Source organism: Hipposideros armiger, unplaced genomic scaffold (genome assembly GCF_001890085.2).
Source record: "Hipposideros armiger isolate ML-2016 unplaced genomic scaffold, ASM189008v1 scaffold_673, whole genome shotgun sequence".
In the NCBI taxonomy this organism is placed as follows: Eukaryota; Metazoa; Chordata; class Mammalia; order Chiroptera; family Hipposideridae; genus Hipposideros; species Hipposideros armiger.
Genome location: NW_017732023.1, coordinates 109759 through 253937, shown reverse-complemented (window position 1 = coordinate 253937; position 144179 = coordinate 109759). Strand labels below are relative to the sequence as shown.

The following is a 144179-nucleotide window of genomic DNA, read 5'->3' as shown; positions in this document are numbered from 1 at the left end:
TTTTCTCAAGTGAACACAGCCATTTAACCATCCACCAAGTCAGGAATGATACTTAACCAGCAACTCTTACCCTGTTTCATATTCATTATCAACTGTTACTCCTTCCCTATTTCACAAAGGCAACTATTATCCTGATTTCTCATACAAAATATTGATTTTGCCTGGGTACTGAATATAAATATAAACATAAATAAAAATATAAACATGAGTGACAATTAAGTTTGCAAACTTGCTGCAATGATGTTGCTAACCTTTTTTGATACCAGATGGATTAATTATGAATTTGTACCAATTGGGCAGTTAACCAAGTCTACTATTTGGAAGTGCTGAAAAGGCTGCATGAAAAAGTTCGACAACCTGAACTTTTCACCAATAATTCGTGGCTCTTGCATCATGACAATGCACCAGCTCACATGGCACTGCTTGTGAGGGAGGTTTTTTAGACAGTAAACAAATAACTGTATTGGAACACCCTCCCTAATCACCTGATCTGGTCCCCAATGACTTCTTTCTTTACCCAAATTTCAAGTTAATATTGAAAGGAAGACATTTTGATGACATTCAGGACATCAAGGGTAATACAATGACAGCTCTGATGGCCATTCCAGGAAAAAGGGTTCCAAAATTGCTTTCAAGGGTAGACTAGGCACTGGCATTGGTGCATAGCTTCCCAAGGGGAATACTTCGAAGGTGACTGTAATGATATTCAGCAACGAGGTATGTAGCACTTTTTCTAGGATGTATTCGTGAACTTGATTGTCAGATGGTGTGTGAGTGTGTGTGTGTGTGTGTGTGTCTGTCTGTCTGTCTGTCTGTATACACACACACTCACATGTGTATATAACAGGGATTACAAAAAATGTATACAAGTGGATACTTTGGTCAACATTGCTCAAGCAGTAGTCACCGTATTCAGAAGTGTCTTGGGCCCCCTGAGTGGCTCAATTGGTTAACAGCTCGCTCAAGAGTGTGAGCTCCAAGCAACAGGGTCACCAGTTTGATTCCCAGCCTGAGCTGAGCTGCCAACAGGTGGCAGGATGGCTCAGCGAAAAAAAAAAAAAGAAGTGTCTGGAGGCTAATGGTAACCACTTTGAGCATCTCTTGTAATTGCACAAGTCAAATGTGACCTGCATTCATCTTTTGTTATCAGTATATATTGAGTATCACAATTTTTATACAGTTTCTTATTTTAAAATGTGTATACATTTTTTGGCACCCCTGGTGTGTGTGTGTGTGTGTGTGTGTGTGTGTGTGTGTGTGTGTGTAATATATATATATATTTTTTTTCTGTTAGATGTTTTCACTAAGTACATTATTTGTGATCCTCATCTATGCTGTTTTACATAGCAGTAGTGCATATTTATAATTATTCTATAATATTCAATGTGCAAATAAATGACAGTTTATTTTTCTTCTGATGGATATTTCAGTTGGTTTCAGTTTTCAGTTATTATGAATATGATGCTTTAAATATTCTTGTCCTTTTTTAAAATGAAAATATGCATGCATTTACGGCTGGACAGGAAAAGCTCTATCTTTATCTCTGGGGAAACATGGATATTTAGATTTTTGGCACTTGGCCAAGATAATAGATTTATAAGGTATAATTGAAAGTTGGGAAACATCACCTGGTGAAGGGTCAGGTTTTTTTCATTGGCTTTTGTTTTTACTGATGGTTTGCAACTGGCCTAATTGGTTTGACAACTTCTATGGTCAAAAAGGTATAAAAGATTTGCTGAGGGTTTCTCCTTTGAGCTCCCCTTAAAGCAAGATTCCTAGCACAGATCTTGGTGGTTCAAGCTGCAGACAGAATACAGCCTGTGTGTGTGTGAATAAGGAGAGACCACGGGAGCTTGCACATGGATGTCTTTCAGATCTTCAATGTTTGCCTTCACTCTCTCTTACTTTCTCTATCATATTTTTTTATACTTAAGTAAATGCTTTATATGAGTATGCTTTGTAGTGGTTCTTTCAAATATCCAAACTTTGCAAAATTTTGCAATATGTATTCATCTCTATGTATATATGAGTATTTAGGAATTAATTTGTTGGTTCATAAGGTACACATATGTTCAGATTTAGAAGATATGGCTAAGGTTTCCAAATGGTTGTACTAATTTATGCTCCTCTCAGCAGTGTGTTATTTCCAGTTTCTCCATTCTTTCCCACATTGATATACTCTTTTTTTTCATTATCCAGTTGTAGCTTTTTAAAAAATGTTTTTCTTTTTAATTTTGAATTAATTCCAAACTTAGACAAAAGTTGCAAGTACAATGCAAAGAAATATTTTCTTGAATCATCTGAGGGTAATTTGCCCAAAGCTCTAATACTTTGGGGTATATTTCTTACAAAACTGATTTCTCCTACATATCCACAAGAAACTATCAGCATTGGTTGTATTGTCATTAATACAGTGATGCTATCTAATCCTCAGACCCCATTCAAGACCCTGACATTCTACACAGCACCCGTGTGTGTAGTCACCCTTCTCACTCTACTGTGGTTCCAATACCTTATGCTTGGTTGTCATCCTCAGGTTCTAGTCCTCTCCGTAGATCACTAACCATTTTAGTGGAATATGGTAGGTACTGTTTTTATCCTTCTTGGGCTAACCCTGTGTGGCTGCCTGCTCTGCCACTCTCAGGATCTGATACTCCCTATCATGCCACACCTCTGTGGTAACACCCTTTTTCATCTTGTTTGGGCTCTGGCATCCCTCATTGACTTACCTCCACTTCAACATGTCCTTCCTGCTCTAATTTCTTGGTTTCAATACTGGGAACCATGGAATCCTCCTATAGTGAGCTCTCCTTACCCTGCCTGGACTCTGAAATTCCACACTGAACTGCCTTTTCCACATGGTTGTACACCTTTTTACTCCCTCTCTCTTTCTGAAGTTCCGCTCTGTGCCAGAGCCCTGCATCAATGCTCTCCTCCCACTAGCCCCTTGAACTTAGATATCAAGTTCTGGAAAATACTTGTATCTGGATTCTCTCCTTAGTCTGTTTGGATTCTTACACCCATGTGTGAACCCCTGTATATGTTGAAATCCTTGCTCAGCTCTGGCTTCAACCCATACTAAGCAACCTACTTACGAGTATGCAGAACCATGCATTCCTTACTCTCTCCCACCTAATGATTTTAGGGCTGAATTGTGCAAGAAGGGAAAATAAAGAGATGGACGGATAAGAAAAAGAAGACATGGGGAATGGAAAGAGGAAGAGAAAAAGCTCATTTGTGTTTTATTTTGCAATTTCCTAATTACTCATTAGGTTGAGCTCCTCTCAACCTATCGATATTTTGGGTGTCCTATTGAATGCAGTGTCTCTTAAAAAGTCTTTTGCCCAGTTTTCTAATGGGTTGTAAGAATTTTTTATTGACTTGTAGAATTTTTAAAAATATTATGTGTATGAGGCTTTTATAGTATAAGCAGTGCATATATCTTCTCCCAATCTGTGGCTTGACTTTTCAGATACCTAATCATACATTTTTTTGAAAAGAGACTCCTAAATTTAATGTTTATATCTTTCCCTTTGTGGTCAGTGCTTTTCTTTGTTGTTTTTCATTTGTTTGCTTATTTTTAGAAATCTTATTTATATCAAAATCATCAGGATATTTTCATGTGTTACATTCTAAAATACTGTTTTCCATTCATATTTAGATCTAGAATTCCCCTCAAAATAATTTTGCATTTGGTGTGATACACTGGCCAATTTTCATGTTTTCCCCCACAGATGAATAACTATTTCATGAATAACTATTTCATCCAACACCATTTTTTAAAACGACTTTCATTTTACCGCTGTTCTATGGTGTTACCTTTGTAATAGATCACATGTCTATATATGTGTTGATATGTTTCTATTTCTTTAATTCTGTTTCCCTGGTCTATTTTCCTATTGTCCAATATAACACTATCATTGTCACTGGAGCTTTCTGTGGAGAAGAAGGGATTAAGCTTTAATTTTGAATTTCCATATACCCCAGGTAGTTTCCATATACCCCACAATGAGCTTTCCTGAATGTTTTTATCTTACATAACCTTAGTACAATCATCAAAACTAGGAAACTAGCATTAGCATAAGAGTAATGACCAAAGTGCAGGCCTTATTCAAATTCCATCTGATTTTCCACTAACACTCATTTTTCTGGTCCAGAATTCTGTTGTGGATCCTACCTTGCACTTAATTGTCATGTCTCGTAGTCGCCAATCTATGACAGTTTCTAAGTCTTTGTCTTTTAGAACTTGGCCACCTTTGAAGAGTACCAGTTTGTTAATTGGGGATGTCTCCCAATCTGGGTTTATCTGATGTTTTCTCCTGATTGGACTTAGGATATGCATTTTGGGGAAGAAGAATCACAAGTGATGCTCCTTTCTCAGTCCTTTCTCAGGGGTGATGTGTTAGTGACAGTATGTCTTGCCGCTGATGGTGTTTACCTCGACCACTTGGCTAAGGTGGAGTCTGCTGGATTTCTCTATGGTACAGGTAATCTTTCCCATTGTAGCTAATAAATACCTTGGGGGGAGATAATTGAAACAATGCAAATGTCCCTTTTACCCCAAAACTTTTGCCCACTAATTTGAGCATCCATCAGTGGATCTTGTCTCTAGTGACTATGACTGTAGGGATTGCCTAAGGGTGATAATCAATCTCTCTCTTTCTGTCTATATTTATTATTAAGAATTGTCCTTAAGCAAGTGCTGTCATCCTCCTTCAATTTATTTATTCGATGACTTATATGGGTATAGGCTCATGGATATTTATTCTGATCTATGGAACAAAATCCAATAATATCCAATAATATTTGTTTTATTTCTCAAGTTGAGCTTTGGCCATTAGGACCCCTTCTGGATGGCTGCTGTGTTCTTTCAATGAGCACTCATCTTTTTCTTTTATTATTCATTTATTTATTTTAGTACTTCCTTATTTTCTGGGACCGCAAGATGCTCCAGGCTCATCTTGTGTTTTCCTTACCCTTTTCCAAAAATTAACTACTTTCCCAATGAGCACTGGCTCCTTTTATTGAAAAGTAGTGTTTAGATACCAAAATCTAGGTGCTGGGTATTCTATAGTGTCACTGCTTTTAGGCCATCTTGCTAGACAAAGCTAAGGAATACACATGTATATACTAAGCAACACACACTGTAAAGGTAGAATGATGACATTTTCTTTGAGGAGGGAGCTGAAAATCTCCCCACACTCTCCTCCTTAACAGTGTGTCCTCAAAACCTAATAGGCTTGATAAGAGATCTAACCTTCTGATTTTACAATGCAAGTTTGGGGAACTTCTGATCTTTGAAACTATAAACACGCCCTCCAAAATTAACTCAGGAAACTTTCACAAGGAGACTATCATCAGGTGTGGCCCTTTGTCTCTTGAGGAGACAAGTCATTTTTGCTTCTGCCTTGCTAAATAAATCCTGTGAAAATCTGTCCAGACTTTCTGTCACTTTTTTTGCTACCTATATGCATGTAAATTCAATAATGCTTACTTAGTAATAAACTGTGTTCTCTTTTCCGTAGTGGTTAGAGAAATCTTTGGTTGGTAGGATTGTTTTTTGTTTTTTTTTAACGATTTTATTGGGGAATTGGGGGAAGGGAACAGCGCTGGAGAATTGGGGGGAAGGGGAACAGACAAGTTGCTGTCATTTTGTTCTTCAGCCTAGTTGTGGAGGACGTTGCTTCACTGGCCCATGTTGGTATTATCATTACGCTCTTCCTGGGTGAGGCAGATCAGTCGCTGGTCTCTGGACAGCTGCTCACGGCGACTCTTGGCAGCTCACCCTGGCTGCCAGCCGCTCACACTGGCTGCCAGCTACGCACGGTAGCTTATGGCAGCCCACTGCAGCAGGGGCTGCAGCCTATGCCATTGTCAGTGACTCACGGTAGCCCAGCTCCAGGTCGAGCTGTTGTTCACTATCTTAGCTGTAGAGAACCGTGTCACTGGCCCCATGTGGGATCCAAACCTTGGTCCTGCTGTTCAGAGCTGGCGTCCCAAACCAGCTGTTAACCAACGCGCCACTCGGCTGGCCCGGTAGGATTGTTTTATTGCGCGCACACACACACACACACACACACACACACACACACACACTCACTCACACACACACACACCTGTGTTTCTGAATCTTCGCTTTAAAGAGAGAGATGACCTTGTATGGTTAAATATTGAAGGAAAGGCAGCATTAAAAAAAATGCAGAAGAAAGAAAACAAATTTAAAGATTTGGTGACAGGAAATGCTGAAAATTTTCATTTTGGACACCAATTGTCTCCAAAAAGTAGAACGTAGGTCATTTGTTGAGACTATCAATAGAGTTTGAGAAGTGGAGGTTTACAAAATTAAAATAGTTATTGCCAATAATTGGAAAGTAGTTTCTTAGATGAATTCACATTAATAATCTAGCCATAATCTATTGCTGTATAACAACTCGCTCTCCAAAGCCAGCTCTGCTCAAGCCCGCCAGCTCTCTTCCAGGCACGTTGGCTGGTGGTCCATTACTCTGGCTGCACTTAAGCTTCACCTGGGCATCTTTTAAGAAATTCTGATCTCTGGACTTCACCTCCAGAGAGTCTCTTGTAATCCTTCTAGAATATGATGTCAGCATCCAGATTTTAAAAGCTTCCCAAGTGATTCTAAAGTGCCCTGAAGGATGAGAATCAAAGACCCTGATATACTACTCATTCTCGTTTGTTTGCCACAAAAATCTACCCACGCAAGACATTTGTGAGCACAAAGTTTACTGAGAGCGGTACATTGGAAGTTGAAAAATCAAGCAAATGTAGTCAACTCAAATTTAATTCTGAGCTTTAAATTTTTCCTATGACCACCCCAAGAGTGGGAAATGTTCATTAGGCCTTCACTCCACAGCATCTCCAACCTCAAACCATTTCACTAAGTTCACATTCCCAATCTCTTTTTCTTACTGCCTCTTCCTAGTGTGCCTGACAGTGGGAACGAAGACTGCTCAGTCTATTATGCAGAGCACTTCAGCTCCTGCTGTCAGTCCATTTTCTTACAGTATGGTTTATAACTATTCATCATCTTAGAGTTTTTGAGAGGCAACATTCTTGCATATTGTCTAATTTGTGCATCAGGACAAAAGGTTGATGCTGACAACAAAGTTTCCAGGGCCCAGGAGCACATGGCAGATCCAGACTTGCCACATAAAGTTATTTATTGCTTTTTCATCCACTCAGTGGATAGTAACAGCCAACAAAGGAAGAAAAAACAGATACAGTACAGTATAACCAGTACAATGGTTTAGTGTGCATGAAGAACACAGTAGAAATAGTTAAATAAACTAGACGGTGGGAGGAGACAAGAACTGAAGGAGCACAGCAGCCATAAAGAACGCAGGGCCCCAAGTTGGCTTACTGAGTTGCGATTCACAAAACTGTCAAATTAGAGCAGCACAAGTGATATTGGTGAGCATCTAGTCTAATCACCCCTTTATAGATTAGAAGATAGAAACCTGCAGTCTAGGAGTTGAATGGAGTTGCAGAAGGTCTCATAGCAAGTCAGTGGCAGAGCCAGGATTAAATTAGAATCTGGGCCCCTTGGCTACCAGCCCAGTGATAATCCTCCAAGTTCCAAAGATCCTATGAGCACTGCTACAGGAGAGGGGAGGCCAGCAAGAGATGTAGGTGGCAACTGAGGCCTGAACCTGGATGGCTGATCCCTGAACCTGGATGGCTGACCCCTCTGCCGGCAGGTAACTGACTCAGGCTTCAGCCCTGGCTATACATTCCACAGTGGCTCTGCCCAGAGGGGACCAAGGAGGGAGAAGTAGATGGAAAATCTGTTTGAGCACAGTGTGTGTGGGAAGGGAACATACTGAAAGTAGAGAGAATGATGATCTGAAATATGTACCACTCTAACAAATGTTAGGCTTTTAAATGATAAAGCAAGTCTATCCCAGCATATCATATAGTTTTGGAAAATTCCAGGAGAATGAAAAAGAGCAAATAAGACTTGAAAAAGATGCCTTTGGGACCTTGTGAATGAAATAAGTGGAAAGGCATTTGGGGGCATAGCAGGCATTGACTAACTAAGGAGGAAATTAAGATAAATTCACAACAGAGCTTTAAAAAAAAAACCCAGTTCATATGGACTTGAGAGAGGTAAAGTACATAATTTCTTAATTCACTGTGTTCAGAGGTGTTTAAAAGCTGGCCAAATTGGGCAAAAACTTCATCTAATGGGGCCATTCTAATATAACTAACTCCCTGTTTTCCTTTTACTTACCTGCACCACAAGGGACTAACAGAAATTTTCCCCACACAATTATTTAGTTTTATTTCTATGTTTGTAATTATTACTCAAAATCCTTTTGCTTGGACAAAGATGTTCTTACATTAAAATATAATACTTTTCCCAAGCATCGACTAGTTCTTCCAGTGAGCAATTTCTTCATTACACACCAGAGGTCAGTATTGGCTTATTAATTTACATAAGCTATTAATTTTTATTTTACCAGTTAATAAAAGTGAGAAATAAAATACCAAGGATTACTGTCATTTTGGAACTTTGGTATTAATTCCATAAACAAGCATCATCTGGGTGGATATGCAAAGATCATAAATGACTTAAAAAAAGAAAAAAATTTAAAAATTTTAAAAATGTAAAAAGCTATGTAATGAAAGCAGCCATTGATCTTTAGGAAAGCATTCATCACTCATTCCAGGCATATTAATTAAGCAGCTTTTACATGATAGTTACTGTTACATGTGAGAAGCAGTCATAACTAGTAGTATTAACATGCTGAAAGTGAATTCAACTCTAGAGGAAGGAAGAAACTTATTTAACTGCATACCTACAACAGAGTATCAGTTTTGGATGGCAAGAGTTACAGAAAACTTGTACCAATAAGACAGGAGTCCAGCAGGATAATACTGACTGTGTGTACCCAGAGAAGTATAAAGATTTAATGAAAAAACAAGAAAAGACTAAAGACAGATCTGACACCTGTCTACAGATGTACTAAATAAAGGCTTTCCACAGGAAAAGAAAATAGATTAGTACTGTGTTGTGCCAGTCAGCAAGGGGTAGAAAGAATTCTAGAGATAGAGATAGCAACTTCATAGGAGATAAAATTTTCTAAAACACTATAGGTGTTCCAACATTTTTGCCTGGGGATGCCATGGAAATAGTTCCAGCATTGAGTATCAGCATAAATTAGATGAATGCCAAAATCTTTTACGTTCTCAGGTTATATGAATATGTGATTGTGGCACCAAAGAGTAAATATTCTCATGGATTCCACAAATTCTAAGCCTCCTTCCAGGCATATATATTCAAAGTGTCCTCGGCTTTAAAAAGTCTCCTTGTTCAATGGAATTGTAATAGATAAGCATGATATCAGGGGTGGGAGGGCAGTAGATAGGGGGTGGGGGGGTTGTTACTTTGTGAGGGGTGAAAAGGATAACTATTGCATTGTTCTGTACACCTGCAACTAACAACAAAATAATAATAAATAAATAAGTAAATAAATAAATAAATAAATAAATAAATAAATAAAAATAATAAAAATTAAAAAAAAATAAAAAGTCTCCTTGAGCTCTCCAGAACTCAGTTTTTTTGTCATAAGTACCTCTGATATTTTAACCACATATTGCCTTTTGTCACCTTTTGAAACAGGGTGTACATTTCTGTATTATTTAGCTTTGTGTTTTTATGTCTTATTTACAAAATAGATTCCTCTTTTAGGAATCCATGTTATTTTTTCCTCTATAATACTTAGTATAATACAATGGAGTTCATAGATTCTCAGATAGTATTTGTGGAGCAAATAGATTTCTTTATCTATAAAGTAATAAATAAAAACACGTACTTTCCCTGCCTCCCTGAATTGTTTAGAGGATCAATTTGAGATAATGTTTGTGAAAGCACTTTGAAAAGTATAAAGCGCTATACAAATGTAAGGCATTATTATTTCACAGGGGGATTGCTCAGTTATAACCTTCCAAGTCAGCTTGAATATAATGGCAACTAAAGGAACATTTTTTAAAACAATCTGGAAAGGAACGTGTCCCTTCTGGGCACAAATTATAAGCCTCCTGAAAAAAATGTTTGTGCATATTTTGTGTGTTTGTTTGTTTCTAAATTGCACAATGAGCTATGGCCTTTCAGGGGAAATGTTGCTGTGATAGAAGTAATTCACAATGTAGAAAATTGCCCTTGTGTACTTTCAGTAAGGAATCGCAAACAAATGAGCTATTTTGTCTTCTCCAGTGAAGGAGCTTACCAGGCATGGGTGGCAGCTGTTCAAGTCCATCTGGTCAAGAATTCACTAAGATCATAATACGAAAGCAGCTCCAATGCAGATTTGCATGACAGCCTGCCAATGTTCCTTCGGAGACAAAATGGTTTCTCAGGCCAATAATCTGCATTTTTAAATGTCTCTAAATATGGGTTTATGGAATAATTCCTAACAGCCTTAAGGAACTGATACACTGGGAATGTCATCCCTTTGCAGGGCATCCTTGTGCTGTTGGCCACCATGCATTTGTTTACAGTTGGCTCTGATTGTATCATGATTTTATACATAGTTCTTTTCTTTCTTAAAGAACAACTTTTCCAGACAAAATATTGTGAGCAAATAAGGGCCACAGCTAGATTCTGGAAACACCTTATTAACTCTGAAATGGTATTTTTAAATATAAATAAGATATGCATGCTCATAAATAAGGGTGGAAGGGAAAATAATTAACTGGAAGTTCATAAAAGTTTATCACAAAATAAGCAAATGAAAAATAGATATAACCTATCATTTACCCTAACAGTATATTTATATAACTCCTTAAAATATTTTTAGCACTTCAACATGCTTTTTCTTATTAGATTATGGGGAGAATGTTGTGAGGTAGAATGTGTATGTTTTGTAGATGAGCATACCAATGTTAAACGAAGTTGACTGATTGATTTTGTATTTCCATTATCTCTAAAGCACAACTGAAATTAACATTCAGGATTGTTGCTCGTGTCTGGGGCCATTGCTTTAATCCTGTTTGCTGTAAGTCTCTGGAGTCCCCTACGCTGAAGGCACTGCCTCCAAGCCCTTTCCTCAGCTTGGCCTTTCAGCCTTCTTTAATCCAAACACCTGGCTCTTCTCTGCAGAATCCTCAAGTTACTTGAGCAACATTGACAAGTAGGGAAGTTATTTCCAGGCTTGTTTCAGAATTATCCTTCACTGGGCTAGGGCTGATTTTGAACTGGGGCAAAGGAACAAAAGGGCTTGACAAAATATCTATTAGTTTTAGAGTTGGGGTTAAAGACACCAGGTCAACCTCCCATTCCCCTAGGATGTCTGTCCTAAGGAACCCCTATTGTGTCCATCACAGCCCCAGATATCATCTCACCAGCCAATGGCCGTGGGCAGATCTAACAACTCAAGAGTCAAGAAATTTTTAGCAGTCCTTGAGCAGTCACTATTCACTCAGGGAGTTCCAGTGGCTGCTCAGTTGTCTCTTCAATGAGTTAGGAGGTATTTGCGACCTCCTGATAGTCATTTCCACCAAAAACACAAACTGAAGGCAACTCTGCTACTCAGCGGTGAATGCTGACTTTAGAAAGCTACGGTAGGTTTATCACCAGGGCTCCTTCTACCCGTTCCAGTGAGCACTGCCATTAGCTCACGAAACTTTCATCCCTTTAGGATATCCAGCTCTAACTAATCCAGAGGGATGAAATGAAACAGGCTGACACTTGATTCAGAAAATCTGGAAAGAAAACAGATGTGGCAACAAAGTAACTGAAATTACAACTCACCTATTCATCAGGGTTCAAGGTAAGTCACCTGCAGATTGAGGGAGCAGGAGCCAAGTTCAGAGGCTATTTATTATAAAGGTCTCCTATTGACTTCTTAGGGCAGAAGACACATATCATTAGTGTCTGGGAGGTAAGAGGTCTGGGCACTCCAGACCAAGGTAAATGTCTGGGTCTCACTCATAATTCTCAGAGGGGACCTCTAGGTCCAGTACCAATGTGTCAATAAAATACCTGGCACACAGTGGGTTTTGAGCAAATGTTAGTAGAATGAATGTCTATGGAAGGACAATTGTCTGATCTATGGTGAGAACCTACTGTTAAAAAAATCTATTTCAATTGTCTGCTGGTTTTCTAGCATCCAGAATGAGTTTCTTTAAGAAAGAAACTTTGTATTGTTCATATCCATCTCTCCAGCTGTCAGTATAGCTCCAGGTATCCAATAAGCACTCAGCATTTTCAGAATGAACAAACCAGGTAAGTCCAGTTACTTATTACCATCTAGCTTAGGTGAGAAAGGGCTGGGGTTTGCAAAAGGACTCAATCCCTGAACAGGATCTGGGTGACTGGATCTCATCACATATGTAAATAGAGACCAAGGCAGCATGTCCAATACAATAGAGTGATGGGCAGGTTATACTCTAGGTAAGTAGATACCAACGATGGGTTAAAATGAAACGTTGGCCTGTCCAAACAGAAGGGGAGACTATGAGACAATTACAGGAAGGACAGTGAATTGGAATGAGGGGTATCTGTCACTACAGAGGTGGGTCTAAGCTAATGGGCCATGATCCAGGACTGGGGACCCCTCTGAGGGAAGGGCAGTGGCAGGTAATAAAAGAGGCGCTCAGGAACAGGGATCAAGCTTAAAGCTCAGCCAGCAAACTCAGGTGCCTGGGGACAAGCAAATAGACTTAGGAACAGACTGAAATCCATTTACCAGAACTAAGGTAGGACATCAGAGCAGAAACAACGTAAACAGGATCAAACAGCTTCCAGACATGAATTCATGTACAAGTCCCCAGCAGCATTTCAGGATTAGTCCTGAAAGGCAAGACAGTGGGGAAACTGCAGAAGAGCTTTCGTGGCCACGGCAGGCCTGGGCTAATATTGGCAATAGTGAATTTGATTTGGGATGTTCATTCTAACAAACACCAATTTAATTTCCTGACATATTCCAGGATGTTTACAAGAGCTAATTTCCTTGGAAATGAATTTTTAAACATCCATTATGGAAAATTCTTTTGTTGTGTACACATTAGGCAAAGGTATGCCATTTATAAAAGTGGAGATTTGCTGAACTATTAGAGAAGGCAGGAGAAAAAGCCTTCACCACAGTGCCTTCTCCAGCTACTCCTTACAGATGTATTCTGAAAATAATTACTTGACATATTTATATGTATATCTTTAGTTGAATATCTTACCTAATTGTCCAACAAACTAATTCAATGTTGTTTGCAATGCATTAAGTGAACAAAAGATAAACTGGGTAATAGAGAACGCAGGGAGGCTAGTGGTCCATGAAATCACTGGATTTGCAAAGTGATTTTCTTTTCAGTACTGTGCACTATCTGAGAACAAAATCTGTCGGCAAAGCAGTTTAGTGGCAGCCAATGGGTTAGAATGTAGAGACAATAGGAATGCCACACAGGGTCAAACCGGTGGTCTACCCAGGTCAGACTATTACAGAGATGTGACGTTTTTTGGAGATCAAGTTTATATGTTATGGTATCAGTTTATAATGGTGGAAGTATTTATCTTCTAGAAATCTCTTAGGAACTGACATGTAACTCTGATCTACCAAATTATAATGTATATAAGTTCCACGATTTTTTTCAACAGCTTTCCATCTCTGTTACAAGCTCCATAAATGTAATGTCCAGTAAATGAAAAGTAACATTACCCTTTTTTCTACTTGCAGGCTTCTATATATTCCCAACATTTCCTAAAACCTCAAATTCTTACTGATATGTTAAACTGTTCCCAATATGTGGGAACATATCCCAGACCAGCAATATGAGCTGAGAAATTGTTAGAAATTCTATTTCTCAGGTCCCACCCTGGACCTACTGGATCAGAAAATCTGCAGTGGTCCCAGCTACCTGTATTTTAACAAGTCATCCAGAGGACTCTGAGGTATGGGCTAGACCAGGGGTCGGCAAACTTTAGAGAAGGAAAAGCCAATCCTGTCCCTCGAAGTTTTGCGAGACCTATAAAACAAATGAAATCATTATGTGAATAATATCCCTTAAAATATTATAAATGAAACTATGATAGTTTTATTTTCATTTTCAATTTTACTTCAGAGCCACATGTACATACCGAAAGAGCCTCAGTTTGCTGACCCCTGGTCTAAACTGAGAACTACTGCTATACAGTAAGTGTATCCATACCCACCCTCTGGCAAAAACAAATCATTGCATTCACTCTTTAGTTTGATGATTACATTGTAAATTTTGAAACAAGCTCTGGTGTTTCAGTTGGCAACTCAAACATTTAGAATTTGATACACTGAAATACAAAATGGGAGTGAACAGGAGACAGTTTTGGTGTAAAATCCACAACTATAAAACAGTTTGGGTTCATTTGGCAGGGGTAGGCATTGTACTTAAAAAACTCAATGAGTATCACATTTTAAAAGCACAGCCCCAAAGCTGATGATTTCCAGTGATGATCCTTAGTCCAAAAAAATAATTAATATTTATTATATCCAAATTCCTCTGATTAAAGAATAAATTATTAAGGCATTTTGGAGACATTTTCATCCACATGAAAATAATAAACGTGTTTCCAAAACAATGGAGAAAACTATATATATATATATACACATATATATACATATATATATATACATACATATATATATATACACACATATACATACATATATATATATATACATACATATATATATATAAAATATTTGCTTATTTGACTATCTGAAGATGTTGAAATACATGTGCTTATATTACTCTATTCATCCTCTTTGAAACATAAACCAATGTTGTCCATTAGTGCTTTTTAAAAATTTTTTAAATTGTGCCAAAATACATATAACAAAATTTACCACTTTATCTGTTTTAAAATGCCCGGTTCAGTGGTATTAAACACATTCTTAATGTTGTGCAACCTCACTACCATCCATCTCCATTAACTTTTTTATATTTTAAAACTGAAACTCTATACCTATTAAATAATAACTCCCCAACCCCCAAACTCCAGCCCCTGTCTACCTCCAATCAAAATCATGATTTTGATCACTCTAAGTGGAATCACACAATATTTATTTTTCTGTGATTGGCTTATTTGACTTAGCATAATGTCCTTAAGGTTCATCTATGGCATAGTACATTGAAGAATTTCCTTTGTTTTTAAGGGTGAGTAATATTCCCCTGTATGTATATACCACATGTTGCTTATCCATTCATCCAACGATGGACACTTAGGTTGCTTCCACATTTAACTGTTGTAAATAATGCTTCTATAAACATGGGAGTACAAATATCTCCTTATTAATCTATATCAATTATTTTGTATATATACCCAGAAGTGAAACAGCTGGATTATATGGTAATTCTTTTTTAAAAATTATTGGAGGAACTTCAATGCTCTTTTCCATAATGACTGTACGATTTTACATTTCCACCAATAGTGCACAAAGGGTTCCAATTTCTCCACATCCTCACAATGTTTCTTGTTGGCTGTCTTTGGTAGTAGCCATCCTAATGGGTGTGAAGTTTTATCTCACTGTATTTTTTATATGCATTTCCCTTACAATTAGTGATATTGAGCATCTTTTCATGTACTTATTGGTCATTTGTTTATCTTCGTTGGAGAAATGTCTATTTAAATCCTTTGCTTATTTTTGAATCAGGTTGTTTGGTTTTTTGTTGTTGCTTTTTAGAAGTTCTCTATATATTATGGATATTAACTCCTTATTGCAAATAAGGAGTTAATATTTTCTCCCATTCTGTGCATTTGAATAGTGTATTTTGATGCACAAAAATTTAAAATTTTCAATAAGTTCAAATTGTCTAGTTTCTCTTTTGTGACCTGTGCCTTTGGTGTCATATCCAAAAAATTATTCCCAAGTCCAATTTTGTGAATCTTTTTTTACTATTTTTTTCTTCTGAGAGTTTTATTGCTTTAAGTTTTAAAATCTTCAATCCATTTTGACCTAATTTTTGTATATGGTGTTAGGTAAGGTTCAACTTCATTTTTTTGGATATGGATATCCAGTTTTTCAGCACCATTTGTTGAAAAGATTGATCTTTCCACATTGAATGATTTGTCAGAAATCATTTGATCATATATGTGAGGGTTTATTTCTGGGCTTTCTATTCTATTTATTGGTCTATATGTCTCTATTTGTGCCAGTACCACACCATTTTAATTGCTATAAGCAATTATAGTAAGTTTGAAATCAGAAAACATGAGTCTTCCAGTTTTGTTCTTTTTCAAAATTGTTTTGACTCTTCAAGGTCCATTAACATTCTACATAAATTTTAGATGGGTTTTTGTATTTTTGCAAAAATGTCTTTGGAATATTCATAGAATTTTCATAGAATTTGTAGATTGCTTTGGGTAGTATTGACACTAACAATATTCAGTCTGCCAATCTATGAACATGAGACGATGGTTTGTAATTTTCATTGCACAAGCCTTTCACCTCCTTGGTTAAGCTAATTCCTAAGTATTTTATTCTTTGTGATGCTATTGTTAATCAAATTGTATTTGTAGTTTATTTTTCAGAATGTTCATTTTTAGTATATAGAAATGCAACTATTTTTGTGTGTTGACTGTATCCTGCTATTTTATTGAATTCATTTATTAGTTCTAACATTTTTTTGTGGCATTTTTAGGGTTTTCTACATATAAGATCATATCTATGAACATAAATTATTTTACTTCTTCCTTTCCAATGTGGATGCTGTTTATTTCTTTTTTCTTACCAAATTGCTCTGGCCAAACTTCCATTACAATGTTGAATAGAAGGGTTGAAAGTGAACATCCTTTCCTTGTTCCTGCCTTAGAGGAAAAGCTTTCAGTCTTTCACCACTGAGTATGAAGTTCACTGTGGGATTTTGATGTATGCCTTTTATTATGTTGAGGTAGTTTTCTTCTATTCCTAGGTTTTTAGTGTTTTTATCATGAAAGTGTATTGAATTTTGTCAAATGCTTTTCCTCATCAATTGAGACAATCCTGTGGTTTTTTAGTCTTTCATTCTGTCAAGGTGATGCATTACACTGATTGATTTCCATATGTTGAACCATCCTTGCATTCAGGAATAATTTCACTGATCATGGTGTATAACCTTTTTAATACACTGCTGAATTTGGTTTGCTAGCATTTTGTCAAGGATTTTTGCATCAATGTTCATAAAGTATACCAGTTTATAGATTTCCTTTCTTGTACTGCCTTTGTCTGTCTTTGGTATTAGGGTATTACTGGACTCATAGAATGAGCTAAGAAGTATTTCTTCCTCTTCAACTTTTTGGAAACATTTCAGAAGGCTGGGTATTAGTTCCTTTTTAACTGTTGGGTAGAATTCACCAGAGGAGCCATGAGGTATAAGGCTTTTTGGGGGGAGAGGTTTTAGATTACTGATTCAATATCCTTACTAGTTATAGGTCTATTCAGATTTTCTATTTAGCCTTTTTAGGTTTTTTGTTTGTAGTAATTTATTTCATCTAGATTATTCTATTTGTTGGTATACAATTATTCATAATACTCTGTTACAATCCTTTTTATTTCTGTACAATTAGTAATAGTGTCTCTACTTTCATTTATGATTTTGGTTAATTTGAGTCTTCTTTTCTTTTCTTTTCTTTTTTTATCAGTCCATCTAGCTAAAGGTTTGTCAACTTTGTTGATTTCTTGAAAAACCAACATTTTGTTTTATTAATTTTCTATATTACTTTTCTATTATCTGTTTTGTTTATCTCTAATGTAATCTTTATTATTTCCTTCTTTTTGTTAGCTTTGAGTTTAGTTTGTTCTTCTTTTTCTAGTTTCTTAAAGTTAGGTTGTTGATTTAAGATCTATCTTGATTTTTAATGTAAGCATTTATAGATATAATTTTTTTCCTTAGCACCACTTTCACTTCATCCCATAATGTTTTGGTATGTTGTGTTTTCATTTTCATTTGTCTGCAAGTATTTTCTAATTTTCCTTGTAATGTCTTCTTTGATCCATTAGTTGTTTAAGGGTGTGTTGTTTAATTTCTACAATTTTGTGAAAATTCTAGTTTCTCTTTCGTTATTTATTTCTAACTGCATCCTCTTGAGGTCAGAGGAGATACTTTGTATGATACCAATCTTTTAAAATCTATTGAGACTGAACTTGTGGCCTAACATACAGGACGTGTGATCAAAAGATATGGTGACGGTCCGCCGAGTGGCTCATTTGGTTAAGAGTGCAAGCTCTGAGCAACAGGGTCGCTGGTTTGATTCCCACATGGGCCAGTGAGCTGTGCCCAAGTTTAGCTGCCACTGAGCTGCCAACAAATGGCAGGATGGCTCAGCTGGTGAGAGCACGTGCTCCTAACAACCACAAGGTTGCTAGTTCAACTCCTGCATGGGATGGTGGGCTATGCCTACCCGCAACTAAGATTGAACACGGCACCTTGAGTTGAGCTGCCCTGAGCTGCCGACGGGTGGCCAGAAGGCTCAGTGGTTAGAGTGTGTGCTCCTAACAAGGTTTCCGGTTCCACTCCTGCATGGGATGGTGGGTTACACCTTCCCACAACTAAGATTGAACACTGCGGCACCTTGAGCTGAGTGGCCAAGAGCTGCTGATGGACAGCCGGATGACAATTGGACTCGGAGCTGAGCTAGCTGCGCCCTCCACAACAACTTGGCTGTTCCCCTTCCCCAATTCCCCAACACTGTTCCCCTTCCCCAATTCCCCAATAAAAATCTTAAAAACAAAAAAAACATGGTGAATGTTTAAATAAAAATAAATTATTACAGTAAAAGACACACTGCCATTAATCCCCCTCAAAATATTCCCCCTTTCTTCGAACACACTTATTCTATTGTTCTTGCCACTTTCTGCAGCAGTTCTGGAAGTCCTCTTTCGTGAGTGTCTTTACTTCATCCTCCATCATGACAATGCTCCATGTTATACGTCCGTTCTGGTACAGCAATTTCTGTCAAATAAAAACATTATGGTGTGTCCTCATCCACCTATTCATCGGATCTGGCACCATGTGACTTCTGGCTCTTCCCCGAAGTCAAAATGACCATGAAAGATAAATATTTTGAATCAATTTAAGACATCAAGGCAGCCATGACAACACAATTAAAGACACTCATGAAAGAGGACTTCCAGAACTGCTGCAGAAAGTGGCAAGAATGATGGGATAAGTGTATTTGAAGCGAGGGGGAGTATATTGGGAGAGATTAATGGCAATGTGTCTTTTACTGTAATAAGGTTTTTTTTATTTAAACATTCACCATATTGTTAGGTCACACCTTGTAGTTAGACCATGTAGTTTTTATCCATTCTGTCAATTCTTGTCTTTCCATTGGAGAGTTTAATCCATTTACACTTAAAGTCATTACTGATAAGGAGGGACTTACTTCTGTCATTTCGCTATTTGTTTTTATTATATGCCTTATAGCTCTGTGTCCCTCATTTCCTGCATAGCTGTCTTCTTTTGTGTTTTGTTGATTTTTGTAGTAAAATGTTTAAGTTCCTGTCTCATTCCCTTTTGTATATATGCCATAGCTAGTTCTTTGCAATTAGCATGAGGGTTACACTTAACATCTTAAAGTTATAACCCTATAATTTGAATTTATACCAGTTTAACTTCAATAACACACAAAAATGCTGTTGCTTTATAGCTCCATCCTAACTCCTTTTGATTGTTGATATCCCTAAACTTACATGTTTATATATTGTGTCCACAAACAGAAACCAATAATTTTTTTAAACGCATTAGTCTCCTAAATTATGTAGAAAACAAAATTAGAGTTACAAACCAAAGTTACAATACTACTACTTTTTAGACTAATAATTGTTTTTAAATGTATCTGTCTCTCAAATCATACAGAAAACAAAAAGCCCAGTTACAAACTAAAGTTACAATAATACTAGCTTTTGTCATTGTCCATGTATTTACCTTTATTGAGATATTTATTTCTCCATACAGCTTTGACTTACTGTCTAGTATCCTTTCATTTCGCCCTGCAGGACTGCTTTGAGAATTCCTTGCAGGGGAGGTCTAGTGGTAATGAATTCCATGAACTTTTATCTTGAGTGTCTTAATGTCTCCCTCTCCTTTTGGAGAGTTTGAAGACAGTCTTTTTCTTTGAGCACTTTGTATATATTGAACAACTACCTTATGGCCTCTAAAGTTTTTGACAAAAAATGTACTGATAGTCTTATTGAGGATCCCTTACATGTGATGATTTGCTTCTCTCTTTCAGCTTTGAAAATATGTTCTTTGTCTTTCCAAAGATTGATTACAATGTTTCTCAGTATGTATCTCTTTGAGTTTATCTTACTCAAAGTTTCTTGAACTTCTTGGATTTTTATATTCACGATTTTCATCAAATTTGGGGAGTTTTCAGCCATTATTTCTTCAAATATTCTCTTTCTTCTTTCTCTCTCTCTCTCTCTCCTCTGAACTCCCACAACGTGTATGTTGGTTGGTTAGATGGGGTTTCGCAGGTCCCTTAGGCTCTGTTCACTTTAGTTCAATCTTTTATTTATTTAATTTCTGTTCTTCAGGCTCAGTTATTTCCTTTGTCCTATCTTCACATTCACTGATTCTTTCTTCTACCTGCTCAAACTTGACTTTGAATCCCTCTATAACAAGTCCTCACTTAATGTTCTAGATAGGCTCTGTGACCTTAAGTGAAATGACATGTAATGAAATCAGTTTTACCATAGACTAACTGATATAAACAAGAGTTAAGTTCCTATGGCATCTCATCAATGTTACAACAAAATAACATTGAACAAAACAATGTTATTTGAGGACCTGCTGCAGCAAATTTATCATTTCAGTTATCGTACTTTTCAATTCCAGTGTTTCTTTTTTGGCTTCTTTTTAGATTTTCTATCTCTTTACTGAGATTTCCATTTTATTCATACCTTCTTTTTTACTCTCTCCACATTTTCCTTTAATACTCTGAGTATTTTTATGACAGTTGTTTTAAAGTATTTAGTATATCTGTCATGAGGTCTTTTTCAGAAACAGTATATATATATATATATATATATATATATATATATATATATATATATATATATATATTCCCCCCCCCATTGAATACTGTTTTTGCTCATTGTTTTTGTTTTGGTAATTGATGTAGGCTGTCTCTGGCTGAGGATCAATCTGAGGTATAATCTTAAAGTATTTTCTGAGACTTTTCCTGGATATACATGGTCACCTTCTAATCTTCCCAGTATATAAAGCTGTTTTTGAATATCCCAATATCTGACTCTCAAAAATTGGAATAAATAGAAAAATTAAGTGACTGAGGACATCAGCCCTTTTAATGCCCTGCAAGTCCTTTCATCTGGAGAGGGAGAAGCTTGCAACAATGGGGTACATGCAAAAACAATGGGTGTTTGCCTACACTTCTGTGATCAAAAGCAGCAATCACTGATCAGAGAACTGACCCATGATATTTGGAGGAAAGGGTCCTTTTTGCTTACTCTGGTTCCTACTAGTTCTGTGCAAGCTGCTCCAAAAAAATTGTGCACTTCTGCCTGCTACATGGCTGTGGGTGGGGATGGGTAGGTGCTACAGTGTTAAGAGCTGAAATTGGCCACAATTAACTGCAATTTACTATTAAAGCATTCCCATGAAAGTTGTAAGCCTTCAAAAGACCCCAGAATTCAAAAATAGTTACATCAGATAGGTTCTGCCAGTATAACTGTTGTCTGGGTGGGGATACAAATTCCTAGTCCCTTCTATTCTGTCATCCTCCTGTCCATTAGCTTTTAAACATGTTCCAACTGAGGAATAGGACAAGACTTAAGAAGTTGATGATTTTGGATCAAATTTCACAATGATATTATATTATGTGTTATCCTGATGGATATTTTTTATATACAAAAGCTTTTATTTTTTTCAACTTTAATGCAAACCTCACAAATTTGACTTATATTGAACTGCACCCCCAGTGGCAGGAGAAGTCTGATTTCATGTTCAATGGATGTTTTGAAGGGAGAGAATGCGTGCCTGTGTTTTGCTGAGCATTCCTGGAATCATGCTGACCATTCCAGCATGCAAACCCCAGATTTGCTGCATTACAGATTCAAACAATGGCAGCAATACTATCTCCCTGAGTCTACATTCTTGCAGAGCCAGATTATGTAGACAGGCAAGTAAGGAATCTGGCATAAAACATTGTTAAATTTAGTAAGGAAATAAAAGTTTTAATTTTCTCATATTCTTTGTCACCTATTATCTGACATGTTTTTATCCACTCAGTTGTTCTTCTCTGGATTTCAAATAGCATTTCTAATAATAAATGTGAGACAGTTTTATTATCAAGCTGTTCATTCTCTTTACATTTCTGTCCTTACTAATTATATGTTAATCTTTAAACATGAAGATAATACGTGTGATCCAGCAATCATAATGCATATGCCTCAAATTGTTTTGCTAGAGGAATGGGTTTCTATTGATCCCTATCATTGCACTTTCTTCTCCAGTGTTCATGTGACCAACAGCTCCATTGTAATACTGTCACATGAATGTGGTTTGAAACTTAGACCAAAAAGAGAACTGATCAACCAAACTGATGTGGAAATTCAGCAGAGGCCCTTGTCTTGATCTCATTAGCAATAGGAGTCAGCAAAGGATAGTGGTCACTCGTTATCCATTTAAATAGATACTAAAATTTACCTTTGGAAAATTCCAAAGGACAAAAATAAAGACTATATAATGCCATAAATCTGCTGCTATGGATACTTGGGTGATAAAAGATAAAATTGACAAGCCTGGGACCTTTGCAATGGTCAGATTGTCAGGAATGATTAACAGTGTGTTCTGACAATAAGAGAACAGGAGAAAAGAATGTCCTGGTGAAACATAAATTTAAAATACCATGAGGCATGTTCTAAAGAAAACAGGTCAGCCTGAGGGTGTTGGAACAAAGGGAGGTAGTTCTGAGAGAACTGGAGTTACCAGGCTTGAGATCCAAGTTTAAGATTAACTCAGTCTCTTTCTAAAAGATACTTTAAGTATGGGAAATTTAATTTTATTATTATAAGTAGTACATGTTCACTATTAAAACAAACTTTAAAAAATGAATAATCCAGAATATAAAGTCCCTTAAAATAAGATGGCTATACATCCTTGTTTCCTCTAGACACTTCTATATCATGCTGTTGATTCAGGTGTACATATTAACAGTAACCTCTTTAACTTACAAAGTGTAGTGGTGTATGTGTGTATGTGTGCATATGTGTATATGCATACAGCTTTTGATTTTATTCTTTTTTGTTTGTTTTACAAAAATTGAATGATATATACTAGTGGTCCTGAAACTTTTTTTCACTGAATATGTATCTTAAAATCTTTTTTGTTTTTCAAAATGATGCTTTCTTTAACCTGCTATATACTCTCCATTAAATATAGTTATTTATTCTTCTATTAAGACCACTTGCATTGTTTTGAATTTTGCATAACTATAAATAATTTTGCCACATATATTTTTTTTACCCATAACTTTGTACAAGTTTTAGTGTTTCTGTAGGATACAGTTTTGGAAATAATATGGTTGGATCAAAGAACATGAACATTAAAATAATAATCAAGGGCTGGCCGAGTTGCTCATTGGTTGAGTTGGCTTGGGACACCAGCTCTGAGCAGCAGGACCGCCGGCTCGGATCCCACATGAGGGCCAGTGGCGCTGCTCCTTCTACAGCTAAGATGGTGAACAACAGCTCCACCTAAAGCTGGGCTGCCATGAGTCGCTGGTGATGGCGTAGGCTGCAGTGGGGCTGCAGTGGGCTGCCATAAGCTACCATGAGCAGCCAGCAGCCGGAGTGAGCTGCTATGAGCCGCTGTGAGCGGCCATCCTATGGCCAGTGACCAATCTGCCTCAGTCAGGAAGAGCGCAATGATCACAATACCAACATGGGCCAGTAAAGCGTTGTCCTCCACAACTAGACTGACAAACAAAAGGACAGCAACTTGTCTATTCCCCTTCCCTGATTCCCCAACGCTGTTCTCTCCCCCGATTCCTCTTTTAAAAAAAAATCATAATCAATATACCCAAGTATGGGCACATTTTTTAATTTTCAATTTAATAACTCATGAAATGTCAACATTTTCCCCTTGGTAATATTTCCATTTTAAACTAAAGAGTTTCAATTCTTTACGTCCACAAAGATTTTAATGAACAAGAGTACAAAGTGTAAAACATTTTGTTTTGTAATTTACTTTTTGGCAAAAACATCACTGTTCTTTGGAAATTGAGTAATTGTTTAAACAAGTACAACACAAATGTACTGAATCTTCAGATGGAGGCCTGAGACACTGTGGGAGCCTACAGACATCCCATATTCCACTTTAAAGGAGTCTCTCTTATTTGTCTTTTGATAAAATGTATCAAACCAACTTATCAACTAGTATGAGATGGCTGAGTTTCCTTAAACAGTTAACTCCTGAACAACATGGTTTGAACTGTGAAGGTCCACTTACACGCAGAATTGTTTCAAAAAATATGTACAGTACTGTAAATGTATTTTTTCTTCCTTATGATTTTCTTTAGCTTACTTTACTGTAATAATACAGTATATACTACATATGACATACAAAATATGTTAATTAACTATGGTATTGGTAAAGCTTCTGGTCAAGAGTCAATAACAAGCAACAGTTTCACGCGTTGAGCTAGGTGGCTGGAGGGAAGAGGTAGAATACCCTAGAAGTAGTCAGCTACATGGCTGCACTGTTGAGAGTTAGGAAGGTGCCGAGAAATCCTCTCTCACTGGTCTTCCTGCTTTTCTGTGCTGAAGCCTGTGCCAATCCATGTAGACCTGCGACAAATGGCCCATGGGCACAAACTCCTTCCCTCTCTTCCTCCTTCCTTGCAGCCTCATTCACTTGCTTCCTTCCTTCCTTCTTTCCCTATTTTCCCTTTAGTCATTCCTGTTTTACCCCCAACTCCTCCCCACATTATCAGTGTAGACTAACAAATGGTAAGGACAGGTCTTGAAGAAGACACAGGTGACTAAGATGGAGCACTTGCCCTTGAAAAGCCCACAGTTTTGTCAGGGAGACAGACATGTAAACAAATAATTGGAGAGCCCGATGAGTGCTGTAATTATGTATCTAATATCATTAGCAGAATAAAGAAAAACTGGACAACTAATTTTGCTAGGAAAAATCAGGACAGTTCTACAGAGGAGATGATACTTGTGATATGCGTGGAAAGTCATTTCTTTTGCATGTGGGAGAGGGTAATTAAGGCATCTGGACAGATGGGCCTGGGCTGTGACTGCTTCAAATGCAGTATGGAGAGCAGATGATGTTTCTGCCCTCAGTCTCTAACCTGCTTAACGCAGACATCAGTAATCAAGTTTAATACAGTTGTTTTAACTTGTACCTAAATACGGGCACACATCATTTTCTTGTACTTCGCTTTACTGCACTTCACAGATGTTGCATTTTTACAAATTGAAGGCAAGATCCTCTATCGGCCAAAAGATTGCAGCCCCGTTTACTGCGATGGTCTGGAATGAACCCCACAATATCACCGAGGCATGCCTGTATGTCACTGCTGGCTGAGGAGGGGAAATGCCCCTGAAATAATGCATCCAGCTTCTGTTAGTTCCCTGCCTTTGGGCAAATAACCTCAGAGTTTGGATTTTCTTTCTGTAGAAGCATATTTAAATATTTTAAAAATGTACTCCATTGTTTTTGACATTTGTAAATATGTCTTCAATAATGGGACCAAATTCTTCGATACCCCCATTTGATACCCACTAATCTTCATTCTGGTTTGTCCCTGACGGTCAATGCATGGCCAGTAGGTACTGATGGTGCTGGCCAGGAAGGTACAAGCATGATAAGGCTCATACTAGGTGGATGTGTAACTATAAACATCGTTAGCTATCTAATCAAAACCACCAGACTATTTGTTTTGTCTGGAATGAAGCCTCTCAGACATATCAGGAGTGTATATGCACACATGTCTATGCTTGTGTTTCCAAAAATGAAAGCATGTTTGTAAAAGCCCGGATGTTTCACAAGAAGCTTAGATATATTTTTTGTTATTTATTCTACTGTATACAACTTATTTAATCTTCTTGCCTTCAAACCAGAGGTAGCCTGGTAATATTAACCTGGCCAGGTCATGCTATGCTATGGTAACAAATCGGCAAATCTCAGTGGCTTTAAAGCACCAAGCTTTATTTCTGGATTATACTACATGGCCATTTTATGTTCGCGCGGGCTTTGCTCTATATTGCCATTATTCTATGGCTCAGGCTGATGGAGTTTTACTATCTGGAACATCCTCAATTGTGGCAGTAGGGGAAGACGGTTCTAGCACATCTTAACTGACAATTAAACATGCTGGCCAGAAATGGCAAACATCGTATCCAGCTATAATCCATTGCCTAGATTAGACACTCAGCTATGCCTGGTTTCAATGGGAAGGAGAAATAAATCTTACACGTGCCTGGAAGAAAGTCTGCCAGAAATTATAACATAATTGGGGGAGGTGTGGGGGCGTATGCCCTTGAGCCCTGCCCAGAGCCTGGTCTGGTTGGATGGAGTGTGGGGTGACCTAGGAAGGCAGATGGGCACAGCTGGAGCCTACAGGATGCGTTGTGTGATTCTGGGTGTGTGATGGGAGCAAGTGTGGGGCCTATCAGAGGGGCAGGGAAAGGATGGCCGGGGTGTGCTGAGCATCAGGGGTGGCTAAGTGAATGAAATCAGACCTGAAGTACTGCAGCCTTGACCACTCTTCCCAGAGGAATCCTAAACTCTGAAGATCTCAATAGTGACAGGGGATTCCTGAGACAAGAAACACCTGGGTTGCCTGGTGCTGGAGGCCTCTCATCCCAGACTCATTTTTAAGGAGTGTGGCTCATGCCACCTATCATGCAAACTCCAATACTCATGGACACCATGCCCTACCCCCCACCAATTCCTTCCACTTGCCCCAGAGGCCTAGGCAGGTGCTATGGGACAGGTTCTGGCCCGAAGTCTATGCAGGGGAGGGACTACAGAGGCCAGAAAGGGAGTGGGGTGGTGGAGTGAACTGCAAATGCAAGAGCCACAAATCTATATAGCCTTTTAGGACCCCTAAGGGCCCAGTGGCAGCAATGCAGGCTTCTGGCACAGAAACCAGGGGCCCCAATCTGAAGTCTGCCAAGATCCAAGGCTTCAGCAACCTGAACACGCCGTTTCATTGTACAACCTTGGGGCCAGCTGTTTTTCCTGGCAGCTGCAAGCTGTCTAAAATTCATTGCAGGAGACCATCTTTACCCATTCCTGAAACCTTCCCCCTAAAAAGCAACCTCAGGGCATTAGTCTCTTTCTGAAGGTAAAGTCATCAGAATTGCCTCACAGATTGGACATAGGAGTGAGAGAAACAAAGGCATAAAGGATGATGCTGAGGTTTTGGGATTGAGCAAGGGGAGGCAGGGTGGGACAGAGTGAAGAGAGAGAGGTGTTGCAGGAGGCACTCATTCTTAGGGTCAGGCAAAAGCACAGTTGGCACTTGCATAATACACTGAATGTCTTAAACTTTATGCCAAGCGACTCTCTTGCTTCACTCTAGTCACTGTTCTGACTAGTAGAATGATGTCACCAGGATCTGAGTTGGGGTAGGCTGTGCAGAAGCGGGTTAGGTGAATAACAAAAGTCTGTTTCTAGACATGTTGCGTTTGAGATGACTACTGAACATCCAAGTGGAAATAGAGAATGGACAGCCAGGTCTCTGATTGTGTGTCTCAGGGGAGAGGTCTATACTCAAGTTATACATTATAGAGTTATCACAAGACTAGGTGAACTTCTGGAGGCAGTGAGTATAGACGAGAGATAAGAGATGAGGTTCAAGGACTGAGTCATGAAATAATTTGTAGGAAAGAAGAAGAGGAACCTGCAAAGGACCTTGAAAAATAGGAGCCAGCGAGAGAAGGAAAACTAGGAGCGTGAAGTCCTGGAAGACAAAAGAAAAAAAAATGCTTCAAGGAGTAGGGAGTAATCAATCATGTTTCATGTTGCTATAGAATGTTAGATAAGGATTGGGACTGGAACACTGGCTTTTGTAGCATGGACTCAGTGATGATCTGACTAGAAACAGTTTTAGTGCAGAGATGGGACCAAAACCTGGAAAGAGTGCATTGCACAGAAAGATGAAGAGGGAGAAGGGGAAGTGAATTTAGCACATATAGACAACTCTTTCAAAGGAAAGAGAAAGGAAGAGGTAGAGAGTGAGGGAGATGAGAGAGAGGCTGAAGGGGGAAGAGAGGTCCAGAATTTAGTGCTCTCAGTTTCTCAAACTTGGCACTTCAACCTCTCTCTCACCTTTGGGTTTTCTAATGGATCCTCTGGGATCCTGATTTTCCACCAGACAGGGACTCAAAATAACAAATAGTTTAATCTGATGGGTGACAAAAGTTCTATGACAGATTTTGCTACCAAGACACATGTGAAAGGAAGTAGCAACATGTAGAATTTCAACTAGGATCAGCATCTTTTTCTCTGAACTTGTTGATTTGGAAATCATTTGTCTGGCTCTGCAATTGAATCTTCATTCGCTCCCAGTCTTTCTAAAGCCCCACATGCTGATGCTAGTTAAGAATAACACATTTTACTCTGTTAACTTCTGCTTACCACTGAGGATCTTAAACTGTGTTCAGAGGTAATTTGGACAGACTCTTTCAAGATAGTGCATCTTTTAGTAGATCCACAGAACAGTAAATATAACTTGATAATCATGCCAAACATTTCTTTGTATTGTAAAATTGAATTGGCAGCTTTGCATAATAAAGGGCTAAAATTATGAACCACATAAGATTTGCCTGAAACTTGATTGTTCAGGCTCAAAATTCTCTGCTGAATACTCTTATGCTTGCTTTTGTATTTATCCATTTTCATGCGACTGCTTACAGAAGACATTTCATTTTTTATCTATTTTCACAAAAGTAAATTTTAATAAATATGCCAAAGCCACTCCAATAGCATCCATCATATCCCATGTATTATATAGATACATATTTTACCATGATAATTGACATACCAGCATTTTATGAACTTGGTTCTTTGTGGATGCATTCGGAATAGTGTTCCTTTATAGAATGTAATATTTTATAATCTTTTATTCCTTTATTTCTTGCTGTGCTGTACAAAATGTTTATAAAATGAGTGCTTTTGGTTTGGTGCAAAACGAGCGATCGCCAGGGTAAAGGCATTAAAGAAGAAAACGTAGAGTGAGGATCATAGAGCATTTCTGTTTCTTTCTGAAGCGTGGGTGAATTTTAGCCCCATGGAATCTCTTAAGACATAATCCAGCAAGAGTGAGATCATGAAAGGTTAGCTTTCCCCAAATAGAAATTATGGAACAGAATTATGAAATTGGCACTTACAAATGTAATCCTCTACCTTCTCAACAAAATTAGGAATTAGGAAAGGGCCAGGAGGGGCCTCTGAATTCATCTAACCTTACCTCATTGTGCACATGAGAAAGCTGAGCAGTTTTAGTCTGCAAGGCATCCTAATGTGATATAGAAAACTACAGAATCCAGGTTTCTGATCTAGGTTACTGTTCTAGGTATCCATCTATGAGAACACACATTTATCAAACACCTAGTACATACAAGGGATCATTCAAACCTTCTCTGAAGGATACAAATTTGTGGAAAATACTCTGCGCATAGAGAACTCATAATCCATTATCAAAGGTAAGATAGAAATATCAGTACCTAAAATACAAGCTTTGATTTGTTAAGCACCATGGAGTAATATAAAAGTGTAAGAAGGGAAAGAGAAGGTGACGTTTGGGCAAGCTGGTGTAAGTTTCTTAAAGGAACAGCACTCACTTGTGATGTGAAGGTAAGACTTCAATAAAAAAGAGAGGAGGAAGAGGATTGTAAGCCTGGCAAAGGGAGTACCATTAGCAAGGACAGGAAAGCACACAGTGATGAAAAAGACCAAGCTGTTTAATGTGACTGGATTATAATTTTCCTTACCTTCACATTTTTCTGTCATGCGATTTCACGCCACTAAATTACAGCCATATATTAAAGGAACTTAAATATCAGATAAAATAGCCTTGTCTTAAATAATAAATCACTGAAGTCTAGAAGCAGAAAATAACTTGATCGCCTATCTCCAGATTTTGAGAACAAAAACAAGTTGTGGATCCTTGACCAAAGTTTATAGTGTCTTTTGAAAAAAAAAAAAAAAGAGGAAAAGAGAACTGATGTGCTCTAATCACTTGTGTTGGTCATTTGTTTGTTTGCTCTCAAAGCTATCCCTACCTCTGCTGTGAATTGCAGTCGTACATTAGCAAACCAAATTCAATAGGCTCCCTTTACCAAATGACTACCAGGTAGGTGCAGCTAATGGGAGAGAAAAGAAATGGCATCAGAGGATGGGAGGAAAGGAGAAGTCCGGTCACTTTGTCTCACCCTGTGCTTAGAACAGTAGCTCCACAGTGGTCATACCTCCTTTCTCATTTCAGCTCTTGTACAGTCTCTGCCATGGTTCCAGTTCCAGCACTTTCTGGGCAGCTCCTTCTCCATGGTTCCAGGTCCTGCTGGGCATCCCCAGCTTATAGAATCTGGTATGACCAAAGCCTTCCATTGGGCAGTCTCCATAGAGACTCCCTGCTGATAATAACCTCTAGATCAGCGGTTCTCAACCTTTCACAGGGGTCGCCTAAGACCATCGGAAAACACATATTTTTGATGATCTTAGGAACCGAGACACCGCTCCTCTATCCATCTCCAGGCCCACATGCAGATACGCCCACATACGAGTACCCGGCGACCCTTGTGAAAAGGTCATTCGACCCCCAAAGGGATCGTGACCCACAGGTTGAGAACCGCTGGTCTAGATGGTTCACAGTTCCTTTTGTTTGCACATTCAACTCTTCCAAGACAGAAAATTAAAGATTCATATAACTGGAGTGTTAAAAAAGAAAACTGTCTTAAGAGAGAATTAGGGCCTCAAACAAAGTAATCGTAGATCTGTCTCTTTCTCCCCGTCTCCAAACTCTTTTGTGCTCTCTCATATTTCCTTCATTGTTAGACCAGGTCTTTCAATATAGTCAGAAAAATGACTCTTGGTTAGCATAAGTTTATATCCTTGAGGTTCATAATCCAAAGGCAAAAAGAGACTCTCTTTTCTGGAAACCCTGTATTAAATCTCAAGATTGAGTCTGGTTGATTTACGTGAGTTCAGGGGAATAAAATTATCTGATTGGTCCTGGTCATGGCGGGTAGGGTGTTATTATCCCAGCCTCATCAGAGTTTTATTGAATGAGTTTTATTGAAGAGTTTTATTGAATGAGTGCTTACTCAAATGAAGGGATACTGGGCAAACAACAAGCATCTCATATGGGAGATCCTGAAAATTTTCCATTTGCCCCTCCGTATACACTCTTCATCCTTTTCAGACTCAAATTGTGTCCAGGAACCTGATCTCTTTGACCTCTGTCCCCTGTGTTTTGTCCTCTGGCTTTTCGAGTGTAGCCAATGGAGCACATGGCCAGGTAACTGGAAGGCGAAAGGGAAAAGCCTTAGTGTATATTCCACCCCTGCCAGGCAGTGACTTGGCAGTGGCAGCTTCCCTCACTCTAACAGCTCTTCATTGAGCAGTCTGTCCTAGTTACACGTTCTCCAATGTTCTGGCGAGAGCTGCTGCCTCCCTGCCTCCACAGGCCTGAGGGTGGTAAATGTTTTTACCATTGCTAGTCCTTGGGTGCCTCAGGAACTAGCTCCCACTGGGTTCCCTTAACTCTGTCCACACCCTAAATTATCTCTTTTTTAACTCTCTTTAGGAAAAAAAAAGACTATTTTTTAGAGCAGTTTCAGATTCACAGTAAAATAAAGAGGGAGGTACAGAGATTTCCCAGGTACCCCATATACATGCATAGGCTCCCTCACTATCAACATCCCCTGCAGAGTGGTGCATTTGTTACAATTGATTTACCTACATGGATACATCATAATCATCCAGACTCCACAGTTCATATTAGGGCTCAGTCTTGGTGTTGTACATTCTATGGGTTTGGACAAATGCATAATGACATGTACCTATCATTATGGTAGCATACAGAGTACTTTCACTGCCCTAAAATCCTCTGTTCCCTGCCTATCCATCCCTCCCTCCACGCCCACCTCTGGCAACTGCTGATCTTTTTACTGTCTCCATAGTTTTGCCTTTTCCAGAATGGCATATAGTTGGAATCATACCATAGGTAGCTTATTAATATTGGTTTCATTCACGTATTAATATGCACTCACAGTTCCTCCATGTCTTTTCATGACTTGATAGCTCATTTCTTTCTAGCACTGAATAATATTCCACAGTATGGATATACCATAGTATGCTTTATCCATTCACCGACTAAAGGACAACTTGGTTGCTTCCAAGTTTTGGCAATTATGAATAAAGCTGATATAAACATCCATGTGCAGGTTTCATGTGGACATTCATTTTTAGCTCCTTTGGGTAAATATCAAGGAATGAAACTGCTGGATCATATGGTAAAAATATCTTTAGCTTTGTAAGAAACCATCAAACTGTCTTCCAAAGGGACTGTACCATTTTGTATTTCCACTCAAGTGAATGAGAGTTCCTGTTGCTATACATCCCTACCAGCACTTGGTGCTGTCAGCATTCTAGGTTTTGGCATTCTGATAGGTGTGTAGTGGTATCTCGTTGTTTTAATTTGCATTTTCCTCATGTCATATAATGTAGACTGTATTTCCATATGTTTATTTGCTATCTGTGTATCTTCTTCAGTGAGTTTGTTAAGGTCTTTGGTCCATTTTTAAATCAGGCTGTTTGGTTTCTTACTGTTGTTTAAGCAGTTACTCTCTTGAGCATGCCAACTGTGCCCAGCAGGGATCCGGTACTTGCTGGAAAAATGGTTATTCCTACTTTATAGAGTTGACAAAAATCAAAGCTCCAACATTTTCACAAACTTGCTGAAGATCATATAGCTAGCAAATGCTGAGATTAAAGATGAAACTCTGTCTACCTCCAAAGTCTGGATTCTGAAATGACAATTTCTCTCCTATTGACAGAGATGTAAACCTTAGAGGAAATATCCCATTGTCATTTGTCCTGTCTGACTAGAGTCTACCAAATATGATGGACAGGCAGACAGAGCTTTAGGCTCCTACAATCAAAATGGCTCTAGGTTAAAGACAAAGGGAGTAAGACAGAGACTTCCACCCTACCTACCACTCGTTGGTGGATTAATCCAGTTTGTTTGTTTGTTTGTTTTTTATAATACAAAATGTGAGGACATAGGCCCTTCATGAGCCAATCCAAAGAGAAGAGTAAGCTTTGCAGTTATAGCCCTCCACCCCCGACCCCTGTACTTTTCTTACAGTGACTTGCTAGTTAATGCATGAGATAGTAAATTTGTTGGTCCTGTTTTTGTTTGTTTGTTTGTTTTGAAATATGTAGTTTTGTGTGGAGGAAAATAGGGATCTAGTGGAAACTTGGTCTTGATGAAATTTAGTCCCCTAAGGAGGTCAGCAACAGGGAACAGGAGTCATGAGAGGCTCCCTCAGTGGTCCTCAGCTATACTTGCACAGATTCTTTACAGTGGTATAATGACTTTTAATTCTTTGCCATAGAACTTGCTCTAGGACCATCTTCAAGGGAAGTATAATTTATCAATGTAAATGCATATCAACTTACTGTCCAGAGCACCTAGGGCCAAAAATCAGTGTTTGGAAGGCACAAAAGCAAATGCATAATGGTAAAGAAACCAACCTGATTCAGAGGGCTAAAGTTAGCTCTGTTCTCACTTCATTTCCATGATATACATTAGGAAATTATGAAGCCTAAGAACTTAAATGGAAAATAATCAGAGGAGTAAAGTGTAGTTCAAGGCATAGGTAAGAAAGACAAATCGGATGTTTCTTAGATTTGACACATTAAGATCCATCTCAGCAAAGCAAGAAGGAAAATTGGACCAGCCAAGTCCTTCAAAGATAGAAAGCAGCTTTCTGTTTTTCAGTGTCCGTTTCTGAAGAGAAGATCTAATACTGCAAGAGAAATGAGCACTGTGGTTTATGGGAACAGTCCAATACCATGAGACATTTACATGTAGGCAAAAAACTGACTTTGAAGGGCCAAGAAAGACAGAAGCTTTCTTTAAAGATAAGGTGACAAAAAAGAAAGAATATATGCAAATTTACTAAAAATCTTGTTTCTTTAATGTAGTCATGCCCCCAAGTTGGGAAGACTTCTCTCCAAAATCACAGATTCATAAAGGGGAGACATTTATTTTGAGGACAATTTAGGCAGAGAAGGATGGACAGAGTCTGCTCTGAGATGGGACTCTTTTGTCCCCTGGTGCTCAGCAGTCATAGTGACTCAGATGCAGCAGCAATGATCTTCTTGCATTTTCTTCCACAAAATTCCAATTGCCCCCAGACCCTTCACAATTGGTGAAGATGGAAGAGCTTTGTAGAGTGAAACATTCTCTATGGTTTGTGTTTACTAGTTTTGCTGAAAGGTTGTAGGCTCCTTTGTAGACTATGAGCACTTGAGAGCAGGGATAGGTTTTATTCATCACTGTTCTTATTCCTTAGCTCCATGCCCGGATACATATTTAATAAAGTCAATTTTGTTAACCTCATTTTTAAATTTTGATTTCTTTCCTTCTTAGGAAAAAGATACACACACACACACACACACACACACACAAACATACACACACACCATTTGGTGTAAAAAACTATTGGTAAATTAAAGGTAATAAAACATTTACTTAAGCTAAAATGTAAAAATAACATATGAAGAAAGCTCAACGTAAAGGCTGAAATATACAGACGCTACAGGAAAACAGACCTTCAAAGCATAGTTCATGTCTCTATGTCTCATTTTTTTCCCCCTCTCTAACGTGGATAATGAGGTAGGATTTCTATTGGCCACTTTCTGTTGCCTGCTGATGGCCATGTTCCTTTCCTAATGAGAGACTCAGTCATTAACCATAGGTGTTACTGTCGCCAAGCCTTAGGCATCATTAATCAAATAAAAATCAGTTCAAAAGCAGGAGGTATAGGAGGCTGAAGAGTGTCCCTTAAAATTGGTGTGCACAATGAAATACAGAATGGGACCCTATTTGAAAAAAGAGTCTTTGTAGATGTAATTAGGATGTAAGAAAGGATCTTGAGATGAAATAAGCCTGGATTCAGAGAGGGCCATACATCCAATGACTGTTGTCCTTAAAGAAAGAGGGAAAGGCACAGAGACACAGGGGACAAGGCCATGTGAAGAGGGAGGACAAGATTGGAGCGGTGCTACCATGGAACCACCAGAAACTGGAAGAGGCAAGGAAGGCTTTTCCCCACAGCCTCCGGAGGGAGTGGGGCCTTGCCAGCATCTTAATTTTGGACTTCTGACTACAACTGTGAGACAATAAAATTCTGTTGTTTGTAGCCACCTAGCATGTGCAGTGCTTTGTTATAGCAGCCTGAGGAAACTAGTACTTTTCACAAAAGCCAATACAACATTCCAATTGTATGTATGGTAGTTTAGTCAGGGCCTCTTATTCCATGAGATTCCTCTGAAAACTACCTTGTTCGCAACTTTTTGGCTGTAGACCAAGGATATTACTTTGCTTCTTTTATATGCAGATTTTATATAAACTATACAAATGCTAATTTAATAATTAACAGAAACTATATTGAAGCAATATCTAAATATATATACATGTCACTTCCTTTAGGTTCTCAATAAAGTAATGACACATATTAACAACCTTCAGTTTTACAGGATTTCATCCTGATAACTCATCACTCTATGAAACTATATAGGCTGAGCCAAACATTCTGCAGCTTCCCTTTGGGAAACCAGTGTTGGAACTACCTTTCCAAAGAGTTATTTTTGAGGATTTCTGTCTCTGAATTACTCCTTGGCAACTCCAAAGATAAAAACATCAGTTACATGAATTGAGGCCCTGGGACAAATGCTTGGACCATTACTAGAAGGCGCGTAGGCTCTTAAACTTTGTTTTACAGACACTGTTTATTATTAATATCATTTTACACAGGAGAAAAACAAAGCTGAAGGGAGCTACCTGAATTGCCAAGGGTCGCACAGCTAGTAAATGGCAGAATCAGCAACTGAACCCAGTATTGTCTAGCCCCAGGGCCATGCACCAGGGCCATGAACCATATTGCTTCCCTCACAATGTGCTTAAACCTGTTTGGTTGATTACACCTTTTGTTGAACTCAGGAAGAGCAAACAAAATGTGTCTATTAAAAAAAAAAATTTGACTCAGTGTCTATGTTTTGCCAGGCACTGTGACAGTGAACAGTGTTCTATAATCCAAGCTCAAGTAGTATGTTGGCTAACTAAAACTTAATAAGTATTTAATTCATTTAGATAATCTGGTAGGATGATAAGAAGTTATTTTTCTATGTTTGCATTAATATCTTTGAGAAGTAGGTTGGCCCTGCGAGATGGAATGAAGTTAGAAGGAAGAAAAAGTAGCATAGCGTTTTATAACTCTTCTCAAAGTTAAAGACTTCTGGACGTACCATTTTAGTTTAACCTCTGAAAGTGACTTATGCTTCCAAACTTCCTCATTTTAGTCATTTTTCAGTAGGAAAACAAATGACCATATGATCTAGCAATCCCAACTCTGTGTATATATCCAAAGAAAATGACATCAGCATCTTAAAGAGATTTCTATGCTCTCATGTTCACTGCGGCATTATTCACAATAACCAAGATCATGGAAACAAGTTTAGTGTCTGCCAATGACTGAATGCATGAAGAAAATGTGTGTGCACACACATATGTATATATACATACATTAGAATGTTATTCAGCCTTAAAAATGAAGAAAATTCTGCCATTTGTGACAACATAAATGAACCCAGAGAATTTTATGCTAAATGAAATAAGCCAAACACAGAAAAAAAAATGCTGTATGACCTCACCTACATGTGGAATTTTAAAAAGTCAAACTCATAGAACCAGAGAGTAGAATGGTGGTTACCAGGAGTGTGGATATGGGAAGATGTTGACCAAACACATTTCAGTTATATGATGAAAGTTTCTGGAAATCTAATGTACAGCATAGTGACTATAGTTAATAATACTGGGTTGTGTACTTGAAATTTGCTCAGAGAGTAGATCTTAAGTGTTTTCACTACACATAGAAAAAAAATGGTAATTACATGAGGTGATGGATATGTTAATTAACTTGATTATGGTGATCATTGTATAGCATGTGTATATATATATAATATATATATCTACATATAGATATTTTGTACACTGTAAACAAAACAAAAATAAATGAATAGAGGTGTTAGCTTTTCTTTCTTCCTTTCTCCTTCTTTTTTGAATAATCTGTGGAGCTGGCCCCAATGAACCTTTTGCACAGAGGCACAGTTTGCATAAATTCCAGCCTACTGTGTATACTTTGAGAAAAGGGATATCACAAACTCTGCTTGGTCTTTGCATTAGAAAAGTAAACACTAGCTGTTTTAAGAGATAAAGCCTAAAATCTCAGTGGCTGAACAGAAAAAAAAAAAGGTGTATTTTTTCATCATGTAAAATCCAACCCACAGCAGGGGTGGAAATGACAGCAGGATCTATGTTAGTATTTGACAGCTAGGGCTACCATAACAAAACACCACAGTCTAGTGGCTTAAACAACAGAAACTTACTTGCTCACAGTTCTGGAGGCTGGTAGTCCCACACTTACTTCCTGAGTCACAGAGCTAGTCTAGATCTTCCAGAGTGTTCTCTAGCTCATGTTACTTCAAGTGCTTTCCCCCACCTTTTCCCTCCTGCTTTTGTCTATGGAGCTATGTAACCCGGGAAGTGCCTGGGCAATGTGTTCCTCCAAGGAGCAGGGAGTGTAAGCCACATCCAGCCTATGGTTTAGATCTGGAGAATGAAGGAAGATCCCCCGTGTGTCAGTTTGAGGAAGTAGGTGCCGTGAGCGGTGAAGAGCTTCATCCACTTTAGAGCTGAGAAGTCTTGAAACCCTCACATTGAAGCACATGCAATCACTAGATTTGTGTACAGCACCGCTGTGTATACAAGGGAAGAGAAGTACGTGTGTGTACTTCATGCTTTTTGTCATGGTGGCAAGGGACAGAAAGAGAGGCTAGGATAAGAGCCTAGAAAAAGGCACAGTGGCAACGCACACCTATCTCCTTTTACCCCCTCCACTCTTTCCAAGAAATACCATGTGAAACTTAAGCACATCGCAAAGCCTTGCTTTACTTCTTTTTTCTTCTTCTATGATCTCTCAGGACAGGAAGGAGTAAGTTCTTTTTGTTTTTGTTTTTACTATCCTCCCGCCCCCCTTGTCTGAATGGAACTTGCACTTCATTTGCTCCTTGTTTGTAACTTCCTTTAAGACTCATGATTCAGTCCAAATAGTGGAATGGGGTGCAAGGAAAGAAATCAGTCCACCTATAGTAGAGCTTAAATGAGAAAATATATCCAAAGCCGTATCACTGCTATAGATGGAAAACACTGGGTGCAAAACCTAGCATCTCCTATGAATTCACTATAGGTAAATAAAACATACCAGATGGTCATTTCTGCACCTAATTTGATTATTACCCTTTGACTTGATGAACTTAAAACAATTTATAAGACCATCACCAGACTCATTTTGCCCACTCCAACATCTCCCAGCAGAACTCTGCCAAACCTATCTTGATTAAATAAAGACATCTGTAGAGGTCTTTATGATGATTGATTGCTCCACATATCTCTCTAAGTTACTGATCTCAGTATTTACCAGCAGTTACTCTTAGGAAAGTTCTCCAAAGTTAACATGGATTCCAAATACCCGATGTAAAGGAAAAACTGTCAGCCTCAGAGTGTGTGCTGCTCTCTTCCTGTTTATTTATGGCTGGCTTTTAGTGATTAGAGAAAAAACTGAAACCATAAATGCAGCTTGTCAACACCAACAATGTGTCTTTTCAACGTTTGTGTGATCAAGACATGAAAAGGTAACAATTTGACTACTTTTTATATAAATATAAGTGCATATTTTCACAGCTTTGCTTCAAGACTCAAGATCCTCCAGCTGATTATTAATTGCCAGCAAATGTCTGCCCAGTCTATCACAGTGTCTTAATTAAGCAAATACACAGAAATTATATGGGGGCAGAGACCCGTGGAATTCACCAGGTGTAATGAATTCTGAAGAAGCAGCAGTTACAGATTTCCCAGGGTGTGCTAATAATACATACCAGCTAGAGGACAAAAGAATTAAGAATTCTTCCTTCTCCTTTCTACCAATCTCCTCCCTTTTTAAAAGATGCTAACTATTCAATCTTTAACCCTCTATTTAGGTGTCTCTTCTTTCCAGAGAATTTCTTGGTCTCCTTTTTCCAAACCCCAATAGGCTGCATAGGGGGACCCCGCTCTGCACCTCTCCTGGCACACAGCATTACTGTTTTTCTAACCACATGCTGCTCTGATGATCTTGTTACTTGCTGGTCTCCCCCAATAAGTCTACCACCTTGCCTGGCCCATGCCTTCATCATCAAAATATCACCAGAATTATATAAAATGTCCAGTCCACAGCTATCTCTCAAAAAAAAAATGACTGGATACACAAAATGTACACAACCACCATTCTGAGCTATCCAGAGCACTTTAGAAACCACAGGAGCAGAAGGAGTTATTTAATTTTTATTTTTAAATATCATGCTCATGAACAGGGCCCACAGTGAACCAATCTTCATTAATTTGCTATCTGTTTTGGCCAAGCTGGGAACTAAAACATTTTGGATTGTATCCCCTGTGGGCTCCCTATGTTTTCCATAATTCATCCCTCAGAGGACTTCCCCAGGGGGCTGGGGGCAGACAGGGCCCCGCTGGTAAACAGCAGATGCCCAGCAGTCCTAAGGCATGGCTGACACATGGATGATGAAGGAGACGGGAACAGGGAGCAGCAGTTCCTGAGATGACATATTTAAGAGCCTGAGGAGGTATATTGCTTTAAAATTACTGATCATAAGAAATAGTTCCTGCGAGTGGTGTGTGGGACCCGGCCTTCTGTCCACACCAATTCAGTGGGTAAACACAGAGAAACAGAATTCTCCTGGGGTACTTGAATCTCATAGAAATGTCAAGAGTAAAATGGATAGTACAGTTAGGATGCCTGTGCAATCGGAAGCCCTCGCTTGAAGATGAGCGAGGAAAAAGAAGCTAAGAGTGAACAGACTGGGCATCAGGCAGGAATAATATGTGACTCAATACTTGTCGAAGGAAGGGAGATGAAATATTCACTGCTTTAGAAAAAGTCAAGTGCTCACCTTTCTGAAGTCACGGCCTTCCAAGAAGAGATATTTCAGCTGCAGCAAATGAGCACTTTCTCCATGAAGTTGAGTTTGGCTTCCTTAATACTGCAACCCACACACACACACACACAAACACACACACACACACACACAAACACACACACACACACACACACACATGTGCGCGCAATAAATAAATAAATAAATAAATAGCACGCAGCCACTGGTGTTCACAGAAAGAAAGGGAAGCTGAAAGTTACCATATCAATGACTGCATGGTTACTCATTGTAATAGGTGCACAGGCTTTGCTTCCTAAGGAAGGGCCCTGACCCTATGCCAGGAAGATCCATTTGGTTAATAATGCCTGAATTTCCATTTCACTTGGAATTCGAAACAACAAAATCTATTAATCATGAATTATAAGCAAGTAGTAAGGGAGCACAAGCTTTGTCCCAAAGAAACTTAAGGGTTTGTTGAGAAGACTATGAATAGATGAAAGTCACCAAACAATGGTATATGCACCTAGCCTAGAATGGGCAGCAGGTTAATATTTACATGGATATCTGCTTAGTGATTAAGCTTGTGGTCTAGTTACTGGATGTCACTAGATATTAAGTACATAATATATCATCTAAACCAGCGGTTCTCAATTTGTGGGTCGTGACCCCTTTGGGGGTCAAACGACCCTTTCACAGGGGTTGCCTAAGACCACTAGAAAACAAAAAGATATTTACATTACGATTCATAACAGTAGCAAAATTAGTTATAGAGTAGCAACGAAAATAATTTTATGGTTGGGGGTCACCACAACATGCGGAACTGTATTAAGGGGTCGCCGCATTAGGAAGGTTGAGAACCGCTGATCTAAACTCTGCTCAGCCCAGACGAACAGTGTTTGGCACTGCCCCCTCCTTGTGGGGGTGTACTGGGGTTCACTGCCCTCAGGGACTTGTTGTCCTTTGGTTTCATGAGGCCTCTTTCAGGCCCTCACTCCTCTGTTGGCCCTTCTTTCCTAGCCTGGCACTCGGTCACTGCATTTCCAGCTTATCTGCCAGTGGAAGCTAACCTGTGTGAGTGTGAAAGTAATGTCGTTATAGCATAAGTGGGATAACATGTGATTTTTGTATTTAGACAAGAGATCCATTAGCTCTAACACAGACAAAAGACACTGTACATGGAGTCAAAAGTGCAAAGTATGATCCAGGTCTGTCTCTTACAAGTGTGTGCCCTGGATAACTCAATAATTCACAGAGCCCAAATTTCCTCATCTTTGTATAGCAGGGATCCCAACTGTAAGCTTTGCTAGGCCAGTGGGGTGGGCCCACCATTAGTGGAGAGCCTTGATCCCCACTTACATGAACGATGATTTGTTTGACTAGAATACACATGTTCCTGGAAGTCCTTCCTTGGTGAGTTTAGGCAAAAGCAAGCAAAACATAGATCGTAGCCACTTATTAGAACCTCCTTTGTGACAGTATCATGAAAACTTGTGAAATGCAGGTTACATACAACAGGGAAGTAAATCATTTTCCTCAGAAGGTTATTATGAAGGTTAACCAACCAACCATAGTATCCTACTGAGTCCCACAGCATTGCCCACACATTTCTTCAATCTGCTATTTTGCAACTAAACTTGTTAAGGAAAAAAAATTACTGACAGTAAAAATAGAAGGCTTAGGGTAGCGGAAAGTAATTTGGGGTTTGTATTCTTAACTCCAAGGTGGTAGCCACACAGTCTACATTTCCTCAGGGGTCACCCCAGCTGCCAGCTTTCAGTACCTTGAGGCATTGACTCCATCCTGTTTATCTCCATGCCCTCCACAACAGCTAATGAAGTGGCTTATTGCACTGGAAGTTCAGTATACATGTGCCAAATGAAAAATGCATACAATTATAATTAGAAATCCGTAACAGCAAGGAATGGCAATACGAACACGGGTGACACTGTTCAGTGAAGGATTGTTTAGGAGCTCACAGTTTGGAAATGCTAAGCTCACGGGGTGCACTGTTAATTAATGAACAGCCAAGTACTGAGTTCAGGAACCAGAGAAGATGATAATAGCTCTGCTGCTGGTGAGGCTGCTCTTTCATCCGCAGGTAAGCCCTGCAGAAAGCCTTGTAAATTTCCATTTCAATAAAAACAAACTTGGAGAATCAGAGGAGACTGGGAGAGTCTGTTTTTTATCTCTGACAGTTTGGCTGTCTCCTAAAATGAGGTTCTGCCAGCCTGATGCAAAATCCTGGTTGCACGTTTTGTTAACATGTGCAGGCCACCTCCTAGTACTCTATAAAAGAGACCAGAGAGGGGGTTTGGAAATTAAATGCCCACCAGGCCTCCTTTCATGCTGAGTATAATTAGATTTCAGTCTTAGGTCAGAGGGAAATGGGTAATTGGGACAAATTACTATCAAGTCAGGTACTTTCTCAGATGACTTAGGTTCTGAACGCAAATAAACTTGACCTCTTGCAGATTCCTGCCTCTGCAGGATATCTCCTACCTCTCCTGGTGTCTCCCCTGTTTCTAATGGCCCTCTACACTCAGCAGTCTGCTTTGGGTTCTCTCAGTCATTATTTATGTTCTTCATAGACCCACTTACTCTTTTCTCCTTAGATCTATGGCTGAGGATCCCAGGTTTCAGCAGTCTTTGCAATCCTTTGCAACTCTAAAAGAAACACCCTTACTTAATAGTTATTTGTGGATTGGCAAGAACTGGACTCCACTGGGATAGTTTTTCCAACTGACATCAAGGATTTAGTTGGAGATGAGCTGCGTAACCAATGGCATTTTTATTAAAAAATGTGCATGTAGAGTTCAGTCAAGGTAACTAAGATACATCTATGTGTTGAAAACAGTCACATAAGTGCATTTGAGCCCAAGGAGAAAAAATAAGACATCCTATGAAATCCTCTTTGTCCATGTAATGACGTAAACAACCTCAGGAGGTTTTGGATCCTGGTCAATGCTGCTTTCATCAGGAGCTAAGGGTGGGCGTCAATGAGGACAGCCAGAGTCTAAGTTAATTCTGCAGCCTGGGACTCAAATCAAACAAGGAGTTAAAACGGTTCCAAGTACAGGGAGTAGAGGTGGCTGGGTGTTCTAGCAAAGCAGAGACCATATCTTGCAGGAAAGGCAGACTCCTGGGGATCAGGGCTTAGGAACAAGGGCAGCAGGCCTGGATTAAATGTCCTAAAAACACCAAGGAAGAAAATAAATAAGAAATGCATATGGTCTTTTTTAGTTTTCTATTGCTGCTGTAACAAATTATTATAAATTTAGAGGTTTTTAAACAGCATTATCTTATAGTTAGTATTTAATTATCTTATAGTTCTGGAGGTCAGAAGTCCAAAATGCATCTGACTGAGCTATAATCAAGGTGTTGGTAGGACTACCTTCTTTTCTGGAGTGTCTAGGGGACAATCCATTATTATTATTATTATTTTGCCTTTTCTAGCTTCTAGAGACTACCCGATTCCTTAGCTCATGGCCCCCTTCCATCAAATTTTTCTCGTGACATCATTTATTTGTTTCTAACTCTTCTGCTTCTTTCTTCTTCTTTTTTTTTGTTTTTTGCCTTTTTACTCTATTTTTGAGGAGATTTTCCTAACCTTTCTATTGCATTTATCTTGGCTATTGTATAATTTCCCTTTTCATAGTACCCTAGCTCTATGGATATAGTAACTCTTTTATCCACTTGAGATTGTTAGTAATAGTATTATTTTGCTTTTTAATCTTCTTTTCTTCAGATGATCTGTTTCCTTCATGTTCTACATATTTAACTTCAGGTTTCCTAGACATCCTCTCATGCCTCACTTCCAGAGCACCGACTGGCAGTCAGGAGCTCTACCCATGGGCAAAGGTGGAGGAGTCCTCTCTAGAAAAATGGAAGAGCCTTAGAAACTATGCCAACATATTGTCAGTAAAGGGATCCCTGGTGAAAAAGCCAAACCTTTCATCAACCTCCATGATAAAACCCACTTGTTGGCAAACTCTACCTATGCATCCTGAGTGAGGCCCTAAGAAACTATTTAGAAGCTCACAGTCCATGGGTGTTCCATGCATGCAGATGTTTATTTATTAGGGAATGAAAACTCAGTTTTCATTTCGTAATCCTCATAGAACCTGGAATCTATGTCTATCACACGGTTAGAAATTTCTTCCCAGAATGATCCTCCTTGGATGTGTGATAGAGGCAGCATCTACCAGCTGTCAACCTAAAGAATATCTGGAATACAAAACTGAAAAGACAAAGTGTCTGATCCAAAGAAGGCCAAAGTACAGTGATACTGATATGCAGATAAACAGATACGATACACATTGTTTTGATAGGAGTGTAATGAGGAGTTGATAAGAATACAGTAAGATGAAAACAAAATGAAGCACTTGGTGGTACAGAGGAGAGAAATCTTGTCTCTGCTTGGAGAGAGTTTTAGAAGGCATTCCAGCATGAAGAATCTTTGAAGGAAGAGTTTCTGAAAGAAATGTGTAGATAGTAGGGTGGAATTTCCAAGCAGCAGGAGGCATTGGGCAAGGTACCAAGAAATCCTACAATGGCCTATTATTTTGGGGATCTGATAAAAAGTTATGAGTGATGGAATGTTGGCCCTAACAGAAAATATTCTCTCTCATAATCAAGATCAGGAGCAGTTATGCACCCCATATTATGATTTTGCTTCAGAAAAATATAATTGCTAAGCCATTCCTTAAAATGTTTGGGGCTACTCTTTTCCATTGTCTTTCTTACTATGCCTTGGTCAGCCTGCCTATCACTTCCTCTTTCCTTAACTCTTATGCTTCCGATGTCTTCCATTACTCTAATTCAGGAGAGGTGTGAAGCTTATTGAATCAAAAGAAAACGGAAAGGCATAATTCAAACATATATGATGGGATCTGTAGTTTTAACCCACATCAGAAATCTTGATGAATTCTAGCTTTGGCTATGAGTTTCATGAGAATTCATTACAGTTAGAGGATCTTCAGGGACTAAGCATGTTATTATGTTGCACAAGATTACATGGCCCTTAATGCCTGTGCTCTAAAACCTTAGATTTCTAGTACACCAGGTCAGTGTTCTCGCTATTCTGCTTCAACCCTGCTTAGGTTTGCAAAACCCAGAATTAACAGGGTATCCTCCTACAACGGTAACAGGGTCACAAACCACCAGGTGGCACTGGTTGTTAAAAGTGGATGGAAGTCAAGAATATTCTGTACTCATTGTTCCTCTTTTTATTCTGGAAATGTTTGAAGACTTTTACATGTTCCAGATGTTCATCTAAAACACCCATCCATATCTTTATTTTCTATGGACAATGCCATTCTCTCAATTTCCCATTCTGAATGGGAATTTTGAATTATAATTCCCCCTTCTAATTCCTTAATTGTTAATATTCTATTAATCTTTACTTCTTACTAACACAGTACTGTTATCATAGGATCTTCTCAAATATTTCTAACGGCTTCTTAACTACCAAGCAGGATCCAAGCACTCAGGCTAATAACCAGAGCACTAACAGCCCATGCCAATGCACCTTTATATAACCATAGAATCACACGGTGTTGTACTTTAAGGGTGCTTCATAAAATTTGCTCATTGGTATTTGTATATAATTATAAATATACAAATTGATATAAATGAAAATATAAGGATCATTGTCCTTCAACCATTTTTTTTACCACTGTATCTCTCTGCAAGTAATATAGTAAAAGCAAGTAAGTCATTTAAGGTCTATAGACCCTTGAAATATAAAGATTACATAAGTTTTCAGTGTCACATCAGAATTTAACCACAAACCTATGGTATAAGACTATACACGCTCCTGTGACAAGAAACTTTTTCTTCCATAGGATAAATTAGTTTAGCTCATTTATAGCCAAGAAACAAATTCAACAACTAATTTAAGATTTCATGCTGATAGTAATAGTAATAATTATTTCATCTTGCATGTATAGAATAACTTACAACAACATAAGACGACATTACTTATTATATCATTTGAATTCATTACATCATTTGAGGCTTATAGGTATCATATGGGGTTGACAGAAAAGTATTATTTGTTCTATTTTACAGAAAGGGGAATTTAATTTTAGTGGAAATAATGTATTTGTCCAGGTGATGTGGCTAAGTGGCAGAAATATGATCTTCACTGGGTCTCCAGGCCTCTGGTTACGAATTGAGCTATACAAACTTTGAACGTTGGAGAAGGAGCAGGCAGTTACTTTGGCTTACTCTACTATTAGAATCTTCCACCCAAGTCTGGAAGAACAGCTCTGTCTTGGTATCCAGAGAAAGTTCAGAAAAATTAATAAAATTTTGTAGAGAGTAAAGAACTTCTTCCCTGCCATGCAAATGTAGTTTCCCAACTTATAATTTTTGGGAGGGGCAGCAGAAACCCTTTTTCATAAGAAAACGTTAAGCTGAGTGGCTCTGGTTGAAGGAGACAGAGAACGCAGAGAACTGTGGGCTAGGTCTTCTCCATATTGTTCCTGAGTTCCCTGCAGAGCCCTAAGATTCCAAGAAAAACAGTCCAAAAGGAGAAAGCATTTTTAGTATTCAAGATTCCTCTTTACAGCAACAAAGACTGTGTCTAGCTGATCTAGGCAGAAAAGGCATTTGTTTACTTTAATCCTTTGAAGGATTTTGATTCTCTCTCTTAGAAGCCTAGAGAAGTGGATCTGGGGGCTCCTCGTCAGAAACAAGCCTGAAACGATGCCCTGAAATTGACGTGATGAGGATTCTGCTGCTGCTGCTGCTGCTGCTGAAACAGATGCTGCAATGACCTGTTTCCACCGTTGCCCAAGAAAAGTCGTTTTGGTGTTACAGTTACTGCCAGCACAGAGAGGTCCCTGTGACCTCAGTGTTCCGGAGTCTCCAGTTCCTATTCAAAGTCTAGGACTGGAGTGTCTGATTTAAGAAGACTGACTCTCAGGCCCTCACAATGGAGGCTGGCGAACCTGGGGAAAGGTGCTGTCTCCACCACAACTCAGGAGGTGGGGGATCCCCTGAGCACAAGGCCCAGGTCCAGATGCTGGGCAGCCAAGGGGAACCGATGTATCTTAAACCCTGGGTTCATAGTCATCATTCTCAAAGCTGGCTGCACAGATCAATCACCTGATCAGCTTTGGGGACACATGAAATGACAAAATATCACAGAGACCAATTGAATCTGAATCCTTAGAGGTGAGGCTCAGGCCTCCACACACTGATTTCAGTCTGTACTATGGATTCTAATACACTGTGAGGGGAAAACCACTGGCCACAATGGTTTCTAAAGTAGTTCCAGCTCTGCTGTTTTTAGTACCCCATTACAACAAACCTAGTGCTCTTTTCACATGTTTTGCACATTTTATTTCTTAGGGAACTGAGTTTCTTACATTAAAATGGAGCAAAACATAGGACTAATCATCCAAATATTTGTCTTCCAGTCTCTCCAAGTTTTAGAAGAGAAAACCTTTCTCCTCATTCTTAAAATAGGAAGAGTGGCTTCATATTCTCCCACTGTTGCATGCAGCCCTGGTGGGCGGCCCACATATCCAGGATTGTCTGACAGAAGACATATCTTCCTGCCACACAAAGTGAGGGATGAAAAGGAGGGAGGAAAAGTCTCTCCCTGGCTTAACAAGGCAAGACAGTACAGCTTTTCTGGAACATAGTTATGCACACTCCATAGCAGTCCAGTCCTTTTATTAATTTAAACGATATCGTGTCAGGAACTGTGAGAGCCACTGGAGATATACACAGATCCAACCATGGCTCAAACACACTGTTCCTTGTCCCCTTGGTATTTCAGCCTAATGAAGGAGATTTTTATAAATGTTTTGAAGGAAAAGATCTAAGTTATATCAGAAAATACCAGGCTGGAGGGATCCAGAAAGAGGACTGAATTATGTGCAGGAACCATCCCTCTGGTGAAATTACTTTCAGGTATCGTTTGATGAGTTAATGTGGTCAGATCAGATCTGGAATGGAGCCACCAACTCTCTTCCATGTTTTTCCTTACGTCAAAGGCAATTTCTTTTTCTCTATTTGAAAACAGGAGATTAAACAACCAGATGGCCATTTGCTCAACTGGTTTGCTATTTATATTTTGAAACGTATTGAGAAATATTGAATCTACTACAGAAAGCAAAACATACAACGTTTGGCAAAACCAAAATCCCTTGAGGAAATTTCTCAGAAAGTGCTGGGGGCCATCCTTCTTGAACTATATTTGGTTAATAGGACTATATCTTTGCTTTTCTAGTTAGCTTTATCAAATCATTTTTGGAACAAGGCACAGAATAAATAAAGATATTTATCTCTAGTTAAACACATTCTGCCTCATGAGGAAAAATCCGTCTGACATGTTCATCCTGGAATTGGTCTAATCTCTCTCTCTCAACACATAGGAAATGAAATCTCAGGCACTATTTTCTGGGCTTGGATTTTCAATTTGATGCTGCCTGTTGTGAAGGTGGCCTCTGATTGAAAGAATGCTGCTTTAGTCTGAGCTACCAATTTCTGTAGCTTTTCTAGGCCAAATTAAAAGAATAAGAGTGAACCCATCAACACAGCATTAGTTGCAACACCATTCCTAAAAGACAAGCCCACAGTAGAGATTGCTGACTCACTTCCTACCCACCCCTTTTGGGCTACTGCTGGAAATGATTTTACTGGGTGTGACATTGTATCAGTAGCTCTGGACTCAAAGCAACTTGGCAGAAGCTACATGGGCTGTAGTCTGAAGCCAGTGCTTGAAATCAGAATCCTAGCTCAAGCACAGGCTTTCCACATACTAGCCCCCTGACCATGGGCAACTCATTGTTCTGGGACACAGTGTTCTCACCTCTAAAATGTGGACATGATCCTTTCCTATGTTAGTGAGTTGATGAAGTATTAAAGGAGCTAGTTTAAGAATATTGTAAATTATAACACTACAAATATAAGGTAGGATTATTATGATATCTTTCTCTTCATTCCTTCCCTATTCTCCCCTTTCAGACCCACAGTAGTCTTGCAAAAAAAGAAGCCACACACCACCAACTCTGCCTCCTCCCAACACCCACCAACTTTCTGTGTGAAGTTTTTCCATCAGCACATTTCTCCCACCATCAGAATGCTCTTTCTTAGGTCTGAATTCTTTTCATCACCATCATTAATTTGAGATTTTGGTTCCCAAAGTTTTGTTTTTTGTGTGTGGTTTTTGGAAAAGAAATTAGAAAATTATAGCAAAACCTGTGGAAGAGGGGAAACTAAGGCAAGGTGGGAGGGAAGGGGGCTTTAAAATAGTAACTAGGGCTTTAAAATGAAATTACTTTCAGGTATTGCTCAATAAGTTAATGTGGTCAGATCAGATCCGGAATGCAGCCACCACCTCTCTTCCATAGTTTTCCTCAAGTCAAAGGCAATTTCTCTTTCTCTATTTGAAAACAGGAGATTAAATAACCATATGGGCATTTGCTCAACTGGTTTGCTATTTATACTTTGAAACGTATTGGGGAGGTGGAGAAATACCAGTTAGATGTCAAGTCTACTGGTGGACACATATAACAGAAAGCCAACGGACACACTTTTTTTTTAATGTAGAAATTGATAATGCTTGTTTGTTTATTTTTAAAATTACATACAGTAAAATTCCCTCCTTTTGGCATGTAGCTCTCAGAACTTTGACAAATGCCACACCAACCTCAGAATACAGAATAGATCCATCACTCCAAAAATACTCCCTCTTGCCGCTTCTTTGTGGTCTATCCCTCCCCAGACTTGAACTCTAGTAACCACTGATCTGCTTTCTGTCCCTACCAAAATTTTAAAATTGGAAATGAGAATTTCCCATCTGGGTGAAAATGTGGTTTCCGTCTTATCTTAGCATTGCCCTTGGTCTGGATTTTTGTTTTACTATAGCTCATAGGAACAACCTTGAAAGAAGAGCTATGGTTTTCTAAGCATTCCTATCATTGTTTTGGCAAATGCTCTCCTGTCTGGATGCCAAAGAAAGGTACTGGGGGTGGGGATATATTGTGTTTGCAAAAATGAGCCAGACCTCACAGAAAGGCCATTTTCAGCACAGAATTGCAACCCTGGTATAAAATTAGAATTGCTTCTCAATGAGAAACAGCCTTTATTAAAGTAAGTACAAATTCTTTCAGGAGAATCCCAGGTTTGATATAACTTTAATTAAGTTTCTCAAAAGCTGGAGCTCATTTATTCTTCCCTCTGTCTGCCATCTAGCAGCAGTGTAAGGGCCCTGTATTCAGTGAGAACTTGCTTTGAATTGTAATTCCAATTTGAGTTTTTATACATAATTTTGGTTCTTTCTATGACTTTTCTAAAATTATTTGCTTAAATATCATCAATATCTACCTCCCCTCACCTCCCATTTTCGCTATGTAAGTCTCTCTGGATAAGGCTATTAAGGAGTTCAAGCTATCTCTTCGCAATACTGGATTGCTGTTAGTATTTTAAAACCAAATTAAACAAAATGAATTCCCTAAACAAATTAAATTCCAATATGCATTCATTTCTTATCCTGACTAGAGATAAAAAGGTGATACAATGAACCTTCGGAAAATTACTCTAGCAGCAATATCATGAAAAACAGGTGAACTTTTTAGAGTTTATTTGATTAGTAAAAGTCCCAAAAGTTTTCTGTGAAAAGTTTTAACCAACTTTGAAATACCATCCAGCATTTCCTTTGGCATCCAAAGTAAAAGTAGACTATAAAACAGAGCTGGCATTTGTGGGATGGAAAAATCACTCTGTGGCACTTTTTTGGTTTTTTTTTGGTTTGGTTTTGTTTTGTTTTGGTGGCCTGATGTTTCAGAGGCAAGATAACCCACACGTGTATTCACAATTCCCAAAAGCATATTTTCAAAAGTTGCCAAGTTAATTCCACATACCTTCACCATCTTTTACCTAATCTGCATTTCATTGCTGCTAGAAGTACATCAATGGAAGTGTTTATTTGGACTAGCAGAATAGAGTTTTCATATGCACTATATATACATTATATCTCATTCTTTAATCATCTGTTTATTGACTGAAAATTTCACTTCATTGCATCAAATGCATTCAGAATTGATACCTCTGAAATATAACAGCAATTGTGTTTATGGAAGGCCAACTTCTAGCTACTTAAACTGGCTGACACCGAGTGTATAATGTCTGATTATAGGAAATCTTGGGAAAGAAGCTAGTTTTTCAGGTGCTATAGGTATCAATAGCAACATTTAGAGGCCTATATACAGTAGTTCTCAACCTGTGGGTTGCGAACCCTTTGGGGGTCGAACGACCCTTTCACAGGGGTCACCTAAGACCATCGGAAAACAAAAAGATACTTACATTACGATTCATAACAGTAGCAAAATTACAGTTGTAGAGTAGCAATGAAAATAATTTTATGGTTGGGGGTCACCACAACATGAGGAACTGTATTAAGGGTTCACGGCATTAGGAAGGTTGAGAACTGCTATATAGGAAATGATACAAATATACATGTATATATTATATATATATATATAATATATATATATATATGTGTGTGTATATATGTGTGTGTGTATATATATATACACACACATACATATACATATACATATATACACACATATATAAGTGTGTGTGTATTGTTTTTAATCAACTATATTGATAAACAGATCTGAATTATTTTTTACTGAGAGATAATTACTATGATCTCCTTATGTTTTCCAAATAGTTAAAGCATTATGATGATATAATCTATGCTTAAAAATGGAAAATAGCTTTGAATTTAGGGAAGAAGGGGTATCAAAGAGTCAGAAAGTGAAGCATACAGAGTGCTAAATTTCTGAGAAGTGGCATCCTGCTTCCAATCTGAAATATTAGCCACGTCTCTAAATAACAGCAATCTTGGAATTTTAGAACTAGAAGTGAGATGATGGAATCGAGTTCTTTACATTTGAAGAAACTCATGCCCAACAGAACTAAGCATTTGCTCAAAGTCACACGGGTTGCTAGTAAGTAGAGTCACAAAAAGAACCACCAGTCACACACTACTCTACTTACTAACTCCATCTGAGTGCCTGAGGAGACAGTCACCCACAGACCCAGCTCATGGCCAGCTCTCTAACTTTCAGAGGCTAGAGGGGTTCCACATGCCCATTGATGGTTCTTTCTGATAAGCTTACTGAACCCCAAGAGATTCCAACATAATTTCCAACCAAACACCCTCCTCATAAAACAAAGCCAGTTTTCCTGATGACCTGGGGGAGTTAATGATCACAGGTAATCATCTCAACTCTTTAAGATTTCATGAATACCAGTCTTCCTTTCTCCCTGTAGCTATCATAATGACTACAGTAATATCATATATGTATATAGCATATATCATAATAGCTATAATAGCATAATACAGTGAAAATGGCTTTTATTTTCACTGTTTTACTGTAATTATCTGGTTTTCATTGAGCATTTTATATGCTCTAGGTGTTTTATACTTTTTTTTTAAATTTAGTTCTCACAATAAATTAATATAGTGACTCTTGTGCTGGTCATTGCTTGTTTGCTGTCAGATCCATTTCTGGTCCTTGCCCTGCTCTGTTCCATTCTGCAGGGCATTGAACCCTGCAAATCACACTGCCCAAGCTTTCTTGCCAAGTGGTTTTCAGTTAGGTTTAGCAAGCAGAAAACTGGCAAAGATGAGAGGGTCGGAAGAGAGGAGATACTGGGTGTGTCTGCCCATCCCCTTCGGTTTCAGGTAGCACCTTCAAGAATGGCTGTGTCCCCTCCACTGTTCAAACTCTAACTAGGTACCCCAGGCTCCAGAGCTTTGGTAGCGCCATGTTTCCTTATCTCTCCAGCCCCACAGGTGGGAGGGGCTTCCTGGTGGATTGCCTCACCATTTCTGTTGGCCCTTTCAGCTGTCCCAGCATATTTACAATTAGCTCCCAGTACCAAAACCACCCTCTGGATCAGCTGACATGGACTCTGCCATTTGGACTGGTACCTGGCTAATAAAACATTTTATCTTCATCTTATAAATAAAGGAACTGAAGGTTAGAGAAGTTTGTCTTACACACGAGAGATTACTCTATGCTAGATACTATGCTGAACACCTTATACACAATATTCCATTTAATCTGCACAAAAATATTATGAGGTAGATACTATTACTCCTGTTTCACAGATAAGAAAATGAGGCTCGGGGAACATAAATGATCTCCCCAATGTCATACTAGTTAGTGGCAGACTTAAGAGCTATGTTGAGATCAGTCTCTAGATCACAGTAAGGGTACAAACAACTAATTAAAAGACACTGGGAGATGGGGCCGCCTCTTTCAGAGTTTGATTGGTCAAATGTTTCTGGAAGTTAATGCCAGACTAGAGAAAGGAAACCTCTGCTGCATTAGAACTCAATCAGTTTACAAGAAGGTTCAAGGCCACTTTGGCTACTTTGTAAATAGTCACAGGACAAACAAAAATCAGTGGTGTGCTGCTGTTTGCCTTCCAGGAAAAAAAAAAGTCCTGATTCATAGTATTTGCCAATTTCCATAGTGTAAATATTCCCACCATGGCCGATTTCAAGCAACTACTACTACTACTACACACACACACACACACACACACACACACACACACACATACACACACACACACACACATACACGACAAGACTCATCCAGAATATATAAAGAAATTTTACAGAAATCAGTAAGAAAAGAAACAAATAATACAGTGTAAAAAATGGATGAAATACTTTAACAGGTTCATCATAAAAGGCTATATACCGTTTTTTTTTTTAAAGATTTTATTGGGGAATTGGGGGGAGGGAAACAGTGTTGGGAGAGCGGGGGGAGGGTCACAGACAATTTGCTCTCCTTTTGTTCTCCAGTCTAGTTGTGGAAGACGTTGCTTCCCTGGCCCATGTTGGTATTATCATTGCGCTCTTCCCAGGTGAGGCAGTCGCTCGCTGGCCATTGGACGGCCACTCACAGTCGCTCATAGCGGCTCATGCCCGCTGCCAGCCAGCCCCACTGCAGCCTATGCCATCACCAGTGACTCACGGCAGCCCAGCTCCTGGTCAAGCTGTTGTTCACCATCTTAGCTGTAGAGGGCACAAGGTTACTGGCCCTCATGTGGGATCCAAACCGGGGCCTTGCTGCTCAAAGCTGGCGTCCCAAGCCAACTCTTAACCAGTGCACCATGCAGCCGGCTGGCAATAAACCTTTTATGGCCCACAAGTATTTGAAAACACACTCAAAATCATTACTCACAGGGAAATGAAAATTAAAACCACAACGAGATACTGCTATACACCTCCAGAAGGAATAAAGCAAAAATGACTGGCAATACCAAAAACTGATGAGGATGTGAAGCAACTAATATCCTTATATTTTGCTGGTGATTGTGGACATTTACATTTGGGTCTCATGGACATGTGTATCCTTTTTGGTCTCTTAATGATGCACAGGCCAGGTTTCCCAGGTAAGAAAACACTTTAGCCTAGCATATACTTGAGCACATGTCTTTGCACCAAATGCCAGGGAAGTTTGATTACTATTACTGTTCTCTTTATAAAAATTTCTCTTACGTGAGCCCTTAACCTTCACCAGTTCCCTAATTCAACATCAGACCTTCTTCTTAGGGTCACTGAGTCAGGAACTGAGAGAATATGTATCATGGATTCAGGCAAAGCTTTGATGAATTGTATTATTTCATGTTTATTTGTTTGTTTGTTTTTGATAACTTTCCACTTCCTGATAATTTACCATGTGCTAAATACTTGCCAACCTCTAATTTTGGAAGGGTACCTAGGCCTTACCAGTGACTTTTTAAAATTTTTTTATTATTAAATAGGAACTAAATTCTCAGATTATTTCTCCTTTGCCTTATCTCATTACTTGTTCCTACTCTTAACATTTCATATAAGCTTTATATCTCTAGAATATCACTGGTTGCTCTTCTGTAGCTTTTAACATTATTTGTCTGCTCATTTACCCTCTGCCCTGTCAACTAATTATTCCCCAAATATTTCTTCTGCATTACTCCATTTGGCTTGTCTCCTCTCTGACTAGGTATTTTTGGCCTTTTGTTCTGCTCTAAGTTAATTAAAACAAAACCATTATAAACACTATGTTAATAAAGTGCAATTGACACAGCTATGCCATTAAAACAATAAGACATATGGCATTATTTGCGGCTGAGTGAGCTAAGCAACTTACATTGATAAAATGTGGTTAATGACATTTTATATAAAGGGGCTGTTTACCTAGAGACTATCTTCAGGTTATCATTCATGATTTATCGAGTCTTTGAATACAGTGGCTCTACTAGTTATGAGTATATCTATTTTTTGTTTTACAAACCCATAGTTAATTTATCTTTTTTAAAAGAGGAAGACTAATTAGAATTTCAAGGAACCTTGAAGATCATCTAGTCTACCTTCTTTCCCCATATTTATATCTAGCTAGTTGGGGATGGGGAAGGAGGAAAAGAAGCTTACAGCAGTTACATCATTTACTGAGTAAGAGGCTAAGCTTGTATAGCATTCAGGTCTCCTTGGCCTTTTTCTACACACACAAGAAACTTAGCCAAATGTCCTGTTCAACGTAACATTCCTGATATCTATCATATTTGACTGCAATTACCAGTCTAACCCAGCTCTAAAATTTTATATGCAGTAGTCCCCCTCATTTGTGGTTTCACTTTACAGAGTTTCAGTTACCTGTAGTCAACTGTGGTCTGAAAATATTAAATGGAAAATTTCAGAAATAAACAATTTGTAAGTTTTAAATTGCACACCATTCTGAGTAGCTTGATGAACTCTCGCACCATCCCACTCCGTCCTGCCCAGGATGTGAATCATGTCTTTGTCCAGTGTATCCATGCTGTATATCATACCCACTCGTTAGTCACTTAGTAGCTTTCCATTTTACTATTATTGTTGTTCTTCTCTTTCTGTGTCTAATTTATAAATTAAACTTTATCATAGGTTGGTATGTATAGGAAAAAACACATAGTATATATAGGTTTCAGGCATCCACTGGGGTCGTGGAACATATTCCTCATGGATTAGGAGGACAACTGTACTGTGATTCCAAACCTCCCTTCATACCACAGTTGAGTCAGCCTATTGCTAAATTTCACATAAACCAGCACATCAAGTGAACTAATCAATTTGTATAAAATACCTTCCTCCTTCCTTTCTTCTCAAGAAAAAATAAAATGAGATTCTTCTAATTATTTGATTAAGGTGATTTAACAATACTGCCTATTTCATATACATATATGTTATGCTATGGGCATATAACTAAAAATACAAAGACTGGCCAATAAGAACAATGTTCAGAAGACTGCAGACCAAGGTAAATGGAGATAGCTGAATGATGTTATATACAATAAACTGGGTCCTTAGGATTTTGCTATTACTTATTCTTCTCTTTTGTTCATTTGTTTGTTTTTTGGTATAGTAGATACAGAGCAATAAGAATAAACAAGGAAAACCCTTTGCTTTTTGACCTAGCATGAATAGTATTACAGTCGTCCCTGGGTATCGTGGGGCATTAGTTCCAAGACCCCCTGGGGATACCAAAATCCATAGATGGTCAAAATAGCATACTATTACAGTAAATCCTTGGATTGTGAGTAATGTGGTTTGCGAGTGTTCCACAGACGAGCAAACATTTCTAACACATTTTAACATGGTAAACGAGCGATGTCTTGCAATATGAGTAGTTTGTTTCTGAAATAAATTATGCTTGCAAACCAAGGCATTACTGTACATGCTATTATATATAATATGCATATTAAATATTAAATAGCATACTATATAAAATAGCATATTATTTGCATATACTCTATATCTACATATAAGCTATAGCAGGGTATGCCTACATATCACTTCATTCACATGGTTTCAGCATAGTGCTCGGTGCATGGCAAATTCAAGTTTTGCTTTTATAACTTTCTGGGGTTTTTGTTTCCCCAAATATTTTCAATCAGCAGTTGGTTGAATCTGCGAATGTGAAACCTACAGATACAGACGGTCAATCGTATATCAATAGCTGATAGGAAGCATACAGAATTACTCCATTAAAAAAAAAAAGAATTACTCCATTTTTAATTTGTTCCAGGCTTCTTTTGAAAAAGTAATCTTCATGTTGGAAAGTGATGACAAGTAATACAATGTAACTATAAAAAAAAAAATCCATGGAGTTAAAAAAAAGTGAATTTGAATCCAGAATCTTTTCACATGAGTTATAGGGTCTTGTATAGCTTATTTGCTCTGAGTCTTGCTTGATGATGTCAATAGTTTGATCCCCAGAAGGTTAGGAGTATTCAATGAGATAGCGTATGGAATGCACTCTGACACAGTAATAGCTTAATGGTAGGTAACAGAGGACAGAAGCCCAAAATACGTAAGAGAATATCTAAGAATTCTAAATTAAACAATCAATCTCCCAAGGCCTAAAAGAATCACATGCCAATGTACTATAATAATTTATAAAAACAATAATGATGCTATTGCCAGTAACCTTCAAGCAGTCATGGTAAATAATAAATGTGCTAGTTCATTGCCCCGATTTTCAAAAAAGAGGGAAAAAGAGGATTCTCAAAATTTAGTAACTCCAACCAGCCAGTGAGATGTTTTAATCCCCATGGACATTAGAAATGCATTATGGATTATGAAACAGATATTCTATATGCAATTTTAAAAGGAAGGTGTGATTGCTGAAACCAGCATTTAGTCAATTCAAAGTCATACTGAAAGCAATAAGATTTTCTTTTTTTTTGAGGGGCTGAAGACTAATCAAAGAAATACCACGGATATAGTGTATCTGCATTTCAACAGTGGCAAAGATTTCATGCACCTTTAATACAATAGGTTAATGAACATTATGAATACCCAGAAGCTATTAAATGTAGTACTTTCTAGATGATTTGACCATAAAACCCATGTTTTGTAAAGCAGTTAGTAACATCTGAAAGAACTTGGGTTGGACAGAACACTGTTGGGATACACAAGTCTAGTCTAAGCCTAACAGCAACAGTCTACACTGGTTAAGCAGCCTTTGGGATATGGTGTTTATTTCAGAATACCATTTTTTAAAGGAACCCTGACAAACCAGAGTTTTCCCAAAGGAGTAGACCAGCATAATAGATTATATAAAGCTACACTGTAAAGGAAATAATTGGGAACTGCTATGGACTATTTGTGTACCCCTGAAATCATATGTGGAAACCTTAACCCCCCAGTGTGATGGTATTAAGAGGTGAGGGCCTTGGGAAATGATTACATAATGAGGGTGCAGCTCTCATGAATGGGATTAAGTGCTCTTACAAAAGAGATTTCAGAGAGCTCTCTTGACCCTTCCAACATGTAATGAAGCAGCAAGAAAATGGCTAAGAACCAGGAAACAGGCTCTCACCTGACACTGAAACTGCTGGCGCCTTGATTTTAGACTTCCCAGCCTCCAGAACTATGAAAACTAAATGTTTATTATTTAAGCCACACAGTGAGTATTTGTTTGGTTTGGTTTTTTACAGCAGTCCAAATGAACTAAGAATTATGAAACTATGGAAGAGACACCTTTGGGAGTAGGGCTGACTTACGAGTCAGTTTCAAAATTTTCAATGGGTGGTATATTAAGAAGAAATTAGAATCATTCTGTTTAGTTTAAGCAACCGGAGACAGGAGTGCTATATAAAAGGTATGGAGGGGGGCAGATCTGGGCTGAATACAAAGACTTGTGTGAGAGCAATGACCTTGGGATCTGGCAGTCTAGAATTACATGCCCAGTCCTGCCACTGCCCAATGATGAGTCCTTGATCAAAGGACATACCTCTCAGAATCTCAATTTTCTCATCTGTAATATAGGCAAGCTCACAGAGGTACTGCAAAGTGAAAATCCTAAAGTACAAAATTTGAAATGATCCACACAGTTCCTGGCACACAGTAAGTACTCAATAAATGGAATTGTTGTATTAAAAACACTTACAGTTGCCCAATAATGAGAAGGATGAAGAACATCTGATGGCGGAGAGCATCTCAGTGGTGCAAATGATCAAGCATAATTTTAACTTTTAAAATAATTGAAAGCTTATTGTGGGGGAAGCACACATCAGGGGAAATAGTTGTGATTCGGTTCCTATCTTTATGAGCTAGCAATCACATGGGTACCAGCAGGGCAGATAATGTAACCGTGAAAAAACTTCACTTCTTTAAACTGACTTTTTCTCTTCCTTCTCCTTGATTCAAACTGACCTTGTCTAGTCTGATAGCACCTTGACTTGCTTGCTTCTTTTCTTTCCTTATCCTTCCACCTTCCCACACACTGCGTGTCCACTCCCTTAATCATTACACCCTAAGGATATCAGATTCTGGTCAGCATCAAACAGTCTTAGGAACAAAGCCTCAGGTCTGTTGACCACATAAACACAGTTTCAGTCAAACTAAAGATAACATCTTGACCTCAGTTGTATTTCAGCTCCAGACCCATGAAGGCGGAGTGACCCTACCGGCAATATCCCCTGGAAACCACACAGAAGGATGCCTTAACTGACATCAGGACCTGATGCAGTGATCACTGCCTCCCACCTTAGCCCCAACAATCAGTAAAGCCCATGACCCCAACTCCCTTAGCTACCAGGACGAATGATTTTTCCCTTACATAACCTGTCTTCTAGAGGTCATCAGGGAGCCAGTTCTTAAGGGCACGAGCTCACCTGTATCTTTGGGCTTAGCACCATTTCCTAAAATAAACCTTTACTTTCTTTGCTGCAAATTCCTGTTCCTGCCTCATTGGACTTTGACATATACAGGCAAATGAACTCCTTCAGTTTGGTAACAATAAGGCAAATATATCAATAAACTATAACACAACACAAGGACAAGTGCTATCAAAGTTGCAAGAGGCTCAGAAGTTAATAGCATGAATGCTAATCTTTTTTAGGGAAATATGGAAGGCTTCATGAATGTGGGTAGCACATGAAGAATGGGAAAATTTTCAGTGGGTGGGGTCAGAGGAGCATTATAGAAGAAGGAACTATTATGAGGAGAGACTGCAGGCAGGAAAGCATAGGGATCTAGCCAGATAAGCAGCAGAGTTTGAAGGGATGCAAAGGGAACATAAATCCAGGTGATTTGGCAGGGGTGGGGGGAGGTCACAGAATGAATCTTGGACTTAACTTGGGCAACAGTGGGAAGATGGTAAACATTTGAGGGGAGAGGAGTGACTTTACAAAACTGTGCTTCAAAAAACTGAATTTGGGGCTGGCCGAGTGGCGCATTGGTTAAGAGCTGGCTTGGGACGCCAGAGGGCCCCGGTTCAGATCCCACATATGAGGGCCAGTGACACTGCCCTCTACAGCTAAGATGCTGAACAACAGCTCAACCTGGAGCTGGGCTGCCACGAGTCGCCAGCGATGGCGTAGGCTGCAATCCCTGCTGCAGTGGGTTGCCATGGGCTACCATGTGTAGCCAGCAGCCAGAGTGAGCGGCCAGCAGCCGCAGTGAGCAGCCGTCCAGAAGCCGGCGACTGATCTGCCTCACCTGGGAAGAGCGCAATGATGGTGCCAACTTGGGCCAGTGAAGCAACGTCCTCCACAACTAGACTGAAGAACAACAAAAAAAACCCGACAGCAACTTGTCTGTTCCCCTTCCCCCAATTCCCCAGCACTGTTCCCATCCCCTCAATTCCCCAATAAAAATCTTAAAACAAAAAACCAAACAAACAAAAAAAAACTGAATTTGGCTGTGGCAATAAAAAATTGGCTAGGATCTGTGTGATTCCTAGTACAGGAAAGCCAGTAAGAAAAATAGCACAAGTCAAAAGAGAGCATCTTAAGTAGGTTGGAAGCGATGATAATGGGGAGGAAATCCCTAATGAGACTCACATGAAGGACAAAGTGTTGAAGAATATTTGACAAGTGAGGCAGGTGATGGACTGAGGAACAGAGTGGGTCTTAGTTAAACGTAGGTTTTAGTCGGAACTCGTTAAGATAAGGTCAAGGATATTTCTTCTCAACAGAATAACACACAGTCGACCTTTAAAATATTTGTTTAGTAGATGAGTATATGAATGAGTGATTTGGATTGAGTTCTGAAGAGAAGAATAGAAGATGGTAACAGAAAAAAAAACAAAAGCTTGGGGAGTCAGTGTGAGGGAGGTGAGGCTGGTTGGATAGAGATGGAGTTAAGTAGCATTTGCATGGAGGCCTAGGAGCTAGATTAGGGGTTGGCCACTTAGGATCCATGGACCAAACCCATCCCAGCACTGTTTTTTGGGCACCCCAGGGGCTAAGAATAACTTTTATATTTTTAAATGATTTTTAAAAATCCAGAGTCACGTATTTCGTGACATGTGAAAATGATAGGAAAGTCAGTTTTCAGTGTCTATAAATAAAACAAAGTTTTTGTTGTTTTATTATTGCAGAAGAGGCCAGTCTGCACCTTACAGGAGCAGTAATAATGTGCTAAACACTTTATAAATGTTATCTATGTAATTCTCATGCATTGTTTCCATTTTACTGATGAGCAAACTGAAGCTTACGTTTCGGCCAAGGTCACACGGTTCATTAGCGGCAGTCAGAAACCACATGCACACCAATCTGCCTTTCCAGACTTCCTCACCCCTGGACTAAAAGCCCGAGCTCTAAAAGTCGTGAGACCATAAAATGCCTATAAAAGAGGGTTTGGGGAGTGCTGAATGCTTACAGGGCAGTTTTGGAATGAGTCAGAGGATGGGAATAGTATAGTCAGACACACTTCTTAGAAATGTATATGAATTAATGCATTGAATTCTCACAACTCCTCCATGAGCTGGATACTATTATTACTAACTCTATGCTGGAAAAAGGATGGCTTTCTTAAAGGCCCAGGTAAAAGGCCCAGGGTGTGGATATTTTAACACTCTGGGACTTTTGATGGGTGACACCACTGGACCTCCAAAGGCTTATCCAACCCTAAGTAGCTATGATCCCACATTCAGAAGCACTTAGGGAAGGCTTCCAACAGACTCAGCTTTTACCCTGGTGCCTTCATTCCTGCCCTAAGACTTCCCTTATCCCCACGAGAGGCTTCTGAGACCTAGCTAATACTGCTCTGGTTCCTCTCTGATGGCTTATTTTAAAGAGACTTCCTAAACCACAACAAATTAATCAGTATTTGAAGAAATGCAGCCGATGAGTTTAAAGATCAACTGCTGAGGGACATGAAGACATGAAATTCTCCTATAGAAAACAGGGAGGTAAATGACAGTTTTCTGTCAAAGATTTCAACAGTTATAGGTATCAGAAAGCACTTTGCAGCTTTATAGCTGGCGTGGTTATTCCCGTATTTGTCACCTCCGGCCCTTAAAGCAGCCACTTTCCCACTTGGAACTTACTTGTGGCAGCTGCTGACAAAACAGGAAGTGATTAGTATGTAGTTTGTTTTCAGAGCGCTCTGAACTTTGAGCGTTTTAAAACAAGTTTTAGCAGAGGATTTACTGCCTTGCTCTACTACCTCCAATTCTTATAAAACAACTGTGTAGGGGTTCAAGTATCAGTGCAAAGTCCCACACAAAAACTGACTTAATAACGCGGTTTGCATGCCAGCCATTCCCTTGCATTTTAGATTCCAAGCAAGCTCCTTTTTTTTTTTTTTGGATACAAATTGGTGGGGGTGGGGAGAGAAAAAAGGAACCGGGAAGAGAAGGAAAGGGGAAGTTAAACCTTCCCTCCCTCCCTTTCTTCCTCAGAAAACCAAATATGGCCTCTTCCATGAGGAGTTTGTTTTCTGACCACAGCAGATATGTTGAATCCTTTCGGAGGTTTCTCAGCAATTCCACGGAACACCAGTGCATGCAGGAATTCATGGACGAAAAGCTGCCAGGCATAATAGCAAGGTAACAAAAAAGGACATTTTTGTCAAAGGGACAAGCCTCCGTGCTTTCTTTTCAGTGACAGATGGGTCGAACCCAGCCCTACAGGCTGGGCGAGGGGATAAGAACCTGCTACTGATAGCAACCTCCCTCCCTCCTCGCCCCCCCAACACCACCCCTGTGCCTCTTTTCCTGTGGTGCTTTAGTTAGACATTTGCTTTGAACATTCAAAGGTTTCTATTTGTGCAGCATTTCCAGCTGCATGGAGATAAGCTTTAACCATTTCAAGGCACAAATTCATGTTCATCTGGGAAAAGATTAGATGCAAATCTCTGAGCTCAGGTTTTTCAGCCTTCCTCTAAGTTTTGCATTCAAAAAAATCCCAAGTGGAGTCTAATATTCTTTTCATTAGAATCAAATATAATTAATTACCAAATACTGTTTGCGCCTGAGGATTGAGTGGGTGCCTCTCAGTTCTAATATCCATTTAAATTCATTTTTCTTATCCATTATCACATTCCAAAAAAAAAATTGTCTTTTCCTTTCAACTTAATATTACCAATGTGGCACTACAAAAATGCATTTTCCCATTATCAGTGAAACTCACTAGTTCCTATCCTTCTTGCAGACTACTTTTTTTGGTGATTAATGTGTTCAATTTGTGCCAGGGCTGATAAGCATTATGAGAGTAACAGATTCCACATGCTAAAGATAATCAAATCACTTATCTAGGGGTGGATTGCTGTAACTTACTCTGCTTCAGGAAATAATGATGGAAAACTAGGAAGAAATGAGTGACTGTAGATCCAATTTGCAACAGCAAAAGAACTGATATTTTATCTTTTGCTGGCTTTCTCTATTATAGGCCTGAAAGTTTCTCACCAGGATAGTACAGTACTACCTGACCACAGCAGACATTGTTGGATGTATATGAAATTGTTGCCCTTTCTACAATATTTTTCATGGTTCAGTTTTTAAATGAAAAAAATGTTTTCAATTGCAGTTGCCATACAATTTAATGTGTTTTTTTAAAAACTAGAGTATTATATAATTTATTAATAATTAAAAAGTAATAGAATAATGATGCAAAAATCAAAACAGGCAGCAAATACAAACTTCTTATTGGGGAACTAACTATAAGTCACTCCTTTGGGTCTTTTTGTTCATTTTTAAATTAAAGGTAATGAGTTAATTTCTGAGTTTTTTGAAGAACTAAATGTCTGTGTTCATGTCTATAGCTTATTCACATACCTGGTTTTCTTTAGCCATCAGTTTGGTTTGAAGAAGCACCATGGATGGATATAACATAATAAATGATGATCCCTATCTTCAAGGTGTATACAATCTAATTGGAAATTTTGAATGTAGAATTTGATCTGAAGAACTTTCAAAGGCAAACTTATTTTGCATTATAATTAGGAATGATCTATATCAAAGTATCATTTATTCAAAAAGTAATTTTTTTTTCCTGAAGGTGATGTTTGGATGAGAGTTAGCCAAAGCACCTTTAAATTGCTGCTTAAAGTTGTTTCTAAGTTACTTGTAGGCAATATGCCTACTTAATTTTTCACTCCAAAACAATATTTTTCAAGGTCGGATGGTTCTAAAAAGCTTATAACAGCAACAAAAACACTAGTTTCTTGCCATACTGATTCCCATCCATGAGTCCCACTCTCCAGAAGCAACTACTTTCAACACTGAAATCTTTTAGTTGTTTCTTATGGAATTTTCTTTCCTAATTCTAAATAACTTGTTTTTCTTCTCTAAGCTTATTGTATTAAAATAGCTACATAATCATGCATATTTCCTCCCTTATCATGTGAACGTATTTCAAAATTTTTGTATAATTTGAGTGTTTATATCATTTTGCCTCTATGCATATTATTTATAATTGAACAATGTATTATACTACAATTACATTCCCTTTCATGTACAACTTTTCATTGTTTTACCTAGTTAACTACTGTTTTGATTTTAGCTTCTTAGTTTTCTATGTACCTATCATTACTAATACCCCAACAAGCAGAAGTATTAATCTCCTCTCAATATATTCCAACAGATCAAGTAAACTGTTAACTTTTCCTATGGGAACACCTTTTCTTGATCTCTCTGTTCTTTTTTCCCCAGTCTGTGGTGATTTGCTCTTGGCCTGCTATATAATTATAAATAAGGGAATTTATTTCACGTTCTAGAAATTCTTTTCTTCTCTCTCTAGTATTGGATTCCCTGATTCTGGGTCTTATGCCAGTCTTTTCTTGCTTTCCTTAGTCTTGCTTCATTTTTTTTTTCTTTTTTCTTCAGTTAATCCTTTAACACCTTCCCAAGAAAAGTTTACATGGGAGGTAAACTTTCTGAGTCTTTGTATATTCAAAATGCCTTCACTTCATGCTTATCTTTGTTGGATAGTTTGACTAGTTATAAGACTCTACACTGAAATGACTTTATATCAGAAATTTAAAGGTATCCTTCTATTGTTTTTTAGCTACCAGAGTCACTGTTGAGAAATCCAACACTGTTCAAATTTGTCATCTTTGGCTTATGACCTTTTTATTGTTTTTTGTTTTGTTTTTGTTTTTCCTACTTAGAAGCTTTTAGGATCTTCTGTATCTAGTATTGTAAAATTTTAAGATAATGGGTTGTGGTGTGATTACTTTTCACCCATTTTTTTGGGGTTTTGCCTGAGACATTTCAATGGACCTTCAGATCCTTCAGGGAAATTTTGGTATTTTTTACCCATTCCTCCCCCTCTCTTTTTCTCTTTCTGGAACTTGTATTCATCAAATACCACTCCTCCTGAATTGATTCTTTAATTTTCTTGTATTTCCAATTTTTTATATTTTTTTCTTTCAGCGCTTCTATTAATTTTTTGCTATTATATTTTTAGTTTCCAAGAATGTTATATTGTTATAGCATCCTGTTCATCTTTCACACATGTAGTACCTTCTTTTATCTATTATAAAATTGTCCACTGTTCTCTGCATGTTGAGTTCTGTTTTTGTTTCTTTTGGTCTCTGTCTCTCATGGTAGAAGAGCACCCCAAATATTTGATTAGACTGGTTGTCCATCCAATCAAATAATGAGGCACTCAAAAGTGATTCAGGTCCTCCTTGTATATGTAAGGGGGGAGTTTGTTGAGTGGATAGCTCACTGTAGCAATTAGATGTGGACTCAGCCATTTGTTGGGAGATTCTCAGATGTCAATATATGCCACTTTACTCACTGAGATAGTTTGTTTCTCCAGGGAGGAATTCTTCAGTCCCCTATCTGGAAGTGAAGAATGGGGTAGGGAGAGTTAGGGTATATAGCTGTAAATAGTAAGCATTTTTTTGTTGTTATATGTAATGCATTTAGATCCTTGCCTGGAAAATAGTAAGTTTTCAATAATTATTAGTTATCATTATAATATATGAAATAGGATAATAGTAACTCACAGAGGAGTAGTGAGGATTCAGAGAGTTAATTCATGTAAATCCCTTAGCTATGCCTAGAATAATAATTGCTAATATATGTTGTATGCTTGTCATGAGCAGACATATTTCCAAGAGATTTAGATGAATTAAATAATTTAGTGCTCATAACTCCTCCATGAGTTAGACACCATTATTACAATCCTATAAGGTAGATGGTATTACTATTCTATTTCATAGGTAATAAAGATGCAGACAAGTTAAATTAACTTGTTCAAGGTAACATATCAGTAAACTGGAATTTCAGCCTGGGTCTCTGCTCCATAGCCTCACTCTACTATCACAGAAAAGCATTTTTAAGAATTAACCAAGAGCATAGATAGGAATGGATATATTAAGACTCATGGTTATGAGTTGGAAGATAAGTAGAACTAAGGAAGGCAACTCATTCATAGGTGTCCTTGACTCTATACTTTCCAGTTTCCTTAAGAACCTTGCTTTAACCTGTCTTCATCCTAGTACTCTGTGTAGGCTCTTTCACTTTAGCCAAAGAACAGATTTATTTACCATCCTAAAGCACAAACAAACAAACAACATCCTTTCAGTTCATGTCTCCCCTCTAATAGTCACCATTTTTCTTCTCACTCTTTCATCTTATTTCAACAGTCTCTCTAGGTCTTCTTCCTCTTTATCAAGTTCACTTTTAATCCCACTGCTATCTGACTTCTGCCCTCAACCTCCTTTTAAAACTGCTATTATCAAAGACATTCATATTGCCAAATTCAATGGAGATATTTCCTTTTTTATTCTTTACCAGTACACTCCACAACTTTTGACACTACAGATGGCTTCCTCCTTCTCTAATACTCCTATCGTCTCTGAGATTTACTGCTTTCCTCTGTCTTCTTCCTCGTATACTTCCCATAATCTAGAGACTTAAAAGTTGGTGCTGCATTACCACCCACTGTTCTTCTATTTGCAATATCCTTGGGTGATGGCATCTACTCTCCTAGTTTCTACCATTACTGTATGACAACATTTCTCCAGAATACATCACTGATGCTGATCTCGCCCACCCAGATTAAATCTTGCACATCCAGATGTCTGTTGAATTCAGATTTATCAAAACAAAACAAACAAAAGCCCTAACAAAATGTAAGCTTGCCATCAAACTGTATTCTCCAGCTTAATTTTTAGCTCCATGCTTCACCAAGTCATCCAAGCTGGAAACTTGGCAGTCATACTTTTTTCTGACCCCTTTACATCAATCTAAAGCAAATCATACTGTTGTTTTCCAGTTCATCAATCCCACTCTATTTCTAGTACTAGAGCCATAATATTGGGCTTTATTATCTCACATTTCACTTGAGAGCAAAGTAGTATCTTTTTCATTTTTATATTCTCAATGCATAGAATAGGCATAGTAAATATTTAATAAACACTGTTCACTGAAAAGAAGTTAGCAAGGAGGAAGAAAAGAAGGCAGATATCATAGAGATAGTATGAATCGCCTTTTAGCCTTTTCCCCATATACAGTGAATGGCTACTTATATCACCAGATTCAAAGGTCCACTTTTTCTGTTCTTTTCCTCCAAATAAATTCTAAACAAAATGGTTTATCCTGAGATGTTTACAGTGTGTTTTGAAAGTCTACCAGTTCAAGATTGCTAATGAATGAAACCTATATTTCTGAAGATTTCTAAAGACATCAATGTAACTACTGAATAATTGGAATATTTTATGTTAGCCTAATTTTTATTCCCTGTAATTGTAGTCTGTTCTCTCAACTAGATTTGATAATCAGATTTTACCAATTATCTAGCACATTTTTCTTAAACTACATTTTTTTTTTCAGGATTGGAGACACAAAATCAGAAATTAAGATTCTCAGCATTGGCGGAGGTGCAGGTATAAATAACACATTTTCAAATTTGTATTTCACTCTAAGCATCATGATGTTTGATGGAAATAGTGTTTATTTTTTAGGAAAGCTATTTTGCTTTGCTTTTGGAAGAGAGTATGTTACTAAAACTAGTAAGAGCAATACCACTTCCTAGAAGATTAATTAATGCCCCATAGATTTACAGGGTTTATGACATCAGCCTCCATTACTATCTGTAATATAGATAAGATGTGGCTTTCATTTTTACAAATGGAAAAACATATAGGATGTATGTATTTGGATAACTTTTATCCAAAATGATTTAACTGTTCACAGAAAAGGAAAATTTCATACAAAATTTCTTAAGCTTGTTCCACTTAAAATGTGGTCCTTGGACTGGCTGCTGGTTTGCAAACTGTTACCAGTCCACGAGGAGATAAGTGTGCATTGGGGTGTAAATCATTGAGAAACTATTGCTATGGGAAAAAAATATGCTTAATGACAGTTAATTTATACTCTTGTGGCCCCACTCTTTGAGCTGCACTTGCCTAAACTACTCCCTTCCTCTGATTCAGTTCCAAAACTGCCTTGTAAACATTCAGCACACTCTCCAGCCCCCTTTTCTAAGCTTTTCAGGATCTCATTACTCTTAGAGCCAGTGCTTTTATCTTAGGGGAAAATGAAAAGTCTGGGAAGGCAGATTGATGTGGGTGTAGTTTCTGACTCTGGCATCAATGAACTGTGTGACCTTGGCTGAAACATAGGCTTCAGTTTTCTTACGGGAACAATGAATTTTATCTCATAAGGTTATAGTGAGAATTATATAATAACATTTATAAAGTGATTAGCACACTACTACTGTTCCTGTAAGGTGCAGGCTGGTCCTTTCTGCAAAAATAAAACAAAAATTCCATCCCCAGGCTTTGCCTCAAATCAAATGCCTGAGTTGTATTTTCTTTATTTTTAAATTGCTAGTCATCTGGAGGCATGAGTTAATGTATTAATATATAAAATGTGGTCATATATATTATTTCTGTCTTCCTTTCTCCCTCTCTTCCTTCTTTCCTTCCTTCCTCTTTATTGTTTTCTTTTGAAATAATCACTGAGTGATGGCTTAGTATTTGTTACCACTTGGTAACTAGTGGATATTACAATACCATTTGTTACACAGTGATATGTGGTAACCTCTTGAGCCTCTTAAGTATACGAGTTTTAGCACCACATGAATGAGTAAATTGTGGCCCATATTAACACAAAGATAACCAAGAGCCTTCTAATAGAATGGGATAGCTACTTTTTTCATGTCATCATTTGTTTTTCTCATAAATACACTGCACTATAATGTAATAAAGACTAACCCTTAAAATCATTTTACTTTATCATCTTTCACCAATAAAATAGAAACCAACAAGGACAAATAATAAAGGCTATTGTCACGAATGATCTTATAGAGAGTTTGAACTAAAATATTCTATTATTGCTTACTTGGTATATTAAGTCCTAAAGATTATAAGAGTGATGAATTGCCTAAAGAGTGCCCTAGTAATTCATTTAACCAAGACCGTCACTTCCAGTGTGTTTTGCATATGAGTTTCAGGCAAACAACAGGCAATGAGACTATCATTTGATATTGTCACTTGTGCTTGGACAAGAAGAGAAGCCTTACAAGGAAAGTAATTAAAAACAATCTCTATTGTGGCCAAGTTAATTGACCTTCTAATATAAAGTTAATTGAATTTCTAATGTAAATTTATCCAGATGCTTATAAGCTATCTAGACATAGGAACGTTTGGCCTACACAGTTATTCTTTACATAAAGGTGCACATAGGAATATAGAGAACTTATCAAAATAAAGGGTTCTGACTGAACCCCAACATTGTATTAAAAGCAGGCTCTCCCTTGGGGAGAATATGGGTGCCCATTAAGGTTACTCTTCATAAGATATTGATCAGAAATATAATAACTCCAAGGAAATTCTAGCTATAGATACATAGCTTTCATGAAATCAAAAATAAAGTAAGCTACATGAAATCAAAAGCAATACATTTAGTCTCGAGGTCTAGATGTCCCTGGCCTGAAAGAGCAGTGTTTTTTAGGGGAGAGGACACCCCACTCATTTAGTTTGAGTGCTCATATACCAACTGGGGCATGCTTATCTGATTACTTGTCATTGCCTAACTTTGAGCATTGTGCAAAAGAACAATATATTACTATACAGTGAGGAATTTTCTATTCTTGCTTTGGAGAAGTGGTCTCCCTACATGTTCTAGTCTACGGGTGTGTCTGAGACTTTTGCATTAGCCTGTGGCTTGAGCATCCTTCCAAATCAGTCACTGAACTCCAGTCCCTGGCAAACCAGGTCCTTTGCCCTGGTACCAAAGGTCTGGTACCTTTGGTTCAGCTCCCATAATGCATCTTACAGGAATCTACTTCAGTCTTAGTTTACAGTCCTCTCTGGTTTTACCTCCTAGGTGTTCTCTTCTTGTTTGCCCAAAAATCCGCAGGTCCTATTCTGCATATCTCTGGTATAAAAGTTCTCTCTGCATTCATAACGGTGCTACCAATTCTCCCCACCACAATGGAAAAACATACCAAAAGCAACAAACTAAAAACTTACCTACATGAAATTTGTGCTTTTATTTCACTTAATGCTCATGTTGTTTGGTGGCCTGTTTGATTTTCCTTTCAGAAACATGAGCAGGTGTTGCATATGTACCCTTTCTGTCTCCTGACTCTCTTCTGTTGAGGTTGATGTTTGTGTGGAGACAGGTTCCATAGTTTAAGAGACAATGCAAGTATTTGAAAGAGGTTTTTGGCAATTTCACTTCAGAAGCCAAGCAATTATTAGAGCTCTGGGCAGTTCAAAATGAAGGACATCGGTGGCAAAGTTTGCATGTCATCTTTATGTAATCTACTACATCAGTAAATACAATTGATAAATAGTACTGTTATTCATAGATTATGTGTTTAATGTTAGGAAAATGTGTGAAATATGTGACACCAAAAAAAGAAAGAGAGACAATCAGGAGAAAAACAAATCATGAAATACAGACCATGTAGCTTTTACAGAGGCCAGACTGGGAAGAATAAAGTTGTGTGTGTATGTGTGCTTTAATGAAACACAGTGAGTAGCCGAGATTGCCTTATTCCAGGTCTCAAAGTATTCATACCATGTTCATTTCAGCAACTGTGTTTTTAGATATTGAGAGCAATTGCTTTGTATTTTAAATCTCATAGAGTATGCTTTTTGGTTAATTTTCGACATTGATGTTTCCTAAAATTAAACTACCCAATGGAGCTTCATTATTATTCAACTTTTAATGAGTGTTGTCTACATGGTACATAGAGAAAAAGAAACTCGTACTTTTTTTGGTAAGGGAGAATGCTATTAATTTACAGTGCATATACTTAAGCCTAGAGAAATGTTCCCAAAGGCAGTAATGAGCAATGTGTTCCCCTTGCTGTGGGCTCTGCTTAAAGGAGAATCATTTTATCTGCTGCACTGTGCAGTTCTTATGTTTAAATGCCAGAAAGTTTTATAGGGGTTAGACACGACTAGAACTCAAATAATCTCATTTTATCTAGTTTACCACTTCTATTCTTATTAAACTATTATGTACCGATTCAATTGCTATGCCCTATAAAATAGTATATATGTTTATAGAGTATTTTTCAATCCACTAAAGTGACTTGCATATGAATTATTGGCGATTTGAACCCTCTCATAACATTTTTTGGTTGCTGACAGCAGTTAGGTGGTTTTCTTGTTCTATAACATAGGGACACCAGCATTCCTACAGAGGTTAAAAAATAAAAGACCATCGACATCCTAAATTTACAAATTAAAAACCTTAGAACCACCAAATCAGAACAAAACTCAGGCCTCTTGACTTTAGTCCAGTCCAACAAATTGTACTAAACAGATATAATAGTTAATTTTTGACTTGGCAAAGGAGCAATTAGGTACTTAGTAATGACTGGCTATTTGAAAATCTAATCTTCTCTTTCCATAAGTGACATGTTAGGGTGACACAGAGGTTTCTTTTTCTAAGTTAGTTAGAAATGGAACAAATAATTAGGGCTGGAACTGAAAGAGCCAGTGTGTCAGGTTTAGAAGCCAGAAGGTGGTTTAAGAAGCAAAGGTTAACGTTTTCCAGTGGTTCAGAGTAAGCCAACAACCTGTATAAGTAAATTAGGAATGACTGGAGAAATATGGGGTGTTGGGGGAATTTTTGCCCTGAAAAATAAGAATATGAATGTGCTTACTGCCATCTTAAAATATTCCCTGTTGATCAAACTACAAAGTATTTGTCCCTAATGGGCCAATGATTGAAAGATTTCTTGGTTCAGTATTAGAATTTACTAGTGATCAAACCTGTCCAGAAATGAAAGGGCACATCTTGGGACGTAAAGAGCTATCTGTCACTCTAGGAATGTCAGCATAGGCTGGAAAAATACTTTTCATACATCCTATGGAAGGGACTTTGACACTGATTTCTTGGGTGGTTGGGCTGTTAAATGTGCTTTCAGTCCAAAATATTTATGGTTTAATAAGTAACCTTCTAGAAAGAGGTAGGCATTGGTGTGGCTAACACCATGTTTGGTTATATTTAGAAAGTGGAATCTATATGGGACTTCTAGATATGCAGACAATTTTTAGTCTTCATTCTAATTGCTTATAACTTGAAATAAGTAAGTACTGTTTTACATATGTGCAGCCTACTAGCAATTACTCCATTATTAGAAGGATATGTACTCTAGTGATTCAATAATAAAACAGGATTTAGGACGGTCTTCTTCAGGTAACCCTCGTTTGGAGCCTTAGGTATAAAGTATTGTTAAAGACATTCATAACTCAATTATTTAAAACATAAGTTATTCTCCACATATAATTTTACCAAAAAATAGTGTATCTCATTGTATTGTATTTAAAACTTGCAGTAAACATGAAATTATTGTAAAAGACAGATACATTTCAGATTTGAGAGAACCAAAACATGGTGATAACAACCCTGGAGCCATTGTCATTAAAACTAGAGTAAACAAGATCGTTTTGGCTAATTCAATCAGGCTTGAAAAAGGATAACAGGGGATAATGAGCAGAGTTAAGACAAAACTATCATTTGCACATTAAATGACTGTATACTTAGAAAAGCAAATAAACTCAGTTGTACAGCTTTAGAATGAATAAGAACTCAGTAATGGCCTGAATACAGGTAAAATAGGTAAGAAGTAATGGCAGATCCACATTTTTGTTGTTGTTATTAACATCTGCGTGTTTTTCATGCATGGTTTTGATTATGTGCAATGTACTGGAAAGTCCCTGGCATGTGGTTATCTGTAATTTTGCTGAAGGACAAATTTGTATCTTGCCAGTTCTTGTGCCAGTTTGGGACACAGTCTCTTAGTGACTAGGCTTCCACTTGATATACACTATTGAATAAAACTTTGTGATTCAATACAAACATTTGTGCAAACTTGGCGTAGGGAGGTCTGTTGTCATCTTCATTTTAGACATTCTGAACCTAATCTTATATGCCATAGGGATTTGAAGGTTATAGAGATTGGGGTTAATACCCAGGGTCTTCTGTAGCTTAGTCTCTATTAACAGTAACAAACTGATAGAACTAATAATAATGATTTAAAATTTTGATTAGCTAGCTAATAATATATTTAATACAAAATATAAAAAAAACTGAAGAAAAGTTAATATTTACTAAGAACAATTTGAGAAGATTTAGAAAGCTAATATGCAATCGTGAAGAGGCTATAAATGCTTTCATGTACAAAGGTAAGAGTAGGAAGTGAAACAAAATATTCCTGAAAGTAATGTGGCCTTATGTGTCAAGAACAGTTCTGATAGTCATCTAATACTCAAAGGCCTGGTCATGCTGGTTGTTAAAATATTGACATACTTGGTAAATAGCCACTCCCCTGCTGTCCTACCACAGCTCCAGCTGCTGCTTCAGCCCCTCCTGCTGCACTCCTGTTTATCCCCCCTCCCCACCTACTCCGGACCCCTGACTCCTACCTCCAAGGTCTCCAGCAATTGGACAGGTCTTGCTAGCCCAGGGCCTCAAAGAACGGAGGGCAGTGGATGGGGGGTGGGGGGTTGTTACTTTGTGAGGGTGAAAAGGGTAACTATTGCATTGTTCTGTACACCTGAAACTAACAATAAATAAAAATTAAAAAAAAAAAAAAAAAAAAGAACGTGCTGTATAGTCCTTCAGCTTGCATCCTTCCTCAGCAGCTGGCACCTCAGGCAGGGTTTTTTTTTAGTTTTGTTTCAATAGCACCAAAGATCAAGGGCCTCATTTTAATCATTAATTCTAGTTCTTGGAATTCATCTGAAAAAATTAAAATTTTTGCATAAAAATTCATGGCTCATTTCAGGCTCCTCATAATAGCAAAAAAAATTAAAACTAATTATAACTTATCTATCTACCTAGCTACCTAAAACAATATATAATATATTTCCATATATAAATATATATCCATATACCCACATATAAATGTATACATTTATATATTTTATATCACATATAAAAGGTTAATAATTAAATAAATCATTGCATATATTTCAAGAGAATATAGTGTTACCACTATAAATAACACAGTCAAATAAGTTTTGATATATTCAGGGTTTAACTCTCAATTAAGAAAGTCCAAACTATATATATACATATATATAAAATGATCTCACCTGTGTAAAGAAAATTACTTGCTCAAAGAAAAAAAAAACCTTAGGAGGAAATAAACCAAACATTAACTTTTGCTTTCTCTAGCAATCAGATATTGATTTTATATTTTATATTTTTGTCTATGTCTAGAGTTTTCTGTAGTATTAATTTTATAGCCTAAGAGAGGAAAAATAAACTCAATTAAAACTCTAATTTTATAGTTGATGAGAGATGATAATAAAGAGTAGACTCACTGGCTTCTGACAACTTCTTCAGGTATTTGACTGTTGACCAAAGCACTGTCCTGACACGTTTTCCTGACAATTTTCCTTGAAGGCCATTTTTCACTCACCAGTAATCATATTATACCTGTGCAAATGTGTTAAGAACAGTCTCGCCCTTGTTATAGCTTAGCAGAGCTTTTCTTCAGAGCCCATAGATTCTCCCATGCCTGCTCCAAGTACCTGTCAGTCATGGTGAGGGTGAGGGTGATATTGACAAAGGTTGGTGACGGTCTGCTGTGTGTTTCTTGCACTAGACTAGTGATGTGTTTCATTATTTCTTGCTTCTTATTCAACAAGGACAACAGGCTCTCAGACCCTAGTCACACTAGAGTATAAATGACTAATAATTTTACTCAGCAACATTTGTGTTTTAAAACGCTGTTAATGTGGTGGGCCAATGGAGTGAAGCCCAGAAGAGAGATCGTGAAGGTATTAGAGAAAGAGGGGCAGAGCAAGAGAGAGAGACCCTGAGATGGCGCAAGAGTGCGTGAGCAAGTGCACGCACACTGATATTGATGCAATCACACGAACTATGTGATTATCTTGCACTACATTTGCCAGTTGAAGTAGTTTCATTTTGTAAATCCTGTCATTGGGCATGAAGAATGTATTGGGTTGTCAGAAAAGTCATGACGCATGCTTGCAACAGATGGCACTAGTTCATTTTTGGAAGTACTAGAGTCATTCACATCTATGTTATTGCTATGTCATTTGACAGCTGACAGTTCTAGCTTCATTCTAAAAAAACATTGAGCGATTTGGTTGAGTTTTGGAGATTTTACAAGTTAAAGATAGAAGACCAAACTGTGCATTTTTGCCATATTTTACTGTTTTACTTCCATAAAGGGAAGAATGTGCATCAAGCTTGTGAAATGTTGCATCAAGTTTACGGTGACAATGCTCTACAAGAATGTCAGTGCCCATGATGGTTCACAAAATTCTGTGCTGGTAATTTTGATCTCAACGATGCTCCTCAGTCAGGGAGGCCCACAGAGGTTGATGACGACAAAATAAAGGCATTGATTGAGTCAAACCCACATTACATGACATGAGAGATTGCAGAAACATTGAATAGCCATCATTCAAGCTTTCAAGACCACCTGAAGAAGCTGGGATACGTAAGCAAGCTCTATATTTGGGTTCCGCATGAACGCAAAGAAGTTCATTTGATGGCACGTATAAATATCTGCAGTATGCTTATTAAATGTGAGGAAAATTATCCTTTTTGAAGCGACTGATAACTGGTGATGAGAGGTGGACTGTTTACAACAATGTGGTGTGCAAACGATCTTGGTCCTGATGTGATGATTCACCTCAAATGACATCGAAAGCAGACATTCATCAGAGGAAGGTTATGCTCTCAATGTGGTGGGATTTTAAAGGTGTCATGTTTTTTGAGCTCCTACCAAGGAACCAAACAATCAATTCAAATGTGTACTGTCAGCAATTGGACAGTTTGAATGAATCCATCATACAGAAACATCCAGAACGTGTTAATTGTAAAGGAGTTGTGTTCCATCACGACAACGCGAGACCACACACAAGTTTGATCACCTGTCAAAAATTATTGGAGCTTGGGTGGAATGTGTTGCCAAACCCACCATACTCGCCTGATCTTGCACCGTCAGACTTCCACTTGTTTCGCTCTCTTCAAAACTCCTTGTGTGGTATAACGTTCCATTCAGATGAGATTGTAAATCAGCACCTTGTTCAGTTTTTCACAAATAAAGGCAGGTCCTTCTATGAACGAGGAATTATGAAGCTCACTAAAGATGGCAAAAGGTTATGGAACAAAAAGGGGAATATATCATTGATTGATCTTTGTTCTTTATATAAATAAATGACCTTTGAAAAACATAGACAAAATACGTCATGACTTTTCCAACGACCCAGTAGAAGAACATTAACACTTTATTAAAGGTAACTCAATGTAACTTTTAAGCATTACAATATTGCGTGCATACCATTTATCTCTCTTTCTATGTATGTACCGAAGTAGCAGTCAAGTATCTATGTTTAAAATTTATAAATTAAAAGTTAAGGCAAAATTCAGACTATTTTGAGTTGTCTATCAAATATCTCTACACTTCAGTGTTCATCACCCTTTGAGGCATTTTCTCTATGTTTCTATTTCTTAGCACATTTCGGTAGCATGGCTTTTCTTAGGCCTCCAGCAGTTGCAAAACATTCAGGCAGTATTGTTTCTGGGCCAACAGCCAGAAGACACATGAAAGCAAATGGCAATGCCCTTTTGACTCACAATTTATATTTATAATCCCCTTTCTGAGATCTTGCAGCTATTTCAATATCCTATTCTTATTTTCCCATACTGACAGAACTGCTTCAATACTGAGGCACCAGGGTAGGGAAAAGAGAGAGAGAAAGAAAGAAAAGAAGTGATCTTGTCAAGAATCTTCTATTTTTCCCACTGCAGCTCAAAATCAGGTTGTTCTTACTCTGGTTGCAAACCCATAGCTGAAATTATTTTTCATCACTAAGCACAGTTGTATGGGCAGTTTTTCTCCCTAGAAACAATGTGTGTGTGTGTGTGTGTGTGTGTGTGTGTGTGTGTGTGTGTGTGTGATATTCTAGTAGAGGGAACAAGGAAGATAACAATCTTTTTTTTTTAGGAAGATAATCTTAACACAACATATAATAGAATAAAATTTTTCCTGCTGATAATCTCAAGAATTCACATATATTTCAATATGAGATATGAAGCAAGAACAGACAGAAATTAAATGAGAGGACATAACTCAACAGTATCTTTCATTTTCTTGACCTGCAGATTTTCTATTTTCAGAAGTCCTAGCAATCTCAGGTTAGGATTTGTGTGTCATTTAACGTAGGTTCAGTTGGAAGGACAAGCCATCATGAATACATGATGAGTGCTTTTCTAAGTTGCCATTTTGTTGTGGAGCTACCCATTTAGAGAGGTAAATCTTCATTTCCCTCATTTCTAGGATCTTTTAGATTTCGCTTAAATGTCACCTTTTCTATGAAGCATACTTGACAACCCTACTGAAAATCACAAAGACCCTCTGCATGGCTTCTTCTCACTCTTTTTTACCTTGGTTTTCTCCAAGGGACTTATCACCATCCACAGAAGTTGGATATTTTTGTCTGTTTTATTCATTTGTGTATTTCTTGTGATTAGAACCTGGAATTTAGTAGGTGCTCAAAAACACTTGTTGAATTAATGTATAATAGCTTCAATTTATTAATTACTATATATCATGAACTATGGTAAATTATCTCCTTATAATTTCCTCTAACTTTGACAATGAGCCTGTAGCATAGACCATATTATCCCTAATTTACAGATGCGCAATTTAAAGGGCAGAGGCACTAACAAATTTGCATCAGGTAATTCTGGTGAATCCTATATTTGAGTTTAGTTTTGTTTCTCTATAGCCTTTAACTTTTTCATTTTTTCCCCCCATTCTTAATCAAATGACCTTGGATTTCAAGCAAAAAATTCAACATTGCTCTGCTATCTCATTAAACTTATCCTTGAAATTCAGGGAATGGAGAAAAGTTGCTAGAAGATGAGATCCCCTCCCTTCCTTGTTTTTTAACTTTTTATAAGTTCTACTGTCAGGGATGACAAATATATGCCCCTCTTCAAATATAGGCATGATGTATTTAAAATATGGCTTTATGAAAGCAAGATATTATAACCACAAACATATCTGTCTGTAAAATTAAGTGAAACACTCAATATAGCCTAGAAAGGAGACATGAGAAGTCATTCTACAGTTCTGGCTGATTTGAGTAAAAGGGTGGTACAAAGGAAAGGGATTTGCAAGGAAGGAGGTTTTAAAATTTAGTTTTCATTTAACTTTCCCAATCAAAAAGTCAGCCTATTCTGTCTGACAGAAAATAACACAGGAGTGAACAGAAGAGAAAAGTATCCACAATTCCGCCTAAAAGAAATAGTTTTTGATTGATGCTGACACTTGTCTGGATTTTCCTAACTTTGTGCAAGTTCCACATATTGATCAACTGAGAAAATCAGTTACATCATCATAAAATGCAGACTCCAAAATCATTCATTTCTTTGGTAGTCACAAAAGGGGGAGGGAAGAAGAAAAAAGAAGGAAGGGGAGGAGGAAGGAAGAAAAGAAAGAGAGTATATTGGAATAGAGTTATTTAATCATTATAATTTTTTCCATTTGTCACAGGAAACTTTGTAGATTTTGTTCCAAAACTTTAGGGAGAAATAAGTAATGAGGCTTTAGTTAACCCAAACAACTGCCGGAGTTCATGTATCTAAAAGCTTAGGATGTCAAAATAAGTAGTCTACAGTTGTCAGAATTATGATCGTGTCAAGTCTAATGAGAAATCATACGTGAAAGGGGACTGACTATAAAATGAACATGTATTGCCTCATTCCCCTTACATGCTGTTTTCTGGATCTCAAAGTTAAGATTCCCAGAAGGCTTTGCAATGCACAATAAAAGGAGGCTGTTGACTTCCTCATTTCTTTTGTTTACCACTAAATTTGCTCAGAATTTCCAAAGTATTTGATTAATTTCTAGTTTACTTTCCCTTGTTCTTTTTGGCGCATTCGTTTGGCTTGTGTGCTCTGTAAAAGCATTTATAGGGTGTGTAATGTCTGATACTGGAGCACATTTATAATGTTTTACCTCCTGCTCAGAAGGATTCAGTTGAGAAAGAACAAATGGTCTCCCCCTTCCTTTTTTTTTTTAATCTTTTTACTGCTGGTTCATGATACTATGAGGTCTGATAAACCCTCATATGCTTTTCAGTGATTGATGATCAAACCTGCTCAGTTGTTCAATCTACCATTTTAGAGTCTTTGATGCTGTTTAACAAACTCATTGGAATCAACCCTTTGCTAGTGAATAAAATAAGTGAAGTAAAGCAATAATTTATATCAAGGAACACAGAAAGTTCTATCTGTGTTGCCAACTCTAGTCAGTTGATGGGTCGTTTCTGTCGGAGGGACTCTGATGCTACTTCCAGGCTCTGTGGGAATTAATACCAAGATAATCAGTCATGTGTTCAAGATGTATAAGAGTTAGTCAGAGGGGGTGAGGAACAGGGGGGAGAGTTATCATCGCAGAGGAGAAAACATGGGCAAAGGACAAAGAGCATGGAAGAGCATGATGTATATGGGGTCAGAGGGGGAGAAAGCAGGGTAGAAATGTAAGAAATTCAGGGTTACTGGGGCGAAAAGTTTCAAAATATGAAGTCATGAGAGATGAGAATTAGGAAGCAGGCAGGGTGGTCTATGCTCAGAGAACTTGGACAACTATCCAGTTGATCAGTCATTAGACGATTTTGTTTGTTTTAATTTTATTGTGGTGACAATGGTTAGTAAAATTACATAGGTTTCAAGTGTACAATTCTGTAATGCATCATCTATATATCACATTGTGTGCCACCCAGAGTCTCCTTCCATCACTATATATCTGATCCCCTTTTCCCTCTTCTACCATCCACCCTTACCCTCTGGTAACCACTAAACTATTATCTGTGTCTGTGAGTCTTTGTTTCTTTGTCTTGTTTCTTTGTTGCTTTCAGTTTTATATCCCACATGTGAGTGAAGTCATATGGTTCTCAACTTTTTCTGTCTGACTTATTTCGCTTAGCACACTAATCTCAAGATCCATCCATGTTGTTGCAAATGGCAGTATTTCATCTTTTCTTATGGCAGAGTAATATTCCATTGTGTATATATACCACAACGTCTTTATCCAATCATCTATTGAAGGACACATTGGCTGTTTCCATGCCTTGGCCACCATGAATAATGCTGCAATGAACATTGGGGTACATATTTCTTTATGGAGAAATATTTTCAGATTTTTTGGGTAGATACCCAGAAGAGGGATTGCTGGGTCATGTACTAATTCTATTCTTAATTTTTTGAGAAAGTTTTAAGAAGGGAAGTGATAGGCTTGTTTAGCTTAGAGTTTAATTGTTGTTGTAGTAATGGCTTTGAGGAAGACAAAGTTTAGAAGAGATAGCTGAATTTTTTAGGATATTATTGTAGTATTCTAAGAGATAGGTAATTTGAACCTGAACAAGGGCATTGCTAGTAGGGATGGAAAAAATAAACATTTAGCAGGAAAACTTCCAGATGATCAGGAAAGGAAGATGAAAGAAGGAACAAAGCTTGGGTGACTGGATGGACAGTGAACAGTCTAAGTGATACATCAAGAAAATATGTATAACTAAATGCTAAATGTTTAGACTAGATTGTAATACTATAGAACATCTGAACATCCTCTTTGTTGACTCTCTTTGTTGGGAAAGAGGTTCATATAAGTCATTTTTTAAAAATGCTTTTCTCCTATTTTTGAGGGATACTAGGAAGAAAACTATCTAAGCTATTAGACCAAGGAATATATTATTATGGGAGCTCTCTCTCACTGTTTATCTGTCTGCCTATCTATTATCTATCTATCTATCTATCTATCTATCTATCTATCATCTATCTGGTCTCACAATAAAGAATAATAGAATCCATTATAAAAAACAAACATAGCACTGAAAATAAGGGCCTTATGAGCACAGTGGCATTATTTATTGTCAAGCCCAGGATACTTTTAAGAGTGAGAGGTGGAGGAAGTGGGTAAAGAATTAAAATTATTATAACTTTTTGAAATATTTATTTATTGAACAAGTTTTTATTGTATGATTATTTGTTAAATAATTCTTTTAAAACCTATTTTCAAAAATAAAATTCTAGGAAATACTTTGTTAAAAATTAAAAATAAAACCCAAAAACTTAAAATAAATAAAACTACATGGGACGCCAGCACAATGAGCATCAGGTAGAAATGTCCCTGGCAAACAGGAAGTATGAAGTCAGAAATGGATTTTACATGCTAACTCCTGAGGAAATATTTTCATTATCTTCTCTTTTTGTTCATTCATTTCTGCAAATGCATGGATAGTTTATGTCCACACATGGTCTCACACTCTAGAGGCAGTTATGTGAACCATAGTTTCCATCTCAGTTGCAATTCTAGCATGGTGGCCTCTATCATTGCCCGAGGAGGTACTAGCTGGCTCTGACTGTGGCAGAACATTCTGCCGGTTGGGAAAGTGACAAGATAAGAACATACTCTGGGGATGTGCTAGATATTATACATTCTGCCATTTGGGCAGATTCAAAATGTTGGGGTCTTTCTTAGGAGAAGAAGAGCTCATCAAGCCCCAGGGGAAAAAGAATTGCATTTTAACTATCTGAGTTTCAAAATGTTGGGTTTAGGATCCTTATAATCGATAACTTTTTTTAACTTAAAATATATGGTGAGGCTGATAGAGGCAAGAACAGAACTTTGGGCCTCTGGTCCTCTGGGGCAAGCTGTAATCTCTTTATTTCTCATTAGCCCACAGCTTTCCTTATCAGCCTTTGCCTTAGTCGTTTTGTTTACCCTTTGAAAATAGCTACTGTAGAGAAGGAAAAAAACTTCATATGTCCTTTTATAATAGTATTTGGCATCCTTCTATTTCTTAGTATGAAATAGTTAGAACAAACACTTTAGAGTTAGACAATTGTGCCTTAAACTTTAGACGTATTAACATCCTCTGCATGTCAAATTACTCAAATCACCTTCTCTGGTTGGGAATAATCTTGTGGAGTCTGTGATAGTTTTGTGGTCAGGATTAAATGAGATGTTCCAAGTGAAATGCCTAGTACAGTGTTTGACAAATGATAGGTAGCCAATAAATGGCAGCTAGAATTATTAAGGAAGAAATTAAAGTTTTCATGTCGGTGGGGTCAGCTTTGGAGAAAATTGTCACATAGGCTCCTTCATCCTCCATTTCATCTTCCTTCCCATTCCTTCTCCCCTCAACCCCCACCATCTCCTATGACAGTACCGTTAGACTCCCCTCTTTTCCTGCACTAGTATATTTTGTTCCTGATTTATCTTCATCATCTCATTCATTCCAGGCCTTCCCGTCTCATGACCTATGCTTCTGTTGCCTGCCATATCTAACCTTGAAAGTTCTTTTAATGTAATTTATAACAAAACAGTAAAGACTAACATCATTTTAATATTGTAGTCTTGCCAGAACATAGGTATATTTTAGTGAAAGTGTCAACATCATAACCTAAGAGAATAAAAGGGTAAAACTTAAGTTGGAGACATCACTAATAGGGAGAAAAGAGATATTTTTAAAGAGAGAGACTTGATAACAATAAAAATGAACAGTTAATATCTATTGGGTGCCAACTCTATCTTACACTGTGCTTCATATATATTGCCTCGTGTAACCTCCACAACCAATAAATTATGTACTATTATTGCTATTTTTCTGATGAGGGAAATACAGCTTGGAGAAGTAAAGCCAATTGCCAAAGATCATAACACCTAGTAAGGGTAGAAGACAGGTTCAGGACTCAAGTCTATCCAACTTACCACCATCTCTCTAATGCAGTCACTTACAAGCTAAATTTTCATCAAGGCAGGTATCTAAGTCTCTTATCATTTGCTAGAGCCTAGTGCAGTGTTTGGCACATAATAAACAATCAATTAATAGTTGGTTCTTGAGTTAATGCATAAATATATTTTCTGCCATAACCTCTTCTCCATTTACCTCTCTGGTGTGACCTCTTTCTTGGAGGCCTTGCCTTGCCCAATATTCCAAAACTCTGAATGGGCAGTAGTCCTACGTACCCTTTTCTGCTTCCTGATTTCTTGCCTCCATCTTCCTGTCCTCTCTACATGTAATTCTTCACTTCCCCAGAAGTCTCAGGGTTAACTTCCACTTACCCCACAACACAGAGCTCAGGAGTGAGCTCCCTCCATGAAGCTTTCCATCTCTCTGGCCTCTGTTCCTATCCGGTCCCTCACGGTTTCCTTTCCTCAGCTCAACCCAGTCAGTGTTCATTCCATGTCTATCTCCTCCACTAGACAATGGTGTTTTTGAAGGCAGATGTCTGACACTTTTGTGACCTAGTTGGTACCTGACATGTTTTGTATCTGATATATTTTTTGAATGCTTCTGGCCTAGCCTAGTTCATTCTAAGGTGTATTTGTTTCATATATTAACATCTGTGAAATTGGGATACATCTTCTAGTTAATGATATCTCAAAATTATAATTCATTAACAGTGCTTTTTTGACTTAGTGATACAAAAGGAAGGGTTGATTGCATCCTATAACCAATGGCATCTTAGATTTAATGTAATACAATAAGATGTTGAAAGAATGAATGAATAACAATCATAGCCCTCCTCAAATCACATTATTATTCCCACTTACAACCTAGCTGTTCTGCATCATAGACAATGTGACAGAGCAACAGTTGAGCATTATTCTTTATGCTCATATATGCTGGGCTTTCCTAGTAAAAGTGAGACAGAGACTTTTTTGAATACTTAAATCAAGGTGTTCCTTTATTTTTTGACAGGTCTTTTAAAAATTGCTTTATTGAGATATAATTCACATACAATAAACTGTACATATTTAAAGTCTAAAATGTAATATGTTTTCCCTTGCAAATTTATAAATTTTTATCTTTCATCAAAGCTATGCAGTTTTGGACACAATTTCTCCAAATATTTTTCTATACCCGCCCCCTCTTCTTTCACTGCAATAGCCTAAATGTCACATGTTCTAATATTATATCATAGGCCTCTGAAGCTCAGTTCATTTTTAAAATATCTTTTCTTTGTGTCCTATTGATTGGATAATTTTTTTTAATTATTAGTTTCAGGTGTACAGAACAATGCAATAGTTATTCTTTTCACCCTCACAAAGTAACAACACCCCTCCTCCCATCCACTGCCCTCCCCTCCCCCCGATGTCATACTTATTTGTTACAATTCCATTGACTCCATTCCCACACTCTACTCCACATCCCGTGACTATATGTATATATAATTATAGTTGACATACAGTATTATTCAACATCAGCTTCAGAAATACAGTGCAGTGGTCAGGCCTCTACACCACCTATGAAGTGGTCTCCCTAACAAGACATGAGACCATCTGAACCCCTAAAAAATATTTAAAATATTATTGATTATATTCCCCAGACTGTATTTTCTATCCCTGATGTCAGATTGTAGTTACCAATTTGTATTGTCTCATCCCTTCCCCTTCGCCTTCATCCCCACCCCCTCCCAACTAGCAACACTTAGTTTTTCCTCTGTGTCTCTGAGACTATTTCTGTTTACATGTCTCATTTATTCAGTTTTTTAGATTCCACATATAAGTGAGATCATATGGTATTTGTCTTTCTCTTACTGACTTATTTCACTTAGCATAATGTTCTCTAGGTCCATCCATATCATTGCAAATGGTACGATTTCCTTCTTCTTTATAGCTGAGTAATACTCCATTGTGCAAATGTACCATAGTTTCTTAATACAGTCATCTACCCATGGGCATTTTGGTTTTTTCTAAGTCTTGGCTATTGTGAATAGCGCTGCAATAAACATAGGGGTGCATATATTTTTTCGAATTAATGTCTTGGATTTTTCTGGATAAATATCTAACAGTGGAATTGCTGGGTCATAAGGTAGTTCCATTTCCAGTTTTTTGAGATACCTCCATACTGATTTCCATAGTGGCTGCACCAATCTGCAGTCCCACCAACAGTGCACCAGGGTTCCCTTTCCCTCACAACCTCGCCAGCATTTGTTGTTTGTTGACTTATTGATGATAGCTATTCTGACTGGAGTGAAGTGGTATCTCATTGTGGGTTTTATTTGCATCTCTCTAATGATTAGTGAGGTTGAGCATTTTCTTCATATGCCTGTTGGCCATCTGTATGTCCTCTTTAGAGAAATGTCTCTTCATATCCTAAGGTGCTTCTTTTTTAATGTATAGATAATTATGTAAAATAGAGAGAGATTCAAGAAAAAAATTTTTAAGAAATAACAATTTTAGGTAGGCACTTGTAAGAATGCAATAGTCATGCATGCCAAGGCTACGTGATTCTTCCACAGGCCCCAAGGTGGGAGGTTGAAGCCCTGGCTTAGCAAGAATTATTGGCCAGCACATATAGCAAAGCTACAGGTATTATTTGCTGCTGTATTGTGTCCTGGGCAGAAGTTCTGTCCCAAAAGTTCATTATGGAGCAAAGCCGCATAGCCATATTGAGGAATGCTTAAGTACTGAAGCCATTGATAGTCAAGGCACACTGGTTCTGAGACTGACTGACAGCTCTGAAAAATATCATCAGAAACAAAAAAGATATTGGCATGAGAAGGGCTGCTATGGGTACCACACCCTGACCTGCTGCTATGGCCAGTGCCATAGAACTAGCTAGTAAGCCACCATCATAAGTGTAAACATCATGATGAAGAAGCTTTCAACCTGGTTTCAATCCTAACAAGAAGTATGTTATGCAAGTATATATAATACCTGCTAACATCTTCATGAGTAGTAAATCAGATAACAATTTTCCAAAGAAACAAGATGATATTCTATAGTATTCACTGATACAGTCAGTCATGTATAAAGAACTTCTCCCCAAACACAAAGGGCTCCAGGGATGTCCTACTGCTGAAACATGGGTTAATTGTCAGAAAGAAGAGCACCCCAGCTCTATTCTGGATTCCCATGGGGCGTCTTTTTGAGATCACAGAAAATGACACCTATAACCAATCCCAGGAAGATTGTTCTGATTATCTCAGCTATAGATGCCCAGTAAGTTTTTGAATAAATGCTTGGAAATCCATTTGAGTTGAGGACAGAAGGAAGTGGCATAGGTATTCTCCTTGAAAGCTACACTCTTCTCTTTCTGAACCCCTGAGAGTTGATCTAACTCAAATTTCATTTCTCTGAAAAAGGCAGAGTTGACATAAAATAGCTAATTTTTCTATGAGTGACTTGTCTCTCTTTGAAGGCTCTTCAGTCTCCTTGGCTTCATCATCTTCTACTCTATTTAATATCACAGCAGAGGAGTCTTCATTAATGACATCCAGGAAGTGGTTTGAGTCCCAGCCCGAACTGAGCTGCCGTTGAGCTGCCAACAGGTGGCAGGATGGCTCAGCTAAAAAAAAAAAAAAAAAGACACCAGGAAGAAGTCTGCAGCGTTATTATGGAGCTCACAGTGGTGAACAGCTGATGCAAAGTACCCAAAGGCCTCCTTAGCAGGCACATGGAATATTAGTCTTCCAGAGGCCAATAAGCTGAGGCTATCAAAACACTTGAAGATGGAATAACAAGATTGTTGAATGGAGAAGATGATGGTTCATCCCTGTTTAGACATCTCTTCAGGAGCACAAGGACAGCATTTGCTGAGCTTGGATGTAAGCCAGTTGTGGATTCATCCAGGAACAAGGTGGAGGGGTCGGTAATACGCTCCACTCCAATGCCAGTCCTTTTTCTTTCTCCTCCAGACACGCCATGGAAACACTGAGTTCCAACCTTGGAATCTGCCACATTAGCCAGACCTCACTCTTGAATGATTATATTTATCCATTCATTTTTTTGCATGTTTCATCATAGTTGTTGGAAGTTGAAGAGCTGCTGAGAACTGTAAATTTTCTCTCATTGTCAGAGTTCCCATCACAACATCATCTAGTGCCACATTTATATTTGAAGTTACATTTGAAATTGGCAGGTTGAGGTGCTCCATTTATCAAAACATCCCCAGATAATCCCTGTGGCTCTTTCCTTGCAACTAAGACATCTAAAACAAAGATTTGCCTCCACCTGTGGGTCCCAGAATGGCATCGAGGCCAGGTCTCATGATCCTATAGATATTCATTAGTATTTTTTTCTTAACTGTTTTTCCACCAATTAGAAAGCCCCTCTTCACTTTTCTCAATAACAGATGTTATGAAAACTTAACAAAGCTCCTTCTGTAAATATCTTCATCCTCAGGTAGGATAATCCTTACTTGATCCTCCTCTTTGGAGGGTAGATTAGAACATGATGATTGGAGTTTGCATGACTCGTGATTAACAGTTCTGTGTAATTAGGATTTGCAACACCCTAATTGCTCCTATCTGATTCAAGAAATTAATTAATTAATTAATTAATTAATATCTTCAGGTGGTTGGAGGTCATCCTGGGGAGGCCATTGGTGTTTCTTTGTGACATTGGGATAAAAACTTGGTCATTACTGAAAGACACCTGGAGAGTTTATGCCTTTATGTGTGGCAAACAGACTGGTAAGACACCAGCCCGAGGTCACGGTCACAGTCAGGAGTGACGGTTGGTGAGTCAGGCCAGATTACTCTTAATCATTTCTTTCTGGACTGATGTGATCTATTCCTTATGCTTGTTTTCTAGGTGAAATTGATCTTCAAATTCTCTCCAAAGTGCAGGCTCAATACCCAGGAGTTCATATCAGCAATGAAGTTGTTGAGCCAAGTGCTGAACAAATCGCCAAGTACAAAGGTAATCTGTAATCCATGGTGCTGTATGTCCAATTCTATCCCAAAAGGCTTGTCATCCCAAATTTGTCACTTCAATCATTAACAACATAGTTACTGTGGGATGTTCTTTGTAATCTTATTGGAAGAAGAACCTAATCAATTTGGTTTTTTGGCAGGCATAACGAAATACCTCAGAATATGAATACTGAATAATTAAACTTTTTTTTTTACCAACTCTGCATCCATTCACTGATCACCAACTATTATTTTTAATGTTTATTATCAGAGACAGAGTTGTTAATTCATTCAGAAATATTTAGAATCTTTGTCCTTAAAGTGCTTATGTTTAATGGGTTACTGCAGGAATCCACAAACTTTTTCTGAAAAAAGGCCAAATAGTAGTAAACATTTTAGACTTAAAAGGCCACAAATTTCTGTCACAACTAATCAATGCTGACATTGTAGCACAAAGGCAGCTATAGACAATAACACATAAACTACTGCGTGTGGATATCGTCCAATAAAATTTTATTTATGAACTCTAAAATTTTAATTTTGTATCATTTTCACATATAACAAAACAGTATTCTTCTTTTGATTTTGTTCAACCATTTAAAAGTATATGAGATATGAAAGACAGAGGCATGAAGTCAGGAAGTAGAATAGTATAAGCTTTTAGCTTGTAATCCATTTAAAAGTAGTTACTGGGCCAGATATGGCCTGTGGTCCATGGTTTGCTGACTCTTGGGTTATAGAGTCATTTTACCTGTTCTACATCAATTTTCCATTGATAAAATCCACTAGTTGATTCCCCATTAGTACTGAGATAATGTAACCTACGTTTGATCAAGGTTCTCATAATTATTTCTTATTGGCTCTTTCTCCCCCCCCCCCACCTCTAATTTCATTTACTACTAGAATAAAATCAGAATGTACTCTCTGGTCTTTCAGAGCTACATAAAAAAGAAAAATGTGTTTTATATCTGTTATGTATATAACATTGATTACATTAAAATTCTAAATGGAAATGGGTTCCACATTTGCAATTAAAATGATGGTATGCTACCTCTTCTCTGTATTTTAGAGTTTGTAGCCAAGTCATCAAACCTCGAGAACATAAAGTTTGCTTGGCATAGGGAGACATCATCTGAATATCAAAATAGAGTGATGGAGAAAAAAGAACTTCAGAAATGGGACTTTATTCATATGATTCAGGTAAGAAATATTTATTGTTATATACTCTCAGAAAGAAGTTTTTTTTTCAGGAATATGTATGAAGAGTGCCTAATATTTTAACTTTAGAAAGAAAAATGAAACTCTGATTTCTGATTTTACAAGTGAGCATATCTCAAATTGAGGATAAAGATGTTGATCATACTAAGAATTCTCAAGCCAGTTTTCTCTACTCAAAATACTTCCAGAGTTATTGAATTTTTTTTCAATGTTATCTTAGTTAATTTTTATAGGACTTAAAGTTCATAGATAGATCTGAGGACAGTGGAGTGTATCATATCTTAGCACAGTTCTCCAGTAGCTCTCAGTAGGTCTAGTAGGTCTAGATGGACCAATGTCTCAGTTTTTTTAATCCTCTTGCTTTTGCCTTCTGTTGATGACCTGGCTAGTGTGCACATGACAAAAGGGACAGGTTAGATGATTTCTCAGGTCAATAAAGTTTTATTAGTATTAGTTAATATTCAGTAGGAATTTATTTCCATCATCCAGCACTAATAATATATTTCTTAGAAATACACTAGTATATTTCTTGGAAAGGGGGTGACATTCAATAGATGGTATGGGGACAAATATCCACTGATATTTCTGGATAGCATATAGGTGTACAGGCATCCATTAGAAGATGTGTATATTTTAGAAATACCACAATTAACAAGATGCTTCTTACTTTCTATAGTTCACAAGTACAGCCACCCAAAAAGAATACACTTAAAAGAAATCAAAGGAAGAAATGACTCCAAGATTGGAATATTTAGGCAATCCTCTCTTAGCTGACAAAAGCTTTTACCTTTGAGGGACTAGTTAACACAGCCCATCAAGCCCATGATATTTCTCTATTAAACTCCCTTTCCCACCTCCTCCTATTTTGTACCTCCCTCTCTCTCCTTATACCTCCATAACACTTCCCCCAGCAGATGACTTCACCTCACACTTTATAGGAAAAAGAGAAACCATCAGATAGAAACTCATCACTTTTCACCCTCTAAATTTACAAACATAGCTGCAATTGTACCATCTTTTTCTTTCATCTTATTGCAAAAGCCTCCTTTTATCAAAAGCCAACCCCTCCATTTATTCTTTGGACCCATTCTTTACCCGTTATAAAATTTTGCAGCTTCAGAGTTCCATTCTCCCATTTCTCTCAAAGCTTCCATGTTTGGTCTTTCTTTCAGCAATCCTGCTTGTTCTGCATTACTGGTCTATCATTCTCTTCCTCTCTGTCTACTCTGCATTTTTCTGTGCTATGTCTCTGTCTCTTCATTGTTCCTTTTAGTCCTGACACTCTCAACTTAATATACACAGTCAACTGTAGAGAATCTGTGTCTATTAGATCAAATTTCATAGCAGTTACTGTGGCTCACCTCCTCTTCTTTTACTAGGTCACGTCATGGATTTTTAGCCATCTTATGGATTATCTGTATGTAGGTACCCATCTATGTATGGTCCCTATGGTGAACAGCATGGAATGACATGATATTTAATGTGGCCCCTGAAACTGCATAGGCCATGTGCAGGTCCATTTTTTTTTTTCATTTGTTGAAGTGAGAGAGGCATATCTTAAGTTGTTTGTGCTTTATGCAATAAATTCTATCATGGGGATCTATATAGACTATTGAATTCTTGTCCAAGAGAGATGAACATGAGATATAAGAAGTAAGTGTCTGCGAAAGTAGATTCTAGGGATACAAGCCCTCAGGGAAAATTTCACACTGCCAATGTATAATATTGGGTCTTCGGATAAGTTCTGACGCATGTTTGCAACAGATGGCACTAGTTCATTTTTGGAAGTACTAGAGTCATTCACATCTATGTTATTGCTGTCATTTGACAGTGGACAGTTCTAGCTTCATTCTGAAAAACACTGAGCGATTTGGTTAAGATTTGGAGATTTTACAACAAGTTGAAGATGGAGAACCAAACTGCATTTTTGCCATATTTTACTGTTTTACTTCCATAAAGGGAAGAACGCAAATCAAGCTTTTGAAAAATTGCATAAAGTTTATGGTGACAATGCTCTACAAGAAGTCAGTGCCAATGATGGTTCATGAAATTCCATGCTGGTGATTTTGATCTCAATGACGCTTCTTGATCAGGGACGCCCACTGAGGTTGATGATGACAAAATAAAGGCATTGATTGAGTCAAACCCCTGTTACACAACACAAGAGATGGCAGAAACATTGAACATCCATCATTCAAGTGTTCAAGACCACCTGAAGAAGCTCGGATATGTAAGCAAGCTCGCTATTTGGGTTCTGCATGAACTCAAAGAAATTCATTTTACGGCATGTGTAAACATCTGAAATATGCTCAATAAACATGAGGAAAATGATCCTTTTTGAAGGGACTGATAACTGGTGATGAGAAGTGGATTGTTTACAACAATGTGATGCCCAAGCAGTCTTGGTCCCAATGTGATGATTTGCCTCAAATGACATCAAAAGCAGACATTCATTAGAGGAAGGTTATGCTCTCAGTGTGGTGGGATTTTAAAGGTGTTGTGTTTTTCAACCTCCTACCAAGGAACCAATCAATCAATTTGAATGTGTACTGTCAGCAATTGGACAGTTTGAATGAATCCATCATGTAGAAATGTCCAAAACGTGTTAATTGTAAAGGAGTTGTGTTCCATCGCGACAACGTGAGACCACACACAAGTTTGATCACCCATCAAAAATTATTGGAGCTTGGATGGGATGTGTTGCCACACCTACCGTACTCACCTGACCTTGCGCGGTCAGACTTCCACTTGTTTCACTCTCTTCAAAATTCCTTGCATGTGTATAACGTTCCATTCAGATGAGGCTGTAAATCAGCACCTTGTTCAGTTTTTCACAAATAAAGGCAGTTCCTTCTATGAACAAGGAATTATGAAGCTCGCTAAAAGATGGCAAAAGGTTATCGAACAAAATGGGCAATATATCATTGATTGATCTTTGTTTTCATATAAATAAATGACCTTTAAAAACATAAACAAAATACGTCATGACTTTTCCAAAGACACAGTATAATTCTAAGCTCTATCTGTGTTGGGTGGAAAGGCCTCTCCCTACACTTCACCAAGGATGGTGCAGAATTATTAAAAATGGGTAGACTGACTCTTAGCATCTTGTTAACTTAATGCTTAATCCAGTCCTTTCCTAGAGAATCAGTCAACACCAGAGCCTGTCACATTTTCTGTTATTTAAAAAAAGCATCTGTGAGCATATGGTGAAGCTAGTGCAAAGGGCTTAATTTTAAAGCAACGTTCCATGAAATGGGGTCTGTGTTTACAGTGCTGTCACCATTTTCTCCCAGAACTACAATTCACAAAATGTATAGTAATATAGAGTCATTGCCTCCATGTGGAGTGCAGACTAAGTATCTCCAGCTATGAATATCTTGTTATGAAAGCCAGAAAAAGTAAATTTAAAACTATTTGGTCTAGTTGAGCAAATAATATAGTTCTGCTTCCCTCAAATATTTTCTCACATTATTATTGCATCTCTCTATATAACATCTTTAACTTTTAAATGTCTTAAGTGTTTTGTTGAGTAAAATCTACTCAACTTGAAAATCAAACTTTCTAGTGAGTATCTAGTTCAAGCAACAAAGACATTGACGTATAAAAGTGCCTCATTTCTCCTTCCCTTCATTTCCAGATGCTGTATTATGTGAAAGACATCCCAGCTACGCTGAGATTCTTCCATAGTCTCTTAGCTACTGATGCTAAGATTCTTATTATTCTTGTGTCAGGTAAGTTATTTTCATCCGGCCTGAATTTTAAAACAACAGTAGTTCATACATGCATGTATTTGAAGGCATTATTAGGGAAGTCCTTCACAACAGCTCTCAATTTAGGGGTCAAGTAGAATGAGATGCCTGTTTACTTCTTTCTCCTGGGAAAATTTGTTGTTACCTATATATAAATTCTTTTTTATATAAGATAGAGCAAATATACCTATTAGGAATATTTTTATTGAGACTGAAAATAGTAAATATTTCTATTTACCTCCTTTTTGTCCTTTGAATGCCCCTTTTCCCTGTATCATGTTTATTAATGAATAAAGGTTAAATATTTGTGATTTCATATTTGACTAATTTGCAATTCTAGAGCCATTATCAATACTGTTCATTATAGGTTTTCTCAAATAACTATCAAAAATGTTTTGTGTTGTTTTATTTTTCAAAGAGGGCATTTGATCCTGTCTTGTTGCTTCCAGGGGTATAATAAATACCACACAGGGGACATGAGTAAACATGTTAACAAATGAAACACTGACATTGCTGAATTCATTAATGCATTGCTTCTTTCATTCAGCAATCTTTATGAACTGGCCACACAGTGCTAGGCAGGTTGATTCTATAATAGATATACAGCAGTCCCTATCTTCCTAAGTTTATACCAGACCCCATACTCAAAACCATATGTCACAAAATTCATTTATCGTTAAATATGAAGAATGGCTTTAAGGATGGCAAACATGGCTGTTGCCTGTAATCCTGGATTTGAACTCATGTGGGAATTTGGCGAATGAGAGCTCCTGTACACAACCTCTTCCCCAAGGGAATATTTTGATATACTATTTTTATCCCTGGTTAGTTAGAAATATTCATTTGTGTGGGAGAGGTCTGTCTTCCCATTTAGAAGGGCTTATATTAACTGGATGCCTCCTACTAACCTCTCTCTAAATTAGTAAAAGCACTTTGTACTGCATTTAGGAATGCAGAAGTAAATTTAGTTATCAATATTGAAGGCAGTTTATTCTTGATAATCTGCAACAATGATGCAGAAAATGTGTTGCAGACAGAAACAGTAATTCATCCAGAAGTAATATGTTTGATTTTAGAACATATTTAATATCAATAGAAGATTTACTCTTATTTATGGTTGGTTTATTCTTAAATATTTTCAGAAGTATTTGCATGTCAGAAGGCAGCTTTCTATGAATAAATTTCTACTGATAAGAAAAAGCCAGACTAAGCTTTAGAAAGTGGCATGAGTAGTGTACAAGCAGCTGAGAATTGACAGAGTGCCCTTATGGATACAGTAGTCTACTGGCTATATCATGAATAAGTCAATGTAATCCATGGTTTATTGGCATGAAGAAACGTGCAAACCAAAACATGCCCAGTGAAATGTAGGATGATACATGAAGCAAGAATGCCGAGGCACTTCCTAGCTGTATGAACTTGGTCTAGGAGTGTAAATTTATTCAAGGGCTATTTATGGATAATCGTACCTAAATTATATATGCACCTATGTATATATGTGATGTATATGTACTATGTATATGAGTACATTGTCTTAGTACATATATACTTTGAGGGAAAAATCAAAGAAAGGGAGTAAAGTCTCAAATATCAGCTTTTTTTTTTTAAGTATTTTGAGTCAAATATTATTCAGTCCATGTGGTTTGATGGTAGAAGTATTTTACTAACTTTTTCAGTACGCAGTTCACAATTCTTCATTACTGCACACAGCATGGGAGACAGATATCCCTAAAAGGAAAACATTGTTAACAGATACTGTCACCAAGCATGAGAACGTAGCAAATAATAGTTGTCAAATTATTAAAGGGACTCTCATTACATCCTTCCTTTACCATATACACTTCTTAGAAAATTTTATACAGCTATAAAATAAATATCATATACATTTCTTCTTAAAGAACCACTTAGCAGAAGGAGAAAATAGATTTAGGCATTGTATTTTGGACTTTCCACTGCTCTCCTAAGGCTAAAAGTCATTGATTTATTGCCTCTTTTTGTCACAAGAGTTATTAAGAAATTAATTAAATATAAGTAAAAAAAAATAAAAATAAATCCTTGTTCAATATACAGTAGTTTCCTTTGCAGTTAAAGAAAATATTCTACCCGAAAAGGAAAATCAAGTTGTCAAATATGCTGATCTGCTCATCAACCTAATGTAACCTAATGTCTCCACATTGCCCAGTCTACAGGCTTATACTGCCCTTAAAAATTCAGAATACATGATCAGAGCCATTATCCCAAGTAACTTGGATAGTCTGTCACTTGCTCCATGACTCCTGAGGATTCCTGGGGGTCATGCTTATATGTTCCTTGTGGTTGCCAGTCACTGCTTGCCCCAAATTTCTGCACCCAGATCAACTTTTGATTTGTTACCAAACCTTACATGGGCTACAGCTACCTTTTTTTATCCTATCCTGCTTTGCCCCAAATATGGACATAGCCATACTTCAGTCACCAAAGCACCTTTGAGTTTGGGAGATGTTGACATTTATAGGGAGGAAGAGTAGCAAAAACAGAATTGAGTATCTGAGTCCCACAGCTACTCTTCTTCCAGCTTTCTTCTTGCTCAGTTGGGGCCCACTTCCTTTGCACCTACTCATAACTTCTTTTAGACCTTACCCATGTCCTCTTAACTCAGTGCTTTTCCTAAGACACCAACTCCTCACTTCCTGCTTCCACCCCTCTGATTTATACATAGAGCAAACCCCCTTTAGCTCTATCTTTTTCACCTAGATAAACCTGTGCACCTATGAACCTGTCTTAACTATGACATATTTTGCAGGGATAAATTCTATTGCCCCTTCAGTGTATGGAAGTGGCTGCAATTTCCTTTTTTTAAAAAAATAGTACTAATTGCTTTGTTGTATTAAAGTCAATATAAATGTATGGGTCAACTTTTAGGAAAAAAAAAAAGATCATGGCGATCTTTTGGAAACAAGTTTAAGTACAAGAAATTTCCCATCAGGTTTGTCTTATATTATTGTCAATCAACATGTATAGAATTGATCCACATTTTTATTAGTCATTTTCACCTCACCCTGTCTGCCAACCCAGTCTGTGGATAGTAAACAAGTCTGGAAAGCTCTCCAGGCCATCTGAGGTGCGTGATCACCTTCCCTCCTCACCCCTGTATAAAAACCATTGTCCTAAACGTCCTTCTCAAAAACTTGGAACACTTACACCAAAATTGTTCATATTAGGCTGTCTTTTTCTCAGGTTTCTTGCAGTCCCTTTCTAAATGGAATCTGCTTCATAATTACCTAGAAGTCAAGAAACCTATTTGTATATTTCCTTTGTTTCAGGGCAATACTATCATTCATAGCTACACTACAATGCAGAAAACTTAGTGCTCATTGTAGACAGATTTGGACAAGCCTAGAATTCATCATCCAATTAAATTTCTAAGACACTCATCTAGCCAATATTTCATCTAGGCAGATAAAAGTATGTTTGGATTAACATCTTGCTCTATAGGGTCGCCTTGAATATGCTACACAGGTAAGGCTCTTACCTATCCATCTTAGAGACTGACCTGTTATTAAATTGATGAGTTATTTCTCTGAATAGACTGAATTACTCAGTTATTTGAGCACCATATGGACACTCATTTTTGAAATTTATTAGATTGTAAGATAATGAAATATGGGTCCGTTTCTAGATTTAATCATGCAGAGCACCTAGCTTGGATACGGCGCCATGTGTGTTCAGCCATATTCAAAACACGGTCTGTACTCAGTCCCACTCTGGCTGCATAGGATAGTCGTTTTTATTGAGCTCCTACAGTCAGTCACTGCTAGGCTGTGAAGGTTGCAAAGATTACTTTTCCTTGCCTTTGAAAGGCTGCTAATTTGATGGAGGACTCAATACGTAAATACTTTCAGCAGTATGCTGTTTCCTATCAGAGGCAGACTGGGAACTTAAGGAGAGTTTCTCGAGAGCAGGGGGCTCTGCCTCTTATCTATAGTCCCAGTCTTTACAAAGTCTTTGATGTCTAGAAGACATGCAGTAAGTGTGTTTGAGTTCAACTGAATAATTGCTTATTATTTAATTGCTTATTATTTCTCCTTTATGATATCCAAGCTACAGCAAGTTCTGAATGTCCATCCATTATATATATACCATGTTTTAGCTAAAACTTACTACATGATAGAGATAGAAGCAAAGAATATAGAAAGTTCTGGAGATTTGAAAATAGGTTTAATAAATGAAAAACTCAGTAAAGAAGATACACATATTCACACACACGCACACACAGTGCACACTGAAATAGGTGGACAAAAGCAATGAAGGGTAGGCAGGTGAAACTAATTTGGAAAACAAAGAAAAATTGAAATTAGAATTAAATGACAGCATTTGCTGGTCAGCCTATTAGAATACATGTTGCTTGAGGAAAGAGAGGTTTTCCTCTGTTTCTAAGTACCCGTTACAGAACTAGCCCAGCTCAGTAAATACTCAATTATAACAAGCAGAAGTTCCTGATTATGAAGATAAAAGATTTGATTTGGGGGATAAAAAAAAAGAGAAATGAGAACAAAAGAGGTGTATCCCACACTAAAATGATGTCAGTGGCAGGTTTTTCTGCAAATGTAGTAGCCAGGTATTCGTGGAATGAGTTGCTAATTAAATTGCAATCTATTTGGTTAAGGGAGATTAGCCACAAGGAGACAACTAAAGTTTTCTGTCCTTCCCTCTCCTTACCTGACTAAGGAAGGGGGCATATCATGCTGTGTTATTTTTAATACAGCAGAGAAGAAAGAATCTGGTTTGTATCATGTTGAAAACAAAAGTAACACCATATGTTGTGCCCACCGAGAGCCATTATGATAATGCATCAGTCAGAAAGTGTATAATTGCTCAGCTTAGAAATGGCACCGAGTCACAGAACACTGACACCAGCAAATTTTCTGCAATTATTGTTTTGTTCTTTTTTTCTCTGCCAGGTTAAAAAAATAACAATGATAACAGAGCCTCTTCTCAACCACTGAAATTTATTTTCTTGTAAAGTCTTGTTTATAGGCAAATTATTATTCGGGAAGATAATCATTCTATTCGGAATGAAACATCTTTTAATATATACTCATGACCCTCATTTTTTTCCCCATTGAACTGAGGTTTTATTTTTTTTTCTGCTTCATTCTAATTCCTAGGGCATATCCTGCAGCTATCGCTCCCTCTTCTGAAATATAAGTGGAACATCAATTATCTAGGCTGTTTATTATTTACCATTTCCTGCCTTGGGTAGTCTTTTTTGTTGAGTTAAATCAGGGGACGTTAGCCTAGTCCATGGATGAGGCCGAGGGTTCTTTGAGCATCCTGTAATTATATGCACAACAGTGGGTATGTATTGTTTGTGCACTTTTCAGAAGAGTCAATTATTTTCATTAGATCCTAAAGGGGGTTTGGGAACCAAAAAATTCAAGCCTTTGAAATCTTCACCTTTAATCATGGAAATGCATAGAATGTAGGTTCTCTCTTATATTGCTTTGGCCAAGTCCAACGTAATTACCTAACACTTCAACAGTGTTTACTATGTGCAAGTCATGGTTCTTTTTGTTTTTGTTTTTTAGCTGAGCCATCCTTCCACCTGTTGGCACCTCAGCGGCAACTCAGCTCGGGCCAGGCATCGAACTACTGTTGCTCAGAGCTTGCGCTCTTGCATGAGCTCTTAACCAACTGAGCCACTTGGCCGGCCCTAAGTCATGGCTCTAAGTGACTTACTTTCTTAACTCAGTTAATCCTTGCAGAAATTCTGTGAATGGATTCTATCATTATTATTATTCCTGTTTCACAATTGATAAAACTGAAGCACAGATTCATAAAGCTAGTAAGAAGAAAAGCCAAGCTTCACACTCAAGTATTCCAGCTTTAATGGCTACTCTTAATGACTGTACTCTACAGGCTGTGTAGGTAACAGCCCACTATTACACGCTTACATTAGAAGGTCCATAAATCAGTATTCATTTGTTTTGATTTATTGTAAGTGTAGATTCCCAAACAGCAAGTTTGCTTTTTCATAGTCTCGAGATTGCAGCCCATAGAAATATTATCAAACTAATTTCACGTAACGTTCATTTATTTTGTAAGTACTTATTGCACTTCTGCCATGCACTTAGCATTGTGCAATGATTCTCTTAAAGTATCTCATTTAATAACTTGCAGTTGCATTTGAGGTAGGTGTGGTTATGCCCATCTTATAGATGAGAAAACTGAGGTTCTGAGAGGCTAAATAATAAGCCTCTTATTCATGAAGTGTCGAAAGAACAATCCAACCTATATCTCTCTCCCTCAGCTGCTGCGTTTCTTAGCCTCTACACTGCATTTTCAATTCAATACAACAGGCATTGCTAAAACATCTTCTAAAGTTGGTGACAAAATTTGTAGGAATCATCCTAGTTATTGGCAGTCAGTCCAAGGTGGCATCTAGTAAGTGGATGGACATGAGAAGCTACCCCATCTTTAGTTTTAGTAAATCATCATTGTATTTATTGTGCTCTTTTTTTCAATTTCAGTTTTTACTCTTAGATGTTCTCCTCTGAACCTAAGACTAACATAAACAACTGCCTTCCTCTTACCACCATCTGAATGTCCAATGGGTCTCTCAAATTTACATTTTCTAAGTCACACCTGATGATACATTTAAAACTGCTCTCTCTCATTCTTCCTATTTCCAGTAATGGTGATTTTCTCTTTTCAGATACTTGGGCAAAATCATTGGGGTCATCACTGACTCTTCTTTTACTCACATCAAGTATCCAAATTGTTGGCAAATAGCAGGTCGATCTAGGAGTTCAACATATAAAAAATCCAACCACATCTCATCACTTCTAAGCTCACTGGTCCAACTTACAATCATCTGTCCCCCAGGTTATTGCAGTAGCCTTCTCACAAGTCTCATTGCTTCTGTTCTTATGCTCCTATAATCTATTCTCATCTGTGTGGGCAGAGTGACCTAATTAAAATGCAAATCAGGTTAAGTCAACCTAATGTTGTGTTGTCCAATATGGAAGCCACATTTGGCTACTGAAATTTAAATTTAAATGAATTAAGATGAAATATATTTTTAAATGCATTTCCTCAGTCACACTAGCACAATTCAAATGTTCCATAGCCACAAGTGGTTATTAGCTACCATACTGGACAATGCAAATAGAGAACAGGTCCATCAGTCCAGAAAGTTCTATCAGACAGCACTACAGTGGCTCCCCATCTCCTTCCATTCTCCCCCTTATTCACTCAATTCCAATCTCACTGGCTTCCTGGCTAGTTCTTAAACATGCCAAGCATGTCCCTGCCTCAGGCTGTTGCAGTTGCTCTCCTCTCATCCTGGGGTAATCTTCTCTCTGATATATCTGCGTGGTTTATTGGCATGTCTCTGCTCAAATGTCACATTATAAAAAAGATTGTGACCACCCTCTATAAAACAGCAACCATACAACTATTTAACCTTCCTTAGTCCTTGCTTTGATTTGTTTTTCATGAGCACTTAGCACCATCTGATATACAATTTATTTACTTATTTAACTTTCTCCCCACCCCTGACTCCTTCAATTGAGCTACACAAAGGCAAGAAATTTTTTTATTGACTACTCTATACCAAGTATCTAATGTACTGCCTGGCAGAGTAGGTAAATGAAAGAAAGAATAAATGAAAGCATGAACTTTGTTCTGTTGCACAGGAGCCAGTGGCTGGGACAAGCTATGGAAAAAGTACGGGTCCCGCTTACCCCGGGATGACCTCTGCCAGTATGTCACATCGACCGATCTCACTCAGATGCTGGACAAGTTGGGGATTAAGTATGAGTGTTACGACCTTCTGTCCACCATGGACATATCTGACTGTTTTATTGATGGCAATGAAAATGGAGACCTGCTTTGGGATTTTTTGACAGAAACCTGCAACTTTAATACAACAGCACCACCTGATCTCAAAGCAGAAATTGTGAAAGATCTGCAAGAGCCTGGATTCAGTGTAAAGAAAGACGGAAAGGTTCTTTTTAATAATAGTCTGAGTTTCATTGTGGTTGAGGCATAAATAGCAATCATGACAGTGTACTCAAAAATTATATTTTGAACAACAGTGATCATTTATTTCTGTATTAAAATTACAAATACTTCTCAGAATATAAATAGAGTATTGTCACTTATACATAAAATCTAGAAAATTCCAAGACTTCCATGTAGAATCATATATGATATTGCTGGTCTTATCCCCTCCCTCTTCCAGGTAAAGAACCCACATGTAGGCTAAATACCACATAAGCTGGAAAAATGACAATTAAGTTTCCCTGGCTTATTGACAATAAAATCCTTTCCATTTATGGATTGTATTGGAATTTCCTAGAATACTAATGAAGTATGTACTATGTATTCGTTAAATACTAGTAAGAATATGCTTCTTGCTACTTTGAACACAAAGAAAGTACATGTTTATTGATTTTTTCCCTGTTGTGAAGAAGTATTTGTATATTCCTCTATTGTAGTTTCTATTTTATTTTTATTGATTACTACAAGTAAGCACTTTTAGGATACTGCAAAATTAGCTCTCGGTCATGTGTTGCCATTTTCTCCCATTTTCTTTTTTAATTTTATGATTTTCACAATGTTTTGTTTGTTTCTTGATATACTGATTTTTTTTTCTATTTTATTCAGTCAAATTTAGGGTTTTGTTTGTTTTTAAATTTCCAACACATTTTGAAAGGCTTTCTAAAACCATTTTGAAATATTAACATTTTATCATAATAATTTTATAGTTTCACTTTTTAAAAAAATCGTTGATGTTTGAAATTTACATAAGTTTAAAGAGTGAGATGGAGAACAAGCTGGTTTCCCTCAAAAAGATAAGCCAGCTGTATCAACGTAATTTACTTTAAAACAAAACAAAACAAAAAAACTCGACTGACTTAAAATGCATCTTTTATCTTTTACTAAATTTCTAGAAAACATTGAATCTCTTTCCATACTCTGTAGTCCCTTATATCGCTTTAAGATCTCCTCTAAAACCAAGAGTTATCATTGGGCAGTAAGATTTCAGGGGATATTTGGAAACGTATTTGATGTTCTTTATTTTATTTTGAATAATAAACATCTATCATTCTTTTTAAAAAGTATATTTCTTTAGATAAGTAATTAAGTAATTTTATAATTAATAAATAAATATATTTTTTAGATTAAGTAAGGTTTTATTAAAACACTCATGAACCCCTATTTTCCCAGTGATGAAGCCTTCAACACAGTATGATAGTCACTCTATCACATCACAGACCTACTACTTAATGCTACAGTATAGTCACTTCAAAGAGTTAATGCCCCACACTAATCTCTTAGCTGAGGCCCAGGAAGCACACCGAGTACAGAGTCTATTTACATTAACAAATGACCAAGCTTTGTTGTTCATAATAAGTAAAACTGACTTGCATTGCCCTCTTTCCTTGGACAACTTCATCAATGTTGTTTGAATTATAAGGTCCAACAAACGAAACGACAGTTATCCAATCAGATTGCTGAATACGAACCCTCAACCATTAATCATACTGATATGTACAACTGACAAAGGAAATCCATGAGGCACACATGATTGATGAATATGGGCCATGTGACCTTGAACAACTTCACCAAAATGATGGAAATCAAGACTCTACAGAGCAAATTATGGCTTTTTCCAAAAAGCACATGTGTGAAACAAGAATTGAACTAACATGTTACTTAAAGTTAGAAAAGAAAGAAGTCCACAGATGGATATTTGTAAATATGGCCTTTTTCTCATCCCTATATCGCCCATACTATAAAATACAAGGATAAATAAATTCTTACCTGCTTCAATTTAATGTAATGGGAACACCTTAGCCTTTTAAAGAGAAAATCCCCATGAAGTTAGTGGTGGAAAGCTATATAGGTACAAGGGATGCAACTACTCATTTCTGTCTACACTGTATGATATTACAAACAATTGAGGCAGTCACATACTGACTTTGAATGTTTGTCCTTGTGGTTCAGAAAAAAACCTGCAACTTGAATTTGGAGTATTGCTGTATACATCGATGTACATTTGCCAGTGTTTAACATGGTGCCATGCATATGGAAGATGCTAAAGTAATGGGTATCAGTGAAGTCTTTCTTTCTCAAGCATCTATTTGGCACCTAAGTGTTTATATTCTTATTGTAAACATAGCTCAAAATAACCAAAAAAAAAAAAAAAGCCGTTTGTTGCCTTTAGTATAAACCTTAACTTATTTAAAGTGTTCCTGACACTATTTAAAATTTGTTGTTAGAGAATACTGCCAAAATCCAAAGAGAAAACATTAAGTGGAGCACAGTATTTTAGGGACTTGGTATTTGATTATTATAAAAATTGGCAAATTACTTAACTGAAAATTCTGCCAATCAGGGCAAGAAAAAATTTTAATTTCTTGTGTACATACACAAAAACAGATGCAAAGGTCATAGAGAGTACTAGATCTTAAATCTGTAAAGCTGCACAGACCCAAAGGTATATTTGATATATTTTAAATGTTTATTAAGAATAGCTTACCCAGGATATTTTGACATTTTAACAGCATATTTGCATGTTTTTACCTTCTCACAATGTTATTTCTAAGAAAATAAAGACATATTGCTAACCCCCAAGGGGAATGAATGTATGAAAGAGTCTTGTTAGATGGAGAGGTTGAACCAGACTTCCTGGGTTCAAATCTGGGTTCTGTTACTCACTTAGTGATCTCAGGCAACTTATATTCTCTCTATTCTCACATTTCTTCATCTTCAAAATGAAGAGAATCATAGTACCTAAATCAGAGGATGATCATAGCATTGCAGGAGTTAAACTACATAAATATTCTCATAAAGTAGTAGTTTCATAGAGAATTTTTAAAATATTAGCTATAATTATTATTAACTGCACATAAAAATTCAACATAAAATGCAGAGCAGATAAAAAAGAGTAAGGAAAATTACAACTGAGGCCAGAGAGCTAGTACCTATTGGAGCAAACCTAGTTCCTGACCTTGACATTTCTAGCCAAAGGTATATGGCCTCTCTGTGTCTATTAGAGCTAAGCTGGTACTTCACAAAAGTCAAGGTACAGTCAGGGCTGGGTCACTTAAGCCCCACCTGGGTATAGGCCTGCCTGACACTGTAAGTGCCTACACTCTATACTATGCATAGTGACTCCATCTCAACCCTGTCTCTGAGTAGACAGCAGAGCAGCTGACACAAGGATGGCAACTCATAGGCTGGCCAGCATTTGATTGGAGTGGTTTCTCTTCAAAAATATGAAAGGGATCCTTCTAATTCTTGTCTTAGAAATTTGGAATGACAGGGTCAAGATGGTGGAGTAGATAAATTCTGTGCTTGCATCCCCTAACAACCATATCAAAATTACAACTAAACTGCAGAACAACCATCATTGAGAATCACCTGAAGCCTAACTGAACAGAAATTCTATCACTAAGTATATACAGAAGAAGCCACATCAAAATTAGTAGGAGGGGTGAAGACAAGGAATGGGCTGGCCCCATACTCACATATGGTGGTTAAAAATTGGGAGGGACATCTCAGCTGCAGAGCTTCCCCCTTGAGGAGTGAAGGGTCCTAGTCCCATACCCGGCTCCACAGTCAGGGTTCCAGTGCCAGGAAGAGAGGTCTCCCATAACTTCTGGCTGTAAAAACCAGCAGAGATTGTGGCTGAGTGAGACAAAGGCTGATGGAGTCCCAGGTGTTCCTCTTAAAGGACCCAAGCATGGACTAACTCACTGACAGACTCATTTGCTCTGAGCTCCAGTGCTGGGGCAGTAGCTGCAAAAGTGCCGGGGAAATATGTGAAGGAACTGAACTGGCTGGCTTCCAGGCAAGGGCCGGCCAGGCAGCTTGCTCCCAGATGGAAGTGCTGGCAGAACCCCTTGTTCCCTTGTTGAGCCCTCCCCAACCCAGGACGCAGACCCAGGTGGCCGCCATATGTGAGTCTCCATCAACCTGGCTAACACTGTCTGCCCTGCCCTGGTGATTGCCTGAGGCCCCATCCCACTCAACTTTCAGGTTCACTCAAGCCACTTCCAGTAGCTTTTCCATACAAACAGCCTGTCTTGACTCATGCTGTGGACTTTCCTAAAGTCTCTCAAAGGTTAACAAACCCCAAACAAGCAGCATCTGGCTTCCACATGCTCTGTGTCTCTTGCTGAGCAGCCCCATTACTGGTGGCCAGCCTTGGTTCAAGGCTTGACCTCTCTCAGGCACTTCCAAGACCAGTGTGGGTGGCAGCCATCTGTGGATTGCTTTGTGGCTCGTTCCAGGGAGCCTGAGGTGGGGCCCCACCCAGGAACCCCTGGGGCCAGCACACCTTGTGGCCCTTTTCAGGCTGCATCTGAGCACCACCAGGCTGCCTCCACAGGGACACAACCAAAGTCCAGACTGGGCAGGCACCAGAGCCCTGTTAGAGCGAATCCTGCTCCATAGAGATGTTTAGGAAAACATGACTCTTACATGTGCTGCCTATAGGAGACTCACTTCAGATTGAAAGACATACACAGACTGAAAGGAAAGGGATGGAAAAAGATATTTCATGAAAATGGGAAAAAAAAAAAAGCTGGGTAGCAATACTCATACCCAACAAAACAGACTTGAAAACTAAGGCCATAACAAGAGACAAAGAACAACCCAGTAATCCCACTTCTGGGTATTTACCTGAAGAAATCCCGAACACTATGTACTTTGAAGGGACATATGCATCCATATGTTCATTGCAGAATTACTTACAATAGCCAAGAAATGGAGGCAGCCCGGGTGTTCATGAATAGAGGAATGGATCAAGAAGAGGTGGTACATATATACAATGGATTATTATTCAGGCATAAAGAAGAATGAAATCTTGCCTTCTGAAATAAGATGGGTGGACCTAGAGAGTACTGTGCTGAATGGAGTAAGTCACACAGAGAAACACAAATGCCATCTGATTTCATTTATGTGTGAAATCTAAAGAACAAAATAAACAAAACAAAAACAAACTCACAGATAAAGAGAACATTTTCAGGGTTTCCAGGTGGCAGAGTGGGTGAAAAAAGGGAAGGGGTTAAGAAGTACAAATTGGTACTTACAAAATAGCCTGGGGATGTAAAGCATAGCATAAGGAATATAGTCAATAATATTGTAATAACTATGCATGGTGTTAAATGTGTACTAGATTTATCAGAGTGATCACTTTGTAAGTTATATAAATGTCTAATCACTATGTTGTACACCTGAAGCTAATATAATATTGTATGTCAACTGTAATTGAAAAAAATTATAATTACAGAGCAGGAGAAGTCAGGCATTCATTCTCTCACTTATTCATAAAATATACATTCAACCAACATTGACTGTGTGAGGCACTGTTCTAAGCAAGGGTAGTATTAAAGACAACAAAAGTTCCCAACATCACTGACCCAATTTCTAGTTGGCAGAAAGAAAAATAAATGAAAAAAATTTTTTGGCACCGTGTGTGTGTGTGTGTGTGTGTATGTATGTGCAGGTATGTGCTATACACACACACACACACACACACACACACACAGAGGGTGCCTAAAAATATATACACATATTAAGAAAGGAAAAAACTGTATTAATTGTAATAATATATACCAATAATAAAAGGTGAATACAGTCACATTTGACTTCTGCAATTGCAAGAGGTGGTTTCATCAGTATCCAGGCACTTCTGATTATAGCCAACTACTGCTTGACCATAAATAACATCTCTTAAAATGTGTATAGATTTTCTTGGCAACCCCGGCATACGTGTATGTATGTGTATGTGTACGTGTGTGTGTGTGTGTGTGTGTGTGTGTGTGTGTGTGTGTGTATAGTCACTATTAAGAAAATAAAAGTAGATAAGGGGAAAAGAGTAATACTAGTTGGGAGTAGTCAGGGAAGGCCTTTTTAAAAGGGTGAGATTTGAGGGCCAGCCGAGTGGTTCAATTGGTTAAGAGCTCGCTCAAGAGTGTAAGCTCTGAGCAACAGGGTCGCCGGTTCGATTCCTGGACCAAGCTGAGCTGCCGCTGAGCTGCCAACAGGTGGCAGCATGGCTCAGCTAAAAAAAAAAAAGCGAGGGGGGGGGGGGTGAGATTTGAACAGAGATTTAAATAAAGTGGAGAAGCCAGGCAAAACATTGGGAGAAGAGCATTTCAGGAAGAAGAAAGTGAAAGTACAAAGTCCCTCATATGGGATGAGCTTGACATGTTTGAAAAACAGTCAGGAGGTTGGGCGGCTTTCTATACTAGCTAAATTGAAAGGTCATGAAATAGATTCAAGTCCAGAATTGCCACTGTGGCCCATATCTGGGAGGGCCTCACTACCATGCCAGTTAGAGAGAGAGAAATGAAGCTGACTTGCAGAGAGAATGAGAACATGTGGCCTTTAAATGGGGGATGAGCTTTGGCTGTCTCAAGTTATCTCCTTGTCATTTCCAATTCCTGTCTACCCTGAGAACAAATACCCTTTTCCTCAAGGTACATTGTGGGTATCTCTGCCTCTTGCCTTCCAGAAGTCCTTGTTAGAACAGTATATAAGATCTCATTTGATTGTTAGTGAGTTTAAAAGATTGGTTATTATTACCCCATTTTGATGGTGAGGAAAATGAGATACTGTTAAGTGAAATGACTTCGCCCAGCTCTCAAGCCAAGTTCATAACAGATTAGCTGGACCCTATACTATCTGATTTCACATTGTGTGTCTATAGATTGGGCAAATTAAGTTTATGATCCTCTTTCATCTTAGATGCAGCTTGTCTTAAAGAGTAAGACTTCATAAAACTAAACTACCTTTGCCGCCAAATGTCCATCTGCAAACTAAAGGGGATCTGATTACAAAAGGGAAGCAGCAGCAACTGGAGGGTTAAAACATAATATAAAAAATCACCTCCTTGGATGGTGAAATAGAACTCTTTCAAAATGCTATGCTTCGCTAATAAGTTTGTTTTGATCTCGTCACAAATACCCAGATTCTTCCATCCATTTGCCTTGACTGTTGCCTTTATTTCTCTACCTCTATTCCTATCAGGTCCCAGGCATCACCAATTTCATATTTAAATTATCTGTCACCATATCCTAGCTTCCCTATGAATCATACACTGCGCAACACACATTCATAGTATGCGATGAACTAATGCAGTGTAGTTAAAGCTACAGATTGCATAATCTATTTCTCAATGTGATATATGCCATGAAAAGCCAACTGTAGTAAAAGGTGGTTTGATTTAAGAGGCTTCCCGGGCAACGACAGTCACAATTTCCAAATGTGCCAAAAATTCATTAGGCCTCCATGTCAGATTGCTGTAATCTCTGTAGCAATGGATTAATAAATACAGCAATGTGTTGTTCTGGAGGCTGCAATGACATTGTGAATATTCTGTATAAGCAGTGTCTTTCCATGATCACATTCTCTTGAAGAATTATCTGTGTTTTCTGATTCAACCTAATGATACTTGAAGGACTTTGCAAACAACCTTCCTTGGGTAGAAAATGTTGAAATAAATCTCAAGGGCCATCAACTACAGTCCAAGCTGGGGGAGCTCTCCAAAGATATTTGACACAGAAGATGCAGAAAAGTGTCAGTACCTCTATTTATGTCCTGTAGCTAACTAATCCCATGCTAATTTCATTTCTGGGCTGTGATTCCTTTTTCTACATGTGTTGATGGATGGGTTTCATGCATTAATTCTCTAGTTCCCGACGCAGACAGACTGGACATAAATCCCGGGGTTCTGCAGAAGAGGCAATTGTTCCATGCTACTTATTATCAGCACAAGCACATTGCAGCCTTGGCTTATTTATCATGATATTGCTACTATTCTGCATGTTTTCCAAGGGACTTAATCTATCCCATGATAGCTTTTACTCAGAGGTACTTTACAGTCTTTGTGGTTTATTATTTTTATTAATTGTTGTTATTATTATTATTTTATTTCTCTAGGACTGATTGAGAAGAGTTTGGACTTCTTTCTCACTGTATAAAAGATACTCAGAAAATGGAACAAGGAAATTAGCCAGGGCTTACTGCTTCAGAAGAAATCTCAAGGAGATGGGTTTGTCTGGACAGGTTGGCAATACATGGGTTTCCCATCTGTGTGTCCTAGGAATGATGAAGTAAGCATTGGCTCCCAGGCTCAGCTGCTGCCCTGTTTTCTTTGGTCTCCTTAGTTTATAGATTTTCAGTTTGAAAAAGAGTTAATCATAGAGAAAGATCCTTTGCTAGATTAAACAAACCTTTAAGAGTTTTAAGGCTTCCATGTTAATAATAGTTAATAGTTATTGAAGATTGTGATATGTTAAGCACCGTGTTACATTATTTAATCTAACCCTCATAACAAACTTATGTGTTAGTTACTATTACTATTCCAATTTCACAAAGAAAGAAACTAAGGGTTAACTTGCTGGTATAACTTCTCTCACATTCTCACAGCTGGTGGAACCAGCATTCCAAACCACACAAATGAACCCAAGATTATTTTCTTAACCACCATATCTTGGCTGCCTCTAATGCTGATTCTTGTTGATTCTCTGTTTCTCTCAGCTTCCAAATTTTCTTCTATTTCCTGGGGACTGACCTCACCTGGTGACTCTGTACAAAGAAAGCACCTGTTTGAGTTAATCACCTTTAATCCAACAATGTATTACCTTCAAAAGGCAGCTTATGAATGTGGCCTGCCCTCTTGGGTAAGGGAGAACAATCCCAGTGAATTGATCTATTATTTTGATCTTGTGTAAATGTAATCTCAGTTCCTGAGTATTCATAAAAAAGGAGACTTTGCAATGGAAAATGATAAGGCCTGCATAGCTCCAGCTGGCCAGAGTTGAAGGTAATGTGTCAGAAACTGTTTCTTAATAGCAACCCCTCCCCTTCTTCTATGCTAATGTAATATTTAATTTTTAGTTAGGTCCCTGGCTGCCCAGATGAAGATGTACATTTCCCATAATCCTTTTGAGTTACATGTAGTCCCATGACGAAATTCTAGCCAATGGAATGTGAGAAGTAATATAATTCATGGCATATGCTGACAAAGGAAGAGGTATGTTTGCTTTCTGCTTTTCTTCCTTCTGGATGACTGGAATGAAGATGTGATAGTGAGCTAGCTCAGACCATGCAGACAAGAGTGGCAATGCCCAGGAAATGCAAAATAACAGATAGAAGGAGCTGGATCCCTGGACCTGATGGAGCAGTTGCCACATCGGGGGGCAACTGTGTACCCTCAGACTATTACATGAGAGAGAAATGACTTTCTACCTTCTATGTACAATGTTAACTTATTTGGAATAACAGTGGCTGAACCTATGCCCTAACTACCAGAAGTAAGTTAATCTGACTCAAGTCTTTCCCATTTTTATCAGAATATTTTTTTCTAATCTATAAAGCAGGCCAAAAGGAACATTGAGAAAATGAGAGAAAAACTTTGAAAAATATAACATAGGCTGTATTGGGTCTAGGAGAGTGGTTGACTGTTTTCAAGGAAAAGATTTTTATTTTTCCAAATAGGGCCAAAGTATCAAGATGAGGAATGCACCTATTTTATCAATCACATGGATTCCAGATGTTTAATCTGCATGATGTCAACTACAGTAGCCCCTCCTTATCCATGGGAGATATGTTTCAAGACCCCCAGTGGATGCCTAAAACCATGGATAGGAGGACCAAATCCCATATATACTATGTTTTTCTTATACATACATACCTATGATAAAATTTGTTTTATAAATTAAGCACAGTAAGAGATTAACAACAATAACTAATAATAAAATAGAACAATTATAATCATAAAATAAGGGTTACCTGAACACAAGCACTGCAGTACTGCCACAGTCAATCTGATAACATACATAGCTGCTAAGTGACTAAAGGGCAGTAGCACATACAGCGTGGATATGCTAAAAAAGATGATTGATTTTTTTGGTGTATACTTGGCTAAGCTGTGATTAGCATTTTTTTAATTTTGTCAGTTTATGTCAAAGTGTATATATGTATATAGACCATTTGTGTGTGTGTGTGTGTCTGTGTGTGTGATACACACACAGACACACACATGCACAAACATAAATCATTTAAATATGCATGTCCACATTTATAGCACATCTATCAATCTCTATAGTGAGAGAAATCATGATGTGGATTACAAATTCATGTTAATTTAACATGAATACTTGTGGGTTTTCTTAATTTAAAATAGTACTTACATAAGCAAGACACCAGTATATATTAAATCTTAACTGGGTCCTTAATTGCAGCAGGAAGTTAAAACAGAAATTCACATACAAAATATTACATTTAACTCAAACACATCAGTGTATCTCATGCTTTTGTTTTAGAGCCAGAATTTTTAACCAACAGGATTACTCAAAAGAGGAAACAGTCTTCATTTTCAATAAAAATAAAAATGCTAAAATTAAATAGATTAATATCTAATTTTATACATTCATTTATATTATGTGCAAAGTTATCTTAAATATGTGTTATGGATGAAGAGGCTTTCTACCAAATTGAGCCTTTTTATAGTAGAAAATGTTAACATAAATTGTAGCATAAATCATTGCCTTGTAGAATACCAGAAGGCGCATATAAAAACCCATATCTTTACTGCACATATTTCCCATTAACCATAATCTATTAGTAATTGAAGTTCATTACAAATTCTTGTACACTTTATTGCTATCATGCTGCATGACATACCGAACCTGGCTTGCATAACAAGAAGTCCTTGCTGGGAAATATCCTATTAACAATGACAGTGCATTTGTCATTGTGATAATAAACCCAAGAGCTGCCTGTAGACTATAAATTATCAAGGCGCCATTTGTGCTGCCCTGGCTTGAAGGTTTGTCAGCGCTTCCATTTTAAACCCCTGATTTTCAGTGAGTTGTAACTCAGCTATCAGAATCTGCAGTGAGTTGCAACTTTGCATCCAAGGACGAGGCTCAAGACTCTTTGGGAACAATTTTTAAGTACGATTTACATTTCCAATCAAAAGGACAAAGGTCTGCTGGCTTGTGCTCCGCAGGATTAAAGGGATCTGTAAAACATCATCATTTCCCACCAAGAAAAATGAGTTAAGATCTAGCCCAGGTACCTATGGCTATGTAAAATCGGAGTTTGTAACAATCCAAGTTTTGTGCCATAAAATGTCATTTTTAACTTTTAAGAGGTAACAACTAAACTCAAAAATCAGGAATGCAAGGCAACTATATATTCCAAGTGTTTTTTTTTTCCTTTCATACAAAGAGCACCCACTTCCACCGCCTCTAGATGATTATTTTGAAAAACATAAAATTTGACATGGAACAGTGGGGAAACATCACTGAGAAAGGAGAGGCGCATTGGAGAAGCAAATGTTAATTTGAAACAGAAATAGCCACAACTGTGTAAATAGGTGTGCCTTTGCTTGGAGACTAGCTTTACCAGTCAGCATCATTTCTCAGGCAAGGAGCCGACTGTCAGCTGGACCAGAAAGGGCTTTCTGCATTGCAAAGGGACTGATTCCATAAGCTTTGAACTTTCTTACTCACCTCAAAATGGGGCTTTAGAATATTACAGTTAAAATTGCCCCAATTCCCAAATTAAGGACGTGCATTTCCACGGACACAATCACAATAGTCAAGATTCTCAGGTCTCGGGGTTCTGCAGAGAGGGGGTGACTGATAGGGGCTGACCTTGTCTGGAAACTTCTGTGCAAGACCAGAGACCAGATGCTGGGTAGAATGGGAATGCTGGCCATGCAGGAAACTTGGCCTAGCTCTCCCAGGGTTCACTACTAAGGGAGACTGGCAAGTAAAACAAATATAATACAAGATAAAGTAAGAACCTCAATGTAAAATTAAGCTGGATAAACAACCTGAGGAGGTTTAAAGCAATTACTTCTTACCGAGAATTAAAGAAACAGATTTTATGAACAGGGAACATTTGAGCAGGGTCTTCAAGAATTCTATTGTTTTGTTCATTTGTTTTGTTTTCTTTAAAGACAGACTCCCTTCAAAAATGCAATGCTCTTTTCTGGGATATGTCACAATATGAGGAGAAAAATAGATTCCTATTTCAGAAATAACCATTAGCATGGGTGGGGTGGACAAATTTTTACCTGTGTAATTTCTATAGTGATAAATACAAAATCATAGCCAGAATGTACCAATTGCTTAGAGAGAAGAGGAGCAACCAAAGCAAAGCCTGAATGAATAAATCTGCTTTTTTCCAGGGAAACTCTAATATCTAGGTCGTTGTAGCCTTCTTCCAACGGGACACTGGGCCTTCCATCATCAAGTGGTAAAAAAGCAAAACAAATGGGCTCTTGTATTGAATTTATTCCCTAACATCTTTGAAAGAAAAATCAAATAGCTCAGGCAATATTAGTTCAATCATTTGCATAGCAAATTTACTGGGAGGGACTAGTTGAAAAATCCTAAATCTATGTCCTAGATACTATGCTAAGCAATGTATTATGTATTTCATTGCATGCTTGTAAATCACAGAGTAGGTTTTTAATATTTCCATTTTACAGAGGGAAAAACTGATACCTTGACAAGATGTGGAAATTAAAACAGGTTAATATTTGCCTAATATCAAACAGCTGTTAAGGGACACAGTGGGAATTCAGACTTGGGCCTATCTGGTGTCACACTCTAGCCTCTATACACCTCTACTATTGTTTTTAAATTACTCTCAAGTACTAAACTAGAGCATTGAGAAAGCCAGTTCCCATCATCCAAATCTAAGTTCATATTACTAATTAACTATGCTTCAATTTTTTCTTTCTTTTTCCAAGTAATTTGATTGACGCTTTTCAATCATGTATAATTCTGCTTTACTTTTTTCCTCGAGAGCTATTCCAAAAATGTAGTGATGTCATGTTTAACTAAAAGAAAAAAAGCAAATGTTACTTACTCATAAAGATGACTGGTTCTATCAAAATTACATAATATTCTCTTTGACCTAAAATCCATAATTCAAGACTCATGTTTTCATTTGAAAATGGTTCTGGTCTCTATAACAATGAAGCATAAAGAATTTGTCCACACCTAGATAAAAGTCTGCCTCCTTTACTTCAAATTCCACAATGTGCTCAGACTCTTTTCTTCCCCTGTTGGCATCTTTGTCACTTGGTGATGGATATCTCTGTCCCTTCACTTGATTTCTTTTCAAACTCCATCCTAGTTCTCCGATAAATCACAGGGGTTTTTTTTTTCCCCCAGCAAGTTTTATGTCCTTTTATAATAGTGAACATGACTTGCACAGTCAACAGAGTGCTGAAATATTCTGAACAAATGGAGTAGGGTCATTTTGATTCCAAATATTTGCCCAGGCAATAGTTTGCCATTTGGAACCAACCTGAAAGCCAATGAAAGCATGACGAGCCATCTGCTCCTTCTCCTTTTCTCATTCTCAAGAATTTAAAACAATTATTTCCATTCCAAAAGCGCCTTTCTTTCCAAAAGTTTGCTAATTGCCATATGTATTATTTCATTTATCAACCCAAACTTTCCACTAAATAAAAATAGATAATTCAGGAGAAAGTGAAAAACCTACTATGTATCTTACCCAGATATCCCCAAAGTTTTTTCTTTATGGGAAACCAAAGAACAAGGGCATCAAATTTCTTACTCCAGAGATAAAGCATATGACCTCAGTAAGTAATGATTTCTTCACCCTGCACTGACTACATTCCCATGTCTTCCGGAGCTAAACATAATTTCAACTCAGAATATGGAGTATGGTTATTGGAAAAAAATGAGAATGTTAGACGTAAGAGAGAATTCTTCTTATTGTTGGAGGTTGGGGAGAAATACCTATGCCCAGTTTTATGTCCAATATATGAGGTAACAAAAAAAATTCATTTTAAGTTTGAGATCTGATAGTACAGTGTATCTGGGTATTACATCCTGGGTCAAGCCCAGGGAGACAACAAATGTCATGGAAAAATCTTTCTGCAATCACAGGCAGCTACTGCAGAGTAAAACTGTCACTTTTAGTATAGCATGGCTAAGGTTGTAGGGGCAAGAGAGAGCAACAAGGGACATCACACCCCAAGATGTGTTGCCACAGGCTTAAGAGTATCACAAGCAAGCATTCCCAAGATCCCTATCCATTCTACTCACCACCCCCAAATGGTGTGCAAGGGCTGAGGTGGCCACTGATCCTCAACAGATTTCATATTTATGACAGAGGGCTACTTGGGCAGGGGGACTGGAAGCCAATGAGAGAGCATGGTGAGTGCCAGTGATCACATTTCACTGCTGACAGGGCCATGGCACCAATTTTGTTCACATTACTGTCACTATGCAGATCAAATGTAAGCATACGCTCTCACTCCGAATGAAGTTGAATCTCCCCCTACTCCATACTCAGAAAGAGTTCTCAATTTGAGATAAGACTTGAAATGACTAAGTAATCTATTATTTGTCTGAATTTACCTAAAATGACTGCTTTATATTTTCTACCATTAGACCATTAGGTGGAAATGAAGTTGAAAGTAATTCCAATTTGTGAACAAATAAATTAAAACTGTGCCCTTTTCAAAATATGTATCTGTCACTCATGTAAGAACTCAAAACCTACATAAGTCAGTTTCTTCCTCTCACCCTCAAAATCTGTATTTCTAATATCAAGGCATGACATAGTGTTACTGGCGTGACAGTGGGCATCCCCGTAACTATAAAATAGGCCTGATTTCAGATTTGGTATTTTGCATTCTAATAATCCCTTCTCCCCACTTCCATGCAAATTTCTCTTAATCTGTAGAGATCTCACCACCCTGAGGCAAACTTTGCTTTCCACCCAATTTCCATACATTACCTCTTAGGCATAGTGCATCACAGCCCAGGGAAGGTTGTCTCTTAAACACAACCCATTACATATGTATTCATGCTTATGTACCTTGCCTAATGAGAAGAAAATAGTCTCTCCACAATTAGACAAAGCTCTAAGTCAGTAGTTAAAGAAAGTCAAAGTTTCAACTAAAGAAAGCCACACAAAAAGTCCTGGTTTCCAGGCTAGCCTTAATTCTCTATTCTTTAAACCCCATGAAATCTTTTTCTGACAACATCTTCTAACTGTACCCAATTCCTACAACTCTTCCCCGTGACTTATAAAACTCCTGGTCCATTATACTTAGCCACATTCTGTACTAGACCCTGACTCTCTCTTGAGGATACCACTTCCTCCATTGCCCTTTCAAATGATAGCTTTTATCTCTCCTGCACTCTCCTACACTGGCCTTGCAGGAGCCTTACCCTCTCATTGCTCCTTCCTTCCTATTTTCTCTTTCTCAATGAAAACACTCTGCTTTGAATCTCAAATGATCAGGCTATTCCACACACCAGTCCTCCTTGTTATAGCTGTCAACTCACACTTAGACCATTTCTTAATTTTTTGTATTAGTTTCAGGTGTGCAAAACAATGTAATAGTTAGACATTTCACTCCTCACAAAGTGATAACCCCCTCCCCCAATCTATTGCCCCTCTGACATCGTATATATCTATTACAATTCCATTGACTCTATTCCCTATTGCTGTACTCCATATCCCATGACTATAAATATATATCAAATAATAGTTGACATACAATATTATTCAGTTTCAGCTTCAGGTGTACAGTGCAGTGAGACCAGTTAATTTTGATCCTGGCTCACTGTCACTTTCTTTTATACCACTTCTGCTTCTTGGTTATATCAATGTCCTTCTGATCTAATACGATCCTTCCAACACTCTGGCTTCTCAAGCCTTGAGCTCCTTTCTTCCTATGATCAACTTCTCTACGTTCCTCAGTCATTTGCTTCCAGAATTATACCATGGACCTTATCATTATCTGAACTACATTCCTTCCACATTCTCTACTTCCAGCCTTGTGCTCTCTGACTCCCACCTGCTACTTCTGGTATCCTCTCTCCAACCTCCATTTGACCCCATCAGGATTTACAATCTGTCAATAATATCAGTATTTTACTTTACTGGCCCATCTTAGATTCACGCCCCCCTTCTTCTCCAAGCTGAATTGTAACCCCTCACTTACATATATCCAGGACTTCTTTGTGCCTCTCTAACTTCATCACAGACAAAACACAGCCCAAGTCAAATCCAACTCTGTGTCTACTCCATGACTGAAACTGTGCAATCGAACTTGACTAAAGAAAAGCATAAAGCCATGATAAATGACCTCACTTCAAATTCATGACCACTAATCTCAAGTGGGCTCCTAATGCTAACTGACAATTATATGTCCATATCCATTTCTCTCCCACACTGCAAGTGGACTATTTCATACTTGAAACCTCCAATACCTCTTCCCCCATCCTTCTCTCTTAGTTGATGACTTGGTTTCTCCTCCTCAGCTTTATATTTTACTGAGAAAATAAAAGCCACCAGAAGAGAACTTCTGAAACTCCCACCACATGTGCTCACCTACCAGCATCTGTCCCCACATGCTCTGCCTTCTCTCCTGGTCTCTGGATGCACTGTCCATCCTTGCAGGAGACCAGCTCCCACAGATCCAGGGGTTCCCTCAGGTGGAGGCAGAGTCAGTGAGGAAAAAATGTGCGGAGACACAGGAGCGCTTTTTTTAAAGAAGAGAAGTGTCTCAGTTTATTTTTACAGCATGTCCCTTTTATACCGGGCAGTTGACCTTTTCCAGAGTTAAACTTTTGCTCTTTTGGAAGTTGTTTTTCTCAGAGCTTTTCTTCCTCCTGATGTTTCTGTTACAGGGTACAGCCTGACCTGTTCTGTGCTAATGACTAACTTATCCTAACAATGTTTCCATTTCTATCTATAAGGGCTTTGTGGCCCGAGCAGAGTTCCTGCCCTGGCGCCTAAAGGATGTTTACTACTTAGCAATTATTTCAAACACTACTGGCTAAACAGGGTCTTAAGAATTATAAGGTGCATAACTTGTCTAATTACTAAGAAACTAACAGCAAAACAGAATTATCGCAATATGTCTAAAACTCACTTATTCAGTTAAGATAAACTAAATAACCAATATAAGAAGGGATGTCAGATCTTCATCCTACTGGGGGGCATCCAAAGGGGAATTTAAAATTTTTTAAAGATATAAAGCAGTATCTGTTTCTCAGTCAGAGCTTCAGAATTTGTCACAATTGCAGTGCACTTGGCCATGTCAGACACTGAGGTGCAGATGGCTCCCGGCACATCCTCTTAGCTAACGCCAGTGTTTCTACTTGTGCCTTAGGTGCCATCTCCTCCATTCTGCTCAAACATTGCAGCAGCGATTATCCCATCTTTGCCCTGTATCATGCCTTTCTTTTCTGTATTATACCTTTCTTATCAACGTAATTATTCTACCAAAAAAAAGTTTTTAACTAATTCTACTTCATCTTCTAGCTACCATTTATTTCTGTCTTTCCCTTTACAGAAACTCTCCTTGAAAATGTTTTCTATACTGTCATTCTTTTTCATGTCATTTCATTCCACTGAGCCCATTCTGTGTTTTATCCATACTACTTCACTAATGCTGCCTTTTCCAGCATCACCAGTGACCTCCAGATGACCAGATGCTATGGCAAGACCTTAGTCCTCTCCTGGTTCCATCTAAGCTGCATTTGTCACATTCTATCTTGAAACATATTCTTCACTTGACTGTCAGGACACCTCCCCTTATGTTTCGCTTCACACCTCATTTGCCACTACTTCTAAGGCTTTTGTAATGGTTAATTTTATGTCAACTTAACTGAGCTAAGAAATGCTCAGATTGATGGCAAAATATTATTTTTGGGTGTGTCTGTGAGGCTGTTCTTGGAAAAGATCATTAGCATTTGAATTGGTAGACTGTAAAGGAAATCACTCTCATCAAGGTGGGTGCACATCATCCAATAGGCTGAGGACCTGAATAGAACAGAAAGGCAGAGGAGGAGTGAATTTGGTCTCTGCTTGAGCTGGGACATCCATGTTCTCCTGCCCTTAGACATCAGCGCTTCTGGTTCTTGGCTTTCAGACTCATACTGGGACTCGCACCATTGGCTCTCCCCCTGGTTCTCAGGCCTTCAGATGTGGAAACTACATCATTGGCTGTCCTGGGACTCCAGGTGGCAGATGGCAGAACATGGGACTTCTCAGCCTCCATAATTGTGTGAGCCAGTCCCTCATAATAAGTCTCAATCTCTCTTCTCTCTCTCTCTCTCTCTCTCTCTCTCTCTCTCTCTCTCTCTCTCTCTCATCTATATAGCTATAGATCTATCTGTATACATCTATATCCATATATATATCTATACCTATACCTATATCTATACCTATACCTAGTCTCCAATTGGTTCTGTTTCTCTGGAGAACCCTGACTAATATAGCTTCATGTCAAGTTCCCCCTTGTCTCCCTGACCTCTTAATTAATTCATTTAAGCACTCTTGATATGCTGACAACTCTAAAATCTCTTTCTCTGAGTTCTAGATTTATAGAAGCAGCTACTTATGTGGCATCACTTCTTACATGTGTAATATGCTTATCAAATTTAATATGTCTAAATATTAAGCTCCTAATCTCCCCAAACCAGATCCCAAGCAAACCGCTACCTCACCTTTGCTTCATTTCAATTAATCAGAATGCCATCCTTCCAGAGGCTCTGGCCAGAAACCCATATTCTTCCTTGAGCCCCCTCTATTAGTCACACCCCACCCCAATATGATGTTGTAAGCCCTTTCCATCTCTCTGCCCAAATGCTCTTTACTCAGAAGACCCAAGACTCTCTTTTACCTCCTTCAGGTCTTTTCTTAAATTCTACACTGAGGCCTTCCTTGACCTTCATTTTAAAAATTGCAGCCCTCTACTTCCAACATTTAACTATTCACTTCCCTGCATTATTTTTCTCGACAACATATATTGCTATTTTAACATATACATTACTTATATATTTTGCTCATGGTCTTTCTCCTCCATTCCCCACCCATATATTATAAACTCCATGAAGACATAGTATATTTTATTTGCTCACTGCTCTATCCCCAGTATCTAAAATAGAATGGAATGTAGTAGGCATCCACTAATAGTTATAGAATGATTGAACAACAGTTATTCTTAATGTTTTACTGGACAAATACTGTGGCCCTGTGAAATATATGTTAGGAAAACCCCTTCAAGGAACTGTTTTGAAGTTTGCTGCCCTTGCCAACATCCTGTTTCACAGGGTCTCTTGTGTGCTGTGTTAGAGGCAGCAGCCCATTCCTGCCCTGCTGAGTACAAAGTCATTCTCAGAAGGGGAGCCCAGCACTGCATCCTGACATGAAGGAAAGCCTGTGGTTCTGATGTAAGACCCTGGGTATGATGGTTGCCCAGTTGAGGAAGATGGGTACTAACCTCCGTCCTTCCTCCAATGCAGCATCTAGGAGCCAACAACTTTTTAATCAGAATCATTTCCCAAAACATCCATTCCTCACAGTATACTCTTTCTTCTACATATCATATTCATGAGTTTATGGTCATATCCACCCGCCCACAACCATCTTTTCTAAAACCAGCCTCTGTCAGTCAGAGTCCAACCAGGAAAACAGAAACATTCTGAGTATCTAAAACAAGCACAGGGAATTGGTTTAAAAGTTATAGAGGGTAAAGAGAAAATGTTGTGAATCCACCCCCTACAGAGGAAAGCAATGGAGAGATGGGCAACGGCAGGAGGTCCCCACAATCCCAAGTTTGAAGGAACATGAGAGGAGTGTTGTCAATGGATCCTTGGGGAAGAAGCCACGTAGGATAAACTGAAGCCAGCATAGGTCACTGCAGGGTTTGCTGGAGACAGAAGAGAAGAACCTGCTTTTGGAAATCCGGCCACAGGCAGAGAAGTGGTAGTTTCTCCCTTCCTTCCACCAACCACCACTCTTCCATCACTGCCTTCCTGGGCCAAACCCAACCATAAGCATGTGCCTGTGGACCTAACACAGGACCCTGGTAAACCACCTACAGTCAACCTTCCCCTAAACTGCCTCCCTTTCTTTGTAATGCGGAGCAGAGCAGGGAGAAAGCAGAAAAATTAACATGAGGCCAAACAGCTCCATGAACAGGCACACAAGATGGGACTTTGTTCATTTGCAGCTGTCAGTTAATTGCCCCCAGGAGATCTGAAGATGCATGTGGAACCTTCAGGACATGGAGTATAGCCAAGGTTACTCTTAACAGGTTGGGGTGAGGTGAGGGACTTCTGTTGGGGGGAGAGCAGAAATAAGAGAAGTGAGAGGAGAAGAACCTCCAGGGCTCTCAGGCTGCTTCAGGTCTCACAGGAGCCATCTCCTCCGTGTCTAAGGGGCACATAGATGAGACGTCTGGTCTAGAACGTAGGCCTTGGCTTCCCATCCACTCCCAGGGCTCACAGCTGTTTCAAACTTCCTTCACATGACTGGACTTCTGATTTTCAAGAATCCATGAATTCTCAAAAGGGCTGTTAAGCATAGTTCTAAGAGATCATATCATAAAGGCTATAATTACAGTAGGCCCCAAATTGGGTAGGAAATATGGGACACTCTTTTTATAAGAATTAGATAACAGAAAGAAACAAACTGAGCAGACTGAGCAGAACCACTAAATTTTCTGGAGGGAACTGCTTACTTTTTGGAAATTTAAATGCAAACAATAGAATGTATGTCTCTCCCGTCCCTCCTAGTAACAGATTATTACACAGCTACTTTCCATTCAGTTAAAACTCAGTGTTGATGAAGCAAACTTTTCAAGTTTGACCACAAACCACTTCCCCAACACAGGAGTTGGCATGAAGTGGGGGTAAGCAGATGAATGTTGGGGGGGGGGGAAATCTGACCCAATTCATATCCCAGCTCCTCTTAGCATTTGGATGTCCTTGGGGAAGCTGTTAAATCAAATTCTATTTCTTCCTCAGTAATAATGATTATAACCTACATTTACCAAATATTTCCGATTTTCCATATACCTAAATACTTATGTGTACTCACCAATTTAATCTCCAGAACCCTATAATTGGCTTCATTTTACAGAAGCAGAGAGAGGTTAAATAATTGCACAAGTTCACATAGCTAAACAGCAGTAGAACGAAGGTGGTGTTTCATATTGTACACTACAAAAGGCGTCCCATCGGAGGGTCCATCATTCCCATTATTGTCATGGTAGACTTGTCAATTGAACAGGATAATATTCCGGAAGATGGCGGTCAAGTGTTTTTTTCTAACAAAATCAGTGTATTATGATACTTTTGACAGATGGGAGTAAAGCATTTTTTTTAGAAAGGACACCGTTTTCAAGTCTGCACAAATTTGCCATATGGGCAGCCATCAGAGGCATTGGGTAGAACCAGGATACAGATCCAGGCAATTAGGCTCCAGGGTGATCTAGAAGTATGCTACAAGGATGTGTGACTTAAAGTTTATTATGAAAACACAACAAGGTACCACACATAAAGCATAAACATTTGTTGGCAACTTTCTCAGTCTTGCATCCATATAAACTGGGCTGTTGATTACATAAATGCCCAGCGGTGGTCACACAATTAGGGATGTTGGTATAGTTACAAGAGGCAGAAGGTGAGAAAATAATATAAATCAAGGAAAACTCTTCTCACTGGTGTCAACCCTTACTACAGTCCCTAAAGGTGAGGTATCATTGCTACATATTTCTCAGGGAAGAAGAGGTTATGTCTGTATATAATCCAAAGCTTAGGTGCTCCTTAGTTTCTAGATATTTTACCAGAACTCAGAGGACTTCATTTTTACAGCCTGGGTACTCCCATTTGTTGGGGAAAAGCAGTGATTTCTTATCCTTCTTTCATATCTTGCCAGTCTCAAAAAAGTTCCAATATTCACTTTAATAAACTTGAGAGTTTCCACAGATGTTTTCTGAAATAATTTCCCCCTCATTCCTCTTTTTCTTTCCATTTGTTTTGGAGAAACTTGGGGGAAATATTCAGAACTGGGCTTTGTCCTTGTCTCTCTCTCTCTCTCTCTCTCTCTCTCTCTCTCTCTCTCTCACACACACACACACACACACACACACACACACACACACACACGAGGGATGCCCAAAAAATGTATACAAGTGGACACTTTGGTCAACATTGCTCAAGCAGTAGTTTGCCATAATCAGAAGTGTCTGGATGCTGATGGTAACCACTTCGATCACCTCCTGTAATTGTAGAAATCTAACTTGACTTGTATTCATCTTTTTTGGGGCACCCTCTGTGTGTGTGTGAGTGTGTGTATAATATATATTTAAGCTTATTAGATTTTCCACTTTTTCCTCTTGACCTTTTCCCAAGCATCCAGCAGCATTTTCACCTGCACTGACTGCAGCACAATCATTACCTGACACATAAAGAGCCCCTTAGGGATGCTAGATGCCTTCTCATCAGATGGCTGAGCTTCCAGAATGAAATCCTCAGCTCTTGACAGGCACCCTCCCCCATCTTCAACTTTTTTTGCAGAACTTATTGATACTCTGGCAATGAAAGTACACACTAATTTGTTTATTTAAATGGAGAAACAATACATGTTGACATGTCTGGAGAGGCCTCTCTCAGGCTCGTGTTCTTCAACCTGAGAACTGAGCGATGAGAAGGAACCAAAGAAACAAAGAGATCAGGAAGAGCACTCACATCAGAAGAAACAGAGGAGGGAAGGGCACAAGGCAGACCTTTTCATAATCTATGAATGGACCACAGGGCAGCATTAGAAGATTCAGATGGACAGAGGTCTCTGATGGAGTTGCTAGTGGGAGTAGAGTCCTGGTTCTTCAGAGCCTTTTAGTGAGGCCTTGAGTTTTAAATGAATTACAAAGGCAATAATTAGCCATAAAAGAATTTGAAGGTGATCAGATTTGTGTTTTGTTAAAAACTAAAACAACTAGGGTTTCTATGAGGACAAAGTGTTGTGATGACTAAGTGTGGACATAGGGGCATAGGTAGCTTGGCCTAGGTATTGAAAGTGGAGTTCGAGACATGTGGGTGGGTTTCAGATATAATTTGTAGGTAGAATTTGGATCATATATTGAAGGGTCAAATAAGAATATATAATGGATGCTACTGGTGCCCTGTTTTTACCCTCTCTATTAGCAGATATACCATTCCCCAGATCCCATGAGTGTCAGATGCTAATTGTTCATAGCTGCCACCTTCTCTGGAGAATTTTCCCCAGTAAAATGGCTGCAGTGCTTGGAAGGTTATGGCCTCCAACCTCCCACTCCTGGGGAACCAGAAACCTGACATGTGGTTATAAAAGGCCAGCCTCCTTGCCTCAAGGTGAGACCAACTTACTGTACAATTTGCACTCCAGAGCTTCTCAGAGCTAACATTAGTCTCCCTTAGCTCTTTCCTCCAGCCCTCTCCTGTTTTCCTTCCCTTCTCCTGAGAGCACTCACCCAATAAATCACTTGACTATCACTAAATCAATATCAATATAATAAATCACCTGAGAATCCCTGTCTGAACTCTGCTTCTAAAGAAACCAACCCGAGAGAGAATTTAATTTTGAACATGTTACTTTTAACATGACTATGAGGCATCCAAGTGGTGATGTTAAGTAGGCAGGTTGATATATGACTCAACCTTGGAGAGATGGAATATTTGCACATCCGTAGCATATGAATGGTATTAACAACTAGAGGAATGGATGAAAGCTCTAAGCAAGTGTGCAATTAGATAAGCGTGTCTAGGGCTGAGCCCTGAGATCTCCAACATTTAGAGAGAGAAGGTAAGGATTTTGAAAAAAAAAACAATGTAGAGGATCTTGGAATCTGAAGAAACCCCATCTTTATGCCTAGACTTTGGGTTTATAATAGGGCTCTACTATATGATATTATGGAAAGTATCAGATTCCCTAGTTACCGTTGACTGTGTCCATTAATATACAACATGAAGAAAATTCAAGAAATGTGATTTTCTTTTAAAGAATCTTTTAATCATTGATACCTGCAAATGGATGCTTTTAGAGTCTTTGTAATGCTAAGCAAGGTTATTTCATGTTAACTGCAGAATTAACTCAGGTCATCAATGAAGTTTTTTTCATTTGAATTAAGTCCCCAGTCCCTATAAAATTAGAATTTTCCTCATTTGCTAAGTCTTCCAATTACTTTCTAAGTTGAATTAGTAGTGCACTAAACTTTTATTTCCAGAGAAATGAGTTCAAATAGAGGTCATCCATGCAAATGAGTTGAGTGATCTCAAACTAGCATTTAAGTAAGTCTATATTGGTTTATTTTTAAAGGCAAATTAAAGGTAAGCATGTGAATTTTGTATATTTACTTAAAGAGACATTTCTAAAAATGACAGCATCTTCACCTACATCTTTAATGCCCATCAAGTAACTTATCAGGGAGCAGAGTATGGCAGGCCTAAGAATCCCCATATGAAGAAACAACAAGCCAACGGCGTCAGGCCAGTCGAAAACATGCTGAGTTGAAGATATCATGAATAGTCAGTCTATAAATTATTAAAGCTTATACCAAGTCATAAGGTAATGAATCCTTACGATGACAAAACTCAAGCTCTCAATTCTTGTTTAATCTTTCCTGCAATGATTTGAGTTAGGTGGTATTTTCTTCAACTTAACAATGGTGCAAATGATCAAACTGCTAAGCAAGTTGTTTGAGAAAACAAAGCTAGTAAGTGATGGATTAGGATTCTAACCTAGGTCTCTCTGATTCCAAGGCTCATGCTCTTTCCCCTACACTAGGATCAATCATGAAGACCCAGCTCATTATCCTTAAATGTCTCAGTTCTCCTCAGTGTTGCAACAGGAAAGATTTCCAGAACATAGCATTCAGGGGAAAAGGGGCAGCTATATGCCTCGTCTCTGATTCTCTCCCCGTGAGTATACCTCCCCAGTGGGACCTCACTCATTAATCCTTGTACTTCTTTTTGTCCCTATAAAGTAAAGGTCATATTTCTCTTTGCCTTTAAGCAGAGTTTACTTTGTCATTAAGCACAGTTTACCTATATTTTTCCAAGGAATTTACAGAGTTGGGGTGGAAGGTGATTTCAAATGAAGATATACACAGCTGCAGTTCAAAAATTCAGGTGTAAAATCCTAAATAACGGAGTTTTTGGCTGGGCTATGTCTGGAACTTGGATGTTATTTGTGGGTGAACATCAGCATTTCACTTTTCTATTTGCATCCCCTTTTGTATAACGGTTGAAATGGATTTGGACAAAAGGAAAGGGAATTCAGGTCATCAGAGCTCTGAATATATATCCAGAGATGTAACAGGTTATCTGAGTACAGGAACTGTGTCTGAAGATCAGACTGAAGAAAAGGAAAACAGGAAGACTCTTTGAGAGCAGGGAGGCTGGACATCTGCATGAGACTTGGCACCAAGGTTTAAATTGTAGGAGGCTATTTGTGAGTCTGGAAAAGTATGTCAATTGATACTAGAACCTCATCACCAACATCTGGTCTGGCAAAAATGGAAGAGCTGCAACCCTGGGGAGCTTGGGTTTTCTTACTGAGGATCCAGGCTACGAATGACACAGGTGATGCACCATTCTTCTGCCTTATTCAAATATGATTTCTTTTTTTCACTACACAGGAGCAATAATGAGAACACTTAGGCATAAGATGCAGAAGCAAAACAGACAGCATTTCCCAAACTATAACAGTCACAAATATTAGATGCAGTAACAATTTTCTCAAGGAACTACGAGTATAATGGAGGCCAATATTCATGACATTCAGCAGCTAGTTACTGTGAGATATCTCTATTAAAATCAGTCTCAAGTGGAAGCATCTGATTTCCAGCTAAACTAGTAGTTCTTTAAAATGGACAAAACTGATTCATTGTTAGTAAGCTAACACATGTCATGCCCCCCTGTCTCCCAACTTGGGGATTTCAGAAATATTTGAGCCAGTGAGGTTCTAGGAAAACTGTCCTTACTGCAGATAGGCACGAGAATAGCTTAGAGCTAGCCAGCCTTCAGTGTTAATATTAAAATAACATGTACTCAGAAAACGGAACATTTTGCATACTGTTACTATCAAAGGCCAGTAAAAGTCCCTTCACCCCAGCTTATCACAAATTGAGACAATCTTGCCTGAGTTCATTCTCTTCTATTTTCCTTCCTAACTTTTCAGTATTATTGTCTTGTGACATCTATTACCTTTTAAGAATCCACTCAGGTCCTGTTTATGTAAAGGTTCTAACCTGTCCTCCTATGCAACTAAGGGAACTTATCTTTGAAGTTGGATCACTGTAGTTTCACAATACACTAATGTAGTGGGCTGAAGGGTGGTGCCCACAAAGATATACCCATGCCTTAATCTCTGGAACCTGTGAATGTGACTTTATTTGGAAAGAAATATCTCTGCAGATATAATTGAGCTAAAGATCTCAAGATGAGGCCATCCTGGATTATCTGGATATACCTTAAATCTAAAGACAAGTGTCCTTATAACAGGCAGAATAGGAGAAGACAAAGAGAAGAAGGCATTGTGAAGACAGACAGAGACAGGAGTTATGGGGCCAGAAGCCGTGGAACACATGGAGCCAGCAGAAGCTGAAAGAGGCAAGGAAGGTTCTTCCCTAGAGTCCTGAGAGCACAGTCCTGACAACATCTTAATTTGAGACTTCTGGCCTCCAGAACTATAAGACAATACATTTTTATTGTTGTAAGCCACCAAGTTTGTGGTAATTTGTCATAGTAGCCACAGAAAATGAATACAACTAGTAACAACATTGAAACTACACATAAACTATAACACAAACATAATAAAAGATGGAATACATACCCTAGGAATATGGTTATTGAACAAGAGTAAGGCTATTGAACACCTACTAGTAGTATTCTGGGAGCATTTTGTACCCAGAGCTACCACATATTTCTTTGTCATTTCAAACTTATAGAACCATGCAAGATGGGCAAGACCATTCCAATTTTACAGCTAATGAAACTGGATCTCAAAAGAGTTAGCATTTTTCCCAAAGGCCACCGCAAGTAGGTATGAGGGTGGGGATTCATGTTCATGTCTGTCTAATGTCAAAACCTTTGCTCTTTCTGATATGTCATTAGGTCCTTTCCACATGGGGCTCTTTTATTTTAAACTATCTCAAAATTACAGTAATCTGGTGATATAGTTGGAGATAGTCTAACATGACCTTTGTCTGCCTTTCTGGCAGACCATAATTTTCATCTTTCTGATCTAAAATATTTCTTCTTGAATTTTCATTTTCTTCCTAGAAAAAGATTACAAACTAGCTATGGTTAAATGAGATTTGCATTTCCCTCTGCTTAATATCTTCAGAAAGATTTTTAGAAAGCTAAAAACTACTCATGACTCTGAGAGATCAGTCATAAATAATTATTTTTTTAAATAACATTATGTTTGTCAACTATGAACTATGAGTATAGATTGGTTAGACTAAGTTTGCAAAGTCTGACCTAAACTCTTGGCACATTTTGGGGAGGATTCCAAAAGTTTCCATGCTTAGCATGGCCAGAAGAAGGTTATGGTGGCATGAGAAATTATGCCAAAAAGAAAGAAAGAAAGAAAGAAAGAAAGAAAGAAAGAAAGAAAAAAACATAAACTGTATGGAATAATAACTTTACGAAAAGTAAAATTGCTACTGTATTCCTGGCTCTCTTCTCAGACAAAGTGAACAAACTGCCGAGTTTGTGAACATTTGTTATTGTCATAGCAGAAGGTAAACTATTTTCATAAATATGCAAATATCTCCTACCGGACTTCTAAAATATATCCAGAAACACTGCTGTAGTGTATGTCTATTTCAAATCTGATGATATTAAAATGGAGGAGAAAGTGCAGAGCATGCAGCTTGGAGACATTTCTGCCCAGGAAAGCTAGCAATTAGAGTAGGGGATAGGCAAGCAGGCCTGGGATAATGAACAGTACCAAGATAATCTGCTTAATTTGATCTTCCTCCAGGCCTGAGGATGTTGTAAAGGAATGGGCTTTGTTTCTGTAGGCAAAAACTAGTGAAACAAGGACAATCCCTTTATGATCTCACTGCTTATGCATTCACAAGTTTTGTATTCTTTAAAAGAAAAGTACAGCATAGATCTAAGACAAGAGTCTTTATTAAACAGGATTGTGTTTTTCTGTTTATTTGCTGCAGTTTTAGGGGTTTTCGCTCTACCATTCTGTGAGCTTAGGGGTGTCAGGGGCCCTTGAGGACAACCCCTCAGAATGTCCACATGCCCAGCCATGCTGTTGAAGCAAAAAAGGCCTCCTTCAAGGGCCGGCTGAGTGGCTCAGTTGGTTAAGAGCTCCCTCAAGAGTTTGAGCTCTGAGCAATAGCAGTTCGATGCCCGGCCCGAGCTGAGCTGCCACTGAGCTGCCAAAAGGTGGCAGGATGACTCAGCTAAAAAAAAAAAAAAAAAAGAAAATCAAAAAAGGCCTCCTTCAGTGTGAGTGGAATGAATGAATGAATGAACAAATAAACGAATGAAAGGGAAAGATACAGTCATAAGAACAAAGGTATTGGAATCAAATAAGACTGGGATTAAGTCTGCTCTACCACTCCTCCACTACTTGATCTTGGATAAGCTCACAATGTGTCCAAGCCTCAGTTTCCTCAGCTGAAATTCACCAGGCACTGGGCCAGGCTTATATTAGGCACTGGATTCATGGCAGCTGTTAAACCAGCAAGATGGTGAAATCCATAGCTGACCTTGAGAGAATAGACCCAGCAAGGAATTTATTATTTTTTTAATAGAAAAGATATTTTTGAGCAATGTTGATGTGACAGAAGCTGTGCCTGGCTCTTGAGATACACAGATGAAACAATATGAACCCCATTCTCACCACGTAGTGGAGAGATATCCCTCAAATCACAATAATACATATAAAATGTGTTATTACTATAAATTATCACATTGTGGACCGGTGACGCAGATTCGCATCTATATATTTAAATGCCCCATCCTCAATGTGTTAAATTACTGTTAAAATTAAAAAATATATGGTAAATGTTATAACAGAGCTATGCACAAGAATCAGTGGGAACATAGAAAAAGGAATGATAGAGAAGTCAAGGAGACAAGGATAGTTTTATAGGGGAGGTAGTAGTTGAATTTATTACTGAAAGTTGAATTTATAAAACAATATTAAGAATTTTTGGAAATGGGCTGAATTGAAGGTCACAGGGCATTTCAATGATAATGACTAACCACTGTAAAGACACTGGAGCCATTGCCAGTGTTCCCAGGAGAGCTATAAAATCTGATTGCCACCAAATCTTTCTCCAACACATGCTTCCCTTTCTGTTGAACACTGTCCTATCTCCTGCAAGTGTCCCTGGGAAAGTAGGACACTAAGTGAGCGAGGCCATCCTATGCGTGGATGATTAGACACAGTTGTCTGTGAAGCAGACCAAGTCCCCTCAGGCAAGGCTGGATGACAATCAGCAAGGAAAGGGCCAGAATCCATAACAATTCCTGTTTTTCATAAATTTGTCAACGAGTAGCTTTACTGAATTTGTAAGATTTAGAACAATTCATGTTTGAGAGGAATATAAATAGCTTCCTACACCATTCAACCTGGACCGAAGGTTTGGGTTTGAGCTCTTCTAAACAAGCTTCTGCCTCTTCGTTTCCTCCATCCACATTTGGATTTGGAGTTGAGCTGGGACAGGACCTGGGACCACCCAAGGTAGATCTCCATTACTGTGTACTCCCCAATTCCAGCTTCCCCTTCTGCTTCTGTAAATATTCAAAATACCCTTTTTATAGAGATTTGTAAGTAACTCACCTTAAGACAGCACTTCAGGGATTATAGAAAATTGGAGCATTATCAATAGTGAGAAAGTATCTCATTGTGATGAGAATTGGGGTGGGTGCTCATTAACATGACATCTCACCAACCTTTCTCTATCAGAGTCATGCTTGAGGGGGTCCTAGAACTCCCTTGGAAATGTTCTCAGGTGTTGCCAAGGTGCCTTCAGGAATAAGTGGGCCTCTAGGCTCTTTGCTCCATTTCAAGCAAAATAATGTGCACTAACCTGGTATTTATACTGTGTTCCTATGCAATATTTAGTTTAAAGAAAATGTTTCTGCCACTTCAAAAATTTGGAAAACACAAATCTAGACCAGTGGTTCTCAAACTTGGGCAGGCATCTAAGTCAACTGAAGGACTTATTTGAAATACAGATTGCTGGTCCTGGATCCTCAATTTCTGATTCAGTAGATCTGAAATGGGGCTGGGGAATTTGAATTTCTAACAAGTTCCAGATGATGTTGGCACTACTGGTCTGGTGATCACAGTTTCAGGATAAATGATATAGGGAGATAAAATGGCTTGGGAGGAAGGGGTCCTAGATTCTAGGCCTAAATATGCCAATAACTGATTTACATAGAATATAAATATATAGAATATATAGAATAAACATTTTGAGAAATTAAGCTCTCTGAGCTTCAAATATCTACAACTATAAAATTGGCGGGGATGGAAGGGCATACTTTTTCAGATGCTGCTGATAGAAAAATGATTCAGATTGGCTTAATAACAAAATGAAATTGATTCATTCATGAACTTGGAAAGTTCTTATGTAGGTGTTTGACTTAATGCATTTCTGGATTTGGTTCTCAAGCAATGTCATCGAAATGGTGAGCCTTTCCATCTCTGGGTTTGGTTTCATCTCGGGCAGACTCACCCTCATGATGGCAAGAGAACCACTAGCAATGCCTGGCATACAAGTATATTTGACCAGCTTAGCAACCTTGGAGAAGTATCCCTTTCTCAATAGTTCTAGCCACAAGCATGAGGGCTGGAGTTCCTTTGCTGGACTGGGTCTCACGAACCATTTTGGGACTATGTTGGCCAGACCAAGGATACATGCAAACTCATGGAACTAAAGGATAGGGTAAACCCAGGTCAGGCCACATGGGCTGAAAGTGGAAGAGAGCTGATTTCATGAAGTTACACCAACGTGTTGCTATCAGAAGAATCAGGAACAGTGAAGCAAAGTCAAAGGCTATAACTCAGAGCTGGGTAAATCAGATCAGTGTTTCTCAACAGTTTTTTTTTTTTTTTAAACCTGTGGACTAACAGCCAAGAAAATTTTGTAAAACTTTCTTTAAAGAGGTTCAGGTGTTGAAAGTCACTGGAACTTTTTTATTTTAGTTTCTAATTATGTTGACTATTTTTCAAATATCACCCCCTCCCCCAGAGTTGTAATTCCCTGGATGGGGCCAGTGAAGAAGTGGGCATTTGGGTGTCAGTCAGACCTGAGTTTGATCCCAGCAACACCACTGACTATTTGTGGTGGGCATCAAATTAGGTGATGTATGTAAAGCACCTACCCACTATAGAGACTTATTTTGTGAACTATTTTGTTATTATTGCCAGACTTGGTGGGCCCTTTAGGTCAAAATGTTCTAGACACCAATTAGAAGCTTTGGGTTAATCCATCTATGGACTGATTAGACCCAGACAGCCAATTCTAATAAAGTCATCAATTTGACAGACTAAGGCTTGTTTTTTGCCCCCCAGGCTCTCAGTGAGTCTTGACATTTTTAAAATAAGAAATCCGGAGCATTCCTAGTTTATAAAATAAGGTGGGAAGTAGCCTGGGTGAGGTAAACTAAAAAAAAAAAAAAAATAGACGGAAAACAAAGAGAACCTGGAATAGGTGGGAAACTTCATTTTCTTTAATTAGCATATTTAAGTGAAGCTTAGAAGTTGCTCATTCCATGAAACATTGCATTTTATTAAAAGCTGTTTAGAGCTCATAACCATTCTGCTGATTTTCTCAAAACATGTTCTCCTTACAGGCCAGTGCTAAACTGTGCATAAGAAATGAGCTCAACTTAATGTTGTGTTAAAAGAACTTGGTCTCCAGAGCTGTCTCTCTTCTTAATAATATGTAATCATACTCCATCTATTTAGTTTTCATTTAACTTGCCCCATGCAGGCAATGAATCCAGTTTAATTAAATGTGCCTTTAAATAGTTGAACGGCACTCATTTGCACCTAGCAAGCCTCCCTTTCATCCTATTAAGACCCCCTCAAGATATAAAAACCCAATTAAGAGTCCATGTAAGATGTGTGTCTGATAATGCAAAGGAAGTCTGACATTTGCTCCGTAATTTAGTGAAACCTGCAGTAGCTTTTGGGCACACTGTCACAATTGAATGGAGCCAGTGCAGGGCCTCTGGAGTTCTGGGGACAGTATCTGGATCAGTTCTTATAAACAGCACATTTGGAGATGGGCTGGTGATCCCCTGGATTGGAGCCAGCCATGCCCAAAATGAGGCCTCCTGAGACACCAGATAGCTGCTCATGGAGGCTCTCAGAGTGCTCTGAGAGGGCATGGCCCGTGCCTCTGGTCATATTTCCTGGGGACACTGGGTAGATGGGGCTGCAGTTTCTCCTATTACAAGATTTGGTAAAGGGCAGGAAAGCCAATCCTGAAAATTGAGAGAGGAGTGTTAGGTGGTATTTTCCAATCAAGAAAGGATAATATTAGAGAATTGTTACAATGATCACCCTAATCACTGAGTTCCTGAGTTAAAGAATGGACTCTATTCAACCTAGTGTTTCATTATTCATTCATTGAACACATGATTTATTTAGTGACTCTCGATCACTAGCCCCTGGTACTATGGACACAAGAGTAAATGAAACAAAGTCCCTGCATTCTTCAAGCTTGTATTCTAGTTGGGGAAGGCAGAGAATAAATACAAACAAGAAAATAAACATATAGTGTCAGGTGGTAAGAAGAAACAAAATAAATCTGGTTACAGGGGAGTCAGATGAAAGGGGTAGGGAGTTGCAGGGTGGGGTTGACATAGTGTCGGAGAAAACCCTGTTGTCATATCCAAGTACTATTTTGTAGTATTAGATTTGACACACTCTTGTGGGTTATGTACACTGGGCTAAGTCCAGTGCTGGGGGCTTTAACATAGGACACTGGAGATCTGGCTATAACTTATGATGACGCTCCATTAGTTGATTAGGTAGATTAGGTTGACTGGGTGGGGCCCCCTTTTTTTATTTGTATCCTTGCTCAGCATAATCAAGAGGACTTCCCAATTATTCTCCCCAACATTTACAAGTGCTATATTATATTGTTCTCCATGAATTCTAATGTATGAAAGCCTTGCCTACCTAGTGGGAAGATAAGTTCTTTAATAGTGGGGACTTAGCCTCTTAGTTATTTACTTCCCACCCAGCAAGAATGTGTGTGTGTAATACAGGGTCACAGAAACTTCCAAAGTGTACTATATTTTTTAAACTTTACATTTTAGTACTTTATGCTTTGCAAATAATTGGTATGTGTATCATCCCAACAACCTGTGTATTAGAGAAACTCTGCAGTGTCTAGATACGTGGTCTTGGGCAAACTCATTCATTTATTCCTTCACTCATTCATTCAATAAATATGATTTCCGTGCCAGGATTCATTTCCCTGGAATTCAATTTCGTCATCTAAAAGTTAGTGACATTAATGCTCATTTTACATAAAAGATATGAAACTGATATGATAATATAGGTTGAATTACTAAGTACATTTAATAGGTACCCTAAAAAAAACCAATCATGAGTACTGGTGTCTATGAGGGAGAGATATAAGACATTATGCAAAAGAAACAGTTATAGGCTAGATCTTGATGGACTTTATAATCTAATTGTGATGAAGGTGGCCTGAAGTGTTTTAAGCAAAGAAGTGGCATGATCATGCCAGAGACCAAGGAGAAAAGATTAAAAGGAGACAAGAGTGGAAGTAGAATGACCATTTAGATGAGTGTTGCAATGTTCTAGGTGGGAAATGATGGTGGTTTAGGTATGACAAAAGAGAGGAAGAGAAGGCACAGACACAGGGTATGGTATGGACCACCGGTTATGGGGGACAGGACTTGGTGATGAAATTAATGTAGCAAATATATGCTCCGTTGTCCTGTAGACTTCACTTACTAAACACAGATTCAAACACTAAATGATGAAGGTTCAAGAGAGCAATAGTAGAGCATTAAACTAAGTGTGGGATTCTTCTGAGGCGCTGCTCTCACCAGTAATCAATAAATGACTAGAAGTAGAGACCACTAAGGAGAATAAATTCATTAGGACTTTTCAGATCTACGGGAACAAGTCAAAGAGTCTCGGATGTTTTTCTGTTGGACAGTCATCTAGGTTGTGTTTTCTATTCAGTGGAATATAGCTAGGTTATTAATCAGTCTCATTTTGTTATGGTATATAAAACTCATTTATGCACAAAGGTGCCCAGAGAAACTATATACCAGGTTATTTAGTAAGTTTCCCTCAGATGAAGCTGCCAAATATACCCTTAAAACTAGATATAGCTTCTCAAGAAACACCCCAGGTGTAAACTGTGCCCTCCAAATTGGATTAATAGGATTAACTCAGAATATGCCTGCCTAAGCCATGTGGAGCTCCGACTGCTAATTTGGGAACTTTATTAAATAATGGATTAGGATGCAAAGGGAATGCTTCAGGGGGTGGCTAGTGATAGTTTGGTCAAATGATACAATTAATATTGGACGAGGTTATCTGTTGGGTTTGAGTGGGCTTGTTTCAGCTATCCCGCTGCCCAACTCATAGGGCAGAGATAGCAAATCCATATAGTCTAAATAGCCGAGAACAGATGAAGAGCAAACTAATTATATAGTGATTAGGAATAAAGCCAGAGCAAGACTCACAGATGTCCAATGTTAAAGAGAGACGAAGACAAGTGTTGATATTCTGAAAAATGGACTGGTTAGAACAAGCTATTTTTAGACTGCAATTGGGAGGAAGATAACAAAGAAAAGATTAGCTCCTTAGCCAAATTTGTTCATAGATATAGTACAATATTTGCTAAGCCTCCATCCCCTTTTATATATAGTAATTAACATTGGAATGTGTTGTTTCCCACATGCTGTTAAAATTTGCAAAGTAATTGTTTTGAAAGGGGGAGCTCAAAAGAAAGTCTGCCTGTTGCTTAAGGGGATAGCAAAGGGTGGTGTCTTTTGAAAGATCTGATTCCAGTCCTACTTCTGCTTTTTACTCTTTATGACTTTTATAAGATCTCACTTCCTCACTGGCCTTCAGGGTACTTCTTTGTCAAATTAAATGACTCGGCAATTTCCAAGTTTCTTCCAGGTCAAACATTCCCTCAAAAGGATCCTGAGAGACACTGGAAGAATAAATAGCAACCCAAATGTAACCCACTTAGTTCCTGAAGTCAGCTCTCTTACCTCACTGTCATCTTTCTCTGAAACATCAGGAAAGTTTCCTCTTTTCCCTGTGAAACATGGAGGACTGTTTTACCGCTCTTCTGGACCATGAGGCCTTACTTGATTGCCTTTCTCAAGGGTTGTTAATGTGTTATTTTTAGAGAACCCTCTACACCTCAGAAGTTTATAATGTGGTTTCAGAAACCCTTTATAAAAATAAATAAGTTAACGGAAGGGATAACTCAGTATTCTATTAAAATTCTTTAGCATCTATGTCTAATTAACAAAGGGCAAGAGTATGAGATAAAATAAGAATATTTAACTCAATCCACAAATACTTGCCAAAATTCTGCTCTATATAAACAACTTACCTTTGTGTGGGGGAACACAAGATGAAGTCAATTCTGACTTCTAGAAAGAAGGTTACAGCGAAGGTGATAGCAAAGGGAACTGCTAATATATGACTGTAAAACAAACCAGTCTGTGAAACTATAATGATAGTTGTAACAGGAAAACAAAGCACAATGGTGTTGGAAGGGAGAGTGCTGGTGGTGGTGGTGGTGGTGTTCTCTGGGAGGATTTCTATTTCACTTTGACTTGGAAGTTGCGTAGAACTTCAACTATGAGAGAAGTAAAGGAGAAACAAAAAAAATAATAATAATGGCTAATATTTTCCGAGTATTTACATGACAGTATTGAAGTTTCTCATTATAAGGTAGTTAACTTGACCAAAGTTTCTTATCTATGACATTTCAGAGCCAAGGTATTATATAAAGACAAGAGGACCTGAATTCATAATACTTGGAGGCACACATAGAATGATATAGTTGAGCAAGGCCCATAGTGTCCAGTGAGGTCATTGCATCCGGTGAGGGAAAGAAGGCAGTATAAGTTGGAGAGATAATTTAGTTCAGATTTCAGAAGGCTTTGGTCATCAGACAATATGTGACACTATCTTATCTGAACAAGAGAGTCCTTAATATTGTAATTTGGAGGGGCAGGAAGAGAACTTTACCAGGGCACTCTTAAATATTAAGATATGCGGGTGCCCCAGGTAGGCTAGTGACTCGATGCACCTTCAAAATAATCTGCTTTTAATATATATTCAACTCTTAAAGGAGAGGCTGATCACTGTGTGGGGCATGTTGGATAAATGAAACCCATAGTGGAAGTGCATGGCCTTGCATGTATTTTTCTGAGTTCACATTGCAAACTTGCAAATTAAAAAAAAAAGGAAAAGAAAACCTTTCCATTAATTTGAAAAGGAAAGAAAATCCCTTATAAAATATCAACTGGCATCAATCATTATTCAATCAAGTCTTTAAAGGTTCGCATTCCTCCTCCAAGGCTCTGAGTAGTATACTATGCATTTGTCATGTTTTCTGGCTGCCTGAGACTTTTTCAACACCACCCCACGGGAGAGGCCAGAGAACTGGCTTTGTCAGCTTCCTTGCAGCTAGATTTCACGACAGTTACCTGGACTCCACCAACTGGCTGCACCTTTCCAAAATCTTAATAGAGAGTATGCAGTGGCAAAAGAAGAACTGCACAGAATCCATTTTTCTATTGCTGTTGCATTGTAAGACTGAGGAGAACTGTCCAGCATTTTGGGCCTGTGGGTTGTAGAAGAGGCAGTGGCTTTGCTGGAGTAGGAGAGGCATCAGTACCGGCAGCATCAGTAGCTGCAGAAGCAATAAAAGCCCCATGCATAAGTGGTGGCGATGCCAATCATTCTGTCCACTGTGCAGTGTCCTCAGCTGCAGTGTCCTCACCAGCGCTGTATTACAGCACGGTTTGGGGACATTGGCCTAAACACTTGGTCTCCAGCTTGCTTTCAATGATCCTGTGATTTGTTAAATGTCTTTTTAATAAATTCCTTTTCTGCTTAATCATCCTGAGCTGGCTTCTGCTGCTTGGAACTGCAATCCTCTTCTGGTGGACAATGTCCTATCCTTTCTGATAAACTCAATTGTTTCCACTTTGTTACACAGCCAGTGGTGTTTCAACCCTCAGCTGATGGCTTGGCAGCTCCTATGGATGGGTGCCTCAGCTGTTGTGCCAGCCTGTGATTGAATCTGGAACTGAATGCTGGAAAGAGCAAGTCCAGAAGGGAAACCGAGGAGTGGTGACAGAGCACAGATCACTGTGTAGCAGGAAAATGGGGAAGGAGAGCACTAAAATGAAGGTTTCACTCTGGGACTGAAAGATATTAGGCTCCAATTCACAATTTTGAATACAACTGTAGTAACATTTGAATTGCCAGTTGTTTCCATCTCTGAGTTCCCACAACACATAGCACTTGTCTTCATTATAACATGTCACATGCTGTACTACAATTATGGATTTGCTGTCTGTTTCTACCACTAGACTAAAGCCAGTACCATCACATGATTGTGTGTGTGTACCTAATGCCAATTGTTAGATTTCATGGGAGACCCAATAAAAAGCATCTCTCATTCCCACTCCTCAAATTCTGTACAAATTGATACATAAGACAAAGAAGTAATAGCAAACACTGACATAGCATTTTCTTAATTAACTCTTTTAATCTACAAAAACCCTGTAAAAGTAGGCACAGATTTTATCCTACTTTATACATGGAGAAACTGAGAAATAGAGAGGTTAAGTAGTTTGACAAAGATCATCTAGCTTATAAATAGAAATCTTTCCAGTGTCCACAACAAGGCAGAGAAAGATCAAAATGTCAAGTTTTTCAATTATAAAGACGATAGAGATTGTGGTTAAAGTGAAAAGCAACAGGACATTTCATAATACTGCATCTCAATCTTGAATAGCATGAGGGAACTGGAAGCCTCCCGAAGAGAAACCTCAGGCACTAAGCTTAGCTCATGGCCAAGAGCAGAGAAGGACACATGACCTTTGAAGGCAGAGAGAGCCCAAAAAGATAGCAAGAAGGGACTGAGCACCCTGATTCCTCTCCCTACTTCACCAATCTGATCACTCCATCTGCCTTGCAGAGGAATAAGTAAAAACAGCCCATTTATCAAATAACAGATCAGTGTAGCCAAAAGTTTACACTGATTGCTATCACTTCCATCAGAAACATGAACCACGATAAAGGACGCTTTGCAGTCAACATTCCCAAGGCGTTGGTTCTCTTAATCCCTTTGTCTTAACCTTAAATATATGGTCAAAATAATATGGTTACCTCCTTGCAGGCCGAGACTGGCAGCCCATTAGGGTGATCGATTTTACCTTCATAAAGCTCTCCCCTATACCAATCACTCCTCCATTGAGGACCCTCCTGAGGTTGCTGATGACAGTGTTTCCCCATTGAAACATGTCATTAATTAAAGTAATTCTAATGCTGCTGTAGCCAAATGAAATGTCTCTGCCTATATTTTCCCAATCCTGCATTCTGTTCAAGCACATTGCCTAATATAACTCACCAGGAAGCAAAATGAACCCAATAATACAATTTCCTAATACCTAAATATAAACTCCCTTCCAGGGTCAAATTCCTCAGAAGAAAATAAAGTCCATAGATGAGATCTCCTTGAAAATTCAAGTTCAAATGCATCAATATTCAAAGTATTTAAAGTCCAAAATCAAATATTCTTCTCCTTGGGTATAAAAAGCCCAAAAAAGGTAAAGTCCTTCTTGTAGTTTGCTCTGTTTTACTTGAAGATGTTTTCCCAATGCCTGAATAGAGCTCGACTGCTTTGGAAACCACAGCCTGTGTTGCCCATCACTAGAGTACAGACAGTTCCTCTGGAACACAGAAGCTGAATTCGTTCCATGTTAAGTATGGCATGTACCTCACTTTTAAAAGAGTTCAAAAATGCATTAGAACATAAGAGATTATTCTAGTCCTGCCTGCTGCAAACCTGACTATATAGAAACAAAGGCAATACCTAGTTCTCAAGCCCTCATCCCAGGGAAATCGACCTAGAACTTAGGGCTGCCAAAGAATGTAGCAAAGAGTCAATGATATTTGAAAGTGCACATATGGGGAAAATTCTAATTTCAGCTGTGAAGGATGTCAGTTAGACCATGCCTGCTTAAGAAGACCATACCTTTAAACTTAAACTTAGTTGGGCGGTCTTTCTCAACAAAGGTGTACCTTGTTCACATCTGAGAGAGAGCTCTTCCTAAAGGTTCCATCTCCCATGCCAGAAAGTGCCATTTGATACACTGTGTCTTCTGGAGTTTAGAAATTTACTATGATAGCAGTCTAATCATCAAGTCTTTTTGGAGGCATCATTCATTCCCATTCAGTGTATTTAAACTTTCCTAGTTTCCATTTCTCTTTGGATCCCTGTGTCCCTGGCATCCTGGTCCTCTATTAAGTATGGCTCTTTCTAGAAGCACATTTCCACCCTCCCTGGCAGGCATTCTTACTCCAACGCCTCAGTGTCTGTCAACAAAGTCCCTTGCTATGGAACTGACTAGGTCTATGACAGCTGCCTCTTGAGAGAAAGTGTTCCCCTTTCCCCACCTGGGTTTTAGTGGGACTAACCCTAGAACTGAAACGTCTGAAACATGTACTTGGGGGCTTCATAAGGACCAAAATCTCTGACATGTGCTCTTCAAATACAGTAAAACACAGAAAGAGCTTAGTAATGAACTAATCCAGTGCCCATGTGAAGCCATGCTGTGTGTCTTGGGGTGAAGGGAGGGTGGTGATACAGAGCCTATGAAGCCAGTCGAACTAGCAGCTGAGTCAGTTGCTAGTTAGAGACCTGAGTCAGTTAGGAGCAGAACTAGAAAAAGTTGAGCCTCTTACTGTGAGGCTGGGAGGGAGACTTTTGAAGAAATGAGTGCTGCAGTTTCACATGAGGGAAACTTAAGACCTGCAGTTACTGAGTACCTTTTGCATAGCTTTCAACATTTCACACCCCCCAGTAGTCTGTCTATCTAAAGCCAGGATCTCAAAAAAAAAAAAAAAAGGCAGCTCACTTTATCTGCACAAAATATATATTTACAAACATTTTGTATTAGGTTGAATACTTAAAATAGGTCCTCAAAGGCCTATTAAAAATGTTTGCTATTAGATAATGGAGAAAAAGGATTTAGTATAATACATAACAAGATAATTCCTCATTTTCTAAAAGGTCACTGATAAATTATTCCTAGTATGCAATATTTTTAACACATAGCACCTCAAACTTAATGGAGGTTGAATGAAAATTAGTTCTTGATAATTGTTATAAAATCCCACTAATCCCCATAGACAATCTCTGCATCCCAACAGCAGCCACTCATCCCATTGGTGGAGGGTCAGTGCACAGAGTGATTATGACTCTATTATTCTACAGCCTCAGTAGTGGGATTGTGATGGAGAGAAGCCACTCCCATACAGGCCCTACCCTCCTATTTGTGCTGTCATCAGAGGGATTTCATTAAACACAAATCTACTTGTGATTCTCTGCTGTTTAACCTCCTCCGTGACCTGTTAGCACCTACAGGAGCAACCCAAACTCCTTAGGAAGGGCTTGGCTTACCTCATCTCCCACAAACATCCAACACTGAAATTCTATCAATGTCTTCATCCTCCCATATGTACATTCTGTTGTCTTAAATCTGCATGTCTTTGTTTAATCTTTTAAATTCGGAAACAAAGACTTACAGAAAAGTTGAAAAATGGTACAAAAACTTTCTGTATATCCCTTGCTCTCCCTAACATCTTAGCTAACAACAGTCCACTTATCAAACAAAAGAAATTCACATTATAATATCATTAACTAAACTAATGATCTTATTCAAATTTCACTGGCTGTTTCACTAACTTTTTTCCTGTCTCATGTCACATCCAGGATCCCAACTTTCATTTAGTTGTTATTTCTCTTTAGTCTCCTACAGTTCCTCAGTCTTTGTCTTTCATGCCCTTGACACTTTTGAAGAGTATTGACCAGTTATTTTGTGAAATGTTTGTCTGATGCCTTCTAATGACTGGACTTCAGTTATGAATTTTTAGCAAGGACACCACAGAGGCTGTCTGGTCAAGAAGGCAGAGTAGGGAAACACTGTGCTAACCTCCTCTCAGGACCACATCAATTACAACTAAACCACAGAACAACTATTATTGAGAATTGTCTAAAGTCTAGCTGAACTGAAGCTTTAAAACTATAGACTTACAGAAGAAGCCACCTTGAGGCTGGTAGAAGAGGCAGAGATACGGAATAAGCTGGTCCCGTAGCCATGTGTGGCCACGAATGATCGGGAGGACTGTCTCAGCTGTGGAGGTTCCCCCACTGAGGACGAGGGGTTCCAGCTCCTCCCCAGCCCAGGGTTTCAGTGTCAGGGAGAGAAGTCCCCGTAACTTCTGGGTGTGAAAACCAGCAGAGATTGTGGCTGAGTGAGACTGAGGGTGTCTGCAATCCCAGCAGCTCCTCTTAGAGGGACCAAGCATGGACTTACTTGCTAATGGACACTTGCTCTGAGCTCCAGTGCTGGGGCAGCAGCTCAAAAGGCACCAGGGATGTACAGGGAGGAAATGAATTATCTAGCTTCAGGGTGTGGGCTGAAGGGGCAGCTTTCTCTTAGAAGGAGGAGCTGGCAGAAGTCATTGTTTCTTTGTTGAGCCCTCCCCCTCCTTGCATGCAGACAGGCAAACGCCATATCTGAGTCTCTATTAACCTGGCTATTGCCTTTCCTATGCCCCACCCTAGTGATTTCCTAATTTTGGGATACAACCAAGCCACCTCCAGTGGTTTTTCCATATAAACAGCCTGCCTTGGCTTATGTTATGGACTTTCCTAAAATCTCTCAAAGGGTTACAAAATCCAAACAAGCAGCATTTGATTTTGGCATGTCCCATACCTCTGGCTGAGCAGCCCTAAACCCAGCATTAGCAGCAGTCAGTCTTGGTTCACGGCTTGGCCTCTCAAGGCACCTCCATGCATAATGCAGGCAGCAGCCATCTCTGGATTGATTTGTGACTCATGCCAGATGGCCTTGGGCAGGGGACAGACTGCAGCTAAACTTGGCCTGCAGTAGGTACCATCCCAGGGGGCCTCATGTCTGGAAGACCCAGTGGCCAGCTTCAGACTGGACTGGAGCATCACCTGGTCACCTTCAAGGATGAAATACCCATAGGGCGGACTGGGCAGGCACCAGAGCCCTGCTAGAGCAAACCCTGCCCTGTAAGGTCAGCCCCTGCAAAAGAGCTCTTCCACTGTAGTCACAGCCAGTCCTCACAACCAATCAGAACCAATCAGCCTGAGGGTCAATCCCTCCCAATGATGTAAAAACAGCAATTGAGTCTCAACTACAACAGGAGGTCACACACAACCCATACCAGGGATACACCTGGAGCACCTGGCTCTGGTGATAAGGGATATTGCACCACTGGATCCTACAAGACACCTACTACATAAGGTCTCTCTACTAAGACCAGGAGGTATAGCAGCCCTAATAGAAACAAGCACAGGGAGGCAGCCAAAATGGGGAGACAAAAAAACATGTCCCAAATAAAAGAACAGAACACAGCTCCAGAAAAAGAACTAAACAAAGTAGAGACAAGCAACCTA

General features: G+C 38.3%; 1 protein-coding gene and 1 pseudogene across 1 annotated transcript; one reads left to right on the top strand and one right to left on the bottom strand.

The window, feature by feature from the left end:
* The first annotated feature begins 62759 nt into the window (after positions 1–62759).
* On the top strand, positions 62760–102081 carry HNMT (histamine N-methyltransferase). The gene is made up of 6 exons (XM_019626388.1): positions 62760–63071; positions 68310–68362; positions 88537–88644; positions 89707–89837; positions 93496–93589; positions 101284–102081. The coding sequence occupies exons 1-6, from the start codon at positions 62935–62937 to the stop codon at positions 101637–101639; spliced, it is 879 nt and encodes a 292-aa protein (XP_019481933.1). The 5' UTR covers positions 62760–62934; the 3' UTR covers positions 101640–102081.
* Positions 86167–88491, bottom strand: LOC109372881 (ATP-binding cassette sub-family G member 2-like; annotated as a pseudogene).
* Positions 102082–144179: the final 42098 nt, after the last annotated feature.

Excerpts from the sequence above, each read along its gene's own strand:
- HNMT (XM_019626388.1), top strand. The coding sequence starts at position 62,935 with ATGGCCTCTTCCATGAGGAGTTTGTTTTCTGACCACAGCAGATATGTT. Across the intron at positions 68,363-88,536 it reads CAGCATTGGCGGAGGTGCAG|GTGAAATTGATCTTCAAATT; the intron begins GTATAAATAACA and ends CTTGTTTTCTAG. Across the intron at positions 88,645-89,706 it reads ACAAATCGCCAAGTACAAAG|AGTTTGTAGCCAAGTCATCA; the intron begins GTAATCTGTAAT and ends TCTGTATTTTAG.